Source organism: Polyodon spathula, chromosome 14, assembly GCF_017654505.1.
Source record: "Polyodon spathula isolate WHYD16114869_AA chromosome 14, ASM1765450v1, whole genome shotgun sequence".
Lineage (NCBI taxonomy): Eukaryota > Metazoa > Chordata > Actinopteri > Acipenseriformes > Polyodontidae > Polyodon > Polyodon spathula.
In genome coordinates this window covers 1,503,510-1,608,874 of record NC_054547.1, presented here as the reverse complement: position 1 = coordinate 1,608,874, position 105,365 = coordinate 1,503,510, and the positions used below count along the sequence as shown (strand labels likewise).

General features: G+C 42.4%; 7 protein-coding genes and 1 long non-coding RNA gene across 10 annotated transcripts in view; 5 read left to right on the top strand and 3 right to left on the bottom strand.

Moving 5' to 3' along the window:
- Positions 1 to 322: 322 nt before the first annotated feature.
- LOC121327334 lies at positions 323 to 5,393 on the top strand. The gene is made up of 3 exons (XR_005951546.1): positions 323 to 396; positions 2,589 to 2,625; positions 3,952 to 5,393. It is a non-coding gene; the product is annotated as an uncharacterized LOC121327334 (long non-coding RNA).
- Positions 5,394 to 13,433: 8,040 nt separating this feature from the next.
- Positions 13,434 to 21,018, bottom strand: LOC121326944 (4-trimethylaminobutyraldehyde dehydrogenase A-like). The gene is made up of 12 exons (XM_041270605.1): positions 20,913 to 21,018; positions 20,216 to 20,449; positions 19,400 to 19,545; positions 18,963 to 19,092; positions 17,266 to 17,400; positions 16,432 to 16,628; positions 15,704 to 15,844; positions 15,180 to 15,368; positions 14,841 to 14,928; positions 14,608 to 14,749; positions 13,883 to 13,995; positions 13,434 to 13,656 (listed from the first exon to the last, which is right to left on the bottom strand). The coding sequence occupies exons 2-12, from the start codon at positions 20,412 to 20,414 to the stop codon at positions 13,562 to 13,564; spliced, it is 1,575 nt and encodes a 524-aa protein (XP_041126539.1). The 5' UTR covers positions 20,415 to 20,449; positions 20,913 to 21,018; the 3' UTR covers positions 13,434 to 13,561.
- A 1,331-nt stretch (positions 21,019 to 22,349) lies between these two features.
- LOC121327436 (calcium load-activated calcium channel) lies at positions 22,350 to 26,066 on the bottom strand. The gene is made up of 7 exons (XM_041271508.1): positions 25,676 to 26,066; positions 25,345 to 25,422; positions 25,156 to 25,215; positions 24,795 to 24,841; positions 24,574 to 24,641; positions 23,945 to 24,089; positions 22,350 to 23,263 (listed from the first exon to the last, which is right to left on the bottom strand). The coding sequence occupies exons 1-7, from the start codon at positions 25,743 to 25,745 to the stop codon at positions 23,165 to 23,167; spliced, it is 567 nt and encodes a 188-aa protein (XP_041127442.1). The 5' UTR covers positions 25,746 to 26,066; the 3' UTR covers positions 22,350 to 23,164.
- Positions 26,067 to 28,689: 2,623 nt separating this feature from the next.
- Positions 28,690 to 39,936, top strand: LOC121326914 (uridine-cytidine kinase 2-A). 2 transcript variants are annotated; one of them, XM_041270563.1, is made up of 7 exons: positions 28,690 to 28,861; positions 33,082 to 33,241; positions 33,714 to 33,810; positions 33,979 to 34,121; positions 34,659 to 34,756; positions 35,978 to 36,026; positions 36,372 to 39,936. In XM_041270563.1, the coding sequence occupies exons 1-7, from the start codon at positions 28,757 to 28,759 to the stop codon at positions 36,506 to 36,508; spliced, it is 789 nt and encodes a 262-aa protein (XP_041126497.1). In that variant the 5' UTR covers positions 28,690 to 28,756; the 3' UTR covers positions 36,509 to 39,936. The 2 variants fall into 2 exon arrangements, with proteins under 2 accessions (XP_041126497.1, XP_041126496.1); XM_041270562.1 differs by lacking the exon at positions 28,690 to 28,861 and adding an exon at positions 29,080 to 29,173.
- Positions 39,937 to 42,382: 2,446 nt separating this feature from the next.
- Positions 42,383 to 58,336, bottom strand: LOC121326506 (protein FAM78B-like). Its single transcript, XM_041269815.1, has 2 exons — positions 58,027 to 58,336; positions 42,383 to 47,110 (listed from the first exon to the last, which is right to left on the bottom strand). Exons 1-2 carry the CDS (start codon positions 58,287 to 58,289, stop codon positions 46,588 to 46,590), a joined length of 786 nt encoding a protein of 261 aa, XP_041125749.1. The 5' UTR covers positions 58,290 to 58,336; the 3' UTR covers positions 42,383 to 46,587.
- Positions 58,337 to 59,926: 1,590 nt separating this feature from the next.
- Positions 59,927 to 65,225, top strand: LOC121327187 (UMP-CMP kinase-like). Its single transcript, XM_041271048.1, has 6 exons — positions 59,927 to 60,208; positions 62,109 to 62,255; positions 62,922 to 63,074; positions 63,497 to 63,573; positions 63,791 to 63,887; positions 64,046 to 65,225. The coding sequence occupies exons 1-6, from the start codon at positions 60,068 to 60,070 to the stop codon at positions 64,085 to 64,087; spliced, it is 657 nt and encodes a 218-aa protein (XP_041126982.1). The 5' UTR covers positions 59,927 to 60,067; the 3' UTR covers positions 64,088 to 65,225.
- A 14,963-nt stretch (positions 65,226 to 80,188) lies between these two features.
- LOC121326395 (forkhead box protein E4-like) lies at positions 80,189 to 81,457 on the top strand. The gene has a single exon (XM_041269652.1). The coding sequence runs from the start codon at positions 80,189 to 80,191 to the stop codon at positions 81,455 to 81,457; it is 1,269 nt and encodes a 422-aa protein (XP_041125586.1).
- Positions 81,458 to 92,883: 11,426 nt separating this feature from the next.
- The window catches only part of foxd2 (forkhead box D2), a 22,757-nt gene continuing 10,275 nt past the window's right edge, over positions 92,884 to 105,365 (top strand). The window contains exon 1 of one of the 2 annotated variants that reach the window (XM_041269700.1): positions 92,884 to 94,263. In XM_041269700.1, coding sequence (XP_041125634.1) covers positions 93,171 to 94,226 — 1,056 coding nt within the window. In that variant the 5' untranslated portion in view covers positions 92,884 to 93,170 and the 3' untranslated portion in view covers positions 94,227 to 94,263. Of the gene's footprint in view, positions 94,264 to 98,754; positions 99,038 to 105,365 lie in introns of those variants that run through there. The other variant, XR_005951484.1, reaches the window with a different exon arrangement.

The window sequence follows — 105,365 nt, the reverse complement described above, 5'->3', positions numbered from 1 at the left end:
CCAAAAAAGAACTTGTCTCTAATAGCATGTTGCTATCCTGTGTGTAAGAGTATTCTAATTGTAAAAAGTGTGTGACTGCCAGGAGTCCGTTCCTTGGAGGGTATGCCAGTGCCTGGCATTGCTACAGCCTTTCATAGTGGACCACCATCACAAAGCGATTTACTGAAAAAAATTAAAACTTGGCAGGAACAAAAACCAGGAATGGATTACCATTCACGGACCAGGTTTGGGTACCACTCTAAATGTCAGGGTATTTCCAAGGGGCGTGGCTTGTATGATAGTTTTTACAAAGACCTTGCTTGATCCTGTTCATTCTGTGCCTCACCACTGAAGGAACACTGCAGATCGTTTTCTAAAACACTCATGATGCCAGCTCTACCAAACATGTTCTTTCCGGTAAGTCTTTTAAGTAGATGCCTTCTATGAAACAAGCAGTTTAAGATCATTTTATACATTTATAGACCATATGAGAGCTTACATTGTATACATAATAATAATAATAAAAAAAAAAAGTTTTATACACTTACATTTGAATATTGAGGACCTGTAAAAATGACAAGGTTTTTCTCAGTAATTTCACATTGTTGCTTTTCCCATCCACAGGTCAGATAATAGAATGGGATCCTGCAATGTGTGGAAATGAAATAATTTTTCAGTATAATATACTGCTTGTTGATTCTTTTGACTCTTGTTTAAAAGCTAGTAAATGTGTGTATGTTATCTACGGTATGGTATGTTTAAAGATTCAAATATACTTAAAAGGATAAGAGAGACATTTGTAATGATACTCAATGTCTGAGATGGAATATGTGCTATCCTCTATAAAATGGTGTGTGGAATTCCCCTCCAAGCACACCTGGCACTTTCCTCTGGAATTTTCTTTCACACAATGGTAAAGACAAGCTGCCCAACCCCAATGTCCTCACATACCCAACTCCAATACTCAAGCCCACAGGCACTCCACATTGATTTTTCGACCAGTTATTTATTTTATGTATGTACATGTTTTGTATTGCAGCCTAATGTTAACAGAGCAATCACTAAACGCTTTAGAGAAACAGTACATGCATATTCGGGTTGGCAACTGCCCCCACATATACCTGTAACACCCGACACCCAGTGAATGGCTTTGGTTTCGGAGCAAAACATTACCTTGCAAGTTATTCATTTTAACAACCAGGAACACGTGCCCCTTATTACCATTCAGCGTGCTGTAAAGAAGCACGCACCCAAAGAGACACCTGCAAAGCCCACAGAAGACTCTTCTCACCCCCCTTTCGCAAGAATATGTTCATATAACCTGCCCCCCAGGACTGTGTTCACAGCATGCATGCTGTCCTGCAGAGGTGACCCGCAGTGCAGCTTTGCACGTGCAAAGGGCTTTAAGCACCTCCGTTTGACCCCAGCTACACATCCCATGACATGCTGTACCTGTTTTAATGTAACCAGACTGCACAGTACGCTGCATTCACTGAAAACAGAAGCAACCTTTAAAACAAACACTAAAAAAATAAATAAAAATAAATGAAGGCAGTGGTCTCTCAGACATGCCTCACACGCTAAAATTCACTTTTCTAATATGAGGGGACTTGCCAGTCTCTAGGAACTACTGGGGAGATACCACAAGGCGATGGACAGGAGACGATACACAGCTGGTGTGGTCGAGCATTGAAGCTAAGTCCCTGGATTCAGAGATCAAAGCGTGGAGCAGACATTCTGTACGGAGGCAGTACAGTACTGAGCTACTGGAGTGTTCATGACATACAAGAAAAGGGTTGGCTAGGATATTGTCAGGATTGCCAGCAGCGTTTGGGGATTGCTGGGAGTACGTTATTAGCAGACACTGAAAAAGTTTTTCCTTGATTTTTCCATACATTTAAGGAAAGCACTGTATTACGTGCTGATACGAACCGAGGTACACTGTGTGCAACTAAGCTAGTTAAAAATACGCATTGCTTTGGAAGATGGGATCAAGAAGAAGGTTTGAGTGCCGAATTAATTTCAAGGCATTCTGTGTAAAGGCACCGTTACAGTTTTAAAGAAGACAGTGCTGAGACGGGACGGTGGAAAGTCGGTTGCCGTTTTTTGTTTTTTGCAGTGGCTAAAAACTAAAGGCTTTATTTAAACAAAAATGTGAGTTTCCATGTCCTAAAACGAATTAAATACACCTGTTATTAATAATCCTGTACTCATCTAAACTATGCACTGTAAACTGATGTGGAACAAGGGCTTTGCGTGCTGTGTTTAAACGTCCTAACGTTACGTTGTTACCGTTTCATACCGCGTTTCACTCTTCTAACACTCCTACTCGTTCAGGACTGAGCTTAAACCCGACTTTCACAACTATTAAAACACACCGAAAATATTCAACGAGAAAAACAAATACCCCATCGCAGCCACCTTCTATACAGGCGCATGTTAATTACGTCTCTGTGGGCTTTCTACATCGCTTCACATTTTAAGATGCCTTGGTCTATGCTGCCACTCAGTGGAAATGCGGATTAATGACCAAACCATTTGCTCAGAAGGAGTTGGGGTTTGTTTAGGAGTGATCCTAATAATAATTCTCGTGCATGTTCTGTTTTCAGGGAGTCGGTATGGAGAATCTTAATGGAAACTGGAGTGGTATGATTTATTTTTATTTTGTATAATCTTTATAATTTGTACAATCGAGTACTGCAAGATGAGCGCCAGTGTGGGTGTGTGAACCCAGCCAATGCAATGTAACTGTTTTCCCAGTAGGATCCAGTGACAGCAGGAGCTCTATGGACATATTCCTAGTGATTGGAATTCTGATTGGTTTCGTCCTGTCCCGTCTATTTTCAAGCATGCTTTCATGGCTGGATTATAGTAATTTGAGAGGTAACATATTCCCTATCCTATCAAGCAAATAATATATAAATAAACGTGTTTTTAAATTGGGACGCGTGGCTTGTAGCTACATCGGTCCTTACAGAACAAAGCAAAGACAAAAAAAAAAGGTCACATTTTGTGTAGTTGAATCGGGTTTTGACAAGATGTCCATCTCTGCGTTCTTGAGAATGTTGGTATGACGTCACAATACAAGCAATGTTAAATCTTTACACTCCGTGACAACCCCTCGTCCCTTTAAAGAGATGGCGACTGTCTTTGTGCATGTGACAAGTCCATGGAAACGAATACAACTGACATATCCTGCAGTGAAGCATCTGGGGAACTCTACCCCTTACCGCTCCAGCCCAGTAATTGCTAACGCAGTATATTGATAGGGTCTGTACAGTACAGTTAGCCAAAAAAAAAATCAGATCTTGAAGTTATCAGCGCACGATTTGTGACGGAGGCACCATCTCTCGCTGCTTTTAAAGTAAGACTAAAAACACATTTTTATCAGTTAGGATATGCATTTAAGGGACGATGTATCATCCTATTTTATACTGTGTAACTTCCTTTTGTCACTGCTATTTCAAGTAAGATTAAAAATAGTGTTAAAAAAAAAAAAACATTTTAATGAGTGTAATTTCATACCTTTTACTCATTTCTCAGAATGGTTCAGTATACGATTACAATGCCTGTTTGTTTTAATCTGTACAAATGTTTGAGGCGATTTATGAAGAGATGCGCTATATAAGAAACATCGACTGGCCACTGTGGTAAAGTAGGGCTGGTAAGAAATAAGTAGTTTTGTACATAAAAACATAAGAACAGTTTGGGAAAAACGAGAAATGGCCATTCGGCGGCTCAAGGCTTGTTCTATTTAAAAGCACAGAATCTAGTCTGGTTCTAATGTTCCCAGTGTTAAAGATCCCACTGCTTTACCTAGTAGGCTATACCCGTTTAAAACATTGCTTCCTGCCTTCTGTACTAAACCTGCTTTTACTCGGCTTCTAACTAACTAACCAAATAACTAACTAACCAAATAACTAACTAACTATACATATCAAAAGCCATTGAGAAATGTCTTGTTTCTTCCAGAGCACCAGATTCCTCGCCTGTCCGTTGAAGAGACTCAGCCTCACACCGGGCCCATTGTTATTAACTACAGATAATAGAAAACATAGCCCCTTTGTTTTTTTGGCCGTCAAGACCTGCTCCAACACCCAGCAGCAGGACCTAAACCCTTAACGTGTTAGCTGGGTCCAGCAGTGTATGCGCTTCATGTGTCCATAGCTAGGTAGTGACTGTGAGTGAGTGCACTGTGCTTACACTTTCACAGTCGTTAACCTTGAACTTGTGCTAACTAAACCAGTAAAGAAGAAAGGAGTCTGCTGATGCTGTGGCTATTCCCGACATGGAGTCAGCAAACCTATTTTAAAGCCATGGTTAGCATTGACTTTTACTTACTGTCAACTACAAAGAACAAACAACTCAGGGACCAGAATCAGCATTCACTGTAATGGACCGGACTCAGCATTCACTGCAATGGACCTGACTCAACATTCACTGCAAGGGACCGGACTCAAAATTCACTGCAAGGGACCGGAATCAGCATTCACTGCAAGGGACCGGACTCAGAATTCACTGCAAGGGACCGGAGTCAGCATTCACTGCAAGGGACCGGACTCAGAATTCACTGCAAGGGACCGGAATCAGCATTCACTGCAAGGGACCGGACTCAGCATTCACTGCAAGGGACCGGACAGAGCATTCACTGCAAGGGACCGGACTCAGAATTCACTGCAAGGGACCGGACTCAGCATTCACTGCAAGGGACCGGACTCAGCATTCACTAGCAACGTGTTTTAACTGGATTTCAAACGATGAGTTTCAAAGCACTTTGATATTATCCTGTACATAATTTTATGCACTGTGTTAAATTGTATATTTGTGGAAAAACGTTTACAGATGAATTCCATTTAAACGGAGTTTATTCAACCAGGTGCTTCGCTCAGGTGCACTGACTGCGCCAGTAACCAAGGTGACTGCTGCCCAACCCACTATCGGCGAGGTAGAGACTTAAGCAATGTTGACTGCGCCGCCCTCATACAGGGATACACGCCCACCTGTGCAAATATAATACAGTATGCTATGCCGAGATCTGTGACTTTACAAATTCGGTGAATCAGATGAAAATTCGACAATACCAGAGCCCAGAGGCGCTCATGACTCGCTAAGGTGCTAGGAGTTTGACAAGCAGAGCAGCGCTTGGGTCTGACATAGGTGCTATATTTATTTTGTATATTTTGTAAATGAGTAATATATATATATTTAAAATAACTTGCTGTATGTTTAGGTTACAGTGCATGCTGCACAGAAATGTTTTATACAAAATCCAGACGCTGCACGGTGTGTTTGTATTACATTCCCTACTGCGGCTGGACCTGCAGGAGCGCCGTGGAGAAACCTCTATCATTTTCATCCTTTTTTAATTCGTCTGTTTATTAATCTGGAAATCAGAAAAATAAATGGAACAAGTACGAGTATTTAACAATATTTACCCTGTTTTAATATTTTTTATTTATTTTACTGTAAAAAAATGTTTTACTTGAAAAAAAATCTACAAAAAACGATAACACACTATGAGCATTATTTAAAAATGTACTACATAGCGTCAAAAAAAAATAAATAAATAAATAAAATTTGCTCTGAACTCGCCGCTTGCCCTTGTGCCGGGGAGGGCGGGTGCTGTGGGGGGAGTTCTATTCTCGCTGACCCCCCCTCCCCCGTCACTCTCTCAAGAGCAGTTCATTCTTCTCTTGCATTATCCCCGCAGTCCTGTCACAATCGCAGCGGACTGACCGGCTTCAGCAGACCGCCACTGCTTGTCATGTGTCGTGAAACAGACTGCACTTGTGTTTTATTTAGCCTGCTATCAATAGAATATACGAGTTCTTGCATTGTGTCAGGATACAGGTGCACAGCTATACGGTCCTCAAGGGCTAGTACACATCAGGGGTTACAGGTCATCAATTACATAATAAACTGGTTAGTACTGAAAAGAGGTTTCATTGAATCATTAAGGGTATGGTTGAAACGCATGTCCGAGCTAGAATGCATGGCCTTTGTACGGTCATCGCTACGGGTCTGCTGTCTGTAATGAAATACAAAGTCGGGCCAGTCCTAACCATGATTTATTTTTATAATGATATATTTTACTGCTGTTTTTTTTTTTAAATAGTTTATTTCATCAACTATACATCTTCACGTGTTGCATTTGAATTGTCATTGTGTGAAGTGAATGCGTTTACAGGAAAAACATAGAAAATTAAAGAAACAGCTCGTGTACTGAATAACACAGCTGCAATTATGAACAAAACAATAAACATATATATTAAGATCTGTTTGTGTTGGAAACTATACTTTGGGAATAATTGAATGATGTTCTGATGTTTTACCTAGTATGGTAAAGAGTCAACAATAGCACACAGTATAATTAAACCTACTGAACTCCGCTAAAATGAAAAGTGCCAACGCATGAATCAGAAGGGGATTTTCAGCAGCCGGGACTTTCCGCTGTGGGCTGCCTGCCTCGCATAACTTCCTGCCAGCCCTGGGTCGTGACAGTATAAATGCTCACTCCCTGTCAGCTCCCTGCTCTCTTCAGTTTTCAGGGAACGCGTTTCAGGTTTTCCAGCTAGAAGATGCTTGGCTATACGGGGTGGAGTAGACGATTGAGGCATTCTCCTGTCATTGTCAGCCTGTAAGTTAGGAGACACAAATTAATAAAGGGGTTACAAAGCGTTCAGGTTTGTGGCATGATGATTCTTTTACTGAAATCTGAATTCCGTTTTTGCCGAACAAACAGGTTTCAACATTCTCTCTCTCTCTCTCTCTCTCTCTCTCTCTCTCTCTCTCTCTCTCTCTCTCTCTCTCTCTCTCTCTCTCTCCTCTCTCTCTCTCTCTCTCTCTCTCTCTCTCTCTCCTCTCTCTCTCTCTCCCCCTCTCTCTCTCTCTGTTAGAGAGAGCTTCTTCAGAGAGACCTCTCTCTCTCTCTCTCTCTCTCTCTCTCTCTCTCTCTCTCTCTCTCTCTCTCTCTCTCATCTCTCTCTCTCTCTCTCTCTCTCTCTCTCAACCTCTCTCTCTCTCTCTCTCTCTCTCTCTCTCTCTCTCTCTCTCTCTCTCTCTCTCTCTCTCTCTCTCTCTCTCTCTCTCTCTCTCTCTCTCTCTCTCTCTCTCTCTCTCTCTCTCTCTCTCTACCTCTCTCTCGCTCATGTATGTTTATAATTGTTTACTATACGTTCTCTTATTAGTTTTACATGTATTGTACCAAACAACATTGTTTATCCCTTACTTGACCTGCTTACATGATAGGACACACACACAAATATCTTTTTACCGTACAAAAGGACAAACTAACCACCACACCAATATCAGCATTTTAAAAACAACAAAATAATTAGCCCATTGCTTTTACTTTTAATCTTTAAAAAAAGAAAACAAAGATTATCTATCTATCTATCTATCTATCTATCTATCTATCTATATCTATATATATATATATATATATATATATATATATATATATATATATAGATAGATAGATAGATAGATAGATAGATAGATAGATATATTGCGAGGGATATATTTGCATTTTTTCTTAATTCAATTGAAAATTACACAATTGTTTTAAGTAACAGTAACAGTCCCAGATGTACAGGCATCTACCAGAATGAAAACCGAAACGCAAGAACCCCGACTGAAACAAACGAAGTGTGTGTGTCTCTTCAAACTATGACTTAAGCTTCTTAAACACATACGAGCACATTCAGCCACCCCCAGTTCCCTCCCAGTCACTGGCTCATGTTACCAGAGTCACGCCATCGCTATATTCGCAGTTGAATACACGTTTTACAGGTACTCATATGCTTCCACGACCATATTACGTTTTGGGGAAAGTCCAGAAAGGGGGATTTCCAATAAAGAAAAAAAATCGCAATATAGAGAAAAAAAAATAAGATCCACCGAAGGTTTGTCTGAGTGCACATCGAGTTCCCTAGGGATACCATTTTCATTCGGTAGGAAATGGAAACGATACAGTTGGTAAGACTACTAGCTTGGTTGAGTTGTAATGTACTCGGATGCAATTAGTTTAATGTCCCGTTTAATGTGTACACACTCTGCGGTTCTTCTGCAACAAATTCGTTTACTTTAAAGAGCAGTGAATACATTTGAGAATGTGTGGGTGTGAGTGCCGTAATGCTACTATTTTCATTGTTTCGTTGTTTATACACATGAAGGCAATCATCTGCTCCATTGAACCAGCCACAGGTAGTACTGATGAAGAGCTACTGTGCAGACTGCAGTATTGTAGTCATTCCAGGAAGAGTCCTCTTTCATCTCACTGAGATCAGCCATTCTAACTGGGATATCCAGAACATATTGTGTTGATAGCAATGATTATATTTCTTATAAAAAAAGTTACTGTTAATTACCTTTGCCAGATAATTGTATTATTATTATTATTATTATTATTATTATTATTATTATTATTATTATTATTATTAATTAAACCTAATAATCTGTATCCTTATCTAATTATAATACACGGTTATAATAACCCGAGATAATGACATATAATTATCATCCATTGCTATATTGTTATGGGTAAATAGCCCATAAATTCAAGCCTGTAGAGTAGACAATATCAGTCTGGGGTACTGCGATTCATTCATTCATATTTCATATATGCATATATGAGCATATATTCATATATGCCTATATGGCCTATCACACAAAGGGACCGCGGAAATGATATCGACAGTTCACCTAAAGGGTTGTTTCTGTCCTGTGTTATAAACAGTGTCTATAGGGATACACTGTTATAGACAGTGTCTATAGGGATACACTGTTATAGAGAGTAGCTATAGGGATACACTGTTATAGACAGTATGCTTAGGGATACACTGTTATAGACAGTGTCTATAGGGATACACTGTTATAGACAGTATGCTTAGGGATACACTGTTATAGACAGTGTCTATAGGGATACACTGTTATAGACAGTATCTATTGGGATACACTGTTATAGACAGTATCTATTGGGATACACTGTTATAGACAGTACGTATAGGGATACACTGTTATAGACAGTATGTTTAGGGATACACTGTTATAGACAGTGTCTATAGGGATACACTGTTATAGACAGTACGTATAGGGATACACTGTTATAGACAGTGTCTATAGGGATACACTTTTATAGACAGTATGTCTATAACATTATAATGTTACGACATTATAATAACTGGTGAGCAATTCTTTCAGGAACAGCAGCTTGAAACCTGGTTCCAGGAGTCTAGGAGACTTGGGGTTTGAGAGAGCAAAGCTACCTCACACAGTGGCCTGAAACCTAGTCTCCTGAAACCAAGTTCCAAGCCACAAAGTTTAACTTGAGTTCGTCCTGTTTTGTAGGAGCAGGTCAAGCCACTGGGAGTGACTGTCAGGAGAGACCAAGGTAACCTGCTCCTGGGTAAGGCAGTGATTCAGGGGGGTTGTAATTAACTCTGCAACTGAGTCCTTGTGCCTGGGTGACATTATGTATTGCCAGAACACCAACTGTGCACCTATAGTGAATTATCCAAGAGGGAAATAAGGAGGCATTACCAGCAGCACCCTATAAAGATTAGCAGATTTCACCCATGCATTTACCACTGTTTATACTGCTTATTAATATGCTTTACCATACTTCTTACCTGTGCTTTAGCATCTTACCTGTGCTTTCCCTGAAACTACTGTACTAGAACAAAGGCAAGCCAGTGTTTGAGAGTTCTGTGATCACTGTGCATGTGAAAATGTGATTAAAACAAATATTTCACAGCAAGACAGTACTTACAGAAGCCATTATCACTGTACACGTACATATGCGATTAAAACAAATATTTCACAAGACAGTCCTTACTGAAGCCAGGGTGAAATTGTTGTCCCTGTGTTTGCTAAATATGTTGCTGTCCTATTTAAAAAAAAAAAGAAGAATAAAAAAAACAAAGAGTTAGAAAATAAGCCAGTTGTTTTTAGATATAATTCCTGTTGTTCTTTCCTCTGCAGCTGAGTCTTGTCGCTCTGTTCTCAGTGCTGAAGAGATATTTCTCTTACTCTTGCAGGAGATGACCTAGCCTGGCTGGATTATTGCCGTACCCTGGTTGACTGGATGTTTCAATGCTGCCAAAATTGCAAACTGGACCGTGAAGGTGAATATCGTTATGATCTATTTTCTTATTACCCGAAAAACCTCAGTGTGACCCCTATTGTAGTTTTATTGCTGAAATTGCATTTTGTTTTTGCATACTGTATATTTGTAACAATTGTATGTTGAACAATCAAAGCAATCGCTGTTTTTTGTATAATACAATACTCTTAGCTGAATAGGTTTTTTTGCCAGATTTGTAAAAAATATTTTTATTTAACTGAAATGTTCACCTAACAGAAATGCGCCCCCTGTTGGTCAAATTCAAATAGGACATTTTCAATCTCAGTACAATTTAACCTTTCAGCTCCACCTGCTTCAAAAGATCACAATATCAATTCTGCAGAAGCAGAAAGTGTGAAAAACAGAACCTAGAACCATTTAGTTGGTGAAGTATGTCACATGAGACCCAGTACAATAGGTGGATCAGGGATTCATCGTGGTACCGTACCGAACATACTCAAACACATTCTTACCACTTGAGCTGAAAGAAATTGCATCAGCACATTAAAACTGAACAATGTGATATGTCTCCTTTTATTTGCAGAAGGAGAGACTGTAAAGCTATCTGTTGAAGAAACCCAGCCACTGATACAATGGAGCTCAGTGCGCAGATGGAGCTAGAAAAGAAGACCCCTTTTTTTATTCTATTACCTAATTTTCAATGCTGCTTTTAAAAATGGTGCAATGAATTGTTTCAAATGAAAAAGAAAAAAAGTTTAAAAGGCAGAATTCCCAGTGGTAACTGTTTCTCTTGGGTACTTAGCAGTGCACTCTGCAGGCACAAACCAAATAAACTAAACTAAGCTAAACGGTTTTGAGAACAGAAATAGCAGACAAAAAAGAAACAGTCTGTGTCTTCTGCTACCCTTTACATAAAGTATTACAAAGTAAAATAATTTGTTTATTGTTACTCTAATTGTATTACACCTTGTGAAGAGAACAGTTTTTTTATTGATACTGTTCCAAAATAACATCTTCTTGTCCTGACCAAATCCTGTGATGTGTGCAGCTGCGGGATTTCTCAAAGGATGTCTGCAGCTACAGTCTTGCTGCTTTGTAACGTAGGCAGTCAGCAGATGTATAGGACTAAGTTTCTGTACACTGTTATACTTGAATAGACTGGTTGCTTCGTCATGTGTGCGGGTGCAATGGGAAGTGAGTGCTCTACATTTAAACTTTCATTTGCATTTAAATGCCATCTAGAAATATGCAGTACATTTGCATTTGAATCCGTTTCCATATCGATATTTTGCAAGTGTTAATATTTAACCAACTCCCATGTGCAATCAACGATTCAACTGTTAGTGATACACTGTTACAGTCATCTCAGGGTTCATGAGAAGAACACACAATTCCATGAGGAGCGTGAATAAAGGGGTTTGTTGTCAGAGGGAGTACAGGGTGTGCACAAAGTCCTGGGACCCCTATGTTTGTTTTCACAATGCACTTACCAGCCACTGAAACATGTGGAAGAATGCAAAATTATCCTTCACCAGTCCCCAAAACACAGGGGACAGGACTTTGGGGAGACCCTATAGTTTGACTTGATAGATAAAGGCTTCCATGTTTTAAGTGTTCCTTTTGTAATTATTGGTGAGGTGTTTCAGTATATATTTTGACAAATGCTTCTGCACTCAATCCTGCTGAACTGTACTGTGCTCAAAACCAACGCCACGCACCCAGTGGCAATGGACTCTGGGATAAGCTTTTAAGCTGCAGCCACTTATACTGTCTGTGAATGTATTTCAAATGCACTAGTTTTGATGTTTTATTTTCTATAAACCATCCTTTAATATATATTTCATAAAAAATGTTTTAATAAAAATGAAAACGATGTGGTAATGTCGGATTGATTTATAGGAGATTAACATGTTTTTAATCTTTTTTTAAATAACAAGTAAATTACTGACTGTAGTTAAGTAATTTAAGGGTCTGGGTGAGGAGGGGCAGCCATTACCCCAGTGTGTTAGTGTCCCAGGACAATTAAAATGCTCCTGACAGCAATGCACAGGACAGGACACAGCACAGCAGTTGTTGGTAATTCAGGAACTTTAACGTGACCAGGACTCCTGGAAACACGAGTATCTTCCACTCAATACTACTGCACTGTAGGCTGCTAAAACTGATGTTAATGAACAGGGAAGAATAACGTTTGGACTGCAGACATTGAATTTACTAAGCTTTCAGTATTTCTAAAGTAGGAAAGAATGACACTACCCTATATGAACGTGGGCACCGCCACTGTTTCATGAGAAATGGACAGGTGCATGGCCAGAGAGAGAGAGAGAGAGAATATTACTATAATGTATTGTACACTGTCAAAAATAAATACAATTCAATTAAGATAATGTATAAAGTATATCATAGAGAGAGAGATGGACAGGTGCATGACCAGAGAGATGGACAGTTGTATGGCCTGAGAGATGGACAGGTGCATGACCAGGGAGAGAGATGGACAGGTGCATGACCAGAGAGAGAGGTGTTGGATATTTATGATTTAGCCCAACTTCAAAAACCAGACCAGTGATAATTATGAATATTAATGCACAGGTTTATTTATTTCTTATGTTTTTTACATTAAAAAAACAAATAAACCTTTTAATAATAATGTTTAAATTCTCTTGTCTCAGTGACCTGTGTATGGAGGCGGTAGGAGCACAACACCATTGCAGCCTGCATTGTTTGCACAATATTACTCTCACTCACAATGTACCAGCCATTGAAGGAGAGGATAAATACGGGAATCGTGTACTGTAATACTCTATTTGAACATACAGTGTTCTCTAGCGAAAAATCCATGTTTTGTGATTTAAAAGCGAACTCATCCTTTGCAGTAGGATCAAAATGATCCTGGTATTATGTAGAAGTGATCCTAAATATGTTTGTGTTTGAAATGGATACATTACCTACTTGCAAAAGAAACGAAGGAAGAAAACAAGAGTACAGAAAGTGCAAAGCGACAGGAAGTTATACAGACTCCCTTTGGATCATTATGCTGGCTTTAATAATAAAGAAATAAAAATGGGTATTATTGTTAGTAATTGTAGTTTTATCTTGAGGTTAGTGTTTTTTTGATAACACTACTTAAACAGCACAATTATGCCGAGGTGGGAAGTAAATAGTAACACGATAAACATTTATAATGACTTTGCCCAACAGAAAGCGAATATGATCATTTCCAAAGATTCCTAAATACTGTCTTTTAATTCTGTGCATCCAAAGACATGTCATTAAGTTTTAATAATGAAGCTACTGTTTCAGTTTCAGTTTTCTGTCTCGGCAGTTTGTCAGTCTCAGACTCCTGCGACAAATGACATAAAACAGGAAAATATTTGTGTTAACCAGATTCTGCCTTTTATTGCAACTGTGGTCTGCACAGAGACTGCTGAGCATCACAGATCAGAGAAGCTGCTGCCAGAGTGCGCTGCGGAACAGTGAGGGAGCAGAGGGTTCCGGGTTCTAGAAGGGACTCTCCACATCTCCCATCTCCATGACGACAGTCTTTAGCTGCGAGTAATACTCCACGGTTACCGTGCCGTTCTCTCTTCCGAAACCTGCGAAGGGAGCAGGGGTCAACGGCAGGGTACAACCTTCTTAAAAAAGAGAGGCTCTTTAAACCTACAGGTCCTTAACACTGGAATCCCGCTATTACCTGGGTCTCCATTCCCACCTGTGTAATTTACTACCACCTGTTTAAAATAATAATACTACTTAGTGACCACTAGGGGTCAGTATTTCCCCATCTCCTGTGAAGCTGGAGCATGCTTGTGCTGCCTGTACCTGACATCTTGTATCCCCCGAAGGGCACCTCCACGGGGCTGGCATTGTAGGTGTTCACGAAGCAGGTCCCTGCCTGGAGCTTGGCAGCCATGCGGTGAGCGCGGGACACATCCCTGCAGGGAGAGAGAGGGGAAGGAGAGAGAGAGGTGTTCTGTCATCTGTGATTCAGAAGCATCTTCTAAATCAATGAACAAAACTGCTCTTTCTGAGATCAACACCACCACAAGAGGTGGTGCAACTCATTTCTAACATCCCTGTGCAGCATTTCCTTGCCCAGCCAGGACAAAGAATAAACAGACAAATGCCCTCACCACAGAGATGGAAATAAGACTCCCTACAGAGCAGTTTGATCCATTCCGGGTTTTACAATGAGTTTAATAAGACACACCTGATCTTGTTACCTATACACTGTGGCTAATCAAGCTCCTAGTAAAATCTGGAATGGGTGAAACTATTATGCAACAGGAGTCTTACTTCCATCCCCGACTTGTGAAGTTGCAAGCAGTTTTAAACATAATTAAGTTGTCCGTAACCTTAGGTCCCTCCCCCCCCCCCCGCCCGACCAGGACCCAGGCTAGCCCGCTTGAGGCCCCCAGCGAGCCCGGGCGTTGAGGCGCGCTGGGCGAGCCCGGGCGTTGAGGCGCGCTGGGCGAGCCCGGGCTTTGAGGCGCGCTGGGCGAGCCCGGGCATTGAGGCGCGCTGGGCGAGCCCGGGCAGTGTGGTACCTGGTGAAGACACCGGAGGCCAGTCCGAAGGTGGTGTTGTTGGCTCTCTGCAGGACCTCCTCCTCAGTGTCAAAGGGCAGGACCGACATCACGGGGCCGAAGATCTCCTCTTTTACACAAGTCATCTCGTCGGTGCAGTTACCTGTGGGGGGCGAGGAGCGGAACCATGGGTTAGGAGGCTTCTTCAGAGAGCACTGCAACGAGGACGGATACCAACAGGCGGGGTTACGCACTCAGGACGCAGGGGGACATGAAGTACCCGTTCTTCAGTTTGGGATCTTCAGACACATATGGCTCCCCTCCACACAGCACCGTGGCCCCCTGAGAACAGACGCAGCCACAATGTCAGCAAAGGAGAGGCAATACGGGTTACAATACACTTAACCAAGCAATAGAGCTATGACCACAGGGCATGCTGACTGAGCTTATCAGGAAGGTAAGAGCAGAACCCAGACTCCCTCACAACACTGTCCCGAAGGTCCTCACTAGTGCAAATTAATATGAATGTGGCTTCATGTTATCTTACTGTTAGATAACTGCCTCTCTGTCTGTGTCTCTTTTCTTTCTCTTACCTGCTGCTTGGCCTGCCGCACGAAGCCCAGCACTCTGTCCAGGTGGGGCTTGCTGATCAGAGCCCCCATGCGCGTGCCTTCCTCCAGGGGGTCTCCGACCTTGATGCCGCGGGTCTTCTTCACCACCTCCTCCAGGAAGGGCTCCAGGATATCCCTCTGAACGAACACCCGCGTCCCGTTACAGCAGACCTGGGGTAGACAGGACCATCACACAGGGGCCTGAGAGACTGCAGTCCCACACACACACACACACACTGACACAATCAGTACTGACAAAACTATTGGAATGCAGCATAACATGCACACACAAATCTGAAGCACACGTGTCCCAGGCACACACACACACACCATCATCACACGCCTATTTTTTGAGGGTCTTTAATATACATTTTTTCACAATGAATATATAAGTGCCCATGTTAAATATTAAAACAGGACACTAAATAGTTTCCTTTGTGTTCTAAGGTCATAAAAATAGGAAATGGATTGAATGGCAGCAGCTACCATTCCAATCAAGTCGTTACCTCGCCCTGGGAGAGGAAGTTGGCCATAAGCGCGCCATTCACTGCGTTCTCCAGGCTGCAGTCTGAGAAGATGATCAGAGGAGACTTCCCACCCAGCTCCAGAGTGACCGGCTTCACGCGCTTCGCAGACATCTCCATGATCTGAGGAGACACAGCACAGACAGCACTGGGCATCACCGCTCACTGCACAGAGAACAGAGACCACTGAGCATCACCTCTCACTGCACAGAGAACAGAGAGCACTGAGCATCACCACTCACTGCACAGAGAACAGAGAGCACTGAGCATCACCGCTCACTGCACAGAGAACAGAGAGCACTGAGCATCACCTCTCACTGCACAGAGAACAGAGAGCACTGAGCATCACCTCTCACTGCACAGAGAAGAGAGAGCACTGAGCATCACCGCTCACTGCACTGAGAACAGAGAGCACTGAGCATCACCGCTCACTGCACAGAGAACAGAGAGCACGGCACAGAGAGCACTGTATCTCCCTTGCAGCATGGGAATCGATACGCCATCACCCACCTCAGTGGACCTCAACTGGGGAGGGGGCGCCTCCTATCAGACTGGAAGGGGACATCCTGTGACAAACAGACTAATCATTCAATAATGCTTTCATCTGCAACACATCTTTGAATGTTAAATTCTTCTGCTGGAAAGGAAGTTTAAGGATTTGGGGGCATTATACTGATCCTTGTGCAACCACAACAGTGCAGGAGGGTTACCTTGATGCCAGTTGGCACACTGCCAGTGAAGGACACCTTTGCCACGCCGGGGTGCAGGCACAGAAGGGTACCGGTCTCGGCGCTGCCCTGCACCACGTTGAACAGACCCTCGGGAACGCCTGCCTGAGCGTAGATCTCTGCCAGGATCACTGCTGTCACCGGAGTCATGGGAGAGGGCTTGAACACCATTGCATTGCCTGGAGAGGACAGGAGAGGAGAGGAGAGGAAGGGGAGTCAGTCTCCGGGCGCTGCCCATCTCTGTGCTTTCACAGGCTGTACAGCCACCCTGCACTCCATCAGCTGAGTGCACAGAGCAATCTCAGGATCCCGGCACTCAGCAGCACCACTAGCAATGTGTTTTTAATTAAGACCACTCCATGCTTTACTTTAAAATGAAGACACTCAAAAGGAAAGTAAAGAAATTATGAACGAGCTCACTGCAAAAGACATGGATCCACCAACATCTAATACCTTTTTAAATGCATTTGTTCTTTAATACATTTCATTATTATAAGGGAGTTGGTCATTTGTCACGTGTAATAAAAAAAAAAAAAGACAAACTTGCAGCAATCAATGTTTTATACACAGCCCTGGCTCTAACTGCTACTCAATGCATGGGATGGAAATGAGATTCCTGTTGCATAGCAGTCAGACCCAAACCTGGTTTTGTTAGTTTAAAAAGACACACTTGAGTTGTTACCTATACACACACTCTATTAAATCAAGCTTGTATTAAAGCCTGGAATGGGTGAATCTGCTATGCAACAGGATTCCCATTCCCATCCCTGCAATGAGAGAGCCTCCCTTCCACCCCTGCAGTCCCCAGTTCCGTACCGCAAGCCAGGGCAGGGGCAGACTTCCAGGCAGCGATCTGGAAGGGGTAGTTCCAGGCGCCGATCCCCACACACACCCCCAGAGGCTCCCGACGGGTGTAGGCGAAGGACCCCCCGGGCAGCTGCACATGCTGGCCTGGGGACCAAGGAGACCAAGAGAGGCAAGGTCAGAATCACAGGGTCTGGTTGCACACAACACCTGAAGTCTTATGTTTAAAATATAACACATATGATACAATTTCCCTTCACTAGGGTATCGACTCTTAAATGTGTTGAGCTGCTTTCTGCAACTCCCTTAAACTCAGGGGGAATGTAATTGAAAGTGTTTTATGCAACTGGCCACTGGACTTGAGCAGAAAAACTGGCCCACAACAAACTTCAAACAAAAGTGGCAAGTCATGAAATTCTTTTCCTGTCCTTTGAGCTGTACTAGGACTTCTCATAGTTAAAATCAACATGCTTCACAAAGTTTACAGGTTAATGTTATTCAAGTCTTAAACAATTCAGTGAATATTTGAACGTCAAGTCTTTTCCAAAGCTCAACAGCAGTTCAGGTTCACTTCAGCACCAAAAAGTGCCCTCTTGTGGACAAATTCCTATCCAGAGTATAACAATTCTCTGCTTATCACCCCCATTACCAGCCAGGGTCCCGGCAATGCCAGCGTAGTACTCGAAGCACTGCCCCCTTACCAGCCATGGGTGCCAGCGTAGTACTCGAAGCACTGCCCCCTTACCAGCCAGGGTCCCGGCAATGCCAGCGTAGTACTCGAAGCACTGCCCCCTTACCAGCCAGGGTCCCGGCGATGCCAGCGTAGTACTCGAAGCACTGCCCCCTTACCAGCTAGGGTCCCGGCGATGCCAGCGTAGTACTCGAAGCACTGCCCCCTTACCAGCCAGGGTCCCGGCGATGCCAGCGTAGTACTCGAAGCACTGCCCCCTTACCAGCCAGGGTCCCGGCGATGCCAGCGTAGTACTCGAAGCACTGCCCCCTTACCAGCTAGGGTCCCGGCGATGCCAGCGTAGTACTCGAAGCACTGCCCCCTTACCAGCTAGGGTCCCGGCGATGCCAGCGTAGTACTCGAAGCACTGCCCCCTTACCAGCTAGGGTCCCGGCGATGCCAGCGTAGTACTCGAAGCACTGCCCCCTTACCAGCCAGGGTCCCGGCGATGCCAGCGTAGTACTCGAAGCACTGCCCCCTTAGCGTAGTACTCGAAGCACTGCCCCCTTACCAGCTAGGGTCCCGGCGATGCCAGCGTAGTACTCGAAGCACTGCCCCCTTACCAGCCAGGGTCCCGGCGATGCCAGCGTAGTACTCGAAGCACTGCCCCCTTACCAGCCAGGGTCCCGGCGATGCCAGCGTAGTACTCGAAGCACTGCCCCCTTACCAGCCAGGGTCCCGGCGATGCCAGCGTAGTACTCGAAGCACTGCCCCCTTACCAGCCAGGGTCCCGGCGATGCCAGCGTAGTACTCGAAGCACTGCCCCCTTACCAGCCAGGGTCCCGGCGATGCCAGCGTAGTACTCGAAGCACTGCCCCCTTACCAGCCAGGGTCCCGGCGATGCCAGCGTAGTACTCGAAGCACTGCCCCCTTACCAGCCAGGGTCCCGGCGATGCCAGCGTAGTACTCGAAGCACTGCCCCCTTACCAGCCAGGGTCCCGGCGATGCCAGCGTAGTACTCGAAGCACTGCCCCCTTACCAGCTAGGGTCCCGGCGATGCCAGCGTAGTACTCGATGCACTGCCAGGCGATGTCGATGTCAATCCTAGCCTCGAAGATGGACTTGCCGTTGTTGATGACCTCCATGTTAGCAATCTCCTCTCTCTGCTCCTGCCTCACCCAAAACAAAAAAACAGCTTTCACAGGAAGAGCCAGTCAGTGTACCACACAGGAGGAAGATGACACTGGCAGTGAAGGAGGAACTATCAGGAACATTTCTACTTTACTTACTTTCTTACAGTTCTAAGACACATTTGCCTGTTTACTTTCAAGTTTCACCATTTATTTTATGATTGCGTCTTCTCAGAGAAAAAGCAAGCTACAGTAGCACAGTAGAATTAAGAACTGGAGCCTACACCCTTGCATTGTTGTAAGCTTGACGACACTTTCTTTTTCTCTGTATCTCGTGTGATCGTACCCGGATGATCCTGGCTGCCTCCAGCATCACACGACCCCTCTCCATCCCAGACATCTGGCTCCATTTCTGGAAAGCGGACTGGGCACTCTGCACAGCCTGCTCCACCTCGGCAGGACCACAAGGGAACATCTCACAGAGCACGCGGCCTGGGAGACACAGAGAGAGACTCGGAACTGCACATCTCACAGAGCACGCAGCCTGGGAGACAGACAGAGAGAGACTTGGAACGGCACATCTAAGCAACTGGCTTCTCACTTCATTCACCTGAACGGAGAGGCAAGGGCTGGAGGCAAAGCTCAAACCATACGGTTCAAAGGTTCTGCAGTAAACAGGCAGGTCAGCTGCTAGGAAGAGATTCATTGCACACACAGTTTACCTTTATATGAGGGCTCCGCTCCACCCCCCTCCCCCGCCTCCTCTTTTAAAGTCATCCATAAACAAATCACATGAACACAAGATGGCAGCATGTATTAGGTCAAGTTGAAGGGTACAGTTCCATTTTGCCCGAGGGGTTAACACTTAAAATATGAAGTCGGTAGCTCACACAGTGTAAGATTGGTGACGCTTTAGAGGCAGCGTGGCAAAACAAGTTTGAATTAAAACCACTGCCTGATGAACTGTCAGATTGAAAATTAATTTACACCCGAGACTTACACGTGGTCAAATCTGCAAGTACACTTATAAGTGACGAAGCAAGGAAAATGTACTAAATCACTAATGCTGTACTACATTTACAAAAAAATACTATCCCCAAAATACAATACCGGTATGTTATTTTGCAGAGGAGGTCACGCTTAGCTTAAAAAAAAAAATTACCGGTAGCGGGCTCATACACCGGTTCACTCGGTCTAGCATCCTTCGTAGAAGGCTTCACTCTCCCCCCGCACCAGAAGTTCAGCGGCTCCTTCAACTGCAGCGTCCCGGTGCAGGCGCTCCTGATAGCGGTAGAAGGAAGAAGGCGAGTTCGCAGGATCTCAAGTCCGGCCTGGGCCGCTGAGCAGCTCTGTTGCAACATCTTGGGTGGTGGTCAAAGTACGAATCAAAGCACAGCTATAGAAAGCATTGCAATTTAAAATCATTAGAACACGTCAAAAGCAATACTGTTTTTAATGCAACCATAATAAAAAAAAAAAAAAAAAAAAACACGACCAAATACTGATTTTAAAAATAATATTTCCCAATATATACATGTTATATACGAACATAATTTATCATGTGAGATTATTTAATTTCCTAACTACCGCGCGTCACTTTATAACGATGCTGTAAAACATGTAAGCTACAGCAAATCGAGGTGTAATGCCTATACAAAAACAAACAAACAAAAAAAAAACTTGTTGCTCTATTTGCAAGGATCCGTAAAATCCTTGCTTGAGTTTTGAAAACCAGCGCAGTTACTTGCACTAACCCGTAGCTATCTACTCGGCAAACAAATGCAAATTACGTTTGCATTTTATTTACATGTATTTACAACAACGATGCATGTATCAATCCAGCGCTGGAATGCCCTCACCTTCTCGTTCCTGCAACGGTCTGACTTTTGTTCAAGTATATATTAAAGAAATGGCTGTTTTGCACTTTACACTGCAAAAAACGATCTGCGTTGAGGGGTCGTTTTCAAAGTTCTAGTATTTTACAAAGAGTAAATTTATTTAAAAAACAAAAAACTGTACTAACATAACCTCTTGCTTCGCTAAAGTTTACAGTATTGCATAACTGAATATTTTATTAGCTTACCAGACCGATAGCACAGTTTCAAACCAGCTCACGCACACATTACACAAAACATGCTGCTTCTCCGTCCCAGGAAAGTTGTGAGTTTGTTGAGCACCCCTAGGATTTTTGTGACGCATAAGTGTGGCGCAACATGCTTCCATAGTCCAGACATACCAACAGTCCCTATATGGTCGGGACAGTCCTGATTTTCTAGAAATTGTCCCGCGTCCCGATGCATAAGAAGAAAGTCCCCATATTTATACATGGAAAATTTCACAGCTTCACTATGTCTGTGTTTAGTGCCATGCTGGTCGTGTGGTGTTGAGGGGGTACGTCTGTTATTATATGAAAGAATGCGCCAAGAGGACTTTGCCGACCTTCCTTTGACATTTTTTTGGTTTGGTTTTATTTTCGTGCTGCATAAATCTCATACAGCACTGTACTCTGTACTCTGTACTCTGTACTCTGTACTCCTAACTCCCCTCACCCGAGGGCTGTCACTGCGTCCGCTAAATAGCCCGGTGCTAATGCGTCTCGTTGGGTTTGCGCGTGTTGGGTAATTTGCATTGATGTTAAGCCGCAATGCAATTTAAATTTTGCAGCTGCAGCTGTTTGCACTGCGACTAACCTTACATCGGCTCCACAATGTATTTATTGCGCAAATTGCATAGCTCAGATAACTCAAGTTATACACAGCAAAGTAGCGTAATTACATTACTTTTCAGTGCAACAAATGTCCCGCTAGTTATAAATACAAGTACATTCTTAAGATTGCAATTCAGTAAAATCCTGTTGCCCTAAAGTATATTTTATGCAAGTTTGGCTAATGCGAAGTCTTGTTAATTCGTAAAAAAATAAAAAAGGGTAAGGTTCCTTATTGCTATAAAGTTCAGGAGAAGCTACAGTACGGAATGCATGTTCAACACCCTCTAAACACACAGACACCTCTGGCTCTGAAGTGAAACAGCTTAGAAGACTTCCATTCACAGTCAAAATACTGAACACTCACTTAAAACAAAATTAAACGTTTATATAACAAATTAGTGCACCGAACAGATCTCCAGCTGTCAGGAAAAAACGCTGTTTTCGGAAGAAGTCCAACCAGAAGGGGGCGCTGCAAGAACAGCATTGTATCTTAAGTTTCCCTGGGAACCCACTTTGACCAAGTTATCCTGCATATAAAACATGTACAGAAATGATATTATCAGAGGAAATGGAGCAGACAGACAAGGAAGACTTTCAGGTCTTATTTTAATTAGCATTTCATGCACGTATACAGTACCATGTGCAACAAAACTTACTGTAATACATGGGTGCAAAAGGGTAAACTGGATTAAAACTGAGTCCAACATCTGCACATTTTCCCATCACTGTGGCAGGCAGTGGGCTCAAAGGTTAGATCAGCATACACAAAGCATGAGCACCATCCTTCCAAAGCAAAGCTCCAGCCCTGCTACATACTGCATGGCTTTAACATTTCTCTGCAAAACTGGGTACAGGCAAGATCCCCACTGTGAAAACTAACAGGGGATCCATTAATAAATACTACCATCACTTACATGTTTTAAATGTACTGCATTTAATGATTTTTAAAGAATCACTTGTGTGTGTGTGATGTATTACCCTGTGTTTGTGTGAGCGAGCGACAGTGTGATGTATTACCATGGGTAAATTCATTAACCCTCTTTAAAAATGCATTGTTGAAATGGCAGAGGTGTAGAAAGACGGGCCATCTGAGAATCTGAATAGTGAGTATGAGATTTAAAAATCGACCTAAGCCTAAATTGAAAGAACGTAGCAGTTTTCTGCCCAGGTAAAGAGCATGGGGTCTGCACGTTTGCCGCTAAAACTTTAACAACTACAAAGTAATTTTAAAACAAACAAATAATAATGATGATAAAAAAACACAACACCCTGCTCCAGGTGATCACTGGCACAGATGGAAATGTTTTCTTTTCTCATACACTCAGCCGTGGCACTACTTCAGTGGTGCCACGCTCACGCTGGTCTGGGAGTGCCCAGTCCTGGGCCCGGAGGGAGGGGGAAGGCTCAGGAGAACTTGGCTGCCTGTGGAGGGGGTCCCAAGAAGCCGCCCGCCTGTTTAGTGGCGGCCCGGGATGGAGCGAGACCCAGCATCTTCTGGATGTTCTGCTCAAAACAAAAGTGAGGAAACAAAACCGCTGAGCAATGAGGAGAATCGGTCCCTTTAACACAAACTGAAATCAATTAGCAGATCTTCACCCCCCCCCCCCATCCCCTCCTTCGAAAAGAACCTGCTGCAGGAATAAGGTCACCCCCCCTCCTTGCAGTATCCTGCCCTTGTCTTTCCGGGTAAACGGGCTGTGGTTTTCACAGTGCCGCTCTGCTAACCACACTCTGTCAGCGCTGTCCACAATGAAACAGCCCTTCTCATTCTAGAAGTGGATTCACAGGAACATTCACCTGCTCTGAGAACCAGCAGGGACTACTGTATGCACCACTGAAAACACAATTCACTATTCTGCATCAGTACTGTTAAACCAAATGTGTTTCATTAAAAAAAAACAAAAAATAAAAAAAACACACAACTTGGGGAAAATCAATACAAGCTGGTTGCTCATGTTCCATGTTACTGTAAACTTAAGACACGAGTTGTAAAAAAAAATCTGAAATTTTGGACTTTCACAGTCTTAAAGAAAACTACACTAATCTAATTCTTACAGTTGAATTTAAGTTAGCATATTGTAGAAACAAACCTAAGATTGCACAGCTTTCAATAAGCTCTGTGGATAGCTGGGGACAGCGTGGTGTGTCCGTGCATTAGAAACAGAGTGCTGCGCTCCTCCCTACCTGTCTGATGGACATGGTGCAGAGAATGTACAAGAAGATGAAGGAGCAGTCTGTGTAGTCGTCCCCCAGTAGGTTTCGGTGAGACAGTCCCTGGATGTAGGACAGGGGGACGAAGGGAAGCTTGGCAACCACGCGGCCATCAAATCTGCAGGCAAGAGCAGAGGTAACAACGCAGAGCAACGACCCTTATAGTAGAGCCATGGGAACTGGCCAGCACCTGATCTCAGAACTCAGTGAGGTCTGGGGATTCCGGAATCTTGCATTCTCATGTTCCACTGCCTCCCTTGCTGACCACATGCTCCAATCAGCAGGGGAAGTTGCTTATCTAGAATGTATGCAAGTATTCTATTGGTTCACGCTGCTCATCTCCCAACACTGGTTCAACCTATAGGAACTGGTCTAACCACAACTTTAATTTCAGTCTGACAGCAATATTCAGAAACACTGAGTGGTAATGCTGATGTAAGTAGACCCCAACAAAGAAAAAGTGAAGTGGTAAAGACGGTTTAACCTCACATGCGATAGCAGATTGGGTTTCTTTCTTAGCCCATAAGGACAAACTGCACACCCATTCTCAACAGTATAATGGAAGCAGCCCTCTCTGTGTACAGCCAGCGCTGCATACTCACATGGAATTGAACATTCCCATCAGTGCAGTAAAGCAGAACCCAATGGCAAACATGGACTTCATTCGCACCTGCAACCAGAGACCGGTCAATGACAAATTGGGATGCTAGCAGGAAGTGTGGTCTAGGGGTTACAACAGAGTCTAGTAAAACAGGCTTGTGTAATTGTGTAATTGTTAGGAATCAAAATTTGGTAAACAGATTAAAAAAGAGCCTACACTTACCATGGACAGATCTCGATTGTTACTCTTCAATTTCTCCTCTTGTCTCTCTGTAAAGAACAACACACTGTTGCTGCATTATTACAATGAAACGATACCCATGAGTCAGCCCTTGCAAGGAACTACTTTCCCCACTTTGAGAGACGAATACAAGAAACAAAATGCATCCAAAATCAAAAGTAAGCAGAAATAAAAAGCCCATTCCACATCTCCATTGCTATCCGAGCACACGCATGCCCTCCACAGTTTACAGTGTTCAGTATTATAGTTTGAGTAGCGAGGGTGCTACTCCAGGGGTGATCCAGGGACAGCGCATTCCTTGTGTGTGATTCATAGCGTTAGGGAGAGGAAGGGACAGCTTTACCAATCTTCTTCTTCTGTTGTTTCCCTGCAGATTCTGTGATGGTCTCCTTCTTCTTCTCCACTGAAACAGGGCAAACAAAATCAAAAATCATTCCAAGCGGCTTAAAAATCAAAAAGCGCTACTGTAATAAAACAAGAGACACATTGCAAACTGGATTCATGCTACACACTGCACGTTACATGCACTCACATTTTTTACTCTGCTTTTCAACTTCAGCCTTCAGCCTTTTGTACTTGTCAGTTCTGTAGACGAGCACCCACGTTATACCTGAGCAGGGGAGATGAAAAAACATATTAACAACAACAACAATACTACTAATACATTCAGAACTCTTCAATTCCGTTTGCAAATCCTTTTTTAAATCAGTTCCCTTTTAATTAATCCCAATTCCAAGACTTGCAATTGATTAAAAGGGAAAAGCACCAGCTATACCAGGGCTAGTACTGGTCCTCGTAACTACCTGAAATAACGAACACAGCCCCGAGACAGACAGTGCAGGCAGGCTGCCCATGCGACTCACCTTCAGCTAACAAAGCCGTGCAAACCGAGATGAACACGATCAGAGTGGTATCGGCAAACATCGTCGTCATCTTGCTCGTTTGCTGTTTTACGTGCTTTTTCTCGTACAATATTTTGAAAAGAAGTGTGATTGACAGCAGCCAGACTCTCCACCGACATGGGAGGACCTCGAATTGATTCGTCAGCACTGACAGACACCACAGAGTCCGGAAATAACGAAGAACGGCTTTTCCTCCGTGACAAGCAGTGGCCTTGTGGGATACGATCAGGCCTCCAGCCCCTTTCACAATGCAAACTTTTTTTTCCCTTTCAGCCAGAATCAAAACGTGTGGCTCTGTCGATTTATATACAGATCTGTAAAGTGTGACAGACGCGCTCACCTTAACACAGAGGTGCAAATGCAATGACGCGTGGATCTACTGAAGAGGGCACGCCCACCCCCACGGTATCTGTGGCAGGGACATGCACCCCCAGCGGCGGGTCGTGAGATTACATTGGCTTTAGGCACCCTGCGCCCCTTGTGGTCATGGAGGTGATTGAACAACATTGATCTCCTATTAGGAGATCAAGCCAAAGCTTTAGTTATTCATTACACCCTTAGTAATCTTGAGCGGTAACACACAATTTAATAATATAATATAAGTAATACAGTATAAGCATAGAGAAGCATTGTAAAGCACAGAGAGGTCTGGTAAAGCATAGGGAAGCATTGTAAAGCACAGAGAGGTCTGGTAAAGCATAGGGAAGCATTGTAAAGCACAGAGAGGTCTGGTAAAGCATAGGGAAGCATTGTAAAGCACAGAGAGGTCTGGTAAAGCATAGGGAAGCATTGTAAAGCACAGAGAGGTCTGGTAAAGCATAGGGAAGCATTGTAAAGCACAGAGAGGTCTGGTAAAGCATAGGGAAGCATTGTAAAGCACAGAGAGGTCTGGTAAAGCATAGGGAAGCATTGTAAAGCACAGAGAGGTCTGGTAAAGCATAGGGAAGCATTGTAAAGCACAGAGAGGTCTGGTAAAGCATAGAGAAGCATTGTAAAGCACAGAGAGGTCTGGTAAAGCATAGGGAAGCATTGTAAAGCACAGAGAGGTCTGGTAAAGCACAGGGAAGCATTGTAAAGCACAGAGAGGTCTGGTAAAGCATAGGGAAGCATTGTAAAGCACAGAGAGGTCTGGTAAAGCATAGGGAAGCATTGTAAAGCACAGAGAGGTCTGAAAGCACAGGGAAGCATTGTAAAGCACAGAGAGGTCTGGTAAAGCATAGGGAAGCATTGTAAAGCACAGAGAGGTCTGGTAAAGCATAGGGAAGCATTGTAAAGCACAGAGAGGTCTGGTAAAGCATAGGGAAGCATTGTAAAGCACAGAGAGGTCTGGTAAAGCACAGGGAAGCATTGTAAAGCACAGAGAGGTCTGGTAAAGCATAGGGAAGCATTGTAAAGCACAGAGAGGTCTGGTAAAGCATAGGGAAGCATTGTAAAGCACAGAGAGGTCTGGTAAAGCACAGGGAAGCATTGTAAAGCACAGAGAGGTCTGGTAAAGCATAGGGAAGCATTGTAAAGCACAGAGAGGTGTGGTAAAGCATAGGGAAGCATTGTAAAGCAAAGAGAGGTCTGGTAAAGCATAGGGAAGCATTGTAAAGCACAGAGAGGTCTGGTAAAGCATAGGGAAGCATTGTAAAGCACAGAGAGGTGTGGTAAAGCATAGGGAAGCATTGTAAAGCACAGAGAGGTCTGGTAAAGCATAGGGAAGCATTGTAAAGCACAGAGAGGTCTGGTAAAGCATAGGGAAGCATTGTAAAGCACAGAGAGGTCTGGTAAAGCATAGTGAAGCATTGTAAAGCACAGAGAGGTCTCAAAGCACAGGGAAGCATCCTAAAGGACAGAGAGGTATGGTAAAGCATAGGCAAGCATTGTAAAGCACAGGGAAGCATTGTAAAGCACAGAGAGGTCTGGTAAAGCACAGGGAAGCTTCGTAAAGCACAGAGAGGTCTGGTAAAGCACAGGGAAGCTGTGTAAAGCACAGAGAGGTCTGGTAAAGCACAGGGAAGCATTGTAAAGCACAGAGAGGTCTGGTAAAGCATAGGCAAGCATTGTAAAGCACAGGGAAGCTGTGTAAAGCACAGAGAGGTCTGGTAAAGCACAGGGAAGCATTGTAAAGCACAGAGAGGTCTGGTAAAGCACAGGGAAGCTATGTAAAGCACAGAGAGGTCTGGTAAAGCATTATAAAAAATAAAAAAAAAATGGCAAAGTATTAAAACATCTCGAAATTTAAAGATGCAAAGTTAAAGTTGAGGATGTTGAGTTGGATGAATTGCAGGAATGCTCCTGCAGCAACAAGCTACCGCAGAAAGTACAACTGATTTTGAGAGAAGGACAAACGAGGAAGGAAAAGCAGACATGTGAAGTGTAAGTTTCGCACAGCAGCAAGCTTATTAGATTCTGTTGCTAATACAGGGAGCAATAGTACAGCATGTTAAAAAACATGATAAAGAAGACTATGACAAATGCAGAGATACACAACTGAGGTGTGTTTCATTTAGGGCGCTATCATTATGAAGAACTAGCAAAGGACCAAAAGATAGGATCAGATTTTTTATTATGTTACATGTATGTTAAAACAAATACTAACAGTTCAGAAATATATCAAATAGGTTTTGCATTATTATTACTATTAGGCGTAGTGATTAAATAACAGGGTAGCTTAACCGTGTGGGATGTTTCATTAATTAAATTTGCAATGTTTAATTAAGCACACCTGTGCCTAATTAGAGACAGTTAAGTGAGAACTGCTGCTGGTTTTTGAATTTGACACGGGGAATAAAGTAGAACGGAAGGGTTACGGATGTTGGTTTGTTTTGAGGGCGGAGTACAGCGATTAGATAGATAGATAGATAGATAGATAGATAGATAGATATCGCAATGTGTGTAAGGCGTTGTTTGTGTTAGAAGCGGCTTTTGGAATGCATCCAGGCTCCAGCACAGCACCACATACCAGGCGAGGGACGGCGAGAGATTGAATACATCGAGGAGGAGGAGGAGCTGCACGACAAAACCCCCTCCGAGCGATTCATCCTGCACAGAGCAAGCATGGCAGGCGACAGCGAGCAGCGGCTGCAAGACCATGCGGAAAACGACCAGGCTAACAGACAGCCGTTCCTCATCGGAGTCGCGGGAGGCACTGCTAGCGGCAAGGTAGATTGTTTGTTTATTTAGCTGAAATGTTTAAGTGTACTGTGTTTTAATTTTTGTTTTAAGAAATGGTCCTCCTGACGCTGTGTGGTGATGATGGTCGTGCTGTACGTGCAGCTGAGACCGCGTGTCTGAGAGGAGAGCGCAGAGACTGATCTCATCGATTTCATCAGCAGTGCTTTCTAATGCTAACGGGACGTTTTATTATTATTGTTAATTACAGTATATTCAAATAACCAAGCTTGTTTCCTTTCAAAGGCAACAAACAAGAGTCTCAATCAAACGTTAAAAATATACTTTCTTGGCTGTTTAATGGTAAGGCCATAGCTTTTATATTGCATTAAAACGTATATATTCCGTGTTATATTGTCTTTCATTTGCGTACCGGTACTTGCCCCATTATAGCCAACAGTAATTTTGAAATACTGACTGAAGTTAATAAAACACAAACCAAAATAGGAGTGTGTGAGTGTGTTTCGTTGTTTGTTTTGACACTGGCTTGCGCTGTGTGTGTGTTTATTGGTTTTTGTTTATTGTATTTATTTTTAAATTATTTGCTAGCAGTCGCTTTTCGGTAACAGGAGAGGTTTTAATTGTATTTGAGTACGTCATTGACAGAAATGTGTGCTCTCTGTCCTGCGATGAATGAGCCACGCCAGCGAACACGGATGTTGCGTTTAAACAGCATTGTGCTGTCGTGTGCTTTGCACAGTTTCAGCATTGCGGTCGGGTTATTGTAGCGCAGTCTTTGTTTGTGGTAATGCCAGTGCGTGTGGTGATAAACAATATTTAACCAGTTTTATTAACTGCATTTGAAAATGATTATGGGAGGGGGTTGTTTGGTATTATGAAGTTTCCTCCAAGATGGCTCGGCCCAAGACAGGCAGCCAGGCGGATTTGTACCCGTCTGTTTGAGGTCTAGTACCACCGTTATAATGGTACGTGTACTGTTTAGTGCGGCTCCTGTGAAGAGTTGCTGGAGGCAGTTCTGGGGATGCACAGAACTGTTATGCATCAGCAAACGCAATGCAGTTTGCGTGTCCGTGTACGCAACACGAACACAGTCACATTTCATTAGTGAATTCTCACTAGAGAAGAACAATGGAAGCTACATATTGAAGGAAAACGGAGTCCCTGTAGGGCATCACTGAACTGCAGTTCCAGGTTAACTGACGAATCTCTACAGCTGAAGTGTTAAGAGAAGGGGCATCGCACTGGGCCCATATTTCAAGTGTTTGGATTGCGGTTTTATTTAATGTCTGAAGGATTGTATTTTTGTTTTTTTTGTTTAAGGAATGGGAAAGAGAATTCTGTTCTTCCAGGTGTTTGCTGCCTTGGTTACACTGAACCTGTTATTCTCCATGTCTATAACATGAAGACGCCACGCCAAAACATGTCGTGTCTTTGTAACCACATGGAAGATAACGACTGCTCAGTATTGCTAATGTGATCTATATTCCCACGGAGGGCCAACACATCTTTTGCTGTAGTTTTATTAAAGAAAGAAGTAAACGATCCCAGAGCAGACTGAGCAGCGTGCCCCTCCTGTTCATTCCAGCGGCAGTGCTGCAAGGGGTTAGTCATGCCTTGTGCTTTTGAGTGGAGATAGTTAGTGTCCCCCCCCCAAGCGCCCAGTCACTGTCTTTACCATGCAAGCACTGAAAACAAGTAGGATAATCTTTCTGTCAATGTCCTGAATACCGAAGATTTATCACAGCTAGTGTTTTAACTAATGTAAGCAGAACAAACCGACAGGACAGGTTTGTGAAGAATTACTGGCAGATAAAAACATGCATAAGAGTAGTTTGTTAATAAAACAATATCCTTGCTGCTGTTCATTGCAGTGTCCTAACCTGTGTCCACAGTGCATAGTGCAGTCATTATTTTTGCCTGCTGGTGGGGACAGTCAGACAGAGTACAAATACTGCAGTCTAGCTTCTTTCTTCCCGCCTCTCTCAATACAGTGGAAGTGCAGACACTCGGCTCAGCACTGGCAGGAGAACTGATGATTGGACTAGACTGCATGAAGAGGGCCAAGTGCTGAGTGTGACTGCGATTAGACAGGAGCGTTGGCACAGAATACTGATGTAGCTCTAGATAAGACTGGAGGATCAGAAGTCTGGGGCTACACACCTGTGAGAGAGGGCACAGTTTGAGCGGTTTGATCTCGTTAATGTCGATTGTTTAACACCTGTGGCCTCATTCCGTTGGAACATGTAGGCACGTGGGGGGTTGGACCCCAGCTGTCTGTTTAAACGTCTTGCATGCTTACTGAAGCATTCCTGCCTTCCCATGGCCACTTGGCAGCCTCTGTACAGCAGTACTGCAGTTTTTTTTTTCCCCCTCCTCCAGCCCCCATGCTTCACATTAACAGTATTGGTGTATAGCGTCTGAATGCGTTATCTCGATCTCTCTCTGTGTGTCATTGCTAACAGAGTAATAACACTTTGTTCCCGTCACAATGAAAGTCCTTTCGTGCATTGTTTGTTTCTGCCCTGTTTACGATCCCTGTCTCCTCTTTACTGTACACATCCTGTGCACTCCTAACAATGTCCTGCTTGCTTTGCATGCAAAGCTTGATGTGGAAGAACACGGTTACCTGGAATCCGAGTTGGACAGCTGTAGAGCCTTGCAGACCGGGGTGAGGGTCTGTCCAATTATTTCTGAAAAGCACCCTGGAGCACCTCATAGTCCTCTCACACCCTTCTCTGGTGAAGATCTGAATACATCCATTTTTATCAGATTTTAAGATTTGTCTTCATTCTAAACTCTTGGGTGTGTCCTCAGACCCTGCCCCTTCCTCTTCCTAGTTCTGTGATACCCCATACCTCTGCGGCAGTCTTTACCTGCTCTTTAAGCAGCTGACTCTGCTCCAGTCCTCTCCCGTATTTAAGTCGGTAGGGATTTGAAGGTTAACAGGACGTGCTGTGAGATCCCTCAATATTCAAAACTTGTTTCCTGTGCTCTCGGGTGGGCTGGTTGTTCCTGCTTCTTTTCAGTAATGTACCTGATTCTGAGGACTGTGTGCAGGGCTAGTGTGTGTTTCAACCCCTGGGTTCATGTTTTCATCACTGTAGATGTGGACAGGGCATAGAGATGCCGCTGCTCTGATGGGTTCGTATACAGTAGTTTCACTTCTACATTTTCTAGTCAAATGTTCTGAAGTTAGGCGGAAGTGATACAACATGGTAATGTTCCCGTGTCTGTCTTGCAGCTGTTTTTGTGTTCGTTGTGTGTTTTTTTTTTTATGGGGGCCATGTGGCAGCTGGGCATAGCTCCCTGTATTTCAGTAACGGCCATGTGTACTCGCTCTTATTATTAAACTGGGAGATGTTTCCAGAGCTTACTTTGAAACAACGCTTTTATTTTGGTGTGAAGGCCTCTCTTCTCTCTTGGTTTACCTATGCAGGAGTTGGCTGGCACAGACTACAGAAATACTTCCACTGCGCAATATTTGCATTGCTATGAGAAGGTAGTTCACTCTAGTTATGTAAACATGTTGGTATGTTACTTGTGGGAGCCTGGATTTGTAGCGATTTACAAGACGGTTGGTTCAAGCAAAGTACATGGGAACTACTGCAGACTCGAGCATTGCTACAGCTGTCACTGAAACTTGTGCGAAGGCAACCTTTTCAAAGAGGAATCATTTTAATGGCAACACACTCTGGACAAGAATTTAACCACAACTGTGCTGATCTGTCTTGGCCATTTTTTATATCATTCCAATGAATTTCTTTCTTTCCAGCATTCATTGCAAACATCACAGGGTATTTTCTAATGCTGAATTGCAGTTTCTTTTCTTTGGGGGGGGGGGATTGAAAGAGGAAGTCTAATGCAATCAGTTTGGAGTTTTGTTTTGAAGGCTCATCCTCCCCATATAAATAGCAGCTTGCCAGTATTTTGGGAATACAGGTGTGCAGGATGTCTGACTGGTTGTGCTTGAAGCCTAGTTGTGGTGTTTGTACTCATACAGGACCCAGCCCAGTGTGATGGAGAACTATGTGTTTATGATGCTTGCATTTCATTACAACTTCCAGTTGTAATGAAACTCTGCAACATTATTTATTGGTGCAAGTTATTTTACCCTGCAGGGCAGTATTCTGGTCTATACCTCACGTTAAATTGTATTGTTTTGATCTCAGTTGGAGCCGTGGTGTTTAGATATGACTGTTGTGAAGATGCAGTTTCCCCATCTCTCTCTCTCTCTCTCTCTCTCTCTCCAGTCGTCAGTGTGTGGGAAAATCATGGAGCTGCTGGGTCAGAATGAGATTGACCACCACCAGAGACAGGTGGCCATCCTGAGCCAGGACAGCTTCTACAAGGTGCTGACCGCAGAGCAGAAGGCCAAGGCTCTCAAGGGCCAGTTCAACTTCGATCACCCAGGTAAGGGGGCGCAAGACAGAGGGCCAGTCCTCCAGACCCCATGGAGGCCTGTGGAGTGTGCTGTCGAGGGCTGGAGTCCAGCATCCCGGTGTGTTGGTTAGAGCTGCACAGAGTATTCAGATCAAGCTCTCCACAAACAAGGAGCACTGGTGTTGATGGGGCTAGTTTTCCATTCATAGTGAAGAAACAGCAGCTTGGGTTTGTGTGGATTACTGTTCCACAGTCTTAAGAAAAGCAGCAGTCATTGCAAATCAAAGCAGTTTTTTCCTTACTTTCTTCACTTTGAATGGTAAGGTGGCCCAATCGACAGTGACCCTCACTTGATCGTTGGCACCTGATTTCTGTGGAGGGCTGAATCGGAAGAATATGCAGCACTAGTATTAATGCAGGTCCCCCCCCCCCCCCCCCCCCCCTGGTGGTGCTGCTCAGCCCTGTGCAGTGTTGAGAAAAGGTGCTTTTCTCTCCTGCCCAGATGCTTTTGACAACGAGTTGATTCTGAAGACCCTCCGAGAAATCGTGGAGGGGAAAACAGTTCAGATCCCAGTGTATGACTTCGTCACCCATTCCAGGTCAGCCAAATATCCAGTTATGAATGCATTAACTGTCAACTTGCAATGTGACATGCTTGTGTGGTACCAGTTACCTGGTTCCATTGCCTCTGGCAGTGTGATAGTTAGTTAACCCATCTCTTCCTACGCTCTGCTCTTTCTCCTCCTCCGTGCTGGGGGGCGCTGTAGGAAGGAGGAGACAGTGACTGTGTACCCAGCTGACGTGGTTCTGTTCGAGGGGATCCTGATGTTTTACTCCCAGGAGATCCGGGACCTGTTTCAGATGAAGCTCTTCGTAGACACGGACGCAGACACCCGGCTCTCCAGGAGAGGTACAGAGCCGGGACAGGAGGGGGTGCACCATCCCTAACCCTCCCCTCTGCACTCCAGCAAACACATAAGAACAGATACAGGGAAAAGCATCTCCATTGCAAATATTTTTTCCACAGAACACAACATGCAGGGAGCCTATAGTGATATTCCAACATGGAAGTAGCTTTTTTTTTTTTTAAATACAATCGCATGTTAGGTGTGATGACACTGTCACGATATGCAGGTCACCTATACAAGGTGTATCATGATACCTGTGGTGGTCCTCCTGGTGGACAATGTATATGATGCATGAGTGGCCATTTAATGATGGCCCAGTGTGTTGAGGAGGAGAAGAGTAGATTCAGGAACTGTTTGTTCTACTGTAAGTGTGCTTTTTGGTCTTGTATCACGATACGAAAGACGCATACCTCTTTACTAAACTTTATATAAAGAAGGTATTGTGATTCATTGATACAGTGGCTCGTTCACTATACTGTTATACTGTAGCGGCTGCAGTGCCCGGGTCACGCTGAACTGTTCCGCTTTGTGTGTCGCAGTGCTCCGGGACATTAGTGAGCGAGCCAGAGATCTGGAGCAGGTCCTCGCTCAGTACATCACCTTCGTCAAGCCTGCCTTTGAGGAGTTCTGTCTGCCAGTGAGTACCAACTGTCCCTCCCTCTCCTTCGCTGCCTCTGTCTATACAGTGTGCAGGGAAATAGGGGCTCCTGAACTGCTGCAAACATTTAAACCAAGGCCTCAATACCGTCTTCTCCAAGGGGAGCTGCTGATGTTTACTCCAACTAAAACTATTAACTTCATTGTGAATTTCTTCAACTATTTGATATTCAACAATCTTAAAATGCACGACGTTTAAGTCAGTTTCTTGATGGCACATCTTGAACCAGGTGCTCTGCATGGGCACTTGCTTTGAGTTGGTATACCGGTGATTTGTGTTGCTGAGTCAGTTTGATTATGAGCTACAGATCATGTCACTGAAGCTCTGAGGATATGAATGCTGATTGTGTTCCTGACTTTGCTGCAGGGGATGGCTGAATCACTCTTAATCCTGTTGTGGTTGAAGCAGTAACATGGGACAGGCTCTCCTATTCTCCACCTATCTTAATAAGGTGCTTGCTTTCTACCAGCAGTGTAGGACTGCAGCCAACATCTGCTTCCTCCTATTAAACCTAGTTGTAACCTGTCCTTGCAAATCCCCTTCCTGCTCTGGGGGTGTTGAAACCACCCAGATCATTGTACCAGCACTATTGTAGCTGTTAAGCAGATCATTTAAAACCTGAATTGTTGACCAGTCTTTGAAACCGCAGTGTGAAGGGGCTTGCTGGAGTCTCCTGCAGTTTAACAGCTTGCTTGTCTGCTAGCTTTCATTTGTTCTCTCGGATGGTAGAGCACTTTGAGGGAGTTGAGCTTCTTTGAGTCCGTATTGTAAGACACTCCTGCTGCTGCTCCCTGTGCAGTTCAGACACGCCTGAAAGGCATGAGAAAAGCAAACCAGCCCTTTTCCTGCAAGCACACACCAGGGAGGCTTGCTGTAGTCCTCCCACCTCAGGCTTTATCTTAGATGTGTTAAACGTGATCATTTTAAGCTAAGTCTCCATCTTCATTGTGCACTAGCCAACAATCCTGACATTGGACTCCAATCAGACCGCTTTGATCTCGATCTGGTGTTGGTGGGATTGAACAGGACTGATTGAGATCACTTTTAACTTGGTCCCAGTAGCAGGTGGAAACATGCCGTTTACTTGACGTGTCGCCCTAGTATGTTTGTGCCCAGGTGGTATACCTTTTACGCTGCGTTATATTGTGTTTTGCCTGCATTCTTCTTTTTTCTAAAGTATCCTATGACTTTTGATTCCAGACAAAGAAGTACGCTGACGTCATCATCCCACGAGGAGCTGATAACCTTGGTAAGCGACCAATTCTTTATATCAGTCTGCTTAACGGGCTTAACCCTGTCAGCGCTGGGGTCTGCAATAAAAATCGTCCAGTCTTTTTGCCAGGATTTCAGGGAAGCTATGAAATATTATGAGGAAGTCTGTCTGCAGGCAGATTGCTTCTTTCTTGTCCTTTTGTGAGGTCGGGTTCTCAACACGACCCCCCTCATCTTTCTAATTGATTTTAGTGTGACGGTAGCTTTTAACGGCTGCTGTCTGGTATGAGGCATGTTCCTTGTTCTCATGTCTGTGTAGTGCGCACCAGTGACAAGTTCATTGTCTGTCTTCTTCTTCTCATCCCCCCCCCCCCAAAATCAGTCGCCATAAACTTGATCGTGCAGCACATCCAGGACATTTTGAACGGGGGGCTGACGAAACGACAGAATGGCTGTTTAAATGGCTACAGCACCCCCCTCAAGAGACAGCCATCGGAGTCCAGCAGCCGGCCGCACTGACCCTGCCCCCTTCCTGGAACGAGAGAGAACAAGGGAAGTGTTTAGTTGTGTATATACTGCCAGTCAGCCGCACTGTATTTAATGAGAAAACAAAGCCAACACACATCAATGCCTTTTTTTTTTTTTTTTTTTTTTTTTGGTGTGTGTGTTTGTACTATAAACTTAATGCTTGAAGGAAGTTCTTATTCTGGGACTCGGCTGCAGGTCTTTGGGTAAAGCTCCTCCTGTTTTTTTCGGTTGGGTTACTGTAAAAAAAAAAAAAAAAAAAAAAAAAAAAAAATGCAACATGGTGGCGTTTTGATAGAATCGCCTGTTCAATATTGAGGCGTACGGTAAATGGTGTTTGCATTAGGGGTCTCTTTAGGCAGTGCAGTTTCCATGAATGCAAAACAACTGGACTAAAAGCAGTGCTAAAATCCCTCCTTTGCATTTGAGACAACCAGGCTGTTTCTATTATCTAAAAGAAGAAAAAAAAGGTTTCACCATGAGCACTAATGCAGCTGGAATTCTTTCTGTACGTTCTCCAGGGCTGTGCTAGCCTGTCTTGCTTTATTTATTTTTTTAATTGTTTTGATCATGGCTGATTTGCGTAGAATGAATTTGCTGTTGGCTGTGGTCATCTAATGAGAAGAGACCTTGTTTAAAAACCTGCATTTAACTAATAAATATATAATATTTTACTTTCTCCTGGACCTGCTTGGTCAGTGCAATACAAAACACCTCCCTTCCTCTGTATGGTTGTCCTTGATTCCTGAACCTGTTTGAGCCGCATGAAACAAACCAGAACCCCTGCTGAAAGTTCTGCATGCTGATTAGCCTTTACCTAGATTTCAGTGCTCCTGTACAATCTGGTCGGCTCTTCATGCCACCCCCGAGTGTAAATGAAACACAGGAGGCCTGTTTCTGTGGGGACCATTGGTTCCCTAACACCCAGATGAAATGTGGAGCTGCTAGGTCCTGCCAGGCTTCTGGCAGGCACCCCACTGCTTGATCTGCTGCTTCTCTCCACAGTTTAATAAATAAAATATTTCTGTACTGTATTAAATTGAGATGGGGATGACTTGTGGAATTCTTTGCCATTGTATTCCTGGCCAGAGGTTGGCCAAAACCCTTCTAAGGAAGCCCTCCTGCTATTTGTCCCATTCCATGTTGCGTCTGTTGGGTTGGAGCGCGCACACCCTCCTACGTTGGTGGAACACCTTGTTCGTTATATAGCCAAAAGCTTCCGAAAGGAACATTTGTTTTTAAAATGGAAATTAACAGTCTTTCTTAATGTTGTTGTAAGATGGGCTGGGCCAGTCCCAGGGTAGTCCAGGATCAGTGCTGTTGCACACTGGTACGTGGAGACCTACTCTGTGCCTCACAGATCAGGGTGCGTTTCTGGGATTCATGCTGAGCAAGTTGTATGAAAGCAGGCACGTTTTCAATGCAGCGTAAGGGAGAGCCCGAGTTCGGTGGAGGAGTCCTCGGCTGAACTGATCCCAGGGGGTTCCTCCTGGCCACTGACCCCTGAGCCTTTTGTCTCCTTGAATATGAATATACTTTGTAATACCCTGCCTTGCACCCACAGAGAGCGAGAGCGCCTACAGACCACGCTCGTACGCACACACACACAGAGCCTAGACAGTGCCTGCTCCAGTGTCCTGGAATATGAATATACTGTGTAATACCCTACCCTGCACACACAGAGAGAGAGAGAGAGAGAGAGAGAGAGAGAGAGAGAGCGCGCGCGCTTACAGACCATGGATGAATATACTGTGTAATACCCTGCCCTAGAGAGAGAGAGAGAGAGAGAGAGAGAGAGAGCGCGCCTACAGACCACGCTCGCACGCACACACACAGAGCCTAGACAGTGCCTTCTCCTGTGTCCTGGAATATGAATATACTGTGTAATACCCTGCCCTAGAGAGAGACCATACAGACACACAGAGCCTACAGAGAGTGCACCTGACTTCTAAGATGAACAACTGTGAATCTAATAAAGGCTGTCCTCCTTGATTCTCACATAGATGCAGTGGTGGATTTTTTTTTTTTTTTTTAATCCCTGGTGTTTTCCAATAGTTGCCAGCCAATTCAGAATCCAAGGTTGCAGTGCATATCAAGGTGTGTGTGTGTGTATTTCATATACAAATATTACACAGTATGTTGCCATTATATAAATGGTTATTCCACAGTGTTTACTATTACTGTACTTCTATACTACTTAAAAAAAATACTGCAATAAAACCTTGTGGTTCTTTAACACGTCTATCTTAATAGGCAGTGGTACACTGTCCTGTACAAACAGTTTAGAAATAAATGCAGTATTTGTGTGTGTGTTTATATATATATATATACACACACAGCCACACATTCCTGTGTGTACCTTTTATATTGACTCCTGTAAATGTGTGTACAGATGTAAGTCTATTGATTTTCCATGGAGAAGTGGCTGCTTTACAGCGTGTATTGGGAATGGTGTGGGACTGGGGTCCAGTTCACAGCCCAGCAGCTGCTTCTGATCAGCACTAACTCAGACTGTCTCATTACCATCCTGCACCCTCTCCTCTATCCAGGGCTGCCTTACCCTGGGTGTGCTTGTTCAACGTCTTCTGGTTAATCCTATTAAAGGAATCCTCCACTGTGTCCACTGCTGCTCTCTCTGAGGAATCCTTTTCCAGACCCTGAGTTGACTATGTGTGTGTGTGTGTGTGTGGGTGTGTCAGCGAGCCCTCCACGTGGCATGGTCATGAGGACCACAGCACCCTGCTAAACCAGAGGGAAGGGGGGTTACTAGCTCCTCCTCAAACTGCACAGGTCACCGGGAGCAGGGAAGGGGTCAAACTCCACTGAGCCAAAGGTAAGAACACTGCATGCGTTGTCCCAAACCTTAGTGCTCACGTGGAATGGGTCAGAGGGGAATGCATTCAGCGTTTTTATGCAACTTCGACTCTGTATGTGTGGCATTAGACCCATCGGGATTAGTCTATACTGTAGCTGTCCCTGTATAGAACCGGTGAATGCGTTCACCTGCTATGGTGGCGCCCCCTGCAAATTGTGTCCCTCGAGCTGGGAAGTGCATTTTGAAGTAATAAGTGGGATATCGGATGGGGATTGGTAGAGCTGCAGTGTGTTCAGAAGGAGCTGCTGTGGACAGTCCTCGGAAGAGCTTGGTAGCAGAGCGCTCTGCAGAAATGCGTTTCTGTACCCACTCTACTGCGGGCTTGCTGAAGTGTTACCTCGTATTACCTTGATCTGGATAGTTAGTCAGGTGAGCATGTCTTCACAGGCATGCCAAGTGTTGGTCTGTGCCTTGTCTTCATGCTATCTGCATCATTTAACCCCTTACCCATGTATTATACTGTAAATGATCACTGATGTTTGAGAATGGCACATGCAGGGAGCAAAACTGTACCATGTTGTGTAATTATAAAATAAAGATTTTCTATGAATGCCTTGGAGTCTTATTTGTTTGCGTGTACTGTGCGGGGTGTCCCAGTGGAAGTGCTGCATTCTTACATGGTGTTGGACACTCTAGCCCTCTGGTAGAATGGTGGCAATGTTAACTCCTTCTCCTGCACACTAGAATGGTGGTAATGTTAATTCCTTCTCCTGCACACTAGAATGGTGGTAATGTTAACTCCTTCTCCTGCACACTAGAATGGTGGCTGTTAACCCTTCTCCTGCACACTAGAATGGTGGTAATGTTAACTCCTTCTCCTGCACACTAGAATGGTGGCAATGTTAACTCCTTCTCCTGCACACTAGAATGGTGGCAATGTTAACTCCTTCTCCTGCACACTAGAATGGTGGCGATGTTAACTCCTTCTCCTGCACACTAGAATGGTGGTAATGTTAATTCCTTCTCCTGCACACTAGAATGGTGGCGATGTTAACTCCTTCTCCTGCACACTAGAATGGTGGTAATGTTAATTCCTTCTCCTGCACACTAGAGTGGTGTGTGTATCACTATGAGATGTAATAAATAAAGATGATATTGTTTTAGAGGGACGATTAACTTAATCTGCAATGTGGGTGAAATTAGCAAAATGACACAAGTAGGCCTACATACAGTAGGCATGGAGAAAAATGTGTCAGTAACTTAGTTTATTTCTGCAAATATGCACTCTGGTAGTTTTTATATTAACGCGTTTAAGGTGAAACTTCTAGAGTAAATATTACTTTAAAAAAAAAAAATTAGCTGTCAATTTACAGAATCCCCATCTTGTAGAACTGTGTCCTCTGATTTTGTTAGGTACAAATTAAAATTATAAATCCAGTTGACTTAATCTTATTTTGGTATTCAATGTTTATTAAAGTTGATGTCAGTGCTAACAATGTCAATTAGTAATTTTTATAATGAAGAATATAATTTTTGCAATGTACTAGAAGACCGTTTCAGAAATGCCCAGCAGAGGGCAGCAGCCTAGAAAGCCTAGCCCAGTGGTCCTTAATTAACAAGCCAGTAGATTTAGTGCTTGTTGTTTGTGTCGGTCTAGATCAGATGCGTTTGTTGTTGTTTTTTTCCTGTGCAGGGTGCGGTTTTCTATATTTTGTTGCAAAAGAGAGCATTTAAATCCACTTCGGTGTCATCTGATTGCAGCCAAATTGTAACATCAAACAGTAACCCTACATGAAATACATATGAAAGAGCCGTGTTCAGCCAGAGCCAGCCAAGGTTAAAGGCTTTAGAATCAAGGTCTTCTAAATATAGGCGGTGCAGCAGTGGGGTTCGCCTTCTGGTTGAGGGACCATCTACATCGTGCTTCACAAAACCCTTTGCAGTTTCTACTCGAGTGGAGTGGATGCCATGTAGTCTGAGTAATGAGATTAGTGAAAACGCAGCTTGTCTTACACCCGCACGAAAGGCAGATCCAGGTAACTGCTGTGATAAAGACTGCTTGCAATCATATTTTGCTAAAAACCCCGCTCACGGTAGCTTGTGATCACACAAAACACATTGCTAATGTCCTTTGTCTAATCAAAACGTTTGTCTAGCTGGAAGACTGTTTTATACCGCTGACTATCTTCTGGACTCGGATGAGTGTATTTAAAGGTCTGGGTGAACAGATCGGTTGAGTTATGAAGAATGATAAAGATGTCCATTGATTCAGTAACAGCCAACACCGATGCTGTAATCACAGTTTCTGTAATTATACTTATTTCACTTTTTTTTACTTCTGTATATCATTTATTGCATGTCCCCAGTATGATTCTCCTCAAATAAATCTTCATTTTTAACCCAGTTTAATAAGAGCGTGGCAAACCCAGCCTAATGTCTCAAAGGGATTCACAACAGCTGAGCGGAGTGACCCACAGACAGGCAGCAGCACGTTTCATTTGGGGTTTATATTAGAGGCCTCTCGTCAAACTACCGCTCCTACTGATTTTGCGGAGCTTCTGGCGTCTAATAAGCTCCAAGTCGGTTGCACAATGTACTTATTTAACACGGGATGAGCTCAGCTTACACACAGCGGGAATGAATTTAAGTGGCGTGGGTCCAGACCCGGCGTTTTCATTAAGCGTGTTTCTGCAACGGGCGCAGACTGTGAACACCGGGAGACCGTGGACTATGATGCCCTCCTCGAGTTTGGTCTCCATGCTCTCTTTTCTGTACAGTGAATAGGCGACTCCTCAGTGCTGCAGGAGCCACCCTTCCCTTCGCGTCTCGGGGTTGTTTTTTTTTTTGCAGTCATTGTAATTAGGACTCGGTGTGTCTCGTCTATTCTGAGCTCTCAGGCTGTTACTGAGAGACGCACCTGCCAGCTCACGCAAACATCTCCAGGAACTGTGGCTGGTGTGTGTCACATTGGAGACGCGAGAACATAGTTTCTTTAAAAAAAAAAAAAAAAAAAAACAACAACAAGAAATGGTCACACTTCTATTTAGCACGTGTTTATTGTTTATAATTTTTAACAGCTTTTATAATTTTATTGAGAGGGCGGGTGACTGGCAAAATGATTATTTAAAAAAACAAAAACAACAACAAAAAAAAAACATTTCGCCACAAACTGAGTATTTAACAAAATAACCATTGTGATAAAACCTGATTCCACATGTGTTAAACTGGTTTGAGTGGCTCAGTGATTAGGGAACTGGAATACAGCGTCTTGAAGCCACAGCACCTGTGCAGAGCTGGGAAGAGGTTTTTTTTTTACTTCTGAGCGTTTTAAAACCCGTTTTAATCGATGTTTATTGGATGTTTAATTGATGTTTAATCATCGATGTTTATTGGATGTTTAATTGATGTTTAATTGATGTTTATTGACTATTCCATTAGTTTAAACAAAACAGCACCACAGCTGCCACCAGGTTAGCAATGTAAATCAAGGAAATCTTCACAGAGGCTTTTTCCTGAGTAAACACCTTGATAAATATTTCAAGCGAGCAAGTAATTGATGCTGGAAGCAGTCTGAGAATGCAGTTAACGCAGAGCGCGCTGCAAGCCGGAGGCGGGCTGTGACGGGTGATAATCAAGTGTGTTTACAGTTTACAAAAATATCTCGCGAAAGAGGAGGTGGATGATGAATGGCATGGCAAGCTGCGTGTGGCGCTGCAGCGCACCCGTGAGTAATACATTAGTATGCACTAAGTGTAGGTGGTGTGAACACAGTGCCCGGCTTCATCTGGGCATACTCGCTGTGTCCATTTCATTGGATATTACAACCTTCCATTCCCGCAGGGGCACACAGTTCTCCGTGGAAATTAATGTGCCTTCAAATAAAAAAAAAAAAACACAGCGAAATGCTTTTACATTTTATGGATAAACAGTAAGAAGGAATAAAAACCAAATAATACGTTTTTTTTTTTTTTTTTTTTGCATTGCATCCTGTTGACCTTGAAATGAAGGAACATGATCATATTCAAATAGTCATTTGCACCGAATTGTTTCTGATGATGTGTGCTCTTTCATGCGGAGTGGTTGTCGGGCATCAGTTTCTCCAGCACTGGGTTTAAAGAGCTGTATTTCCTGTAGCTACAGATGGTGTTGACTGACTAGGCTTTGCCTTGAACTTCAATGATACCGGAAGTGTCTTTAATGGCTCTACAGTATCGTCTGGAACAGGAAGAATTATTATAGACACCTCTGATCAACACTTCTGCAAGCCAGAACAAGATCTACCATGACAATAACAGAATGTCAGGGTCTTTAAACACATCAGCAGGGCTTATCAAGCACCTGAATGTTCTCTCCTGCATCGTTCTTCGATGCACTTTGTGGCACGAGTACTGTGCTGTAATGTAAGCCTGTCACAGTGCCTCTGCTGCTGAGTGCCTGTGTGCGTCAACGCATTGCTCAGTTTCATTATCACCATGCACATGTTCCAGAGAGGCAAGACGTTTCTCACTTGTAAAAATAACCCTGGGAAACGAAGGTCTTGACTGTTTAAAGACTAATCACTAGATACTTGTTCAAGAAAACCAGATGTGCTGCAGCAATAGCTGTAGTTACCCCCGTTATAAATGACATCAGTAGAAAACCAGACCAATCACAGCTAAGGATTCTGCTCCATTCCAGTCTGTCTTATTTTGTGTACTGATGTGCTTAAAATACTGCAGTAGAACTTTATTTAACATGAAGCCTACGCATCTGTTCTTCATCAATACTCACTGACTGCTCTTTTGTTTTTAATCAATACTGCAAAGTACAAAATAAACCGTAACCAAATGAAAGGACAATGCTGAACAAAGTAAAATGTATGCAATTCAACTTAAAAGGATATTTTATATTATCTACTTTTTCCAAATGTGCCTTTCTGTTCTGTTTAATACCTATTGTTTGCGTTCTGTGTGCCCTTCTGTTGCCATTTGTGCTGAAATAATTATGTGGCATGTTTACTAACGATTCCAGCAAACGCTGCTTCTGAAAAGACTCCTGAAGATTGACTCTGGGGTCCCTGATAACGCTGTGCTGTGCACTGAGACCCGTTAATAAAGCCTGTGCAGCACGGATATGCTTCTCCAATACCGAGGAGTCTTTTAAGAAGCAATAGTTGCAGGATGAGTTATAATAGTTATAGTAACCATGGCAAATAATGATCTAAACACAACAGGACATTAAACAGAGGAGAATCAAATCTCACGGAAATGTACCCTTTAATGAATACTTCACTGGTGCCAGAGTGCATTACACAGATACTTTTTAAAGCAAAATGTGCCTAATAAAAGATTTATGATGCTCAACTCTACAGCTGTGCAATATCACAACCAGCTTACATGCATGTCTTACTGTATGTGAGAAAATGATTGAGAGGGAGGAAGAATGTTAGGAAAGGCTTGTCTGGAGTATTCAAGATTAATCACATTTTTAGCTGAGAGCCTTCTTCAGTTATTTGCATTGGCAGTTAGCAATTAATTAAGTTTTGATAGTGCAGGGTCATATTGTTTTTTCAGACACACTGTCGATGAATCATGCTCTATTTCAAGACCCCCCCCCCCCCAGTTAAACCAGTTGTAGCCACTTGTACAGATGCTAGCAGGTTTCTATAATACATTTAGTATGGCACTTTGTTATTCTTTGTAGTTTCATTTTTCTTGCAATGACTTTTAACATACTGGACAAAATAAAACACATTGACAATGACATTTTTTTAAAAACTCTTGCTTCATTTTATAAACATACTGCATGCATGCACTTCTTAAAGCACTGCAACATGAACAAAATGCTCAGCCTTTTCCTGGCTGGCGCCTGTTGAGTTGTATAAAAAGGCTCCTGTGTAGAGAATCCTGGCACAGTTCATACAATCAGCACCATGGACAGTTCCACTGTGCTACTCGGCTTATAAAACAGAACGTAACAAAGCAAGCTTGAACAGGGCTGTACACGGGAAACACTCCATCTATTGTAAACATATATTACGGGCTGAAGGATAAGATAGGTACCGTGCTTCGCTCCAGAGCTCTGTATAGTGTAAATCTTACCCCAAAGAAAACAAAACACTCTATATTATTCATTTAAATCCAAGTATAGCAGTATACCCCCATTGCATCTGGAATCATTAGCATCAAAATCCATAATGTGTCTCACAAGCTTTCTGTTGTTAACCAATACCTGCCCTTGAAGAAGCAGCTCAACCAAGAAATGATGCACGCTGGGAAAAAGTAAAGCACAACGCACCCAATAAAACAGGGGCAACCAACTGGGCAATCAATATCAAGATCAGGATCAACCGAGTCTTTCACGAAAACAAAGTATAAACAATACTAAAAACAAATATCTATATCAAGATCAGGATCAACCAAGTCTTTCACGAAAACAAAGTACAAACAATACTAAAAACGAATCCGTGTGCATCAATACCCAACGCCGCGTGTGACAAGCTGCATAGCACACAGAGCCACCCCAAGACACCTTCTGTTGTGTATTATTGATCCATCAGTTAGCTGAATCCAGCTGCAGGTCGATTTTGATCAATACTTGCCCTTTCCCCTCCATATCAGACTAGTAGTGTACCATACGAAATAAATAATGACATCTGTTCCTTCATTTTGTTTAGTTTTTTTAAAGGCCAACTTTGTTTGCACCTCACTATCGAACTACAGTAGTCCATGTACTGTAAACACTTCTCCACCTACCAAACCTCAACCCACTAGCCTTCCCTTATCCCAAACATGCAGCCTGAAAACTGAAACCACCTACCAAACCCCAACCCATTACCCGTCCCTTAACCTCAACATGCAGCCTGAAACCTGAAACCACCTACCAAACCCCAACCCATTACCCGTCCCATAACCTCAACATGCAGCCTGAAACCTGAAACCACCTACCAAACCCCAACCCATTACCCATCCCTTAACCTCAACATGCAGCCTGAAACCTGAAACCACCTACCAAACCCCAACCCATTACCCGTCCCTTAACCTCAACATGCAGCCTGAAACCTGAAACCTGTGTGGCGAGGGTAAGGGCAACAACACACGTCAGTACAGCTTTAACAGGACTGCCATCACTTCTTGTCTCGTCTTGCCAGTCGGCCAAATGCGCGTCACTGCTGTCTCGAAATGAACTGCATTGGCGTTACCGGATAGACGCATGAGTATCTATCTTTGCTGTTGCTTAGTTCTGCTTTTCAAATCCTCCTGTTTGACGGTAAACGGTCCTATTTGGGAGGAATGACCACCATCGGGGGCCCTCTCTTGGGCCTCCACATGAGCACTTGTGCGTCGTTGGCGTTGGGTTTGACCAGGGCATTGGCAGGGATCGCTTCCATCCTGGTGAGCACTCTGGGCTGCTCCTGCTGCGCTTGCCCCGCCAGCCTCGCACGCTGTCCCAGGGGCTGGTAGGGGTCCACCTCGATGTCCACTCGCATCCTCCACTTGATGGTTTGCAGCAGGATCTTCTCCTTGGTGGCGGTGTTGAGAGCCACCAGCCAGGTGGTGAAGCTCTGGTCCCGTTTGATGCGGGTCAGCATGGGCAGGTTGCTGTCGCTGACCGGCACGGCCCAGGTCACGCTGGGGTAGAAGTTGTCGTTCATGCTGACGGTGAAGCGGGAGACCTTGCTGGTGGGGCCGACCAGCGTCACCGTCTCCGTGGTGTTGCCGTACCAAGGGTAGCTGACCCCGTCTGAGTCGCTAATGGCTTTCACCCTGCCTTCACGCAGGTCGGGTAGTTCCCAGCTGGACCTGCAGAGGGAGACAGAGAGCAGAATTAGAGCAGGGGGCAAAACTGCATCGGCCCTGCTCCTGCGTGACAGGCATTTGGAACGACTTGTCTTAAAGGCGTGATTGTATCATTAAGTGCAAACTGCAAAACAGATTCACTGCCTAATCAAAAAAAAGGAGTCACCTTTTTTCAATATGCCTTTACATTGTGGATGGTTCTGAATTTATATAAAAAACATCCCATCAGTCTAATCAGTAATTTCCGGTCCGAAGTTCAATACACTAGAACTATTTTGTGTCTGCATGGAGTTTGCTTTGTTTCCAATGATAGCAGATTTACACAGAATGAGTTTAGTGGGTTGATTAAACTGTGACAGGTCCTTGGGGATCTGGTACTTTCCTTACATATTTCTCTCTGAACCTCGACCTGTAAAATCTCCTCATTGTAGTTAGTAGCAGCTGTAGTAGGGCATGTTCAGTAACGCTGGCAAGCGGACTCCAGCAGGAATGCACCAGGCTGCCTCTCCTTGTGTCAAAGTGGAAATAAAGGGCTGGATTTGCAAAGCTATTTACTCCAAAATGAATGATAAACAGCTTCAGCCCATGCACAAGACCCTGCATTAAATGTCTGAGTTGTTTACTTGTAGTTTGGGTGTGTTTTGCAATCTGAAAAATGATGATTTGGAGTAAAAATCTCTGAGAGTTTGGCAAACCAGAGTATCTAAATCATTATAATAATGAGCGGGGAAATCCTTTTAACCTTCTAATATCAGTTTTATTGTTTTTCTAAACCTCATATAATTAGATTTTGATCAGATACAATAGCAGAAATCCTGTTTCATAGTTTGAATAGTTTGAATAGCTTCTTGAAACTTTTTTAAAAGACCGCAGGGACCATACGTGAAAATAATTCATGGTACATTTTCAATTTGGGAAGTGAAAACGGCTGGTCTCCTGACACTACTGTGAAAGCAGTAACACCTACTTGAACTCAAACTGCAACACTAACAATCTGGTTGCTGACACTGACTGCATTACCTATTATTAAAAGCACTGAAACAATGTTTTAATGTATTTCACACCAGCATTCAAAGCTTGCATTCACAGCCAGTCTACAGAGAGGTTTGAGGCAGTTCAGTGCATTGGTGGCTAGAGGTGAAAACAATAACTCTTTAGCAATCTTACGTCTGGCTGCTGGGTTTGGGCAGGGTTGCAATAACCTTCATTTTCTATATAACGCTTACTTTGCATAACGTGTGCTTGAAAACAGCTAATTGGTTACAATTACTAATTTGTAAAACCTTTGCTTGAAGGTAACCCTAACCCAAACAGCACCCACACCCAGCAGGATCACAGCAAGTTCAGTCAGAGCCTATACAGGTCAGATCTAGAGGTTAGTTCATTGCAAGCAACATCCTAATTTGGCAGACATGGTAAATATTACTTTCGTTCTGTATTAGGCGATCAACTTATAAACTAATATGTTTATAAGTTGTCTCAATTTTACTTGTATCGGTTTAGACTCATTAATATTAATTGTTGGTAAAAAGGTCATGACCTCATGCTGAGTGATGGTCCGTGTCTTTTTGGTATATATTTGTTTAATCTTAATTATCTCAGGACAATGTTATAACTGTAATCTGAAATGTTGTGGTAGAATATAATTTGAGGAATGCTGAATTACTGTTTACCATACTTTTGGTTGTACTATGTGTTGCTTATCAATTTGATAAAAACATACATATTTACTGTTATTTACTATTCATTATTACAGAGCATGAAAACAGATTCTCATAATAATACAAATCCAACAGTATGACTAAGATCGATATTGCACTGACTTCAGAGATAATGGTGTCCAATACTGAGGCAATACAGGAACACTAGAATACACTGCAGCATATACTTCTCTGTGCTAAGAAATGGAAACTCAGTCATGCCTAAGGTGAGCTACGCATGAGGAAAGAATGCTCCTAGGTGTTCTGAATAGAACCATATGTTGCCTGTGTGGAAGGCAGTGGGCTGTATGGAACACATCAAGGGCATATCGTGTTTGAAACAACGATAGACAAATAGACTTTTCATAACCCCATAGTTATGCCTTTTTATACAAGAGTCCTAAATACAAGGATTCATACTAGACACGAATATATGCCAGCCAACTTGGCACATAATATCCAAACAAAACAAACACACAACGCGTCAGCACAGTAATTGCTATGTTGTCTGTAGAAAGATACCGTGTTGGCATGTCTTTTGGCAGCAGGAGTTAAGCTCAAGGGATAATGGGGCTAATTCGTGCTCGAGAGCTTCTCACATAAAGAAGTCTGTTATTAGTGTGCAATAAGAACACAGAGTGTCTGCTACTGTCTGCTCTGAAACTCTCAGAAAGAGTCAGGGAGGGTGCAATGGTCTGTAGCCTGTCTGAAAGGGCTTCCTGCAGCCTGCGAGTTTCCAAGGTGACGAATCCAACTCCTCAATCAAGTTATCTAGTTAATGAGGCTTAATTACTTTATTTGATCCATCTGGGTCAGCCTTTCTATTGAAATGAAAACTAACCAGTGGGGTGTTTGCCTAACACTGCAAATCACACCTATGCGCACTCGCAAATGATTTACCACATGGATCCATAATGAGAGCAAGCGGGTGGGTTTGGTAGCAAAAGCTGGACCCGCGCCTGTTTCTGCCCCCTGCACTGCAGAGCTGTGTGTACGTTTTCAGTGAAAGTGCAGTAAGTTGATAACAATGGAGTTTAGTGAGACTGCAGGCTGCCCAGTAACTTGAGCTGCAACATTGCGATACACACTGACCCTTGATTCCCTGTGTTAGTGCACTGTTGTTATTTTTTATTTAAATTCATGTTTGGACAGTGGAAAAGGGGAGCATGATAATGGAAAATATGCCCTCATGCAAGCCAATAACCAGGGCTGGGTGGGAGCGCGAGAGAGAGTTATAAAGCAGTACAATATAATGATGACAGCATTTATTCATACATTGCACCTCCAGTTTTTTCTTTCTTTTTTATAAAGTGTTTAAGACATTGGTTTGCCACTTTGAACTGCTACTGTGGGGGAAAAAAATCTGAAAGGGGTAAAACAAATATAAAACTAGCAACGCAACTGGGCTTAGCTGAAACTAAGCGGTTTCTTCATAGTTTGGAACAGCTTTAAGGATTTAAAGAAAGAAGCCTCGGCACCTCCCTTATAAAAGCTCCCCATAGTGAAAGCATAGCAAAATGTAATAAAGCCTTGAAAGCATGGTAGAGCCATACACAAACATTGTAAAGCACAGAGGTAGGATAAAGCATTTCAATAATGAGAATAATAATAATAATAATAATAATAATAATAATAATAATAATAATAATAATAATAATGCACACAGATTGTTCGGCTGTACTGCTCACTGAGAAGGATGCTGAGGTCACCAGCTGGTGCATCATCCTCTAAATGCAGCACAATTATTAATCCTTACAATCGTTTACTGTGAATAGAATTGATTGGATAATAACAGGTATGCTCAGGATATCAGCTTTCAGACTCAAAGGACACCCCCGCCCCGAGGCGAGACCCCTGACAGCTGTGAGAGGTCAGCCAAGGTCAGGCAATGAAGACGCATATAATCGGGGGGGATTATATTTTTGTCTTTTCTCTCATCTGTTCTGCAGGGTGGTGTGATGCACTCGTCTCTTCCAGGAGTAGCCAATCACTGCCCAGGATTTCGGTGCAGCTATTCATCTCATTTCTATTAACGGTTTTTCTATTTTTGAAGACAAAGCAAAAATAAATTAAAATAATCAATTTGACGGAAGTCGCTCCTGGGACATGACGTTTAGATTTGGAGATTAAGTCTTAAGACCGCGTAGCACAGGACGTTGTAACCCTCTTCAGAACCTTTGAAATAAATGTGCCACGCTGTAGGAACTGATTCTTCAAAGGGGAACGAGTTCAGTCTCTGTGTCACAGGCCATAGGACCTCATCTGAATGTCTCCAGGCAAGCTCAAAGCAAGTGCAAAGCCAGGTGAAAGCAGATTTAGAAATAAAAAAAAGATAATAAGCAAGAGGACCTAGAGCCACTCGGAATTATTGCAGAAACAATAAACTAGCAACAAGGGATATGCAATAATAAAAAAGCTATTCAAATGACATGTGCTGATTAAGGGGGGGTGCTGTAATGAAGGAGGACACGAGACAGATGGCCAGTCCCACTGGAGTCTCAGCTCAGGTCACAGCCCCAGCCCCGTGACAGAGAGAGGAGAGCAGCTCTCCCCAGAGCCTGTGTCAGCACAGGGGGGCTGTGGGACAGGATGACTTCATTCATCTCTTTCTAACTGCAGCACTCCTGGAATCTGCTGAGCTCCAGGCAGCAGTGCATTAAATCCAATATTACAGGAGAGAGAGGAGGCCTAAATAGAACTGAAAATGCAGGAAAAAACAAGTCCTCCAGGGAATAAGACTTGTACCAATAATAAGGATGCGCTTTCAGATCTAAACCAATGCAATAGCACATGCAATCTCAACTATCTTTCAGATCTGAACCAATGCAATAGCACATGCAATCTCAACTATCTTTCAGATCTAAACCAATGCAATGCAATAGCACATGCAATCTCAACTATCTTTCAGATCTAAACCAATGCAATAGCACATGCAATCTCAACTATCTTTCAGATCTAAACCAATGCAATAGCACATGCAATCTCAACTATCTTTCAGATCTAAACCAATGCAATAGCACATGCAATCTCAACTATCTTTCAGATCTAAACCAATGCAATAGCACATGCAATCTCAACTATCTTGCCTTGCAATTTGTTTTCTACAATGATGGTATTCTTTTCCAAATGCTGTTTTCTTTACAATCATTGTATTTACAGTAAATTATATAATGTGGCATCATGCAAAAGTGATTTAAAGGCATGCTAACCCATGCTTTAAAATCCCATCTTTCCCTCCCTGAACCCACCCAAGCCCAGTATAACACCACCATACAGCACACCCTAAATAACTAGAACTGACTGTGAAAGAAATGGCTAGCTATACGTCTGGTTCTAGCACTGCTGATACAATGCACTGCAGAGGCTCTGTGAAATAATACCTAGAGGTCACAAGAACACAACACTTTCATGAACAGCAGATTGGAAAGTGAGATGGTACAGCAGTCTGTTATGCTGATTCAAGAAGCTTACAGTCCCTCTGCAGTCAAGTTATACAGGGAAGTCTGGTAAAGCTCAGGGAAGGATTCAGCAAAGCTAGCGCACACAAGCCAAGGGGCTCGTTATTGTGATCATAGTGGCTGCCATATATAAAGATCAGCAGGAGTAAGATAAGACTACGCCAACCCTGGTCTGGAAGCAGGCACATCTTCTATTTAGTTAAGCAGGTCAGGATTGATTTATGAAAATCCTGCCCTTTTCAATCCTCTTAGCATCCCACCCGTGCTCTGCATCTCTTAACACATGTGCTAGGATTCGGCTTTAACTGCTGGCTCTGTATTCTGGGAGCGCTGGGGTGCTCCCGTTCCTCATGCATTATGGAATAGCACAGGTACAGAACCATGCTCTCTCAAGTCGTGCTCCAACAAGAGAGTGTTACAGAGCTGAAAGAGAAGCAAAGCCATGTTAACCTGTTAGGGTCCGCCCACCCAATGTTAAATATCCCACCGGCAACCTGGCCCTTTAACTCTTGTTACTCAGGCACTGTGAGAGACAGCCCTGCTCATCATTGGAAAGAGGAGATTCAGCGCTTTCAAATGAGGTCCTGCTTGTGTATTTCCAGTAGATGCCCATATTAGGAGTCTTGAAAGTGAGTGTTTTGGAATGTTGCTGCTGCTCTGAAGACAGAGCTACCTCAGAGCAGTAAACAAACATCTACACACAATCTTTACAAATAATAAATGGGTAAATATATACTTGTGGATCAGATGCATGAGACCAGAACTGTTTAGGGTTACGTTGCCCTGTCTATTCAAGCCACAGTGAACAGTCCCACCTTGTGCCACATGATCAGGTTGCCTGGGACGAATAATTTCAATGGGTTTTTTGTTTCTTTTTTTGCACATTTTCAATTAATCCTTTTTTTTTGGTCCCTGTTGTATGTATGGCCATAATTCCTTTATTTATTATTTTAAAAAATGGCCATGTTCCCTACATGTTGAAGTTTCATTGTACACTGTCAGATTCAAGCTGGCCATGCTAAAATATTTTTTACAAACAATACTTTTGTACAATTTCTCTCTTTTCCTGTGGTTTTTGTTATCCGTATTGAACAGGATGCGTTTTGGACTATTGTTATGGAAGCCTAGTGTGTGCACATTCATTTCATGTCTGCCATGTCTCTTTACAGTTAAAGAGTTATAGCCACAGTTCTAACTACAGCAAAAACAACCGGAAATAGCTCAGCCCCATAATCCCTCTTTAAACACTAAAGGAGTCGAGATTTTGCTAATTAATGTCTAAATGGCACCTCTCACAGAGTTTTGTTTTTGTGTGCAATGCTAACCAGAACACAAAGAAAAATATGGAATGGTTTGAACTGCCCATGCCATATTTCACAGACAGACGAAGAAAATGCTAGACAGACAGACACATCCACCTTTTCTTAAGATTTTGATAGTGGTTTTCTTTCTACCTGAACTTTTAATTCAAATATAACTGAAGCACTAGCAATCAAAACTCTGCCAAGGCAGTATGACAAATGATTTGCTTCTTTCTGATAACCCTTTAAGGTTGAGCTACACTGTTTCCATTCCAGCCAGACCAATTTTGAAAAGAACTGGGGCTGTCAACAAGCAATCCCAGACACCCAGTGTCCCAGGACTGCTGCTTGAAGAAAACCCCACACTGCTTCACCCGTGTCTGACAGGAAGAGAGGCTTTCTGGCACAGGCGACTCCACCATTGGGTGGTATTAGATGACGTACAGGAGATGGGAGGTTTAGAAAGAAAAGTACATGCAGAGAGAGATAAGGTGTAGGTAAAAGGGGACCTCAGCGTGAACATGCAAGTCACACGAAGACGTGGAAGTAAAGTTCAGATTACAGCATCAGTGCTACGCTTGTATTCTTTTGTATAACAGAGAAGACAGAATATCACAGCCAGGAAGATTTTGTGTCTGATTCCCAACCAAGTAAAAAATGAATAAATCAAACGCAGAACTGCTGTATAAGGTGGTGCTGTACACTGCAGACCAGGTTAGAAGACAGTACGACTGGCCCTGCCATTTGCCCCTAATGCAATTACACTAGCACCTGTATTCTCCTGATAAGGCAGAACATGAACAGCACGGCCTCATAACTATGGCTCCCAATTACAGCTTTGTAAAGGGGGAGCGCGATATATGTTCCAGAGTTCATTGTAGGCTCAGTTGTATGCATGAACCATGTATGTAAATGTCTATATATTTGAATATACAAGATGATAGGCATTTTGAAGCCTACATCTTTTGAATGTCTTTTGAATATGGACATGACTAGGATCTCATAGTGATGTTTGCCGGTAGAGTTTGACCTGACAGTAATGAAATCTGAAGGTCGCGTATCCAAGGTTACACAGGCCTATTATTATGTTTGTTTTTAATAGGAGTATACATTCAATAAAGAACGCAAGTGTGACCTGTGGTGACCTTTATGAAAGGAGCCCGAGATTTCACAAGGGGCTTAGTCTTGAAGTTGCTAAGTAGCATACTGTGAAAAAGGCAATCTCTTTCCTGCAGGCACCTGCTGCCTTGCACTGAATTCACTTACTTTCCTAATATACCCCATTTTCAATTGCAATTTGGAATCATTCTTTTTTTTTTTTTTTAATTGGGTCTTTTGTAAATGAAATAGAAAAAAAGGCCAGTCACGCTTATCTCAAACGTGTATCTAGTTATAACCAAGAGGCAACATGCACATCAGTGCTCTATTTTTATTTACTTTTTATCTGAATAATCGAGCTGAAGCAGTCATGCTCATTGTACTTTTACTGGATCGGGGATTGAAATAAAACTCCCATTGCATAGCAGTTTGATCCATTCCTGGCTTTACTATGAGTTTAATAAGACACATCTGAGTTTGTTACCTACACACTGGGGCTAATCAAGCTCTTATTAAAACCTGGGTTGGCAAAACTGCTATGCAGTAGGACTTATTTCCATTGCTACATGCTATAATAATAATAATAATAATAATAATAATAATAATAATAATAATAATAATAATAATAATGCAATCTGATAGCAGCTGTAGAAACCCAACTTCAATGTATTAATCACAAGGTACTAAATGTGGAAAACATTTACAGCATTCTCTGTATTTTTATTAGAAAGGTTATTAGTGTTTTATGATGAAATCTAAAAAGCGTGGATACAAGTCTAGAGAGGTTATGCTAAGATTAAACTACAATGCCCTAGTTAGACCCCACCTAGAACACTGTGCGCGGTTCTGGACTGATGACATGAGCTATGAGGAGAGGTTAAAAGAATGAAATCTCTTCAGCCTAAAAAAAGAAGAGAAAAGAGGACTTGATTGAAGTCAAGAAAATCATAAATGCTATAGATAAAGTTAACCCAAGACACGACTTCAAGTTTAGCACAGAGAACTAGAGGGCATGCATGGACACTGTGTTATAAATGCATGGAATAGCCTATCAGGTGAAGTAGTAGGATCTAAAACACTGGGGAAAAAACACTTGATTCTGTGCTTTTAAATTAGATCTGCCCCGTAGGAGATAGTGTGCTAACAAGGGATGAGCCTGGATGGGCCAAAATTCTTAGTTATCAAAAATATATAAAACAAAATGAGCAGACAAAGGATTTTTAGAATGGAACAGATTCCAATCAGAAACACATCACTACTCTGAGCTGGGCCAGAATGGTACAGATTCCAATCAGAACACATCACTACTCTGAGCTGGGTCAGAATGGTACAGATTCCAATCAGAACACATCACTACTCTGAGCTGGGTCAGAATGGTACAGATTCCAATCAGAACACATCACTACTCTGAGCTGGGTCAGAATGGTACAGATTCCAATCAGAACACATCACTACTCTGAGCTGGGTCAGGTTTATTTCTGGTCCTGTGCTGGCAGTCAGTCCATAAGGGAAAATCCAGACAAAGTGAAAGTGGAATCTCTCTGTGGGAAGCTCTGTTCCAGATCTATGTCCGGTCCTGTGCTTTTCTTTGAGGAATGCCCTGTGGTTCTATTCCTGGCTTCTGTGCATGCTCCTTCGTAATTTCCATCTTTAATAAGATCACCTGCAGCTCAACGCAACGATCTGTTTCTATAAAGCTAATATGATAAGGCAGATCAATCTGTTTCTGCTATTAAAAGGGGAACGGCTTCATATATATTGAAACAGGGAAGGGGTTGTGTGTTTTCCTGGCCCATTCCAATCACTTTCCTGCTGAGTGGTGTCAGGGTTCTAGCAAATGTAGATGATAAACAGTTTAATTCCTTGTATGAATTATGATGCTTGCATGACTAATCTCCTCTTCTGATTAAGAAGTGTGCACTTCGAAGACTGACGCTACAGCTTTATTGATCTCATAAACATTATAACTTGCCAACTTTACAGTTTACTGGACATGTTAACACAGCAGTAAAAGGAGCAGCCACACACACACACAGGCCCACACACACAAACACACACACACACACGCAAGCACGCACACACACACGCACATACACACACACACACACGCACGCACACACACACACACACACACACACACACACACACACACACACACACGCATGCACACAAACACGCACCCAAACACACACACACACACACACACACACACACAGACACACACACACGCACGCACACACACAGGCCCAAACACACACACAAACGCACACACACAGGCCCAAACACACACACACACACACACACACACACACACACACACACACACACACACACACACACGCACGCACACACACAAACAGGCCCAAACACACACACACACACACACGTGCGCGCACGCATGCACACAAACAGGCCCCAATACATACACACACATGCACACACACATGCACACACACACTCACATGACTGATTAATTAGTTGCCCAAACGACATTCATAAAGCTGTATTCTGTAAGATATATACAAAATGTCTGGCTATACTGCAAATCAGTTGCAGTCACGATGGGCACAGCAGCAGGCTTTGACAAAGGGCTGATAGCAGCACATGGAAGTTTCTCTAAACTTGTATATGAGCTATTCTAAAGAACAGGTTTCACTGCAGAGGTCCACCCCAGCTTCCCTGCAGGAATATGCAATAAGAGTAAGCACTGAGGAATGGTCCTGTATCCCTCCAGAGCAGTTTACAGCTTTGAAGACTCCTCACAATGGATCACTGTGTTGGCTGCTCATGCTGGACCTACAAAGCAACTGACAAAGGGGTTTCAAATGTGTTGTCCCCTTTATATACATAGATACACGCTCTAAAAAAAAAAGGAAATGCGCACTCCATATCTGAAACCTGTCCAAATGAGGTTACATTAATACAAACTGTTTGTCTCAATCAGAAACTGGTTTTCAACACATTTCAACTGTGTATTTGCGTAGAGTGGGTGTGTGTAGATAGATGAACATTCACACAGTGATGTCACATGACGACACACACACACACACACACACACACACACACACACACACACACACACACACACATATATATGGAAGTAAACAAAAGATGAGTATGGTGGCAGCTGAATGGTCTGGTATAGACTGTCAATAAACATATAGCCTAACATATAGCTTCCATATTCACCCTTTAAGGTCCTATTCGTACATAACACTACATGGTGGTAGGCAGGAAGGTATAATAATGTTTCGAGGGGTTTATCTGTCCACAGTATGCGTGCATTAGGTGAAGCTCAGGTTGCACACATCAGCGCTGACAGCGCAGAACTGTCGCTTAAAGGAGTAAAGCAGGGTGCTTACATGCCCACGTCACTGTACGTGTTGTAGAATTCCATGTGGTTGCAGGTTTGGATCCAGCCGACCACCCAAGTTTCGTTCCGGGGTACTGGGGGCATCACCACCCGGGAAGACGCCTTGAAGTACGGGGTCTTGTACCTTAAAACAATCGGGGAGTTCTCCTCGATCACCGTGGGGCACTGATCAATGGTAGCGGACACATCATATACCACGATATTCTCTCTTCTGATCCTCGATTTGCAAGTGATGCTTTGTATGCAACCCATGGTGCGCGTTCATTAATTAAATAATAATTAATTAAATAAATACAATTTTTTTTAATAATAAATGTGTCGGTTTATATATATATATATATATATATATATATATATATATATATATATATATATAAATTCAAATTAAACAATGCCAATTTTTAAAACGCGAATTCTGAGCTAATTCAAAGACAGCCAGCGGCAGCAGCACAACAGGAGCGATGTGCAGGGGAATCCTTTTCGTCTGCTCACCATTCCCTTTATTATTTCTTATCGTCTGTCCTTTCTCTTGAAATCAACGCGTCCGGCCCCCGGTCTGTGTCCCTTTTTTCTTTTCCCCTTCGCTGTCATGTCACAAACAGGAGCAGGGAATCAGGCGAAGACAGGGCAGCCGCATGTCAGCGGCCAGATCAGAGGAGGAGAAAGGAGGGATGCGCGGCTTTCCCGTCCGAGTCGCAGGGAATGCAGAAGAGCGAAGGGTGAGCCCAGCAGTACCGGCATACCTGCTAGGCTAGAGGCAAAGCGGATAGCGAGAGCACAGCCGGGCGGGCTGTCTCCCACTGCCACATCTTCCATTTCGTGGTCATCTCCTTTCCCCTCAACCTCCTGTGTTTTATTTTTTGCAAAAGAAAGAAACGCATGCAGTCTGGTTCATCGTGTAAGTGTTATTCGTGTTTGGGTAAAGAACACATACCGGCTTTAACTCTCGGCTCCGTCGGTACCCTACCTGATGGACTGACGATGATGTGCTGGTGCTGATGCTGAGTGACGCGCGTTTCAAAAATCCAATTGTTTTTTTTTTTTTTGACTGCTGTGCCGTATTTGTCCGCCATGTGGTTCCGGCGTAACTTACGAATTCAACTCAGAATCATACGCACAGAAACGACAGCAAGCTTTGTTAATATTATATTTATTATACAGGTTTATGCACATTATTTCAGTTTACGATTGCTCTATTGTTTTTAATCCAATCCAGAAATGACACTGACATTATTCGTGTTTCGCATAAAAAAGACAAACAAACAAACAAAACAAAGGGTTCGTACTAAAAAAAAAAAAAAAAAGGCAAGAAAACCTGAGATCGGTCTGTGTGATGTACCGATACTCAGCGCACTGAGTCTTGTACCGCACGATGCGTGACTCCCGGTTCCGACCACATGCGGCACAGCTGACAGAGCGGGCCAGGCAGAACTGCTCTCTGGGGGTTGATGCTGGAAGGCAGAGAGGCCTGACACAAATAACCTTACAGCCTGTAACTCGCCGCTGAAGTTACTTCTATCCGGAGTAAATACAGCAGACATGTAACAAAGGGCGTGTCTCCACCCAGCTTACATACAGCTGGAACTACTACACACAAGGAAATGACAGGTAAACTCGACAATACACAGCGTCTTCGTTTAATGCAAACACCAGAGAGGAACACATTCAGACTCCTGAGATTTTAAATGGGACATTCTGGAAAGGTGGCTTTTAATTTAAGTGCAAAATATGTTTTTATATATTGAAAAAAAGCATTCTTTAAAAACTTCAATCAAATCAAACGGCAAGCTTTCCACAAAGGGGCGTGGTTATTTCTTGAATAAAACACCCCGCCCATTTGGAGATACGTAAGCGTGCCCGCCATTAATAATTCATACAAAAAGTCTCCGTTGCTTTGGCCTGTGTAACACAAGCGGAAATCGCCTCCCCACCCAAACCTCTTAGTGACAACGCAGCAGTGGAAGGGCAGCGTCACTGGCCCTGCCTCCGCCGATCAGCTGCCCGGATCTCTCTCCGGCGCTTCCCGGTGCATGCTTTACCGCCTGCTGAGCTGTGCAACCCGGACAGCGACGGCCTCGGCTTTTTACCGACTGATGATGCGGCCGCAGGTTTATTTCGTTCTCGGGGGCCCCGGAGCCGGGAAAGGCACCCAGTGCGCCAAAATCGTGGAGGTGAGTCGTACGGCTTCATTTTCCGTCGCAGCGATGTGTGTTTTGGGTCGGATCCACAGCACAAAACTGGTAGACATTGAGTTTTATGTTCAATGAAAACGGAGGCTTCCGGTTGTCTCACTCCGGATGAATGAAGGGCACTGGTTATTACAACCCGACCTACAGGCAGTGCCGTGGAAATGTCAGCTTTCCAGAACAGCTCAAAGCAACAAAGCACATATCAGAAAATGTAATTCTCGTTTACTTCTTTAGCAAAAGGACCGCAGTGATTACCGTTTCGTTACCCCGGTCGGTCTTTTGCAGTCAAAGCCTCGATTTATCTATACACTGGAGCAATATTGAATCCCGTTGATTTTTAAATGTAATTAACCGTCTCTAAGTGTTGAAGTATTTCTAAGTATATTAGCCCAGGTTTCTTGTATTAATGACACAATACTAATATTATAAAACCTCAATATTCAGCAGTTTATTCCTTTTTTTAATGCTAACTATAGCTATTCAATACAAAACTGAAATGGCTGGTGGAAAACTGAAATTGTTTTGGTTAGGTGGGCATTTATTAACCACAATTTATATGTTGACGCTATCAGAGCCCCAAAGGGAGAGTCAAAATCGCATTCCAGTCATTAAGATATGGGTATTTCCTGTCTATCTAGACACACTGGAAAACACTGTGTGGATCATCAACACAATGCTTGTTTCTTCTTCAAAGATTCAGAACCTGAGCATGTTTGTGAATGTGCAGTCAGTTTGGCAGGTAGGCACCAGTGTGCTTCGTTTATCTACAGAGTATGGCATGCTGTGTCACCCCATGTCACCGTCCCTTTGTGTTGTGTCTCTTCTGCCTCAGCCCATCAGGTCTTTGACCTTTTTGGCAGATCATCACAGGGATGGAAATAACCCTTCCATTCCTGGATTCACTGAGAGTTTAGTGACACACCTGAGCTTGTTGCCTGTACACCATGGCTGGCTCATTGTAAAAGCTGGAATGGGGAGTCTTGTTTTTGTCTCCTTTCCATCTCTGCATCTCTCACTTTGTTACAGCATTCTTTAAGGGTTTGAATTATGGAAAGGTTGTTGACTAGCTGCAGTTTCTGCTATCCGCTTGGCTGTATGAACCTCCTGTTGACTTAATGATAAGATGGTGTGTGGAACAGCAAAATGTATCCTGTTGTGTTGCTACCCGAGTTCCTTGGCTTTCACAGAGTGCCGGCAGTGTCTCTGATTTTCTGACATGAGGGTGTGTGTGTGTGTGTTTTATAGGAGTGCCTTCTGGTTTGTTTGATCAGCTAGACTTTTTGTTCAGAGCCTTTGAAACCATGCAGGCTTGGTATGTTTAGATGAACCACATTGCTGTGCGGGCTGTGGGTGTGACCAAATAACAGGACTTTGTGTGTTATTCAGAGTGTCTACACAGTACAAGCCTTGTGCAGTGTAATTAGAAACAGGCACACATCTTAACAGGCGTGTGGTGAGCGGTGTGGGCCTGACTGTTTTTTTTTTCTATCTTTTTTATTTAAATGTAATTTTTATTGATTTATTTCTTTGAAATGGGAAGGACGAAATAACCCCCAAACCTAACTATAGTTTGTCTTCTTAACAAATAATAATAAAAAAAAGTTTCTCTTATTGAATGTCTGCAGGTATTTACTGAGTGCATTGTTTCAACACTATCGTGAGCCAAAAGACAGTGGCTTATAATCAACACAACCTTTGATCCAGATTAACAAACTAGTGGTGATCTGATTGTCAGATAAGCAGGTTGAAGTCTGAGGTACGTCTCGGATAAGGTCCTGCTCGCTCTAATAAAAGGTCCGTAGTCTCAAAATCATCTTGTATGACTTGTAATGACTGATGAGAAAGATTTCTAAATTTGTTACATTTTGCATCCTTTACCCAGAAATATGGCTACACCCACCTGTCAGCTGGAGACCTGCTGAGAGCGGAGCGGGGGAGGCCAGGCTCGGAGTTCGGAGAGCTCATTGAGAACTACATCCGGGATGGGAAGATCGTGCCAGTGGAGATCACAATCAGGCTGCTGCAGAGGGTGAGAGGAGGAGACTTCAGAGAGGAGCAGACACTGCCAGGACTGAGTCTGTCTGTGCCCTGCTCTCTCTCTCCAAGAGGAGATACAGTTCTGTCAACAGACACACATATTGCTCCTTGGAAAAGAAAACAAAGTTGCAGCATTCCCAGAGTTTGCGGTGTTAGAAATTGTTTCGCTTGCTGGTGTTGCTGACCGTAAACTTGCCATAAGCTTTCTGACTGAGTGGTGGCTTTTAACTTTGTAGGCAGCTTAATCTTAGATAGACTATTGCGACCTTAAGTAAGATTGTTCAATTTTGCTGCTAATCGGGGCCCTTGAAACCAGTCATTTAAATGTTTACAGAGGTGCTTTTTAATTATTATTATTATTATTATTATTATTATTTATTAGATAGATGGTATAGGTCAGGGAGTCTCATACTCGGTCCCTGGGGACCCCGACGACCAAAAACAAGGTGGTTCGAACCAAGCTCTCAATTACTTAATCTGGGACGTCTCAAGTTCAATGAACTTGTTGTACAATTATATCTGATCTGTTGAACTTATACGTTGACACAAGTTCTGTAAAACAAGTAAAAAGCTCAGTGTTAGTGTGCCTGTTATCGGTCTGACTGAGTAAGCTCTTGGCGATACAAACCCCAGCCTGACCGCTGTCTTTGTGTCTCAGGCCATGGAGGAGACGATGAAGTCGAACGAGGAGAACAACAAGTTCCTGATTGACGGCTTCCCCAGGAACGAGGACAACCTGCAGGGCTGGAACAGGACCATGGACGGCAAGGCGGACGTGAAATTCGTGCTCTTCTTCGACTGCTGCAACGAGGTATTCCTCTTCGCTTGAGTGCGCTCACATTGGAAGAGCTGCAGAAATACAGGGCCAGAGGCTCTGCCAAAAACAGTGTCCCTCCAGACTTCACCAAAACTGCAGATCAAACCAGTGAAGTGATTTTTATGTATAAATAAATACACTTGCATTGAAATGCATCCTGCTTTCAGCAGTGCTTAATTATAGTTCATTGATTTAAAGATGTCTATACCTAGCAGCTGTGTCCAATTTTAGATAGTGTCTGATGTACACTAACAAACAGAATAACCAGGCTGCTTAATAATGGATTCCAAACATTTTATTCTTTGTTCCTCTTAATGGCCAGGCAAAAAAAGAAATTAAAAATCAGTGCAGAGTTTTGTGCTATGCAGCAAGGGGGGATGCTATTGAAAACTGCAATTCTCTTTGTTTTTCATTAGGTGTGCATCGACAGGTGCTTGGAGAGGGGGAAGAGCAGTGGCCGAAGTGATGACAACAGAGAAAGTCTGTTAAAAAGGTAACTGTCCGGAAATCGGCTTGAAAGTGCATTTCCACAGCCTATGATCCCTCAGGCTTCACACTCTATAGGTTGCAGACCAAGGGAAGATTGCAGGTGCACTGTTAATAAAAGGACTTGACTATAATAACTGCTACAGAGACTTCTAGCTACATGTGGCTGGAGCTTTGTCGGAGTTTGGTTTCAAGTTTGTTTTTGTGTCTGATTTGTCTCTCAGGGTTCAGACGTATGTTCAGTCCACCAAACCCATTATAGAGCTGTATGAAAAGCAGGGCAAGGTCCGCACCATCGACGCCTCCAAGACTGTGGATAAAGTAAGTGTGGTGACCTAACCAGGACCATATAAAATACACATATATATATACACATACATACATATATATATCTGTCTAGCGATCTTTCTCTCGCTCTCGCTCCCCCCTCCTTGAGTTCTGGCCTTAATTCTAACCCCTCGATTGTGTTTCTCCCCCAGGTCTTTGCTGATGTACAGAAAATCTTTGACAAGGAAGGATAAAGCCTGAAGGAGAGAACCAGCCTTTGAAAAATATAAACCAGACTTGAATCTTCTCTGCAGATAGCTGTTGGAACATTCTCTTTTTCTTTCTCTGTTTTTATATATAAATATTTTATTTTTACTTGGTGGGATTAATCTGTTTTTGATGTTTCATAGAAGTAACAGATCTGTGCAAAACTGCATACAAAAAATAATAAGTGTAGCTTTGGGACAGAGCAACAACTGTGCACGGGGTGAGGAAAGCCTTTCTATTGTCTGGGCTCACCCAGGGGCAGGCTGGTCTGGAAACGCGTTCTATGCTGCAGACCGCTCCAATTTTAATTGCACTGCCTGTTGTTGGGGTTAAGGACTCCCTTAGCAGTGGCCTGACCAAAGGACCAAATCAGCTACCTTCCAAAGTCACTTAGCCTTTTTTAATGAAGTGATAGAATTGTTGGCGTGCACCTTCTGACGATTCTGGGGTTTGCACAAATTTTCATTTCCTCTGGCTTCTTCTTGTAATAGTTAGTCTGACAAAAGCATGCTACTGCTGTGCACAGAACTGGCAGATGATTACATGAGGAGAGTGTCTTGATTAGGGCTCTCTATTACCTTGTGGTGGACAGTGTGTTCGCTGCCTTCAAGCCAGACTCCAGGTTATAGTCCATGCACAAGCTTTCACTTTCTCTCATTAATATTATTATTACTGTATTTATAGACATGTTTATTTCACTTTGCAGTTGAATCTTATTTGGTTTCTGTACTAGCTTTAAGCAGACCTCGGAGAAGGAGGGCAAGAATGAATTGGGAGTCCTATGGTATGTGTTTCTCTTGATGTATCCTCATTTCCAAGAGAGCCTTGCCCAGGCAGCAAGATGCATCCGTACCAGACCTCCGCCCTGGCTGCATGTCCTTTTAGAATCAAGAATGCAAAATGAGTATTATAGGTGAGGTGGTGTGTATTGAGGGAAATTCATTTTGGGAATTCTGAAATTGTCATGTAAATTGTTTGGGAACTCCCATAGGAACGGTATTGGGTTAGGAATACAATGGATGCACTGTAGTGCCATGGTAAACCAGTTAAAGGGACCAGTTTGTTTTTAATATGTTTTAGCCAAGTAAGTCTCATTTTAAAACTAATAAAGCCCTCTTGACTCTTCCCTGCTTGTCCATTTCATTATTTTTTATTCATGATGGCAAATCATGCACAGCTAAGGAAAACCGGTGCAGAAGTCTGTAATTTGTGTTTTTTCTGTAGGAAAGGAGGCTCTGAGGCAATGTGATTGCTGTAGTGTGCACTGCAGCTTGGGCTCTGAGGCACTGTCTGATTGCTGTAGTGTGCACTGATTGGGCTCTGAGGCAGTGTGCTGTACTGCAGCTTGGGCTCTGAGGCACTGTCTGATTGCTGTAGTGTGCACTGCAGCTTGGGCTCTGAGGCACTGTCTGATCGCTGTAGTGTGCACTGCAGCTTGGGCTCTGAGGCACTGTCTGATTGCTGTCTGACTGCAGTGTGCTTCTCTGAGGCACTGTCTGATTGCTGTAGTGTGCACTGTTGGGCTCTGTGTCTGATTGCAGTGTGCTGCAGCTTGGGCTCTGAGGCACTGTCTGATGTGCGCTGCAGCTTGGGCTCTGAGGCACTGTGCACTGCAACTTGGGCTCTGAGGCACTGTCTGATTGCTGTAGTGTGCACTGCAGCTTGGGCTCTGAGGCACTGTCTGATTGCTGTAGTGTGCACTGCAGCTTGGGCTCTGAGGCACTGTCTGATTGCTGTAGTGTGCACTGCAGCTTGGGCTCTGAGGCACTGTCTGATTGCTGAGTGTGCACTGCAGCTTGGGCTCTGAGGCACTGTCTGATTGCTGTAGTGTGCACTGCAGCTTGGGCTCTGAGGCACTGTCTGATTGCTGTAGTGTCTGATCGCTGTAGTGTGCACTGCAGCTGATTGTAGTGTGTGCTGCAGCTTGGGCTCTGAGGCACTGTCTGATTGCTGTAGTGTGCACTGCAGCTTGGGCTCTGAGGCACTGTCTGATTGCTGTAGTGTGCACTGCAGCTTGGGCTCTGAGGCACTGTCTGATTGCTGTAGTGTGCACTGCAGCTTGGCTGTAGTGTGCTCTGAGGCACTGTCTGATTGCTGTAGTGTGCACTGCAGCTTGGGCTCTGAGGCACTGTCTGATTGCTGTAGTGTGCGCTGCAGCTTGGGCTCTGAGGCACTGTCTGATCGCTGTAGTGTGCACTGCAGCTTGGGCTCTGAGGCACTGTCTGATTGCTGTAGTGTGCACTGCTGTCTGATCGCTGTAGTGTGCACTGCAGCTTGGGCTCTGAGGCACTGTCTGATTGCTGTAGTGTCTGAGGCACTGCTGATTGCTGTGTGTGCTCTTGGGCTCTGAGGCACTGTCTGATTGCTGTAGTGTGCACTGCAGCTTGGGCTCTGAGGCACTGTCTGATTGCTGTAGTGTACACTGCAGCTTGGGCTCGGGTGGAGGTACATTTCCACCTAGAGGTTTACTTGTCTGTAGCGGTCCAGTGCCGCCTTGTAGATGTGGATCAGCTAACACCGGTCAGGTCAAATGAAATCTTTGAGCAGCATTGCTTTAGAGTGCTTTATAATAGAAAGAATATCCTTTTAAATGCCATTCGTGCTCATAACCATTAGGTGGAGGTGCCGTTCTCAGATTTTTGTCTAGAGATGAGCTGTCTTTGAAGTAGTGTAGATTTAAGAGTACTCTGCTAGCTTTGTGACCTCCTTAACCACGGGCGATAGGATCATACCTTATGCTTTCTTGCTTTTTAAATTTTGTTTGATTGGTCTCACGGCTGCTGACGGGTTTAAAGAAAGGGTTCTTCAACCCTAAATTCTGTGAATTTTTTTTCAATGTATTAAAAAAAAAAAAAAAAAAAAAATTCAAACACACCGTAACTTGGCTTATGTTTTTTTTTTTTTTAATGAACAAGCCTTTACATATGCATACTTTATTCAAACTTAAATACAGAACAATGCATTTTGAATAAGACATTTTAGCATTAAACCAAAAAGCTTGACAATGCCATTTAATTGGCATTGGCTGAAACTAACAAACAAAAGTTGTTACTGGAATGAGAACATAATTTATTTTAACAATTCAAAAGCCCAGTTCTTACATCCTAGAGATAACATGCAGCCCAGAAATAAAGGCTATTGAATAGGCATTGTAAAAATCAAGCACTACCAACTAAAGTAAACAGAGTCCCACTGGTTACCCATCCCTTGCAAAGCAGATTGTAGCCAGAAAGGAAGGATCAGGCTACTTTGTTATAATGCAGCACTTTTAACATTCCAGCACACATTGGCCTTTAAACATTCCTTGGACTTGTTTTGTAGCATTCAGGATCAAACATAAACACGAAACTTGGATTTGGTGACCTATTACCAGATTGGAGAGGGACAGAGCTGCAGCTTATTTGTCTGCCTTCAGAGAATGCAAGCAAACTAGAAGGACAACAGGGTCTGGTTCCTTTGGGGGGAAAGAAGAAGAAAGGCAGGGAGTACACTTTGGAAGAATGCAGTAAAAAAGTAACGGTTATTTACATGAAAATAAACATGATTGCTGTGCAAAGCTGTTAGCGAGATAGCTTTGTGTAAAGCTATCAATCTTGCATTTAAGAAAAACCAATAAAGCTGAGGGAACACAAAGCCATTTTTTTCAGGACCAGTGGTTAGAAACTGGGTTCCGGACCAGGATACCTAGTTTAAAACAACTTCTGCTGTAGCAAACCCCCAAGTCTCTCCTGATGGACTGCACAGCGGCCTGATCCCTAGTTTCTGAAGCCAACTTCCAAACCAAAAAGTGGCTTTGTGGTCCCTCAGCCTACGCCTTGAATGAAGATGGCCTTAGCAGCCTTATATAACATTGTTCTAACAAACAGCTAATACATGCTGAGCCTTATCATCGCTATCCCTAAAGCTCTCTGTTCACTCGGTTTAATTATAGAGGTGTGCTTCGGTGAAGCTCCAATGCAGATGTGACTGCTGTCTCTCGGGAGCATTTCATTACTCCCACTCCTTATCTCACTGTGCGATAAAGACCTGCCAGGAGGCTATATTAAACTATTAAAATGACTCTGAACCCGTTTAAACTCTCCTCTATTAGATACACTCACAAACTGAGTCCTTTCTTTTAACCCTTATCTTAGAGTGTTGTTTAGTTCTTAGAGTACTGAGGGGTCTTTCAAGTCCTGTTTACCAAAATACATGTAAAACATTTATTTTGTCCTGTTCTCATGTATATTTAGCAAAAGAGTTTCTTTTTGAATTATATAACTTAATTTCATATTCTTCAGCTTGACTAAAATAATGCAGGACTGGAAGGGTTAAAGAGATTTAACCTAATGGGATATATTATATATATAGAGAGATTTGTGTGTGTGTGTGTGTATATATATATATATATATATATATATATATATATATATATATATATATATATTAGAATTTTTTAGAAGAATTTAAAAATTTATAAATTTATATTTAAGCAATTTATAAAAAATATATAAATATATTCAAGTTATATAATGTATGCTGTATATTGTTCAAATGAAATGGACCACTACAGCTAGCTTTGATTCAACAGTGCAGATCTCTTTATTGCCACTAGGCTGTGTAGGTGAGGCTCTGTGGGTTCAAGTGACTAGTCAGTCAGTGTCGCACAGGGAGTCAAGAGGCTAAAACACTAAGGTTACCTTTTAAATAGTCCCCATGCTTACAGTACAGAGGTAATGCACAATGTTGCTATATAATCCTTGATCCTTGATAAAAAAAAAAAAAAATTGAATTGGGGAGTACTGTTGCAAACTCCTTGAACAGAGCATTTTAACACCAGAATACAAGTGCATGCACTATACAAACCCTAACCCAGTCTACACGTTCTGTCTTAATTTGTCATTGTGCACTTCATAACAAGGGCGCTGGAACTAGGGGTGCTGGGGGTGTGGTAGCACCCCTTGGCTTTGCATGGATTCCATCATATACAGGGGTTACAGTTTTTTTCAATGGCTTTCAGCACCCCCACTTTAAAAATGGTTCCAGTGCCACCTCTTCACAATGTAATACACTGTTCCAGAGCACACTGGATTTAACAGGGTTAACGCTGCAGTCTTGCACTGATATGCTTCTACTGTGTAATAAACAGATAAATGCTTCTGTAAGTATGAAGCTGAAAAGAACAAGTAACAGTACTTGACAAATAAACAACCACCTTATTACCTTGAGCCAGTTCAGACACAGAAAGATGGCCTGAGAGCAGCGCTCAGAGACGTAAGCTGGAATTCTCTTATCGACTCCCCTTTGACCCTGTGCCCCTGATGAAAATCAATGGTTTCCCTAGGACAGTTTCAAAGCAGCCAGGCCTGCAGCCCCCCCCCCCCCCCCCCCCCCCCCCCCCCCCCCCCAGAGGGACGGTCTGGCTTTGGTCCTAATCCTGGCTTGTGGGAACTGTCAACACCTGGCCCGATCCCTGCGCTCAGCTCACCTGACTGCTACCCAGAGCCGCCAGAGTTAAACAGGAAGCCAAGGAGGGTGCGTGAGATCAGATGCCTGTGTTAGGTATCGGTACCTGTCCAGGAGAGAGAGAGTGAGAGGCAGACAAAGGAGCCTTTTTGAGAAGAGAGACCGCAGCTCCTCGGCCTGTGAAAGGAGACCCTTGTTGAACCAGCCCCCCTCTCCCTCCTCCCAAAGCTTATTCGAGAGTGGCCATTTTCAAGTCATTTGGGAGGAAAATGAAGGAAAATCAGAATTGAAGAGATGAATAGATCTGTTTCAGGGCAGGAGCCTCCGTCACACCTCTGTGTCACGGTGACGTCTACCGCTGGCTTCTACATCTGTTTCTTTGTTTTTTTTGCTCTTTTCTTTTGAAAGATTTTCCCCCCTGAGATGTTTTGTAAGATTACTGCTGTAAAGTTCAGCCAGTCATAATCAGCTTTGATGGATGGGGGCCCTTATGTTAAATTTATTCCACTTGTACAGTGCATTATCAACCCCTATTAATCCACGTGCAGTTTCACAGCCATACTATTTGATATGGCTTTCCATAACCAGCAAAGAACACAGTTTACAATAATATGAATAACCAGTCACTAGAAAGATCTAATTGATACCATGTCAAACCATATCCGTTACATTTATATAGCTCCTTTCATGTACTCTACAAGCATCCCAGAGATGCTCTCCAGCAGGAGTGTCTAATCACGGTCCTGCAGGGACATTTCACTCCAGGTTCAACAGCTAAAATGAGATCATGAACTACATCAGGGTTTAAGACAGGTTTGTTTGTGTTCCAGAGGCTATAGCATGATGGATAACGAGCCCTGCCACACTCGGGACTGTGAATGACTGGTCCTTGATGATAGCTACACGGCGGTGAAGCTGCCCCAGCCCCCCCTGTGGGCGTGAAGGCAGCAGGAAGCAGCAGCTGATCTCTCTCTACCTGACAGGAGAGCTTGACCTCTGCTCTGGAACGAGGCTCTGTGACCTGGATCTCTCTGAGACTCAGCCAGGATGTACGGAGTAACTGGCAATATCCCGCAGTGCTCTGAACATGATGTCCCCATGTGGCATCTCCTTTCCTGTGCTTGTACCTGGATTGACAGCTGGGTAGAACAGGTCAGGTACTTCTTGGTTTAGTGCACACTGCCCACTGTGTTCCTCTCTGCTGTTTGAGCTCGGGAAGAATGAAGAATGAAATGTCTGTTACTATTGTTTGCAGTCACATCAGTCAGTAACACTGAGGAAGTATTTCTTTACATAATTGAACCTTATAACTACAGTGAAGCCTTGCTATTAACCATTTTAATATGGTCTCTCCCTCTGTCCTCCCACTCCCCAGTAAATACAGGGATAGGCTTTTAGGTCTGATTCAGCCCACTGACTGTGCAAACAAAGGCAGTACTTGCACATTGTTCTGTTTGCAGACAGAGGAGTTCAACATGCTTCATTTGTACTTAAAGAAGTCTAGCTATTAAATAAAACCCAGGACAATGGTCGGGATGCATCTGGCAACAATAGTACAAGTGACCCGTTGATCTATAAATGGAAGTGTCCAGGGAATTAAGAAGCCAGTAATCCACTGGTTTAAACACCTTGCTTTTAGCGGAGGGGTTTAATTATGTCTTAAAGGCAGACAGCAACTAGCACTGAACCAATTCAGGGAATATTTCTTTAGCACAGCTGATTGAAACATGCTTCATCTGATGTCTATAGGATCCAGGTATGTGGCACAGCTTTACAAAGCAACATCTTTACATTAAGAGAATACAGAAATAAATCATTCTGGTCGTACAGTATATGATCCAATACAAATGAGTAATACAGTATATGAATCAATGCACATGAGTGAGATACACTTGCGCCTGGAGACTTTTGCAGAGCTGTGGACTGGAAACATCTGGCTGTGATAATGATGAGGATGAGGATGACAATGGCATGGAAAGATAAAGTTTATATGAACCTGCTGGATCGCACTTGAGAGTGAGAGGGGGGTGAGGAGGGGTTAGTGCCAATCTGTTCATTACTAAATGTTCTGGGACACTCGACTCCTTGAATAGCATGGCTGCTGCACTGAGAATATTGTTTCAGCTAACAGCACATTTGCAATCTGACTGCATTGTTAGGATGAAGATGAAGTTTGGGGTGGGACTGTGGGTTAAGACCAGGGTGAGGTTTTATAAGCTAGGGTGCTCGTGGAGCGCTTGGATAGAGAATGGAGAGGCAGTATGCAAAGAGAGAGAGGTAGAAAAAACACATACCCAGACTGCTGCTCAGTCACTCAGCCTCTTAGTCATGTACAGGAGTCTGGAACTCTGCACTCAGGAGGAATTTGCTTCTGAAAGTAACCCAGGCCATGTGCTTTCTCTTTTCCCTGGAAGAAATAGCTGACTGCCATTGCTTGGAACTGCATGCAACAGCTAAAGGAAAACTATTCTAGAGCTTTGCTGTGCACATGTTTAAAAGTAACCAGTAAAGCAGGCTGTTATATTCATCCAGTCTAACCCTTATTGAAGTTTCCCATAGCAAAACCATAGCAAAGCGTAATAAAGCACAGTGACAGCATGGTAAAGCATAGGGAAGCATTGCAAAAACCAGCAAGGCATGGTAAAGCATATTAATAAACATGGCAACCCAGGGTAAACTACAATAAATGCATTGTGTATAACCATGGGAAAGAATGGGGGTAAACAAATACAGTGTAGAAATACTGCGGTAAACATTTCTACTTGAATATAGCTTGTATCGACCACAAAGTCTCTAACTGACATTATGAAGCAAACCTGCCCTATTAATCAGTAAGAGAGCTGTCACTGCGGACCCCAGTAGTGCTCAGAAACTTTATAATGTGTCTGAGCCACCACTTTCACCTAATAAAAAGGTATCGACAGACACCTAAAGCACAGCACATTACCCTTTCCAGTGTTCAGACAAACAGCAGGGTATTCATCCTGCCTCCTCTGCTCCACTCTCTCCTCCTCTCACAGTAGCGTGGCATTGGGTTGCTATCCAGCTATCCATCGTCTCCTGGAACAACCGAAGTACACTCTGCTGAATGCCCTGCTGGTAATCTGCTCAGTGCTGCACCTGCAACATTGTCTGGTTTAAACCCTCTTTGACCTGGAGCAGCTCTGTCCAGGAAGGGAAGGGTTAGGCTTTGCAGCCCTGAGTTCACCTGTATGGCTTGATCCACTGGATTATTCTACCTCCTTGTCCCTCAGATCTATCATTATACCCCACTGCCTCCCAGAACTCGGCTCTATCCACTGGATTACACTACCTCTTTATCCCTCAGATCTATCATTATACCCCACTGCCTCCCAGACCTCGGCTCTATCCACTGGATTACAATACCTCCTCAGATCTATCATTATACCCCACTGCCTCCCAGACCTCGGCTCTATCCACTGGGTTACAATACCTCCTTGTCCCTCAGCTCTATCACTATACCCCACTGCCTCCCAGAACTCGGCTCTATCCACTGGATTACACTACCTCCTTATCCCTTAGCTCTCTCATTATACCACACTACCTCCCAGTACTTATTTTCATTTACTAAACAATACTGCTTCCCAGACTTTAACTCTATTCACCAGACCACAGTGCCTCCCAGTTCATCAGCTCTAACCACTGGATTGCACTATCCCAGTCCCTCAGGTCAAACCACTAAGCCACACTGCCAACCTTAATCTCCCATTGCCCAGCCCCCACCCCCAGAGAAAGGTTCCCACCTGGCACAGTGAGCCGTGAAAGAATTGGCTGCCCTTTGGCCGGTCTGTGGGAGGAGTCTCTCCCTTTATCCCCCGAATGCTAGCCTGTCAGCCTGAGCGAGCTCAGCGCTGTGCAAAGCAAGGAGAGCGAAAAGGAGATAATCCCTGTGTTCACTCGCTTGCTGGCCCTGCTTTTCATGGGCCCTGGGCCGTGCTTGATGAGCTTCAACTGCTTTGGGCCCTGCAAGAAAAGGCAGAGGCTTCTTTCTCACTGGCCTGGGAGTGTGAGAGTATGAATGGGTTCCAGGTGTTTACTCAGCAGTTTAACACCATGTTATTCAAAAAGTAATTGCACTTGAATGACAAGTATTATGAAATGTACTAAAAACTTTAGGCTTGCACTACCTTGTTGTCCTGAACACGTGCCAATTTTTGGACATTGATGCTTAAAAGCTGAATGTTATATAAAATACTGCAACAGAGCATTTTAAATGCATATGCAAACTAGCTTTGCGACCAGCATCAAACCGATAAACCTGCATTCCACTGAACTGAACTCCAGAGAGAGAGAGAGAGAGAGAGAGAGAGAGAGAGAGGTGGTAGTGGTGGGTGCTTTTCTTTTTTAAATGATCAGATGCTCTGATATGTTATGACAAGGTTCCATGAATCTGCAGAATGGCAGTAGGGATTAGGCCCTGGTCGCTCGCCCCAGGCACTGCTTCCTGGGATGAGCTCTGTGTTTGTCAAGGCTGACCTGCCAGCAGCCAGGGCCAGATCTTCTGTGCAGATAGGGCACCAGGCAGGATCCCAGGGCTGTCCAAAGATGTTAACCATCAGCTTTTGAGGGCCCTGCATTTGGCTATGTGGCCAAGTGGCGGGGGGGGGGGACCAATTGTGAAAATGCCCTGAGTTACAGCGAAAAGCGCCTGTCTCAGTTAAAATCAGCCTGAGAAAAAAAAAAAACTAAATGTTTCAGGGAGCGGCAATTTTCTTTTTAAAGAGCTCCAGTTTTATTATTGAAGCATAAATAAAGAAAGGGATTTTTTTTCTTTTCTGGAGGGTTGTGGGATCTGCAGATGTGACTCCACAGAGCTGGTAATGCCCTAGTAGTGTATTATAGCCATATACAAATTTAACCCTAGTACAGCACTGCATTGTAATGTTAATAACTTGTCACTAAAATGTCAGTGTAATCCAATGTTTATTCCTTTTTTTTTTAATAACAGTCAAAACCTTTAATAACACATTTGTATATGTTTTATGAATGGATGCTTAATCTAAACTGTGTAAAGCGTGGCAGTGAAACTGATAAAGTAATGGGTGAGGGTGAAGGTGAGGGTGAGGGTTGAGAGTGAGGGTGAGGGTGAGTGTGATGGTGAGTGTGAGGGTGGGGGTTGAGGGTGAGGGTGAGGGTGAGGGTGAGGGTGAGGGTTAGGGTTAGGGTGAGGGTGAGGGTGAGGGTTGAGTGTGATGGTGAGTGTGAGGGTGAGGGTTGAGAGTGAGGGTGAAGGTTAGGATTAGGATTAGGGTGAGGGTGAGGGTTGAGTGTGAGGGTGAGGGTTGAGGGTGAGGGTGAGGATGAGGGTGAGGGTTAGAGTGAGGGTGAGGGTGAGGGTGAGGGTGAGTGTGAGGGTTAGGGCAAGAGGGGAGTGTTGCTTGTACCCCAGTAACAACTCAAGACTGAATCATTTAAAAGTGGACAGGACAGAGCATTTGAATTAAACACCACTCAACCTTGCAAGCTTGTTGAAAGTGAAGCTGCAACGCTGCCCTGTTGACTTGTTACCGTCTCCCAGTTACAACGTGACCAGAGTGTACAGGCTTTGCCGGTGGAGTCCGGCCCTCCTCTCACTCCTAGCTGTCTCTGTACGTCGTTCTGCAAAGTTTTCTGTGCAAATCCTTTTTAGCAACGTTTGACTTCAGCTCAAGTGTAATTACACAACCTAAAGAAACAGATCGAAAAATAAAAACAGTTCATTAAAACAAACGCTTAAGCTGTCAAAACCACAGGGCTCAGAGAAAAAAGCAAAACTAAGTATAAATGTAGCTGTAGCAGTGGATGGGTACCATTACACATCAATCACCTGGAACCTAATTCCTTCAGTACTGTGGGAGTCCAGCCTCTCACCACTGAGCTACTCCACCATTATATTTCTGCTTACTAGTTATAAGGCCCATCATGGTTTGGGGTCTTTATAGTTACAGGATCTGCTGGCACCTTACGCTTCGAGTCGCACCCTGAGATCAGCGAATGATGAACTTTGGGTAGTTCCTAGAAGTCGTCTACAATCAAGAGGAGTCAGGGAGCCTTCAGCTGCTCTACTCCCTGCCTGTGGAATGCTGGTACAGTCAAATCTTTATAATCACATTTACCCTTGAGTAACACAGTAACCCTAACCCTACCCTTGAGTAACACAGTAACCCTAACCCTACCCTTGAGTAACACAGTAACCCTACCCTACCCTTGAGTAACACAGTAACCCTAACCCTACCCTTGAGTAACACAGTAACCCTACCCTACCCTTGAGTAACACAGTAACCCTAACCCTACCCTTGAGTAACACAGTAACCCTACCCTACCCTTGAGTAACACAGTAACCCTAACCCTACCCTTGAGTAACACAGTAACCCTAACCCTAACCTTGAGTAACACAGTAACCCTACCCTTGAGTAACACAGTAACCCTAACCCTAACCTTGAGTAACACAGTAACCCTAACCCTACCCTTGAGTAACACAGTAACCCTAACCCTACCCTTGAGTAACACAGTAACCCTACCCTACCCTTGAGTAACACAGTAACCCTAACCCTACCCTTGAGTAACACAGTAACCCTACCCCTACCCTTGAGTAACACAGTAACCCTAACCCTACCCTTGAGTAACACAGTAACCCTAACCCTACCCTTGAGTAACACAGTAACCCTACCCTTGAGTAACACAGTAACCCTAACCCTACCCTTGAGTAACACAGTAACCCTAAACCTACCCTTGAGTAACACAGTAACTCTAACTCTACTCTTGAGTAACACAATAACCCTAACCTTACCCTTGAGTAACATGGTAACCCTAAACCTACTCTTAAAATAAAAGGTGGCCAGAAGAGGTCTGTAATGTAATGGGTCCCAGCACAGGAGCAGAAACTTTTTACTCACTCTGAATGTGTTCTGTGTCTGGCCAGTAGGGTTCGCTGTTGTGCGATGAGGAGAAGCAATCCCTGCCGGTCTACAGTCACAGTGCAGCTGTTATTAGTGCAGGTGGTACTGTACAGTATGTGCATACTGTAACATTCCTGTCAGCACTAGAGTATACTATTTTTACCTATGGAGCTGGGTACTCTCTCTGTTCATTCCCATGGTGGGTGATATCACAGAGCAGTCCTGGAACTGCATGCTGACTGGAGAGAGTTGGGTTGTTTGCAGACTGGCTGATTCTGTTTAGAGATCCACTTAAAGGATCATTTGTAGTGAATGACTGGGGCTGCACTACCATTAATCTGCCTGTTAATGTGCCATTGTCTGAGCAAATGTGCCCTCATTGTTTTTCCCCTAATCTCTGGATTGGGACATCATTAATATTGCTGCCACCAAATGAACACCGCCCTTTCTGCACCACATGTCCCTAACTGGCACTGAAGTTAAATTTATGTCAATAAAAGGAGCAAACTGTACTTTTTAAATGTACTGTAGTTGTATTTTGAGGTTTCATTTTTTTAATTGTTCTTTCTGTTAAAGAAAAAATGGATGGATACTGATCATACTTATGGATAAATAATAATATAATATATATGAATTTATGAGTTGGTATGTGTGTAATGTAGCTACATGGCACATGTTTTAGTGATGCAGGTACAGTATATATATATATATATTATGTAATTACATGATATGTGGTTCTGTATCAACACAATACAAAATATCTTTAATAAATAATTAAAATGAACAAGGCAAACAACAACCAACATCCAGTAATCCATCATAAAGGATATATAAGAGAACTGTTGGTGTAGAAAGAAGCTTGAGTCAGCCTGTTTGGAGGAAGGTGCGCTGTCGTCTCATTAGTGCAGACCATTAGACCCCATTGCCTGAGCAGCAAGCTGAGCCAGGGAACAAACCCTCAGGGGAGCAGCGTTACGTGAGGCTGGGGGGACTTGTGGGCTGCTGGACAGACAAACCACTTAACCCCAGCCAGTCAGGGTTAGCGGCTGTGCTGCAGGGAGAGACAGGGCAGATTAGGCTTGCAGACAGACAGGGAGGCACAGCTATTGACATAGGTGCACTGAGGCTAAAAGAGCTCTTAAGCATTGCAATTTGTTGAGCTTTAAACTGGCCCCAGCTTCCGTTGGAACTCAGATATACAGATGCACAGACAAGTAAATAGAGAGATAGGTATTAAACAAATTGACAGGGAGATAGATGCTTAAACTGATATACAGAAAATACATGGATAGCAGAAAGAAGGCAGTGAAAAGGCCACCCCTTTGTGTGCAGAATGAGTTGGTGTTCTTCATCTATTAGACGTAAAGAAACACAACAGAAACTAGAGCATGACAAGCAATTTTGCTTTCAAACTGAGCATGGTGCTGTTGTGCTGTGTGAGAGACTGTCCATGAGGGGCTGGGCTTTCTGCAGAGCAGAGCAGGGCTGCTGGAGATTTAGTCCTGTAGGTAGACATTTTGCACCAGCACTTAAACCCCACGGCACACAAACAGGGGAATTGAATTAGGGATCAGGAATGAAAACACAGATTCTTTCAGGGATTTCCTTAAAACATAGTGTGACTTGACAATGCAAATATCACCATGCTGCTGGAAACATCTCAGGGCTCATACAATACAGCACAGGTTTATCATGAACAGATAACCACTCGGTGACCCATACAGTACAGCACGGGTTTACCATGCACAGAGAACCACTCAGAGACTCATGCAGTACAGCACAGGTTTACCATGCACAGATAACCACTCTGTGACTCATACAGTACAGCAGGGGTTTACCATGCACAGATAACCACTCTGTGACCCATACAGTACAGCATGGGTTTACCATGCACAGAGAACCACTCAGAGACTCATACAGTACAGCACAGGTTTACCATGCACAGAGAACCACTCAGAGACTCATACAGTACAGCACAGGTTTACCATGCACAGAGAACCACTCAGAGACTCATGCAGTACAGCACAGGTTTACCATGCACAGAGAACCACTCAGAGACTCATGCAGTACAGCACAGGTTTACCATGCACAGATAACCACTCAGAGACTCATGCAGTACAGCACAGGTTTACCATGCACAGAGAACATTGGCTGCTATAGTTAAACAGTGGAGTGGTAAAAAGCAAATGCATTTACAAGAACAGATACGGTGTGCTTTTCAGCTCTAGAAATTAATAATAATAATAATAATAATAATAATAATAATAATAATAATAATAATAATAATAATAATAATAGAGAATTTACACAGGTTACATAAACAGAAACTAATAATAAAACCTTGACATGTATGCAACACAAACGTATACAATGCATCACCTATCAGTTCAAAGAAAGACACCAAACGGAATATGAACTAACATATTGAACTGCAGTGTTAAAAACAGTATAGTGACTAGTCCCATATTTAGTTTATTGCGCCGATTTCGTTGTAACCGCTGCCAGTATCTGAACCAGGGTACCTAGCTATCCCGCCGTATCGATCTGTTTATTCAGTGTTTATGGTTTATTCCATACTCTGTTTCTGGTGTGTGTGTGTGTGTGTGTGTATATATATATATATATATATATATATATATATATATATATATATATATATATATATATATATATATATATATATATATATATATTTAAAGATAATATTGTAATTTGACAGGAGACTTTTATATTATATACCCGCGTTGTTATTTCAAAGATCTAGACAACACATGTGTCGGCAGCTCAAGTCTCAAGTACATTTCGTATTCTTGCTAAGTATAAAGTAAAAGAAATGGTTGGAAAACACATACACACGGCACCAAAAGTACTAATACCCAATACATCTACATAAAAATAATAAAAAAAAACGTATACTATGTTTAGCTTGACAATGAAAACACAGAATTCAACATAAAAATAAAAACATAAATGTATAAACGACAGAACATATTTATTAATCATGTAAGTGGAAATGTTTTGTAAAGCTATGTTCAAAGCAATATAACCCTCTCTGCATAGACCGTGACATTTTCCCAAATAAAACCTCAAAATCTGCCCCTTAGACAGCAAGGACAAGATTATCTAAAACGAAACATATTTGCAAACGGAATCTTTCCAGCAAGAGCTTTCCAAGCACACTGTCCATGGATCCATTCTCGTGTCTCTCTGTCCTGATCCACACCTTTTCTATTGTCATACTGTCATAGTCCGACCGCCTTTATCGCACAATATCATTGTATCGATTCCTTGACTCAGTTTCAGCTTCTTTATTCGGGTTACAATGTTTCATCCATATAGCTATAGCTACAAATCTGATGTAGAAATGACATCCCCACCAAAGGATATAGCGCATAGGCATTAATAGTCCCCAATACGCAACGCGCAATAACCGAAACTGTATAGGTTTTCCTGCAGGTGTATAGATATTAGATGACTGTAACTGTGCTTTGAGAAGATTGGTCGACATTGGCCTATAAATCCAATCCAATCTTTCAGAAAGTGAGGACGGGGTGGGGGGTGCAGGGGTATGCTAATGTTACGGTTTGACTCACTCCCTGTTCCAAACAGGGTGGCGCCACGCTCACTCCACCGTGACATATAAGACAGGTTAACTCGACAGACACAACACCTGACCTGTGAGACGTGAATGCACACCGCGGTCTTCTGACACACACGCTGCTTGGAGACTGCAAACTAAAGTTTATGAATCTTGAAAACTTCTCCTACTTTTCGGGCATGTGCAACATGACAGCGGAATCTCAGTACTCCCCAACCGAGGCGGCGAGTCCCATTGGAGTCCCACCTAACCGAAGCCTGGATTCCCCCTCGCCGGGGAGAGGAAAAGACGAGGTGGTGATCAAATCGGAGCGTCGGGTCAACAGCCCTGCCACTGACAGGGAGGATGGCAATTTGGGCCAGACTGACGACCAGCTGCCAACATTTGGGAGCCGACGCAGAAAGCGGCCCGTTCAGCGAGGCAAGCCGCCTTACAGCTACATCGCTCTGATAGCCATGTCCATCGCCAACTCTCCCGAGAGGAAACTCACGCTCGGGGGCATCTACAAGTTCATCATGGAACGCTTTCCGTTCTACCGGGAGAATTCCAAAAAGTGGCAGAACTCGATCCGGCACAACCTGACCCTCAACGACTGCTTCGTGAAGATCCCGCGGGAGCCCGGGCGCCCTGGCAAGGGCAACTACTGGACCCTGGACCCGGCGGCCGAAGACATGTTTGATAACGGCAGCTTTTTGCGCAGAAGGAAGCGCTTCAAGAGGACAGATGTGAGCACCTACCCGGGCTACATGCAGAACTTCAGCGCCTTCACTTCGACCCCGGTCGGAAGGCAGTCCTATCCCAACACATTATACCACGGCATGGGCTCAGGGTACAGCCCCCAGATCCACAGCAGCACGCACCACCCCGCCATGCTCCATCAATACCAGAACCCAGGCCTGGTCGGACAGGAGCAGCACAGAATGTTCAGCATAGACAATATCATCAACCAGCAGTCTGTGCTGCAGTCTTCCTCGGGGGCCGAGCTGAGCCACCAGTCACTGGGCTTGAACGGGGACTTCGGCAGCATGGACCCCAGCTGCTCGATGGGAGTCGGTTCCGACCAGGTTTCCTCCTGTTTCCAGTCCCAGTCGTCCAGTCCGTCTGGAGTGGGATCCGTGCTGAGCAGGTCCAGCGGCACCATCTCATCCAACCTGGCGGCGGCTTATCCTTACAACTCCTCGCCGACCCACTTGCCCGCCATGGCCCAGGCGAGTTACTCCCCGGGTACTACCCAAATGTACGCCCCTTGCAACAGGACCTCTCTGCAGCCCATGCGGTCCAGCTCGTGTTCCGACCACACCGATCAGCCCCTGAGTCCACCGAGCTCACAAATGAACGGGCTCGTCCAGTTCGGTGCCAATAACTCCTATATGAGGCAGGTCAATTTTGCCTCAGGACTGGAGAGGTACCTGTAAAAGATATTAAACGCGCGCGTCTCCTGATATCACACCAGCTCTTCTGTTTAAAAGAATTGCACACGGATCCACGAGGTTAGCGCTTTTTAACATTTTCACCGTGCAAGCAACGGTTCTTTATCTTTTATTTCCTTTTTAAATGTGTTGTTTCTTTAGTCATGCAAAGCTGTAATACTGTTTTATAAATATTGGAAACCGATTTTTTAATATTGCATTTTTGTTGTCGTTGAAATTTGTATATAATTAATGTTTTTTCTTTCTTTTTTTAATCCAAATAAATAGTTTGGAATAGATTCTAATGTAATTTAAGCTCTTCTGGTTATACAAATGTTGTCATACCATCAACATGTGTGTTCAATATTTATGGATTCCGCAAATGAACATTGCATTTGTTTTTCTAACGTTTGTGTTTGTGTCGAATAATTAATAACTTCGTTTTTATGTACATATATTGAAATCGCTGATTTGTATCTAGATGTAATTTACAAGCACTAAAACAAGTTTATGTGTACATCAATGATGGTCTTGTTTACATCCTCCAAACCATGCTTATTCTGAATTTTTTTTAATTTACCCCAAAGACAAATGAACTGTATGGTGTTTTATATGATGCTGTAACCCTAAAACAACGTGGCTTGACTACACTAAACCCCTCCTCTAGCGCTTACACCTTGTCTCCTCGCTATGGATTATTAGACACATGATGTCTTACTGATAACCATGAAACGCCCTTCGCTGTTGTTTTGGGGTTTTCACACGTTTTACACATTCTCACTGACAGTTTTATTACTGCTTTGCTTTTTGGTTTTCGATTAAACTATTTGAGTAAAATCTGCATCTCGGTCGATGAACAAGGCCTACATATATACTTTAAATGACAAAGACGATGAGATGTGGACTTTGGAATTTAACTAATGCTCAACAGTTTAACCTCGGCATGCATGGAGTTTAATTCGTATTACTGTTATTAATTCAAAATATAATACTATAAATGCGCTGTTCCACTCCATGCAACCCAAGCCCCTATTTGGATCCAAATATAGCATTTGAAACTTCTGAACATGGTTCAGTCTAGACATATGCACATGGACCTGCAATACACTGATCTCAATCAGGCACAATAATGCGTTTCCATCTGCATTCTTCAAGGTAGCTTTGCAGTTTTACCTGTTTTTCCATGGTTATATGTTAGGTCCTATTCTCACTTGGTTTATGCTCTACTCACTGGAAGAGCTTTCAGAGGATGAGCGAGACCTTTCAGCACACAAACAGCGTGTAAGTGAGAACAGGGCCCTGTGCATTTACCACAATATAGTATGACTTGCCATATTTATTAATATGCTTTACCACACCTCACTATGGTTTACTAAACTTAGCTGTGCTTTACCACACCTCTCTGTGCTTTACCATATTTACCTCTCTGTGCTTTACTAAACTTAACTGTGCTTTACCACACCTCTCTGTGCTTTACTAAACTTAGCTGTGCTTTACCACACCTCTCTGTGCTTTACCACACCTCTCTGTGCTTTACCACACCACTCTGTGCTTTACCATATTTACCTCTCTGTGCTTTACCACACCTCTCTGTGCTTTACTAAACTTATCTGAGCTTTACCACAACTCTCTGTACTTTATCATATATACCTCTCTGTGCTTTACCACACCTCTCTGTGCTTTACCATATATACCTCTCTGTGCTTTACCATACCTCTCTGTGCTTTACTACACTTACCTGTGCTTCACCATGCTTTCCTTATGCTTTATTGCTCTTTGCTATACTTTTACTATGGGGGAATGTTTATAAGGGTGGCTAGTGATCAATACAATAATGTGTCTCCTGTATTCACACACATTCCCATGAGAAGGGAGCAAATGCTTCCCCTCAATTTGTATGGAGAATGAGCCCCAATCACAAAACTCACACAGATGTTTGGGAACTTACGTAAATGAGTGATTTAAGCGGAATATTGTAACAAACATAGCCCTCTTTAGAAAGAGTCAAGAAAGGGTTAATGATAAATAAATAATAATGTAAAAAATATACATATATAGTCTATATACACATATATACAAGTGTGCCTACACATACACACACACACACATACACACACACACACACACACACACACACACACACACACACACACACACACACACACACACACACACACACACACACACACACACACACACACACACACACACACACACACACACACACACACACACACACACACACACACACACACACACACACACACACACACACACACACACACACACACACACACACACACACACACACACACACACACACACACACACACACACACACACACACACACACACACACACACACACACACACACACACACACACACACACACACACACACACACACACACACACACACACACACACACACACACACACACACACACACACACACACACACACACACACACACACACACACACACACACACACACACACACACACACACACACACACACACACACACACACACACACACACACACACACACACACACACACACACACACACACACACACACACACACACACACGCACACACACACGCACACACACACACACACACACACACACACACACACACACACACACACACACACACACACACACACACACACACATACACACACACACACACACACACACACACACATTCATAAATTCTAACAATCAACAAAAGATATTCAGCATATAACTGCGTCCATCTGTTGGATCCAAATGAGCTGGGGAGCTCTATTAGTCAGAAAATGAAAACGCTAGCCAATGTGTCTTTTCTAATCTAAAATCTCAGCTCAGGACTCCTTGCCTCACTAGCTCTGGCTCGGCAGTTGGGGGGGGGGGTGGACTGCTCATACAGAACGAGTCCTGCTCTGAGAGAGTGACTAACACGACTAACACTAACACGAGTGACTAACTCTGCCAGCCAGTTTAAACTCCTGTGATTGCTCCAGGTTGATCCTGGACAGCAGCCGTGCCCCATCCACAGGGTTTCACTGCTATGCTTGAGCGGTGAGTGAGCGGGTCTGGGACTGAGTGAGCTTGAGGAAGCTGCCGGCCTGTTGAGACTGTGTGAACTGTTCCAGAAGACAGCCTCTGAGTAGAGAGCTGTCACACAAGGACTCAGCTCAAGTGCATGAGGAGCCAGCAGAGCCACGGCTTTCTGGCATGAAGACTTTTCCACACAAAAGTAGCAGCTTTTTGTTTTGTTTTTATACTTTTTTGATTGCTGCAAACTTTACCTTAGCATATCAGCAATGGTATTGTCCTTTTTTATAACTAAATCTCATGTAGGCCTACTTCTGAACTTGATGGTGAGAGTTTATCGTTTTCTTTAAAATATAATCTGCTTCAGGATGAAACATGCACGTCTGCTCACACCAATTACAACATGTGGGCTGTGGCAACGTTTTTGAAACCTGCAGCCTTTTTCATTAAAAAAAGTAATGAAGAGTTCAAATGCTATATTAATATTCTTAGTTTGTTTTCAGTCTCAGTGATTCTTACTTAGACATATTCTGAAACACAACACTGAAAAAACAAACAACATTAACTCGGCACACTTGAGTCAGTACTGGAACCTGGAGTGGAATGGCCCTCCAGGACCCTGATTGGACAGCCCTGCTTTATTCAGACCACTGTATTGCATACATCTAGAGATAGTATTGACAGTGGGAGCAAGTTCCTAATAAAGAAGCCATGCCTTCAGTGACTTGTGATCATGCATTCTGAGTGCGCTGTTCTACTCCACGCAGCTTGTGATCATGCATTCTGAGTGCGCTGTTCTACTCCACGCAGCTTGTGATCATGCATTCTGAGTGCGCTGTTCTACTCCACGCAGCTTGTGATCATGCATTCTGAGTGCGCTGTTCTACTCCACGCAGCTTGTGATCATGCATTCTGAGTGCGCTGTTCTACTCCACGCAGCTTGTGATCATGCATTCTGAGTGCGCTGTTCTACTCCACGCAGCTTGTGACTCATGCATTCTGAGTGCGCTGTTCTACTCCACGCAGCTTGTGATCATGCATTCTGAGTGCGCTGTTCTACTCCACGCAGCTTGTGATCATGCATTCTGAGTGCGCTGTTCTACTCCACGCAACTTGTGATCATGCATTCTGAGTGCGCTGTTCTACTCCACGCAGCTTGTGATCATGCATTCTGAGTGAGCTGTTCTACTCCACGCAGCTTGTGATCATGCATTCTGAGTGAGCTGTTCTACTTCACGCAGCTTATGATCATACATTCTGAGTGAGCTGTTCTACTGCATGCAGCTTGTGACTATGCATTCTGAGTGTGCTGTTCTACTCCATGCAGCTTGTGATCATGCATTCTGAGTGCGCTGTTCTACTCCACGCAGCTTGTGATCATACATTCTGAGTGTGCTGTTCTACTGGATGCAGCTTGTGACTATGCATTCTGAGTGTGCTGTTCTACTCCATGCAGCTTGTAATCATGCATTCTGAGTGCGCTGTTCTACTCCACGCAGCTTGTGATCATGCATTCTGAGTGTGCTGTTCTACTTCATGCAGCTTGTGATCATACATTCTGAGTGTGCTGTTCTACTGCATGCAGCTTGTGACTATGCATTCTGAGTGTGCTGTTCTACTCCATGCAGCTTGTGATCATGCATTCTGAGTGTGCTGTTCTACTCCATGCAGCTTGCTCAGCACCTGCAGTCAGTGTTTTGAATCGATGTCTTCTAGGTGTCACAGTCCTCTGCTTGTTTCTGACCATGCACAAGCTGATCAGTAGCTGTAGTTACCTACAGGACTGACAAGCTTAGATGAAATGTCTATTATGCTGTTGTGCAATATTTGTCATTGTGTGGTTAACCCAATATTGCCAAATGCTGCCTTTTTTTAACAAAGGATATCAGAACAGATGCTATTTATAATGCCAGGTTATTTATAATTGCTATGTTGCAATGTTTTGCTTTCTTTTTAAAGTTATTGCAAAGGAGCTAATGTTGTGTCGATGTGCCCCGCTGTATTTTACATGCTTATTGTAGCCGCCAATGTTACCAGAATTAACAAAGAAAGGTTTTAGCGCTACCTTGTGGCCAGTAACTACTTCACTATACGTTACCGCTTTTCCTCAGCCAGGGACTGTAGAACACAAAGAGTTACATTTTCAGAGTTTACTCCAGTCTTTAATTAACTCCTACTTTTTGAATGGAGAAACACGTCTGTTGATGATGCAAAGCTAGAACATAGCAGTGAGGTAATATAATGCAGCGTCTCCCGAACACCTCGAGTTGTTTCTCAGTCGGTAACATCAATGTGAATTTTTATGTTAAAAAAACAAAACAAACAAAAAAAAAACAGTTAATTAAAGACTGGAGTAAAATATGCCCCATGTGTAACGGATGATGGCATAAGATGCTGGCACATGCCTCACAGCGGTGTGAGGAGTGAGCACATTATCAAAGAGTTTACTCCAGTCTTTGATACAGCCTTTAGAAAACATATACTTAACAAAACTAGAATCAGACACACAAGCTGTTTAACTGTAACATTGCAATTCTTTTGACAACCGCAAGATGACGACAGCCACCACGGTTTGTTTATTGACCTGCCGCACGCTTGTACCTCCGAGCTGCAACGTCTCCACCCATCCTCCAGCAAGAACTAGTAAATGCGAATCACGTTCATACTAAGCCATCACTTACTGTTTTTTTTTTAACAAGTGACGCTGTTTTTCTATAAATCAATCACAGAAAATGCCTCATTGTGATTTGTGACCTGTACATTTTGATAAGATTTGGAATATGCTAATTCTCCCAGACTCAAAATCTGAGTCTTGTGGCCGGCAGGTGGCAGCCCCAGCACTATGGCAGAAAGGGGGCCGACCATGTAGGGTTAAAACATGAGAACTTGTACCGTCTGATGAGCAAATGCGAAACATACCGACCTGTCTTAAAAAAAGCACGCGAACAAACACGCATACATATTGACTGATACGATACTTTCAACCAGATTTTAAAAATGTACTTTACCACTGAGGTACGGTACCCTACGTCATTTTACTTGAATGCAAATATGTCACCACTGAAGAGTTCTCGTCACCGTTCATTTGAGTAATGTGGTCAGCAACGAGCCACATTATAACCCGTATTATAGCACATGTAATTCATATTGTTTCTGTACGATGGGTTAGCCTTGGGTCATGATGACGCATCTTGATTTACAAGAGCAATTCTCTAGATGATGATGTAATCAAAGGCACTCGTGCACATCATCTCCTTATCCTACTGCTTCTCTATTGATAACTACTTCAGCTATCTCCTATTTCATTGGACTCTTAAAGGTTTCTGTATTCACGTTTTTTGTTTGCAATGGCCCGCATTTGAAATCATTCTCTTCCATTTATGATACTTACTACTGCTCTTAGTGGACTTTACTCGTATGAGCAAATATTTCTAATACTGTATAAGTTTAACTGCTCTCAGTCGATCTCGCTCTCAAATACAATTATTTAATGTATTCTTTGTTTTGCTCTTATTTGAATTTGATCCTTTTTTCTACTGATTATATTGTACTTTACAACTCTTATATAATATGATATTCTGTAATGTGATATTCTATAATGTGATATTCTGTAATGTGATATTCTGTAATGTGATATTCTATAACAACTGTAAGTCGCCCTGGATAAGGGCGTCTGCAAATAAATTAATAATAATAATAATAATAATAATAATAATAATAATAATAATAATAATAATAATAATTGAATCTAAAAACAAATATCGGATAGACAGACACTGTATAACCGAGAACTGCGTTACAATATGCAGCAGCATGTTTGTATCTGTTTCCTTGTGCTCTTGTTACGAGAGAAGTTTACTCTTTTGTTTTGTTCTGTTCTCCCTGCTTCAGTCTGCTGATCCCCGGTGCTCTTCCAACGCGTGACCGCTCTAGAACTCACCATCCAGCATTCTGGACAACATGATGAAACGGACGCGTGGATATAGCGAGTCAGTATTAGTTAGCAGCAGTAGGCATTCTTTGGATGTGATTAAACAGACCCCGCCTGGCTATTGCGGTAATCACATCTAATCATCCTGTCCATGCAGAAACATAATTTAAACTACTACTACTATTATTATTATTATTATTATTATTATTATTATTATGAGGGAGCTTGTATCTGGATTGTCTTTCCTGAAATAAAATCGTTCTCACCAATTGATTAGTTGCACAAAGCGGCGCAATTTGTATTTACTCAGGAGAAAGGTCCTGCAGCTGATCTGCCCCTGTGGCGCAAATCGTTTCTAATGGCATGTCCAATAAACAAGCCGAACGCTAAAAGCCGGCCGAGGCTGCGCTAGCTCGGGTGGGAGTGCGCTGCTGGGGTTATGGGTGGCGCGTATTGTTGTCTAGCGCAGTGGCTGCGAGCCGGTCACTGAATATTGATCGATGCATTCTGTGCTGTTTGACAAGCGGGGTTGTTGGGAGTTATGAGAATTAAATGTGGTATTTGCTGGGACAGTATGCAGCTGTCTGGGGCTCTGCTGGGCATTGCCGAACAATGTAAAGTATTTTACAATGTGCAGTGGTGGGATTAAAGCGTTTTAGCTACGTGTCTGTGTATATTATTAAAGCAAACTCCGACCCAGAGGTTGCAGTGATTAGACCTGCCAGTTTTTTCAAAGTACTTAATTTATTGTCTCATAACATGTATGCACACGTATTTAAAGTGACTGTATATTCCAGACACAAAACCAAAAACAAAACAAACAATAAACAAAGTACATCTTACACTTAAAGCGAATATATATGATTCAGAATTCTATTAACCCTCTTCTTAGGTTTCGGATCTATTTGACCCGACTCTAGTTTCCAATCAGCTTAAATGCTATTTTTCTTTTCATTTTCTGTATAATATTTTATGACTTTTCCTAGCTGAGGTCATGAACTTATATATAGAAAATAGAACCTTTGAGATGTTTTTTTAGAATAAGTCATGAAGTCATGTCACTGTGACCCGTGGCATTTATCTATGTAGATTTGTGTGCAGGAAAGAAAAAGAAAACACTTCTTTAATTTGTTATTTTATTATTATTATATTTGTATTATTATTTCTGGAAATGGCTGCACCTGTCTGGAGATATTTATAAACAAAAAAACAAACTATATATATATATATATATATATGTTCTTCGAAGTAGAGCATTGCAGTGATCTGACAGTCGTAACGACGTCAAGATGATAGCTATTTATCGGGAACGGATTTGTCTCGGGAGCTTAATTTTCTCTGTCAGCATTGCAGCTTCATCTCACTGGTAAAGACACTCCAGAATGAGGAGCTCCCAGGCTGGCAGTGAAAGAAGTTTCATCGCAGCTCCTGGACTAAAAGAGCAGAAAAAAGTAAAACCTTTGCGAATAAAAACATTTAATCAATTTGCTTAAATTAGTTAGAAATTACATCGGGTAAAAATGATCCAAAACATAACAGATGCACCTGAATTCTGAACATAATAGGAGAGTTAAACTAAAAACTCAAATTAAGCTCCATCGTTCAAGCGGGTTGCTGTGGGATTGTTTTAAACCAGTTTCTGTTTGAAAACTCCATATCATTGTATGTAGTTTTTTTTTTTATATGAGAGAATTTGGCAACGATTACGCATAAAGCCAACTAAACTGGTATATAAATAGACCGACACCAACAAAAACTTTTAACAGATTACTTGTTTTTTTTAATCGTTGCCAAGCTGTGTAATGTGCGGATGTGTCACGCAGTTCTTCAATTATAATGTGTTTTGCAGTAAAGCGAAGATGTTCTCTTATTAAATTAGGTTCATTAAACTGAAACCCCAAAACACGTCCCAGTAACGTGTGGTTTAGCAAGCTTGCATCTGCTGTTCATTTTATACAATTACAGAGAAAAACGTATCATTAGGACAGCAAATTAATACAAGACTAGCTTGATACATGCATCAGCCTATAACGCGCTGTGTCGTGGCTAAAACTGGGGAGTTTAAAAACAAAATATAATTTTAAAAACATATGGCGCTTCATATTATTATTATTATTATAATAACAGTTGCAGTATAGAACGGCGAGGGGATTCCTGTTATATTTTATTTTAACCCTAGCACGCTTGTTCGGGGATGAAGGCAGGTCATTTAGGAAGGGGTGCAGCTGTTTCTACTGGTTTGTTGGCATTAGCCTCAGAAACGTGTACCAAATGTTTTCACCTATTACAGCACGCCGCCCCGAGCACATCACTTTCACCTCCTTCTCACAGACCCGCAGAGAAGTGAGGCACAGACCTCCCAGCGCTACGAGCATTTTCACATGAACAAACAAACAAACAAACAAATCAATAAACAGATACACGCATAAATAAACATACAAACGGGCAAGCGCCACCTTAACATTTTCAAAGATGTGCTAAAGCACGCCAGACCGCTTCATGTGTTGATTCTTGCGGGTCGCAATGGTGTGGGGTGTTTACATGTTCATAACACAAGACTAACAAAGGGTACTGTCTGCGGGTCAGTTATAAAAACTTGAAAAAAAGAACATGCGAGCTTTAACAGGGTGTTACCAGCAATACCGCGCATACTTTCAGAGAACCTTCCTTATAAAACTGTATTGCACCACACAGGCTATGCGTTATCATCATCATCGTTATGTTTTACACAACATGTATTACCGATTCTCTCAAATGAAAAGGTATTCACTTTTTTGTATGAAGTCCAGTGGGAGCAGATTTTGAACGTCTCATCGTGGACACAGTAGCTTTGGAATGAGGTGCATCTGTACAGTGTAGCAAAGCTGTGGAAATACTGAAACAGACTTAGATTTCCAATGGCAGAGGGAAATAAAAGAAGAAGAGTGCATATACAATGCAAGACTACATCAACGCTACCAGCGCTCCGATTCGCATGGATACACCAAAGTGTAATAACAAAATAAAGACACTTTTTCTTTTGGGGTTTCTTAAGTCAATTTTACATATGCATGTCCGGGATCGATGCATTACACAGCACACTTTAAGCATTCATTGCACAAATTTAAAAATACTGTTGATCTCGTATTATTTCTTATCTCGTATTATTTCTTATTGCTTTTGTATATCTAATGTTCTAGAAAGCATATAAAATAAAGCATTGTTTATGAATATAAAATACCACTGCTGTGTTGTTATTATTATTATATATTATTATTATTATTATTATTATTATTATTATTATTATTATTATTATTATTATTATTATTATTACAGTTACTGTCTGACTGTCTGAAAACTGGAAAATGTTTTAGGTCCTAGGCCATGCAAATAAAAATAAAAAGTAATATATTGTCTATAAACAATCTGCGCAAGTATTGTGCATATTTTCAGAACTCTAGCGAAATGAATAATATTCAGCATGCACAAAACAGAGCATGTACAATGTGTTTAGTAAACGTACGTTTTGAATCTCATCCAGGGTAACAACATTGAAAACGTGTTTCTGTTAGAGAAAATAGCAGGAGCTGCTAAAAACGAATCTTCTTGTAAAGTAATAAAAATGGGAATGTGAACCATTGTGGTAAATGAACAGTTTAGTAAAAAGGGGATTGTTGAGAATGGAATTGTAAAAAATACAACGAACACCAAGCAATCAACATCTCAAAAATCACACAGCCGAAGAATAATCTCCAAAATAATATCACCAAACAGAATCTACCTATCCATCTATAATCTATCTACCCATTGCATGTTTTCCAGCTACGATGAGCGTATATCTTCTTCTTCTTCTTCTTCTTCTTCTTCTTCTTCTTCTTCTTCTTCTTCTTCTTCTTCTTCTTCTTCTTCTTCTTCTTAATAATAATAATAATAATAAATAATAATAATAATAATATATTATGGGTGGTGTGAGAGTTTATCTCCAAATAGACCCCCCCCCCCCCCCCCCCCCACACACACACACACACTTCCAAAAGAAGATCTTCAAGCGGTCTACAGGGTCTTCATCAGCACACCCCATTCTTGAAACACGCAATTGAAATGTATTTGATAGAGTAAGACAATGTACTAATGCTGTCTTTTGAATACGCAGAGACAATGAAACAATGACAAAAAATCGACTTACAACGTTCTAATGGGAGGTATGTATATGTAACATCATTAAATAATTTGACGGTTAAAACAAAATGTTGTTTGCGCATCGGAGACCTTTAGAAGCGCACTGTAGGTATTATTTGGAGATTTAAAGAGTGCCGGTGTGAAGACGAATTGTGTGTTGGTGAAGATCTCTGTACGGATCTTGACAAGGATGCAGGACGAGCAGCATTGGCTGCTGCTGACGCTGTAGACACGTGACAGCCGGGGCTGGATAAATGTGTTTTGACAGCAGTCAGAGTAACAGACAGGTTTCCACGGGATCCAAGCTCCGACTGATTGCAAAGGGCGCTTTAAAAAAGTCTCATATACACTTTTACAGCGAGTGGAGCCTCCTGAAGGAACACAGGAGGAGACGCCCATTGCTGCGCTTGTTTCGTTAGAAAAAGTGTAGCAGCTTTTGTTTTCTGCAGCAGAAATTGCAACTTTTAGTTGTTTGATCATTTTGGTTTGATAAAAAAAAAACTCACAGAAGGACCAGGATTTCTGTTGTTATTGTTGTTGGTGATAGTGGAAGGGGAACGCATTTTCAAGGGGAGTGATTCCAACAATGACTTTAGGAACAGAAATGTCAGACAATTCCGCTTTTTCAGAGGATGTGGACATCGACGTGGTTGGCGACATGAGCGTTAAAGAGGGGAAGTATCACGATTTTCATTCGGACAACGACTCGGATGATAACCTGTCCAGGAACGCGGGAGAGAACGCCTGTTCCCCGGGCCTGAGCAGCGGTTCAGACTCCAACCCATCCCGTGGAGAAGAGAAGACGGGCAAAAACACTTTGGTGAAGCCCCCTTACTCTTACATCGCCCTCATAACCATGTCTGTCCTGCAGAGCCCCAAGAAGAGGCTCACTCTGAGCGAGATCTGCGAGTTCATCAGCAACCGCTTCCCCTACTACAGAGAGAAGTTCCCCGCCTGGCAGAACTCCATCCGCCACAACCTGTCCCTCAACGACTGCTTCGTGAAGATCCCGCGGGAGCCCGGGAACCCTGGCAAGGGCAACTACTGGACCCTGGACCCGGAATCGGCGGACATGTTCGACAACGGCAGCTTTCTGCGGAGGAGAAAACGCTTCAAGAGGCACCAGTCCACTGAAATGCTGCGGGACCCAAACAGCTTCCTTCCAGGATTTGGATATGTGCCTTACGGGTATAATTACGGCATCCAGCTGCCGAACTTCCACCCCCACCACCACGGCACGGCTTTCCAGTTCCAGCCCCCGCACTGCGCAATACCGTCCCCGGCTTCCCTGTTTCCAGCACCTCACATACCGTCTCTCCTGGGCAACGAGCTTGCTAGAAAACCTTTCTACCCCCAGCTGAGCCCAACTCTGCCCAGTTTGCAGCCCCTAAAAGTAGACAGCAACAGCCAGACGAGGCCTTCTTTTTCTATAGACAATATCATAGGGGTAAGTGGTTCCGCCAGCACCCCGACCTCGCCGTTCTCGCAAGCGGGGAATCAAGCCCAGGTGCTGGCCATGCTTGCGCCCTCTCTTGCGTCCACCCCGAACCACTTAAACTTAACACACGAAAACGTCTTACATGCAGCAGGAGGGCAGAGTTTCTCCAGTAAAATCACGAACCTTAACAGCTGTCATTTTTAAATACAAACTCTTCTCGCGTCCCGTAGCCTTTGTTAAGGTAGGATTTTATACACTTTTTTGAGACTATTCCCATCACTTTCGTAGATATTCTTCTTTTCTCTTTGTTTTTTCTTTTTCTTTTTCTTCTGGGAGAGAATAACTAAAACAGAAAAAAATATATTTATGAAATGTAAATATTTATTATATATAAAAAAGGAGATGTTTAGCTCTATGCCAGATTTTATGGTGCATCACGTTCAATGGATGTTATATAGTGGAGGTCAGACATGAAAACATCTTTACAATTTACTCAGAACTATCTAAACTTCTTGTTCCTTGAACCCATTCTAAACTGAAAAAAATATCATTTTGTTTGTCTTTAAAGAAAATGATTTAAATTGGTCAGGAAATTTAAGGACCCGACTTTAGAGGGCTCTAGTGTGGTAGATTAAAGTTTTCAAGATATTTATATGCATTGGCTGGAAAACTCAGGACTTACATTTTTTTTTTTTTTTAAAAGCACATTTAAAAAAAGTCAATTCTGTGGGAGCTGCAAATCGACTACATGCCCCATTCTCTTGTAATCTGTGTTTGGTGAATTTGTCGTTATTTTGTTAATAGATAATGTAGAAGGTGTACGGCATACCTCTTAATCTGTTCCACTGTTGTGCATCCGTTTATATCTATTTTACTGAAACAATCTGTGAGTAATATGATGGTATGTGTACAAAAAGTAAATGTCGAGGTCATATTTGTTGTAAATTAATAAATGTTTGTGAACTATAGAAAAAATATGCTTTCATAGATTTATTTATTTATGTACCTTGAGGTTCTGTATTAACTTTTCTATTGTGTGTGTGTGTGTGTGTGTGTGTGTGTGTGTGTGTGTCTATACACACACACACACACACACACACACACACACACACACACGCACACACACGCACACACACGCACACACTGTAGAATTTAATATTTTGTAGAAATGAAAAGCAAAACTGTGTTCACGTGTGTGAAGGGGGTCACAGCATACTCTGAAGCCTGGATGCCTAAATAAATAAGGCAATTTATGGCGTGAAAAGTGATCCTCAATAAATCAGAATGAAGTGCTAGGAGAAACAGACAACCATCACATTCCAGAGGCCTAAAAAACAGCGATAATACTTCTCACTAACACTTCTTAAAATAAATGAACACTACTGCTACTAACATCATCATCATCATCATCATCATCATCATCATCATCATCATCATCATCATCATCATCATCATAATAATAATAATAATAATAATTTATACTGAAATTTAATTGATTTGATTGCGATGCAATATTTAAACAAACACGCTGGTCTTTATAATACTCCAGTTTGGATCGGTGGAGAAAACTTTTTGCAACTTCATAAAAAGAATAATCGTGCATGGCGATGTTATAGGCAGGGGCCTACATTATCATTTGGAAAACAAATTTGGCGAAAAGAACAAAAGCATTTCAGATTGTTGCAGGCCATTTCAAAAAGTCTAATTGGCATAGATCGATATTTTGATGCAAAAAGTGCTTTGCTTGCTCATTTCAGAGGCTGCTGCTTTTCTACCCCCCACGATCAGGGATTCAAACACTAGCACCCTATTGGCAGTGCGGATTGGGTGGGGGTGTCGCGCTTTGCTAGCTTGTAATTGAATTCCTGTCTATAGATATCCAGATCTATAGGTTAGTGCTAATTTGTAGTAACCATTTGTGCATCTGGCCTAATCCACCTAAGCCGCTTTTACAAGTTTGTTAATGTTGTCGCGGGAGACTCCGGCTTGCACTTGAATAGGCTCAGTGAGCGGTCTAACATGTATAGCGCGCACACACACACACACACACACACACACACACACACACACACACACACACACACACACACACACACACACACACACACACACACACACACACACACACACACACACACACACACACACACACACACACACACACACACACACACACACACACACACACACACACACACACACACACACACACACACACACACACACACACACACACACACACACACACACACACACACACACACACACACACACACACACACACACACACACACACACACACACACACACACACACACACACACACACACACACACACACACACACACACACACACACACTTGCTTTAGAATAGCGATCTTCGCTTGTCTTCTTTCAAGTAATTGTTTCGTGGGACTCCAACAAAGGGCTCTCCACAGGAGAAAACAGAAGGTCAATGAATCCATTTTAAAGTTTCCCAAGCACATGTTTTAAGATGAAGGAGACTGTGAAGACCCCTTCATTTATCGGAGCTGTGTGCAGATTGTTAGATTGTTATGCGGGGGTGTTTTTGACAAGCTCAAGTTCCTTTTTTTCCCTCCCTTTCTGAAGCTTTCCTTTGATGCTTAAGAAAATCTGTTTTGGTTTCAATTCAGAAACCCCCAAATCTTTGAGTTCTGTTATCATGTATATAAATCCCACATGTTTCAAAATGAAGAAACGATTTAAAATAAACGCTGAAACTAATTAAATAAAGTTCCCGTATAGGATAAAAAAAAAAAAAAATTGAAACGCAATATATAAATCCTTATAGTTAGACCACTCACCATTTAACCAGTGAGTAAATGAGATCTGTGGAAAAAGAGGTGGCTTCTCATAATCTCACTTGTGAGTTTGGGATGTTCACAAGTGCTTTTTATTGTCTGCACAAATACGCATTCAGTAGTTAATCAAAGAAAGAACGTGTCATCCTCTGAAATTAAAAAAAAATAATAATAAATACGTTGTGACATTTACTAGCATTTTTTATTTGAGAACATGACAGATTATTTTAATAGATCTGGCCTTTAACCCTTGACCTTTTTATTTCCAGGTTTGAAAAAAAAAGTATACAGGCCTATTGTAATACTTTGTACTTCAATGCTTGATTTTATAAAAAACAACCAACATTTTAAATCACAGCAATAGTAAAATATTTGTTCCCCTGTCTACTGAATACACGGACGAGAATGTCAGTTTATTTTATACTGAGGAATGAATTGGATTTCCCCTCAGTTTATGTGCATAGTGGCTCGCATGCTCCCAGCTTGCACCATGGGAGAAAAGAGAAACAGCACGCTAAGAATGTCATTTCAAGGGTGCAACCGCGCCTCCACTTTTTTGTACCTAAAAGTTTGTTTATGATTTTAGCAATTAAAACGGTGAACGCTTCGCACTGCAGCGCGGAAGAGCTAATACACCTGGCTCTTTGTTTTGCAGAAAAATGGAACGAAACACTCGAGTGGGGTCTAGTTCCTGCAGTGGCAGGTACAGGAGGCTATTACAATTAATGGCGATATACTAGAAAGAAGAGCATTGCTCTAATACGCTATGGGCTTTAGTGTTCTTCAATGCAATTCAAAACTATCCCTTGTATGCTATGGCAGATGTTGTCATGTAGGGGTAATTGCGTCGAGCCGGGCCAAAATAACCACTGAGGGGCTTACAAATCGCTATTTCCTTGTGAAGTTGACCCCTGTTTCTTCTTCTCTCGTTTGTGTGTGCTCCGTTTTGTGAGGACTCTTACAAATCGCTCATTACTACTCAAGTTGTGTGGCAACAGAAACAGTAAGGAAAGTTTGCAAAGTCGCGCAGCAAGCAGTCCCATGCACACAATAAAAGGTTTGGTGGCGTAGAAAAGGTTTCTGGATAACCTCAAATAGAAATCCGTGCAAAAGAGTAACAAACAATTCAGCGCTTTCGGAGCAAAGAACGTCTTGTAATACAATCCAGGGTATTCGGAGCGTCTGTTATCACTAGAACTTTAATAATTTTTGTCTTAAATATAATATTTATATGTAATACACAACCAACTTTAGTTTGATGTTCTTGGTTTATATTTTTGGTTGGTATTTTTTTTTTGGTCGGAGTTGCCCTTTGTTTTCTTCAATACCACCGACTCTCTCATTATAGCTCGACTAAGCGTGTTACCACAAATACTGAGTCGCCTTAGTTACTTTTGGGTAAAGTGCACACTATCCCTGTGCAAAAAACGAACAGACTGTACCAGTGTGTAACAAAGACGAGGCCAGTCTGAGCACAGGCTACATTCTGAAAGATGATTTATAACATGCATACAATTATTACATGAAGTGTTATGAATGTCAAAGATGTGTACTCGGTTTCACGTTTGTTGTTGTTGTTGTTTTTTATTATTTTAAAGATCTGACTTTGCTCTTCCGTCCCAACAGTATTTTGTTTTAAGGAGCACATGCACCCCCTTGGCAATGTAGTTCATATTTCTTTTATAACATTAATACACTACTAAATTAAAATAATAAACAGAAACCACGCCTTTAGCATCTCTAAACGTAAACAGCAGTGTGTATTGTGTGTATTCATGTCGTATAACTGCAGCGTTCTTGACTCACAGTGCAGTGTAGCCAGAAATGTATATGCTTAGACTGAGAACTCACATGGAGCTGTTTATTCGCTCGCGGTTTTTTTGATGCACTGTGCTTTAGAATGACTTGCCACACGTTCTAGTCGCATGCACCACTTCCCACGTGTCCGATTTCTCCTGTTGCATGTATTCCTGCAGAGCTCTGCTTCGCATTATCTTCAATGGAACCACCACGCCTACTAGAAATGCTTTTAATCTGATCTCAGAATGAAATCGAGGGTTACAGTTACGATTTACAATCTCTTACAATTTGTAATTGCATGTACATTTTGCTTTTATTTTCTGCATGTGAAGCATTAGCATATTCGCTCGGACCACCCATGCCTCTGCCAGCGTACTCCAGCATTCTCCACTGGTAAGAGACGTCTGTTTTTAACCCACGAATTGAGTGTGCCATTGCTCATTGCCACAGACAGACACATTAAATGTCTTCTTGCTATTTTTAAAACCAGGAATTTTCTTTAATAACTACCCGTTTTTAGCTATCCACAAATCATAATATATTGTTTTTTTATTTATCCTTCTCTTTTCTTTTTAAACAGGGCTAGGCTTTAAACGGCCAGGTCGGGTCCCTTTAGATATGGTTGTATGCTTTTAAACGTTTTAGTGTCAAGTTAAGAAAACAACCCGTTTCAGAAAGAAAGCTGTTATCTGCTACTAAATCTACTATTCATTATATTACCACTTACATAATGACACTTTTGCGCATTCATTTTAAAGACAATAATGTAACAATCAATGACCAATAATTCTTGGATTTTGAGTATGCTTGCTTTCAACTGCAGAAGAGAGTGAGTCAAAATATGTGCATTAAAAATATGTAACATAATGGTAAAAATGCCGCAATCTTGTAGAAGTAAAAAAAAAAAAAAAAAAAAAAAAAAACCATATCCATTCTATTCATCTTTGCACAAATATTATTTCATGTTAATCGTTTAACAGATGTGTTTCCAGAAGATTCGTGTTGAGTGAATATTGAAGATGCCGGAATGCGGACTGTTGATATAGCAGTAACATTTTAAAGAGACCGATTCACAAAGATATCTATTCACAAGGGCACACTGCAGTTTGTCACACTTACACGACAAGCTTGTATTGTGGTTCTGCAATAATTTTGCAAGTGATTTGTTTAACAGCCTTATATAGTTTAAAAGATGAAACACGCGAGGTGTATGTTGGAACACGTTACTATTCGTTGTATGTGTTATTCGACGAGCTAAAGGACAAATCCCCTGTGCGCATTTTAAGATACTGTATGTCACGTAATTGGTGTGGTATAATGTATAATTTAGGAATAATTGTATTTGAAATATATAATCCTTTAAACGATAGATATTATATATATCTATATATATATATATATATATATATATATATATATATATATATATCTATTATATATTATACTATAATAGCTATAGACGACGTTTTAGCTGAAAAAAGAAAAAAAAGAAAAAAAAAAAAAAAAGCTGAATAAATAAACTCAGTAAATAAAGTACGTAATTTTAGAACAAGGGTCACAACAATATTAAGTTAGGACATGCTTTATTTTTCTGACAAAAGAAGCAGTTATTATCAGTCTTGGATTATATTCAGTAATATTTAGCTAGGACCTTTTTGCATAGGTTACTATGCCCATCTTTCTTTGGCGGAATTGCTGATTAAATTGTGTTTTGTTTTTCTCGATTTAAGCTCATAAAAGGACGCCTTATTGTCCACTTAATGGAGTTTTAACCCTCCGTCCATTTTCCTAAAGAGTCTTTAGCGCCAGTGGAATGGGAGGGGGCTCCCAGATCGATTAGCAGCGCTTGGTAGCCACAAGAAAATAATGGACAGCTTTTTTTTTTTTTTTTCTTTACAAAGCTGAGTCCGCAAGTAACGCTATTGAAACGTGTTGAAATGGAGGTTTAAGATTTAGAAGACTGAGCGGGTTCTTGTGGGTGCTATGTGAAACATTTATACTCCGTGGGTGTCTCAGGCGAGTTAACCTCACAGTGCAAAACCGATGGTCTTACAGTGAGCTAAATAAATAAATAAATAAACAAATAATGCCGCGAATTGCAAGCACAGATCATCTCCAGTTTGTTCGAGTGATGCTATAGATCGCCAGTATAAAACATGGAGTTGTTATCGTTTTTCATTTAGTCTGCTTGTGCTGTCTGGCTGTTTGGAGACTCTCCAGAGAAAATACCTACGCGCCTGGCTTTCTGCCTATCTAACTAACTCTCTATAGCCATTAGAGGGAACGCAATATTACGCATATAAAAACAAGCATGATTTTGCAAATTACACAAACTTGGTAGAACTAAATCTACTTTGTTGTTATATTTTAATTAGCAAGTGTTCTTTATCTACAGCTGTCTCCAGGATTATTCACACCCTTCATAGACTTGAATGTTTTTTAGCAAAATAAATGCAAGTGTACAGTCAGTATTTGTTGCATAAATGAATGAAAACGTTAATATTTTCAGAAATTCAGTATTGGACATTGCAAAAATATATTTGTCTAACATATTTTCATGTTATTTAAAAAACTGAAGGTTCAAAATTAATCAAACCCCTAAACATTGAAATGCAATAAGTTTGGATAGAAATGTTTTTTGCGATATTTAACAAGAGTCTGACAGTGTTTCATGTTTGCATGGATTTATAAAAAAACTAAACTAAACAAAAACCAAACTATGTACACTTTTTGTTGTTGTTAAAACCAACTTTTTGTAACATTAAATCAAGGGGTGAATAAACCTGGAGGGCACTGTATCTGTGCGCATTAACATAACGAAACAAAGTGCGTGAAGACTGAAGAAATTCAAAGCAGTTTTTTACAGATAGTATTCCGTCTTGAATGTGGAAATACATTTATCGTTTAAACTACATGCCAAAGCTACCTGGTATTCCATCACTGCATCGGCATTGCGCTTTAATAGAATATATAGAGACAGGGGCATACATCATGTTTGATAAGAAGCTATACTGTTAAAAAATAAAAAAGCACCCTATTGATGTTGATTATCCCATGCTACATGTACACGCAGAGAGCGCCTACAGGGCTCAAGCGCATTCACATCTAATTTAGTCTAAAAGAAGAATGCTGATATTTTTGCTCTTTTCTGTGTGATCCTTCTTATAATATTTAGTAATCACATTGCCACCATATTATATAATATTATTATTATATTATTATTATTATTATTATTATTATTATTATATTATTATTATTATTATTATTATTAGATCTCGACTTTTTCAGTGTGTCATAGTAAAAGCACATTTCAGTAGGAAACGAAGCAAAAAGTACATCTTTTCTAGTCTTACTCTAATTGATACATTATCCTTGTATTAAGAGTTTCAAACACACTGATATTGTTATAAATCATAATAATTATTATTATTATTATTATTATTATTAATTATTATTATTATTATTATTAGTATTATTATTAAATAATAATATTAATAATAATAATAATAATAATAATAATTTATGGACGAACGGCCGCACCAGGCAGGTCGGGATTCGGTAATAGTTTGCAATTTATATTTTCTGCTTCGCCGATAACTGGTAAATTTAACAGAACCTGGTAAGGAATATATGCCTTGTCTGTTCGGATGTTAGAATACGGTAAATACACGGCTACAATGAAGCCCTGGTAAGCCATATCAACGTTAGAATAATAATACCGCACAGGCTACCATTTAAATGTACCTGAAACCTTTACATTATAAAATATAACAGAACCCTCCCCAGAAACATGCCTTTCAGTTCGATGTTACTCTCCAGTAACTTACACGTTGTACAGTTGGCCATAGCATAAACTAAACCTGGGCAGATATTCATTTGTATTCATTTATATTTACTTATTTTAACATCTGCACATCCAGCAGCGGTTACAGACTATTATATTTAATAATGCAGCCTTCTATACATATCTGATCCGGCCAATGTCATATATATATATATATATATAATCGTATCGAATAAAAGCTAGGCTATATATAGGCTAAATATTTTTTTTAGCCGTTCGTTATAAGCATTAGCTCTAAAGCGCAATAACAAACAATATCGTGCAAGGTGCAACATTACCACGGCTAGCCAGCATTGCACTCATGAACACACACTGACAATCTCGGCTACACCGGCCAGAAACCGCTTAATAAAACTGACAAACGGTGTTTCAATGCGACATGTCCCCTGCAGATATCTGACTCCAGAAGCGGCCAAAGCTGAGTGAGTGTCGTTTCACTAGACTAGAGCGCCCCCCTCCCCCCCCTTTATTTTTTCATACACATTTTGCTTCAGTTTAAAAAAAGTTAAGTACATATTGAGAAATATTCATTATACATGCTTTAAGCAAGTTAACGTATTCTCACTGTTTTGCAGTAAATATATAACAATAAACACATTTTATAAATGTAAAAGAAAGAAAGAAAGAAAGAGAAAGAAAGAAAGAAAGAAAGAAAGAAAGAAAAAAGAAAGAAAGAAAAAGAAAGAAAAAAGGAATACGAAAACAAAGTCAAAAGGAAAGAAAGAAAGAAATGTGTCACCCTTGGAAGTCAATAAAATAAGAAACCTTAGACATACTTAATCACTTAATGAGTTACTTAATTAGTAAGTGTGACACACTGTTAGAGGATAGAAGGCTTCACAAAGATGTCGTCGTGACAAATAACCCTGCCACCACCGTACCATCGAGCAGCAAAAACAAAACAATTAATACAACAACAACAACAACAACAACCAACAATAATAATAATAATAATAATAATAATAATAATAATAATAATAATAATAATAATAATAATAAAATTAGTTGCTTCCTGCTTTTATTCCACAGCATGAACTTGCATCGCCACCCCCCTCCTCTCTCTCTCTCTCTCTCTTCTCTCTCTCTCTCTCTCTCTCTCTCTCTCTCTCTCTCTCTCTCTCTCTCTCTCTCTCTCTCTCTCTCTCTCTCTCTCTCTCTCCTCGCCGTCCTTCTCTGCATTTTGTTTGTTCGTCTGCTTTCCGATCATTTGCGAAAAGAAAAGAAATATGGACAAATAAAATTAAACTTTCTGCCCGCTGCATTTGAAACAACAGGTGTCATGATGATTGTATACGTGCGGTCCGGCTTTGATCCATCTCAGGCGTTACCTCCTCGCCTCTTTCACATGCAAATCCGGCTTTCCTTTGATTATACCAGGGAAGGAGAAATCTATCCTGACCCAGGTCTGTCTGTCTGTCAGCTTGCCCTTGAATTTTTTAATGTCTTATTGTATTGAATTTGGTTTTCCGTCCATAGCACAAACAAGATGTTGGTATAACACGATTCGGAGTGCTCGCTATGTGTCAAACGAGCAGAATGTGTTGCATTAGAAACAGCTTGTCTTTAAACGCCTGATCAAGGGCAGCTCACGATATTATTATTGTTATTGTTACTATTATAATTATTATTATGGAGACACACAGTTTTAGACTGAAATAGTATCTACCGATATAGCGATCAATCTATTGTATGGGAAGGTATCTTATCATATCTTATATGGATATATTTAATTTATATTTAATATATGTTATATCTGTAACCTGATCTTTAAAATTTAACCCATTGGTCGCTGGCGTCACCGTTTCCCGAAGACCTTGTCTTTGCTAGTGCGACAGATACTTGGTGTTTACAGTAGTGAAAACCCAATTAAAACAAGACGGTACAAGCAGGGACACCCTCGCCAGCGTCTCGCTAGAACACCTCTTCTTCTTCTTCTTCTTCTTCTTCTTCTTCTTCTTCTTCTTCTTCTTCTTCTTCTTCTTCTTCTTCTTCTTCTGTGATAAGATCACTCATTAAGGAGATGACACGTGGTGAATTTAGCTGTACATGTGATACCCATTCTTAAGATACAATTATAACCCACAGTGCAAACGAACCCATTTCAAAGGTGTATTAATGGTCTGGACACTGTGGAATGATCAATTCACGAGTTTACGGTTTACTGGTTTTGCTAGTTTACGCACATGGCTCGTTTGAGATTGTATGTCGGGGAAAGATTTGTGCCATGATGCTATTTTGCAGAATATGAAACACTCACACACACACACACACACACACACACACACACACACACACACACACACACACACACACACTACACACACACACACACACACACACACACACACACACACACACACACACACATATATATATATAAAATAATGTGGAAATGTGTGTGTGTTTCATATTCTGCAAAATCACATTATAAGTTTACAGAACACATTATTAGAGTTGATGGTTCAGACATTAATACCAGTTTTATTATATTATATTATATTATATTATATTAGTCAGGAGCAAGGGCGCTGGATCTAAGGAACTAGGCAGCACCCCTTGGCTTTACCTGGCTTCCATCATATACAGGGGTTACGGTTTTGTTCAATGGCTTTCAGCACCCCCAGATTTGTTCCAGTGCCACTGGTCAGTAGCATAATTCCTGCAACAATAATGTTCTTTTTCCCTTTTACAATAAAATAATGGGTTTGGGTGAGGTTTGTAAATGTGGCTAAATACTCAATAACTGTAAGACTGTTGAATCTCCCCGTCTATCTATCTACTTGAATAGATATATATTCCAAATAGTATTAATATTGTGAGTACAAATACTTACCAGCCTCATTATGTGTAAGAAAGGGTTTAAACAAATACAGTAAA

Excerpts from the sequence above, each read along its gene's own strand:
- LOC121327436 (XM_041271508.1), bottom strand. The coding sequence starts at position 25,745 with ATGACGACGATGTTTGCCGATACCACTCTGATCGTGTTCATCTCGGTT. Across the intron at positions 25,423-25,675 it reads CACGGCTTTGTTAGCTGAAG|GTATAACGTGGGTGCTCGTC; the intron begins GTGAGTCGCATG and ends TCCCCTGCTCAG. Across the intron at positions 25,216-25,344 it reads TGAAAAGCAGAGTAAAAAAT|TGGAGAAGAAGAAGGAGACC; the intron begins GTGAGTGCATGT and ends GCCCTGTTTCAG.
- LOC121326395 (XM_041269652.1), top strand. The coding sequence starts at position 80,189 with ATGAATCTTGAAAACTTCTCCTACTTTTCGGGCATGTGCAACATGACA.
- LOC121327187 (XM_041271048.1), top strand. The coding sequence starts at position 60,068 with ATGCTTTACCGCCTGCTGAGCTGTGCAACCCGGACAGCGACGGCCTCG. Across the intron at positions 62,256-62,921 it reads CAATCAGGCTGCTGCAGAGG|GCCATGGAGGAGACGATGAA; the intron begins GTGAGAGGAGGA and ends TTTGTGTCTCAG. Across the intron at positions 63,888-64,045 it reads CCTCCAAGACTGTGGATAAA|GTCTTTGCTGATGTACAGAA; the intron begins GTAAGTGTGGTG and ends TTTCTCCCCCAG.
- LOC121326944 (XM_041270605.1), bottom strand. The coding sequence starts at position 20,414 with ATGTTGCAACAGAGCTGCTCAGCGGCCCAGGCCGGACTTGAGATCCTG. Across the intron at positions 16,629-17,265 it reads TGCCCCTGCCCTGGCTTGCG|GCAATGCAATGGTGTTCAAG; the intron begins GTACGGAACTGG and ends TGTCCTCTCCAG. Across the intron at positions 13,996-14,607 it reads GCCTCCGGTGTCTTCACCAG|GGATGTGTCCCGCGCTCACC; the intron begins GTACCACACTGC and ends CTCTCCCTGCAG.
- LOC121326506 (XM_041269815.1), bottom strand. The coding sequence starts at position 58,289 with ATGGGTTGCATACAAAGCATCACTTGCAAATCGAGGATCAGAAGAGAG. Across the intron at positions 47,111-58,026 it reads ACGTACAGTGACGTGGGCAT|GTCCAGCTGGGAACTACCCG; the intron begins GTAAGCACCCTG and ends CTCCCTCTGCAG.
- LOC121326914 (XM_041270563.1), top strand. The coding sequence starts at position 28,757 with ATGGCAGGCGACAGCGAGCAGCGGCTGCAAGACCATGCGGAAAACGAC. Across the intron at positions 28,862-33,081 it reads GAGGCACTGCTAGCGGCAAG|TCGTCAGTGTGTGGGAAAAT; the intron begins GTAGATTGTTTG and ends CTCTCTCTCCAG. Across the intron at positions 33,242-33,713 it reads GTTCAACTTCGATCACCCAG|ATGCTTTTGACAACGAGTTG; the intron begins GTAAGGGGGCGC and ends TCTCCTGCCCAG.